The sequence below is a fragment of the Salvelinus alpinus genome, chromosome 28 (genome assembly GCF_045679555.1).
Source record: "Salvelinus alpinus chromosome 28, SLU_Salpinus.1, whole genome shotgun sequence".
Taxonomy (NCBI): Eukaryota; Metazoa; Chordata; class Actinopteri; order Salmoniformes; family Salmonidae; genus Salvelinus; species Salvelinus alpinus.
In genome coordinates, this window is record NC_092113.1 from 34,648,747 (window position 1) to 34,788,332 (window position 139,586).

Genomic DNA, 139,586 nt, shown 5'->3' on the forward strand with positions numbered 1-139,586 from the left:
TCATTTTCATAATGCCCAAAAAGCACACAGATGGAATAATGATCTCTATTCCACAAAACATGTCAGAGAAAGAGGGAAAAGGGATCTCAGTGAATGGGGTTGGGCCATTTTCTTTCCATTCTGCCGACCCCTGTTTTTAAGGCACTCACGCAAGTACAGAATGAACTGAATAACCCCGTCTTTTGGCGCCCCCTAATGGGTTTCAACAGATGACTGCTGTCTGTCCACGGTGCATGACACTGCTCCCTATTCTTCATGGAGCATGCAGATGGGGGCATTATGCATGACTTCCCACAGATCTGGGGCTGCATGTAACAAGACTGAGTAGGCGTGCTGATCTAGGATCAGTTTTGATTTTAAGATAATGGACAGGAGGGAACCAAGGGCTGCACTGTATGTCTCAAGAGCATCAGTGCTGACCTAGGATCAGTTTTGATTTTAAGATAATGGACAGGAGGGAACCAAGAGCTGCACTGTATGTCTCAAGAGCATCAGTGCAGACCTAGGGTCCGTTTTGCCTTTTATACCACAATGTCTTCTGTACGTTGAGTTGACATCAGCTTTTTCAGTCGTTCACATTGTCATTACATCAACCCATAAAGAAGATTGTAGTAATCAGATGACCAAATACATACTTTACATACAGTCATACTCCACAAAGGATAGCCTGTAAAATTCACTCAAGGTAGTATTTGGTCCAAGATGGTTTGCGCTCCTGCGAACTCCATTGCTCATTGTCAAGCCATGACAATCATTGACATAAGAATTGACATGATAGCACACACAGACTGGCACTCAGGCTGAACCACACCGCACACACAGAGATTTATATATTTTAATATTTAACAAAATAGTGTAAGTCACAAAAATGAATAGTAGAATTCTATAGTACACTTGGTCTCAAAGCACTTGTTTTGAGTATTGAAAATGTAACAAGTGGTGTATATTTAATCAAATTCAGAGAACAAAATACGCAAAAAAACAAATAAAGTAATACAATATCCAAATAAACAACAGTAAGGACAAGGCCTGAGATACACAGGTAAAAGCATGAATAGTGTTGTTATCCAACAGTACAATCATGTTTATTTTAGGTACTGAAGTCCACTCTAGTGTGAAATCAAACCATGAATATAGCCTACGGGGTGTAAAAAGTAGTATCTACAGGATTCTAGACTAGTTCTATTCCAAGTTAAATACACAAGATTGGCAGATGTTGACATAATGTTTTTGAGTAAACTGCTGTGCAGCAATCAATGTTCTCTCTAAGACAATGTTGGTTGGTCCTTTGCATGTGGTGATGTAAGTTTCCTTTACCAATCAGTCTTTAAGATAGATGACACAGAAACCTTGGTATAAAACGCTTTAGTAATAAAATGCAATTGCAGACAGAGTTTCACATACAGAATATCTCAATAGTCTATAGTAAAGATCTGTGGCGCGAAACAGGAGACCACACTCTATATACAACCTACCGTCAATCATATCTTAAAATTGTTGCATTGGATTAGATACAAAGTATCTAAGATGAGAAAAACATGGTCTAGACTGTGGTTTCTCTCTCTACTATCTCAGCCTTGAGCCTGCGTGACTACCAGCAGGTGCAGACAATTCTCAGCCTGAGAACTAAAGCAGTACATCTCCATTTACCCAGTACTTTTACATCACTGCGCATTGCAAGCATACAAAGGTTATCACATATATACAGTAATCATGGCATTGGTGTAGCCCCACACCCGACCCCCAGGGTAACCCTCAACTAAAAGGTGGAGGTTATTAGCACTTTAACCTGGTCCCAAATCTGTTTGTGCTTCTGGCAACTCCATTGCACCTTGTCAAGCCAAATGTTTGACATGACAACGAGTTGGCATGCTGGAACAAACAGACTGGCACTCAGGCTAGCACAACTAGATTGAAATCTACAATTTAATATATTAAACTATGCATACAAAATATATATTAATGCATTTTAATCTTAATTTATCACAACATACAATATCCTTCCTAGAACAGCCAGCAATAATATGTTGCTAGTGAATCTATGAATCTTAATTGTATTCTGTTCGCGATTTCCATTCATATAGGCAGCATTATCTGCCCTCTTCCTGTGCATTTGCAGGGTTTTACAGACATTACTTCTTTAATATATTCTTTTTTTTATCCAGCATAATTTTTTTCCCTTATCTGTGCATCAAACATTTGGTCTCTGAAATATCCATGTATTCCTACGTGGTCATTCCCAGGAACATTAAGCCTCAAACACTTAAATCAATTCCTAGTTCAAATGTCAAGTTCAAACAGTTGCTTCAACAAGTTAGCATATCAACCATTAGGCCAGCTTGCCTATTGCGCTACCAGCATTGTTACAGTGGGTCAGTCCACTCAAGAGAAGATGTCCTTTGCAGCACGTGTTACTTGACAAAAAAACAAAAAGTGAAGAAAAAAATGAAGTATTGTAGGAGTCTTTACCTCCCTGTAGTTACATGATATTGTAACAGAGCATCATTTATCCAACTGTAGTCGTGCAATACCAATACCATACTCAAGTCTCATTAGGGACAGTCTGGCCATAGGGCCATCTTAAGCCCATTAAGTGGGCTTGTCTAAATGATAATTTGGCTAATAATGGGTGCCGAGAAACACAAAAAAGGGCCGGTGTGATATAAATGCAGAGGGAGAGTTATGGTCCCAGTCCATCCACAAGTTTCATTAATGAGAAGGAATGTGAGGAAGCCTGAAAATCGAGGCTAGTCAAAATGTCATAGTCAATGCTTCTGCTGCTACAGTTTCTCCAGATAGATCTGTGCTGCTAATCCTTAGAACCAGAGGCCTTCACTCTCAAAAGGTGCTAGTCCTTAGAAACAGGTAGAGTTCCAACTCTCCACCCTTCTCCCAAAGTGTGCACTTTTCTTGCACACTCCCAGTATTTAAAAGCATTGGATCCATGTAGGGCATAAGCATCATCTGAGAAGAGTGGAGGAAGGGAGGGATACAAGCAGAGTGTGTTTAACCTTCTGAAGGGGAACGGAGGGGGACACAGCCGTCCATTTCCAGAGACTCAGGCCAGCCTTCGTACTTGTTACTGTTCTTACTGTTCTTCATACGCTGGGGGGGTAGAGAGAGACACACAGGCAGAGAGAGAGGGCATGAACATTAGGCTTTACAGAACAAACAAACTGACAGAGCCATAGATATAACACAGTGTAGCTATAATATGGACAGAGTTACGAGCAGAGCTATGAGGAGAACAGTGAGTGTACAGATACGTCATCACGCGTAATCACAGAGGTCACGTATCCTTATCTCATGCACACGTATATGTACAAGCACATCCAACTATAAACGACACAACTACGCTGGATAGCCATTTTGCTTGGCGCTCTTGCGTTGTTCCTACGGTATAAATGATGTATATTTTAGGCTTTAAGTAAAGGTAGTCTACCTGTTCGAATGGACTCTTGTTCTCGATGCCCTTGGCTCCTACAAACACCCAGCTGTCTCTGAAGGTGAGCTCCTTCACTGCTGTGCTACCCAGCTCCTCAAACAGACGACGAGCCTCCTCATTTAACCTGACACGGGTGTTAGGAGAGGGAAACAGACAGTTACAGTAAAGTAGGCTAGCTAGATGAATGTCCATTTTGAGTTTGGGAAACCCTGCCATACAGTACAATATACCAATTTTGTATAGTTTAACACCAAACATAATCTTCACTTAGTAATGTTTACAATGGTAAGAATAGACTGGTAGATTTACAAGTCGTCAGTATGTTCAATTTGGTTTTGTTAAGCATTTTACAAGATTGTGGTGACTGTAAAACAACCCCTTTAGTGCTGTGTGTGGGAGTCATGTGCCATGAAGTGTAATATTACAACCACACAGCGCTGAAAGCATTGCACAGGACTGGGGCTCACTTAGTAATGTCCATGCTAGACTCTTACTTTGTGGCAGGATCATCAAAGGAAGCTACAAACACAAGTGTTCCCTCGTGTAAAGGTAGGAGATACTTCAACAGGTGAGTAACATCTGAGAATGGAAGACAGACGGGTAAGGATGTAGCCTATTAAAGTACCTGTATTTAACTGAACAATATGTAGAGGGGCGTTAAGCCACTTTTAACCTCTTGTACAGTGAAAATATTGAAGGTAATGATAAAATATATATAAAATAAACTCATTCAAATATTACGAACATGCACCAAATGACACCATGACATCAGTATAAAGGTGTTTAATCCTCTTACCTCCTTCCCACATATCAAATGATTTTGTGTCCAAGAGCTCTCCAGATACCCCTGATGAGCATAAACATGAATTAATTTAAAGTTAGCAATCTGTGCAACAGTCAAGTCAAAATCACAACTGCACAAATTAACTTGAAACATAACTTTGAACAATTTGTCAGAGATTATTCTAATTAATTACCATTTACTAAAGCAACGTTTAGTCCTCTACCAACATTGTTGTTGACACTGCTGACAAGGCTGAGGGAGAGAAAAGGAAAGGTTGGAGGAACCGTAAGTACCAACACTTTACCTGGGTTGGTTAACGTACTAACTAGAAACACAAGCATTTTGCTACACCCGCAATAACATCTGCTAAATATGTGTATGTGAACAATACAATTTGATAATTTACTGGTTAAATTTAAGACGATCATAAACCCATTGTAGGCAGTAGATGAAAGATGAGATTAGCGCTACTAAACTTTCAGGAAACTAACCCCTGAAGAGGTCATCTATACATTGTTACACACAGACAATGAAGGAGCCACCATAGACAGACAGAATGACAGATAGAATGACGCTACAGACAAAACCACTCCTTCGGTCATTTTTGGCAAGATGGCCCAAACAGATCTGGGATCAGGCTAATGAAGGAAAGCAAAAAAAGACAAATACTTGAATTCAGCTCTTCAGACAAACTTCAGGGTTAAGATGGTATGATGGCAGAAAGAGACAGAGTTCATATGAGAAATAAAAGGAAACGGAGGCAAGCTGGAGAGAGTGAGATGGTTGGCGGTGACATTGATACATTGGTGTAAGAAGTGTGATGGCCCCGATGATGTACAATAATTCTCACATCTTATCCTCCAGGCAGATTTTGGGCCCAATGACGTTGGCGGCTCCAGAGACGACGCGGAAAGCCAGATGTTTCTGAGGACAGGGAGCTGACAGACCACACTTGTACCTGTGTGGTTTGGGCTCTGGAAGAGGAGGACACACAAATTAGCACATTAGAATGAAAGCGTACCCAAGCTGGGAATATGGTGCTCAACTGAGGGACATCGATTAGCACTGTCCCACTGACATTGAAATGTTTAGGTTCCAAAAGGACTACTTTTTGTGATTGCCACTGTAAATAATGGTCTTAACTTCTCACATACCAGCTGTTGGCTCCTCGTTTGTCCCTGTAGAAAAGATAGATATGAGTTAATGTTGATCTATCCGGTTTTCTCCTATCACAGCCATTCAAACTAACTGTTTTAGTCACCATTGGCTGCTGTGAAATCCCTGAGCAGTTTCCTTCCTCTCCGGCAACTGAATTAGGAAGGAGGCCTGTAACTCTGTAGTGACAGGGTGTACTGATACCCAATCCAAGAGGGTAATTCATAACCTCACCACTCTGAGATATTCAACGTCTGCTTTTTAAAAATTATAAATAAATCTACCAGTAGGTGCCCTTCTTTGAGAGGCATTGGATAACCTCCCTGGTCTTTGTGGTTGAATCTGTGTTTGAAATTCACTGCTCGACTGAGGGACTTCATAGATAATTGTGTGTGTGGGATACAGAGATAAGACAGTTATTCAAAAGTTCATGCAACTTATTAAGCACATTTTTACCCCTGAACATATTTAGCCTTGCCATAAAAAAGGGGTTAAATACTTGACTCAAAACATCTGTTTTCTATTTGTAATTAATTTATAAAAATGTCAAAAGACAACTCCACTTTGATATTATGGGGTATTGTGTGTAGGCCAGTGACAAAAAAAAAATCTAAATTTACTCAATTTTAAACTCAGGCTGTAACAATAAAATGTGGAAAAAGTCAAGGGGTGTGAATACTGACGACACTAAGTGTGGCGATAACATCGTATTCCAAATCAGATCAAATGTTAGTCACATGTGCCGAATACAACACACCTTACAGTGAAATGCTTACTTACAAGCCCTTAACCATTGCATTGTGACGTCCCTGGCAATTCCCAGCCCTAGTCTATTAAAAACTGTCAGAAGTAGAAATTGGTCTGAAGCCGAAAAAAGGAAATTCACATGAGCGCCACAATGCCTACTCCACCAAGTTGTTTTTAGCACACAGCTACTGTAGTAGGTCAAAGCTATTTTTGGTCTATTGTACTTCAAACAATGTCTATGCAGGTTGCTTAGGATTCAAACCTTCTCAAACATCCTAATTCATACTCTTCAGTGTCCTGCTATTAAAATAGTGTACACACACACAATTATCTTTCAAAACATTAGGAACTTATTCCTAATATCGAGTTGCACTCCCTTTCGCCCTCAGAACAGGCTCAATTTGTCGTGGCATGAAATCTACAAGGCGTTGAAAGCAGTCCAGATGCTGGCACATGTTGACTCCAATGCTTCCCACAGTTGTGCCAAGTTTTCTGGTAGTGCATCTCTACACCGAATATCTCATTCCATCTCATCCCACAGATGCTCAATTGGATTGATGTTCGTGGAATCATTCCTGGACAATCCTAGCCTTGTGGCAAGGGGCATTATCCTGCTGAAAAATCCATTAGCAGATGGATATACTGCTGCCATGAAGGGATGCACCTGATTGGCAATGATTTCCAAAAATACACCACACGATCATCACCAGCCTACAACGTTGACACTCGGCATAATGGATGCATGTACTAATGTGGTTCTCTCCATACCCTAGTGCTCTCATAAGCATGAAACAGCAGGAACTGAGATTTATCAGATAAGGCAAAGGTCAGGCAAGCAATAATGTAGGCTTTGTTTAACCTTGGGGTTTCCAACCTTAGTGCACCCACCCCCCCGGCTACTTTTTTTTACTTGGATGGTAACTTCAGGTTCTCAGGTATACATTGAATTACTCATTTTAGATGAGCAATACCCATTGCATGTATTATACATTTGCAGCGTGACAGTTACGCATTGTTTGGTGTTGACTATGAATTTTATTTAGCTAGCTGTACTTTGTTTGTGGAAGAATGTGGGCTCGCTAGATTGTCAACTAGGGCTAACCTCATTAACCAACTGATCGGTTGTTTGGTTGATAGGCTGTTAGTCGACCAAGATTTTTTGTAAGCAGTCGCAAATATATTTTTCTTATGGCACGAGAGACCTGTCTGATTTGCACCTGTCTCAGTGGACTAATCCACTGAAACCGCAGGGAGGCCATGGTCCAAGAAAAAGGTAAGTGTTGCATGGATGCACAACGCACATCTCTTCCGCCTGAAATGACATACCCAAAACTAACTGCCTGTAGCAAGGATATGCATATTCTTGGTAGCATTTGAAAGGAAACACTTGGAAGTTTGTGGAAATGTGAAAGGAATGTAGGAGAACACATTAGATCTGGTAAAACAAAGAAAAAGCCAACCGTTTTTTGTACCATCATCTTTGAAATGCAAGAGAAAGGCCATAATGTATTATTCCATCCCATGTGCAATATAGATTTTGGCCACTAGCAGGGTATGTGCAACATTTTAGACTGATCCAATGAACCATTACATTTCTGTTCAAAATGTTGTGTCAAGACTGCCCAAATGTGCCTAATTTGATTATTAATAACTTTGTTCAAAACTGTGCCCTCAAACAATAGCATTGTATTATTTCACTGTAATAGCAATGGTTAATTGAGCAACACAGTTAGATTAACAAGAATTTAAGCTTTCTGCCAATATCAGCTATGTCTACGTCCTGGGAAATGGTCTTGTTACTTACAACCTTACACTAATCGCATTAGCCTACTTTAGCGCAACTGTCCTGCAGGGGACCCATCGATCCTGATTTAGTTTTAAGGTCCTTGTCCTGTTGCATTGACCACAGGTGGACTCCAAACAAGTTGTAGAAACACCACCAAGACAATCAATGGAAACAGGATGCACCTTAACTCAATTTAAGTCTCATGTAAATAAGGTATGTTTTTTTGTATACATTCAAACATTTCAACAACAAAAAAACTGTTTGCTTTGTCATTATGGGGTAGTGTGTAGATTGATGAGAAAAAATATATAATTTTATCAATTTTAGAACAAAACTGTAACGTAACAATCTAGAAAAAGTCAAGGGGTCTGAATATTTTCCTAAGGCACTGTACTATTGTGGGGGCTAGACGTCAGACAGTAAGGTTGTCTTAGTCTTACCACTGAAGAAGTGTTTGACCACCAAGTTGCTGTCCCCTCCAAGTATGGAACTGGCTAACACCCAGGTGAGGCCCACCAATAGCAGCACAGCAACAGCTCGCAGAGGCCCTGGCACACAGACACATTCCATTAGAATAGGTTCTTTCTCAGCAACAATACATGACATTCATTAGATACAACTAAAAAGACAGATGGACTCTCCTACCTGCCAATCTCATGATTTATTTTCTTCAGAAGCTAAGGCAGAGAGACCGGCAAGTAGTCCTATAGAAAACAAAGAGAATAATATAGTCAGTAATGTTAGAAAGAACATGAGCTTTCCTGGTAATTTCGTGGCAGTTTCACTGAAGCAACAATGTTTGAAACATTAAAAGGATACTTTTGAGGAAATTACAGGAATCTCTATCAATGATACAATGTGGCAAGCAAGATAACTCTTTCGAGATGCATTCGACAAGACAAAGGCAAAAAGTGGAAAGGCGCCCACTGCAAGAAGAGCAAAAAGGAAACACCCACTGTTATTTATTCCAAGGAAAACTCATCTAGATTTCCTTCGTGAAAATTCACCTTTCCTGGCAAGACAAACTTGGACACAAAAAATGAAGCCACTAAAATATGATTTGGGAGGCTTAGTTCACCGTCTGTAGTGTTTGCATCGTTCCAGTTACGACAAGCATGGAGAAATTATCTTAATTTCTTTAAGCGTGCGATCTTACTGATTAGTTTTGAGCGTTTCATTTTCTGTGACGTCAGCCTCGAGTCTGCGTGCATGCGTTTTTCCACTGTTATGCCGCGTTCAAATCAACTCGGAACTCTGAAAAATACGACTTCAAATCACAAAGTCAGTGATTTTCAGGTCGGAACGTCTGAGCTCCAGAAAGAGGCAGGAGTAACCGAGTTAGATTTTCTTTCCGAGTTCCTAGTTGTTTTGAACACACTGAAGTCGGAAGCCCGCGATTTCCGAGATCCCAGTTCCCAGTTGTTTTGAACGCGGCATTACTCCCATGTGTATACAGTACATACTGTAAATCATTGGTTACTCATTATGGTGCCTCCACGCGTCATACATGTTGTTCATGTTATGATGGGAGGATATCACCACCCAATTAATTACATAAACTATATTACGGAGGCAGAATGGATTACAAAATTATATGGTAAACTGATTTATGAACAGCTCGAGCTCTAATGTGGCAATATTATTCCATAGAATTGGGAATTAGAATACTAATAATTATTAGTAATTTAATAATATAACACTGAATAATGTTATAATAGGATCTCTATCGATTCTTCTCTCTGTTGTGTATGGGCACGAGCAGATGCGCGTTAACGGCATTAGTCGGATTCCGTTAAGATGGCCGCCTCCGGTGCAGTGATATCTATGTCCAAAATCATTAAACCCATTTGGGGTGGACGGTTGGCAACGACAGCAAAAGTAAGACAGAGTTTATGATTCACTGTTATGATGGTAAATAAACTACATACAACATGATTGAGAGAAATTGTGTTTCTGGACTAGAATACAAGGTCATTTCTGGTTAGCATTAGCAAGAAGCGCATGTCACTGTCAGTGATAACCAATGTCCCTCCCTTTGCTACTATCTCATTTGACTTTCATACGGTATACTGTATTGTTGCTTATCTCTAGAAAGACCCAAAGGGACTCAACGACCACATGAACCACAAGTTGAGTTATCTAACGCACTATCCTGTTCTTCTGTTTCCTGAGGTGTTTGGAGCCACAGTGAGCAGTCGCAGAGAGAAGTCAACAGTAGTGAGTGCCCATCTTTGAAACTGCATCAGATAGGCTATCTGTGGTGGTTTGAGTAGGCCTATTGTAGCTAGATCTTGTGAATGTGCAGAGATTACAGTTAACGTTACATGGAAACCAACCCGATGTGGAATAGCGTTGAATTCTACTTCAGGCAGAAATTAGCGTTAAATAAAACCCAGAATGTTAAATACAATCAAATGTTAGCTCACTTTAGGGTGGTCCTTTTGCAGGTAGGAATGTGAGACAATATAGTCACAGGAAAGTATAATTAAATCAACGTTTCAAAGCGCTAGTAGTGTGTTCAGATTTCTATCACCTCATGCATGTGCACAATATGAAAATACATGCACACCACTCATGCGTACTTGTTGAGCTCCTGTAAGTGTTTACATGGTTCTGCACATGCTTCAGGTGATAGAAATGTGAACGAACTACCAGCACTATGATAAGGTGATTTAATTATACTATCTTGTGGATATATTGTCTCACATTCCTACCGCCAAAACGACCAACTACACAGACAACCGTTAAAATATAATTTTATTCAATATTCTGGCACGTAGAGCTTGTGTGAGGAAATTTTCCAAGCCAATGTATGGCATTAATCTAACTATGAACCAGACCTATCACAGTCTGATTGTCAGGCAAAGGTCACAGTAGCTAGCAGAGTGTGCAGAGATCACAGTAGCTAGGCCTCTTACTTAAGCAGTAAGGCACTTATGCGCAACACGGAGTGCCTGGACACAGCCCTTAACCGTGGTATATTGACCATATACCACAAACCCCCAAGGTGCCTTAATGCTAATATAATCTGGTTGGCAATGTAATTATGGCAGTAAAAATAAATATTTTGTCATACCCGTGGTATACCACGACTGTCAGCCAATCAGCATTCAGGGCTCGAACCAACCAGTTTATAATGTGCATTTTAGGCACATGATGAGTTGCCTAGTATACTTGACTGTCAGAAATCACAAGGCTTGCTTGCTGTCAAGTATGTTTATTTGAGGCATGGTACTGGTGATGTAGCTAGCCTACCCAGGTATCTTACTATGAGCAGCACAAGATTCACACTGCCACTCTGTCAGATTTAAACATTTCAGATGGAGCTCTAGACACTTCTGCTTGGTATTGATTATTGTTTGGTTGATTTGGTGTGACAAAATTGGCTAGCTAACTAACTCCGTTGTCACCTTTAGGCTGAGCATTTGTAACCTGATCCAAGACTCCCCTCTAGGGAGATGGGATCATTAATGAGCTAGCAATCTGAGGTGTAGGGCAACTGTTTGTTTTCTGGTGCTTTGCTAATCTCTCACTGTATTGTTCTGCTTTTCCGGCCGTTTCTACAACTAATAGGGACAAATCATTGTAAGTACCGCGTTGCATTGCATCACCGTTCATCACATTCCCACGTTACACATCACACACAACACGCCTTATTCACACCATTGGCACACAACCATAGTTTGATTTGCTTTCGGTGCAGCCTGGTAACTCTGACAGAAAAGTGTGCAAGGATAACAAAAAAATGTATGCATTTCAGCCCCCTCCTGCGAAGTATGGTGGCAGACACACTGTAACTCTGATACCCGGAGATGGTATTGGACCAGAATTGCTCAATCACGTAAAGGAGCTCTTCAGGTCAGTCAAATATGCTTTCTAACAGTCTATAACGTGTTTATAAGCTGTTATTCGCACCTCATCAACATCTTATAAACACATAGCCACTAATATGTCCCTGGGAGCTCTTAAGGTCTGCTAATTGTATTATAACTGGTCATAGCATTCATGGCTTATAAACACTTAAACTGTTAAATTAATGAACTGTTATATTTAACGGATACTTCAGGATTTTATCTACTTGCCCAGAGTCAGATGAACTCATGGATACATGTTTTTTTTGTCTCTGTATGAAGGAAGTTAGAGGTCGTTTCGCTTGACAATGCTACCTGGCTTTAGCGCAATGACTTGAAGTCTGTGGTATCTACTAGCAACTTCCTTCAAACTGCACGCAGAGAATTTTTATTTTTATCTATGAGTTCATCTGACTCTGGCAAACAAAACTATAAACGCAACATGCAACAATTTCAAAGATTTTACTGAGTTATAGTTTATCTAAAGAAATCAGTTAATTTAAATAAATTCATTAGACCCTAATCTATGGATTTCACATGACTGGGAATACTAATATGTATCTGTTAGTCACAGATACCTTTAAAAAACAAAAATTTAGGGGCATGGATCACAAAACCATTCAGTATCTGGTGCGAAGTTGCATGATATTGGCGGGAACTGAAACACGTTGTCGTATATGTCGATCCAGAGCATCCCAAACATGCTCAGTGGGTGACAAGTCAGGTGAGTATGCAGGCCATGGAAGAACTGGGAATTGTGTACAGATCCTTGCGTCATGGGGCTGTGCATTATCATGCTGAAACATGACATGATAACGGCGGATGAATGGCACGACAATTGGCCTCGTCTGTAGCTTATGCCTGCCCATACCATAACCCCAACTCCACCATGGGGACATCTGTGACATTGTGTTGTGTGACAAAACTGCACATTTTAGTGGCCTTTTATTGTCCCCAGCACAAGGTGCACCTGTGTAATGATCATGCTGTTTAATCAGTTTCTTGATATGCCAGACCTGTAAATTGGATGGATTTTCTTGGCAAATGAGAAATGCTCACTAACAGGGATGTAAACAGCATTTGAGAGAAGTAATCTTGTTGTGCATATGGAAAACGTCTGGGATCTTTTATTTTAGCTCATGAAACATCTGACCAACACTTTACATGGTGCGTTTATATATTTTTTCAGTGTAGATAAAGGGCTTCATTGCCCAAATTCTGAAGTGTCCCTTTAAATGCGTTGGAATGGTAGTGAGCCTTGTTCCAAGTTCATAACAAGATATTCACAGCTTATAAACACATAGACATCAATATGTCTCATGCCCATAGTTATACAGTACAACCAATGAGTTGAGGTAGAATGGCTGAGTCGTTTGGTTGTCCTTCCCATATTGTGTTAATGTGCTCTATAGGTTCAGCTGTGTACCTGTGGACTTTGAGGTTGTGAACGTCAGCTCAGCTACCGAGGATGACATCAACAACGCCATCACAGCCATCCGCCGTAACGGAGTGGCCCTCAAAGGTAGGAGAAACTGTAGAATCCATGGAAAGGCCTTGGAAGCTCTAACCCTGGCAATCTGACTGGTGAACTCATGGGTACATTTGCAATGGCTGCCAGTCCACCCATTATGCAATCATTAACTTGAATGGGGAAGCACTTTCTATGGGAGAAATACTGAAGTAATTTTGTACTCAAATTGTAGGCAGCTTCCAGTTATTTGTTATTTAATCCTGTTGTCCATTAACTGCAGCTGTGTCAGTCACTGTGTCATATGATAAGTTGTGTGTCTGTATTCTATAGCATGGTTTCCCACACTCGGTCCTGCCTGGGTGCACATTTAGGTTTTTGCCCTAGCACTACACAGGGGATTTCAAATAAGCTAAGCTTGACGAGTTGGTCATTTGAATCAGCTGTGTAGTGCTAGGGCAAAAACCAAAATGTGCACCCAAGGGGGGCCCCAGGACTGAGTTTGGGAAACACTGTTCTATAGAATGCCTATAAAACAGTCAACATGCTTGTGTTTTTGTTTGTGTGTTTGTAGGTAACATTGAGACCCTCCACACCCTGCCTGCTTCCCACAAGTCCAGAAACAACCTCCTCCGGTAAGTGAAGGTTTCTATCCAATCGTTGATTTAAAAAAGACAGGACCTCTTCCTTGAGGTGCTTCTAACAGGGCACCTATCTCTATCCCAAATGGTCTTCTGTGGCTTTCTCTGTCCAGCCCTGTCAGCTTACACTGTCTCCTCCATCTGTCTGTCAAGCCCTGTCAGCTTACACTGTCTCCTCCATCTCTCTGTCCTGTCAGCTTACACTGTCTCCCCCATCTCTCTGTCCAGCCCTGTCAGCTTACACTGTCTCCTCCATCTCTCTGTCCAGTCCTGTCAGCTTACACTGTCTCCTCCATCTGTCTGTCCAGCCCTGTCAGCTTACACTGTCTCCTCCATCTCTCTGTCCTGTCAGCTTACACTGTCTCCCCCATCTCTCTGTCCAGCCCTGTCAGCTTACACTGTCTCCTCCATCTCTCTGTCCAGTCCTGTCAGCTTACACTGTCTCCTCCATCTCTCTGTCCTGTCCTGTCAACTTACACTGTCTCCTCCATCTCTGTCCTGTCCTGTCAACTTACACTGTCTCCTCCATCTGTCTGTCCTGCCCTGTCAGCTTACACTGTCTCCTCCATCTCTCTGTCCTGTCAGCTTACACTGTCTCCTCCATCTCTCTGTCCAGCCCTGTCAGCTTACACTGTCTCCTCCATCTGTCTGTCCAGCCCTGTCAGCTTACACTGTCTCCTCCATCTGTCTGTCCAGCCCTGTCAGCTTACACTGTCTCCTCCATCTCTCTGTCCTGTCAGCTTACACTGTCTCCTCCATCTCTCTGTCCTGTCAGCTTACACTGTCTCCTCCATCTCTCTGTCCAGCCCTGTCAGCTTACACTGTCTCCTCCATCTCTCTGTCCAGCCCTGTCAGCTTACACTGTCTCCTCCATCTGTCTGTCCAGCCCTGTCAGCTTACACTGTCTCCTCCATCTGTCTGTCCAGCCCTGTCAGCTTACACTGTCTCCTCCATCTCTCTGTCCAGTCCTGTCAGCTTACACTGTCTCCACCCATCTCTCTGTCCAGCCCTGTCAGCTTACACTGTCTCCTCCATCTGTCTGTCCAGCCCTGTCAGCTTACACTGTCTCCTCCATCTCTCTGTCCTGTCAGCTTACACTGTCTCCTCCATCTCTCTGTCCAGCCCTGTCAGCTTACACTGTCTCCTCCATCTCTCTGTCCAGCCCTGTCAGCTTACACTGTCTCCTCCATCTGTCTGTCCAGCCCTGTCAGCTTACACTGTCTCCTCCATCTCTCTGTCCAGCCCTGTCAGCTTACACTGTCTCCTCCATCTGTCTGTCCAGCCCTGTCAGCTTACACTGTCTCCTCCATCTCTCTGTCCTGTCAGCTTACACTGTCTCCTCCATCTCTCTGTCCAGCCCTGTCAGCTTACACTGTCTCCTCCATCTCTCTGTCCAGCCCTGTCAGCTTACACTGTCTCCTCCATCTGTCTGTCCAGCCCTGTCAGCTTACACTGTCTCCTTCATCTCTCGGTCCAGTCCTGTCAGCTTACACTGTCTCAAACGTCTCTGTCTCTCTGTCCCACAGCACCAGTCTGGACCTGTATGCCAACGTCATGCACTGTAAATCCCTCCCTGGAGTTCAGACTCGCCACAACAACATTGACATCATGATCATCAGGGAGAACACTGAGGGAGAGTACAGCAGTCTGGAGCATGAGGTTAGACGCACACACACACACACACACACACACACTTTTACTCCCTCAACTCATCCCTTTGTGTTTTTCCATTTCCACTCTTTACTGTAAATAACCTGCGTTAGCATCCCTCTCTCCTTCCCTTCGTCCTGTAGAGTGTATCAGGGGTGGTGGAGTGTCTCAAGATCATCACCCGGACTAATTCCCTGAGAATCGCTGAGTATGCCTTTAAATTGGCCCGGGAGAAAGGTCGCAAGAGGGTCACTGCAGTTCACAAGGCCAACATCATGTAAGTCAGTCAGTCAGGGACGGCAGGTCATTTAGTCAGTGAGGTCAGGTCATTTAGTCAGTGAGGGCAGGTCATTTAGTCAGTGACGGCAGGTCATTTAGTCAGTGAGGGCTGGTCATTTAGTCAGTGAGGTCAGGTCATTTAGTCAGTGAGGTCAGGTCATTTAGTCAGTGAGGTCAGGTCATTTAGTCAGTGAGGTCAGGTCATTTAGTCAGGGACGGCAGGTCATTTAGTCAGGGACGGCAGGTCATTTAGTCAGTGAGGTCAGGTCATTTAGTCAGTGAGGTCAGGTCATTTAGTCAGTGAGGTCAGGTCATTTAGTCAGTGAGGTCAGGTCATTTAGTCAGTGAGGTCAGGTCATTTAGTCAGTGAGGTCAGGTCATTTAGTCAGTGAGGTCAGGTCATTTAGTCAGTGAGGGCAGGTCATTTAGTCAGGGACGGCAGGTCATTTAGTCAGGGACGGCAGGTCATTTAGTCAGTGAGGTCAGGTCATTTAGTCAGTGAGGTCAGGTCATTTAGTCAGTGAGGGCAGGTCATTTAGTCAGTGAGGGCAGGTCATTTAGTCAGTGAGGGCTGGTCATTTAGTCAGTGAGGTCAGGTCATTTAGTCAGGTACAGCAGGTCATTTAGTCAGTGAGGTCAGGTCATTTAGTCAGTGAGGTCAGGTCATTTAGTCAGTGAGGTCAGGTCATTTAGTCAGTGAGGTCAGGTCATTTAGTCAGTGAGGTCAGGTCATTTAGTCAGGGACGGCAGGTCATTTAGTCAGGGACGGCAGGTCATTTAGTCAGGGACGGCAGGTCATTTAGTCAGTGAGGGCAGGTCATTTAGTCAGTGAGGGCAGGTAATTTAGTCAAGGACGACATGTCAGTGAGGTCAGGTCATTTAGTCAGGGACGGCAGGTCATTTAGTCAGTGAGGTCAGGTCATTTAGTCAGTGAGGGCAGGTCATTTAGTCAGTGACGGCAGGTCATTTAGTCAGTGAGGTCAGGTCATTTAGTCAGGGACGGCAGGTCATTTAGTCAGTGAGGTCAGGTCATTTAGTCAGTGAGGTCAGGTCATTTAGTCAGTGAGGTCAGGTCATTTAGTCAGTGAGGTAAGGTCATTTAGTCAGTGAGGTCAGGTCATTTAGTCAGTGAGGTCAGGTCATTTAGTCAGTGAGGGCAGGTCATTTAGTCAGGGACGGCAGGTCATTTAGTCAGGGACGGCAGGTCATTTAGTCAGTGAGGGCAGGTCATTTAGTCAGTGAGGGCAGGTCATTTAGTCAGTGAGGGCAGGTCATTTAGTCAGGGACGACATGTCATTGAGGTCAGGTCATTTAGTCAGTGAGGTCAGGTCATTTAGTCAGAGACGGCAGGTCATTTAGTCAGTGAGGTCAGGTCAGTCAGTCAATGAGGCGTCTGTATGTATTCCACTAGATGTGTGTTATAATGACTCACACTCTGAGTGCTTTGGGGCTACGGTCCAATTCTCTACCCTTTGCCCCAAAGTGTGCACTCGTTCACTTCGCCTCATAGATTTTTAAAGGAAACATTTGTGTAACAAATATGGTGGAAACTGACCCCGCCCCCTAGCCCATGCGTACGCTATTCCAATGCTTTGAAAATGTGGAGTGAACAAGTAAAGTGCACACTTCCGGAAGAAGGGTACAGTCAGAATGCAACCAATATACAGTACCAGTCAAAAGTTTGGACACACCTACTCATTCAAGGGTTTTTCTTTATTTTTACTATTTTCTTCTTTGTCGAATAACAGTGAAGACCTCAACTATGAAATAACACATATGGAATCATGTAGTAACCAAAAAATTGTTAAATAAATAAAAATATATTTGAGATTCTTCAAATAACCATCCTTTGCCTTGATGGCAGCTTTGCACACTCTTGGAATTCTCTCACCCAGCTTCATGAGGAATGCTTTTCCACCAGTCTTGAAGGAGTTCCCACATATGCTGAGCACTTTTCCTTCAGTCTGCGGTCCAACTCATCCTAAACCATCTCAATTGGGTTGAGGTCGGGTGATTGTGGAGGTCAGGTCATCTGATGCAGCACTCCATCCCTCTCCTTCTTGGTCAAATAGCCCTTACACAGCCTGGAGGTGTGTTTTGGGTCATTATCAAAAACTAATGATAGTCCCACTAAGCGCAAACCAGATGGGATGGCGTATCGCTACAGAATGCTGTGGTAGCCATGCTGGTTAAGTGTGCCTTGAATTCTAAATAAATCACTGACAGTGTCACCAGCAAAGCACCCCCACACCATCACATCTCCTCCTCCATGCTTCACGGTGGGAACCACACTTGCAGAGATCATCCGTTCACCTACTCTGCGTCTCACAAAGACACGGCGGTTGGAACCAAAAATCTCAAATTTGGACTCATTAGACCAAAGGACAGATTTCCACTGGTCTAATGTCCATTGCTCGTGTTTCTTGGCCCAAGCAAGTCTCTTCTTATTATTGGTGTCCTTTAGTGGTGGTTTCTTTGCAGCAATTCAACCATGAAGGCCTGATTCACACAGTCTCCTCTGAACAATTGATGTTGACGTATCTGTTACTTGAACTCTGTGAACCATTTATTTGGGCTGCAATCTGAGGTCCTCATGAGAGCCAGTTTCATCATAGCGCTTGATGGTTTTTGTGACTGCACTTGAAGAAACTTTCAAAGTTCTTGACATTTCCGGATTGACTGACCTTCATGTTTAAAGTAATGAAGGACTGTCGTTTCGCTTTGCTTATTTGAGCTGTTCTTGCCATAATAATAGTGAAAATAAAGAAAAACCCTTGAATTAGTTGGTGTGTCAACTTTTGACTGGTACTGTATATATTATTATTGGCCCATACACCTCTTCGGAGGACACGTTTTTTTGTTGTTGTTACTTTTACATGGTACTTTTTTTTACACAGTAGTTACATAGCAAGATATAGTTTTTTCATATACATTACATTTGGATAGATAGTACTCAGACCTATCCGGTATACATGACATATATTACAACCAAGGTGTTGAACATCCTGTTTTCTCACCTTCACAGGAAGCTGGGAGATGGTCTGTTCCTGCAGTGCTGTCGAGAGGTGGCTGCTGGGTACCCTGACATTGCCTTCGACGCCATGATAGTCGACAACACCACCATGCAGGTATGAAAATCAATGCTCTCTTTATGACAGAGGCACACCGGTAAGTTTTAGCCTGGTCTCATATCTGTTTGCGCTGACTCGCCAACTCTTGCTGTCTTTGATATTGCCATGAGTTGGCACTTGGCGAGACGGCAGAAACAGATCTGGGACCAGGCAAAGAAGGTTCATATCCCTGCTTTTAAATATTTTTTAAGTCTGTTTTGTGTGTGTTACTAATGCTTATTGGTGTTGTTAACCTATCCCTCTCTTATTTCCTAGCTGGTGTCTAAGCCCCAGCAGTTTGACGTTATGGTGATGCCCAACCTGTATGGTAATGTGGTTAGCAATGTGTGTGCTGGCCTGGTGGGGGGACCAGGGCTGGTGCCAGGGGCCAACTACGGCCGTGACTATGCTGTCTTCGAAACGGTCAGTCCAGTGGGCACCTGTATTGTCCACAACTCTGATAATATAATATTATGCTTACACAGTGGTTTATTGAGATGCCCCAAAAACAGACAATGTTTCGATCCCATTGGGTTCTATGAATACTTATGTAAATGTAATATTTTTTTTATATATATATAAAATAGCAAAAATGTATAAAAACCTGATTTTATTTTGTTAATATGGGGTATTTTGTGTAGATTGATGAGGGGGACAAAAAAATAAAAAAAATAATCAATTTTAAAATAAGGCTGTAACTTTACTTTTTCCACAGAATGTGGAAAAAGTAAAGTGGTCTGAATACTTTCCGATTGCACTGTATATCATTGATCTCGCAATATGCTCTTTCTCTATATGTCTCTCAGGCCACCAGGAACACAGGGAAGAGTATTGCTGACAGGAACATTGCTAACCCCACTGCAATGCTACTGGCCAGCTGCATGATGCTAGATCACCTCAAGTGAGTTCATCTTGCGTAGTCTAATGAAGGTGATGTTTCTAAACCATGACGATGTGTATGTACAGTATAATCTGAATTGCGGTCGACTTGTTGGGCAGAACAGAGGGTATGAAAGTCATTGTCCTTTTGTGTGTCTCAGGCTCCACGATTATGCCACTATGATCAGGAATGCAGTCCTTACGACCATGAACGAGACTCGGGTAAGTCAAGTCCTCTCACCTCACTGCACACTTGTCACTATGCGCAATACACTGACCTGCCCAGTACGCTCACCTGACCTGCCCAGTACGCTCACCTGACCTGCTCAGTACTCTCACCTGACCTGCCCAGTACTCTCACCTGACCTGCTCAGTACTCTCACCTGACCTGCTCAGTACTCTCACCTGAACTGCCCAGTACTCTCACCTGACCTGCTCAGTACTCTCTCCTGACCTGCTCAGTACTCTCTCCTGACCTGCTCAGTACTCTCTCCTGACCTGCCCAGTACTCTCTCCTGACCTGCCCAGTACTCTCACCTGACCTGCCCAGTACTCTCACCTGACCTGCCCAGTACGCTCACCTGACCTGCTCAGTACTCTCACCTGACGTAACACCTGACTGCCTGCTCACCTCCTGAGAGACAGGTCTGGCCAGTTATCAACAGAGCACAGGCCAATAAAGAGCTACTCACATGTTTTTTTTTTATTCTGTTAATATAGCTTGGCATTTCTCAAATTCATCTTTGACACTCTCTCTAGTCCAACCTGTAATCAAATGTATGCTTCTCTATAGAGTCTCTTCTAGTGTTCAAAATGTTATGTACCTACTGATTTATTACCCGTGTAGAATGCCTCTGAGTTGTCTGCAGAGAGGAGCTACAGGAGGATGGCCATTTTAATGAGCCCTATAGCTCCTCCCACCAGCGTCCTCTAGTTAGGTGTGATGGACAGTAATTATGAGGCCTGCACAGGGGAGAGTGATGTTGCAGAATATTCTGAAAGAAATGTGTAGAACAACAATTGTGTTATTTCTGTTGTCAACATTGTGAAATATTTCACCTCTGAATGTTGACCAAAGCAGACAATGTGATTGGTATTACAGTATTTATTATTCTCTTGCAGTTGCACACAGCTGACATCGGGGGGCAGGGCACCACCTCTGAGGTGGTTCAGGCGATCATGAGAAACATCCAGAGCAAGGGGCCTCTCACCAGCGAGCTCTGAACACGCACTTCGACCACACACATCAAGTCAATGCTGCTGGATAACATACAAATCCTTGGTGTGTCTCGTATATTTGAACAACTGTGTGCCGTATGAGAGAGTGGGGGTGTGTTTGTGCATGTTTATTTCCATAGTAATGCTCCTCCGTCTTGCCTGTAAAAACACACACACACACACACACACCCCTCCCTTTCAGACGAATTCATCACTTTACATTTGTACAGTTTAGTCATTTAGCAGACACTGTTATCCAGAGCAACTTATAGTAGTGAGTGCATACATTTTCGTACTAGTCCCCTGTGGGACTCGAACCCAAAACCCTGGTGTTGCAAGTGTTATGCTCCACCAGCTGAGCCACACTGGACCATGTTATCTAATCCTCTGCATGCCTTTCATTCATTCATTCATTAATTCATGTCTTTCAGTGTTATTTCAATTTAACACCATTCTGTCTTTCCATAACCATTCCCTGGCTTTTTCAAGCACATTTAACATTTGAGCGTAAACAAAGGAAGTAGGAGGCTCAAGCTGCATCTGTAATAGCATGCTGTAGTGAAGTAGTAACAGCTAGGATCTGTCTCTTGGGTTTAACTGCAGCACTTTATAGCTACTCTCTGCTAGGTTCATCCTACATCCCAGCACGTGATGGCCTAGACAGCAACACCTCCAGCTCCACTTAAACGTATTGTATGCAGATAATGTGTTTGTGTGATTTATATTTGAGCGACTGTTTCTTAGGTATATCGGTTCACTGCAGACTTTTGAGACTTGAAACGGTTATACTGTCGACCTATTTTCCTAATTGTGATTTATCGTACAGTAGAAAAGAAAGTGTGTAAACGGTTATGTTTCTTACGGTACTGCAATGTTGCTGAAAGATTATATACGGTTTTATGTTCTTCTCGCAGTCCAGCGCTTAGCTTTACGTCTACAGGTAGCCTGGCGGGTAGAAGCGCTGATTGAGGGGTTGGGTTAAATTTTCAGTTGAATGATTTCAGTAGCACAACTGACAAGGTATCCCACCCTTTCTCTGTTTCAAATCAGTTTATTTGTGACGTGCGCCGAATACAACACGTGTAGTAGACCTTACAGTGAAATGCTTACTTACAGGCTCTAACCAATAGTGCAAAAAAGGTGTTAGGTGAACAATAGGTAAGTAAAGAAATAAACCAACAGTAAAAAGACAGGCTATATACAGTAGCGAGGCTACATACAGACACCGCTTAGTCAGGCTGATTGAGGTAGTATGGACATGTAGATATGGTTAAAGTAACTATGTATATATGATGAACAGAGAGTTCTGTTAAAATAGGGGTTGGCGGGTGGCGGGACACAATGCAGATAGCCCGATTAGCCAATGTGCAGGAGCACTGGTTGGTAGGCCCAATTGAGGTAGTATGTACATGAATGTATAGTTAGAGTGACTATGCATAAATGATAAAACAGAGTAGCAGCAGCGTAAAAAGAGGGTTTGGGGGTGACACTATCTGTGACTATCAGATGTAACTTTCCCACAGATACCAAAGTCTTATGATTTACCAATGTCCTTTCTGTGGTTTTGAAATCAATTTAAGTATGCTTTAAATTGCCTTAAAGCTGCAATATGTAACTTTTTGGGCGACCTGACCAAATTCACGTAGAAATGTTATAAATCTAATTATCGTTGAAAGCAAGTCTAAAAGTGGTAGATCTGTTCTATTTATATGCTTCCAGTTCTTAAGTTTAGTTTTTGCGTCTTTCACTTTTGGTTTTGTACACCAGCTGAAAATACAATATTTTTGTTTATGGAAAATATATATCACCGCGGTTTAGATGGTACAATAATTCACTATACTAATTAGGTGAACTATTAGAATTTTAGCAACCAGGAAATGGCGGAGCGATTTCTGCGTAGTGCATCTGTACGGTTTTTGTTATACTGGTCTATAACTTCTCGTCTTTGTCTGTTACAGACTGTCTTTATATGAACAACTCAGAACTGTACCCTGAAATATATGTTGTTGCTATACTCTGTCATATATACTCTGTTAGAGTATGTATATGTTATATATAGATATATTTCATTTGATCCAGTGGGGGGGGAAATCATAATTGTAAACCAGAAGTGCATATATCTCTGTATTGTTTAAAAAAACAACCATTGTGTTTGTGCCACAAATACCTACTATTGAGTGTACAAACCATTAAGAACACCTTCCTAATATTGAGTTGAACTCCCTTTTACCCTCAGAATGTCTTAAATTTGTCGGGGCATGGACTCTACAAGTTTTCAAGTGTTCCACAGGTCTGTTGGCCCATGTTGAGTCCAATGCTTCCCACAGTTATTTCAAGTTGGCTGGATATCCTTTGAGTAGTGGACCACTCTTGATACACACAGGATACTGTTGAGCATGAAAACCCCAGCAGCGTTACAGTTCTTGACACACTCAACCAGTGGGCCTGACACCTACTACCATACAGTGTTCCATTTTTTTGTCTTCCCCATTCACCCTCAATGGCCCACATATACAATCTTTGTCTCAATTGTCTCAAGGTTTACAAATCCTTCTTTAACCTGTTTTGTCCCCTTAATCTACAACGATTGAAGTGGATTTAACAGGTGACATCAGTAAGGGATCATAACATTCACTTGATCAGTCTATGTCATGGAAAGAGCTGGTGTTCTTAATGTCTTGTACACTGGGTATTTACTGTCTCTAAACTTAGTGGTTGAAATTTAGAGTAAACAGCACATTAACCTGCTAAATGGGATTTGTTTTGGTTTCATATACTATAGCTGTGGCTGGATTAATGAAATTAGCATTGTTATTGATCAAATAAAAATGTATATCTAAGCCTACTTGTGTTACTTTGTTTTCAGTGGAAAGTCAGGACTCAAAACATTGCACAGTAGTTGTAATAAATACATTTCAGTGCAATACAAGTTGTAACAAAGGAACAATCTCGACAACAGAGCAGATCTCGACAACAGCAGATCTCGACAACAGAGCAGGCAAATTCAAGGGATGCAACACAAATGGCACCCTATTCCTTCTATAGTGCACTACCCTCTCAGAAACACAGAGTATCTGTTACCTGGAATGGAATAACCTTCAAATGCTTATTTAAAGAGCCGATCTGGGATTGGTACATCTATTTTTAAATTGTTATTTTTGATTAAATATAAATGTACCATCATGCAGTATGGTTTTGTTTCAGGAGATTATTCTAATGGCCTATAATAAAGACATTTAATATATTATCAGTGAGAGGTGACGTGTCAATAGAGTCACGTTCCCATAATGCATCCCGCGGATGCAGGACACGTCATTACAGCGCACCGGTCGGAAAGTGTTTTTGAAGGAAGACGTGGCTGTAATAATTGGTGAAATCTCGAAATAATTAGTTCTACAGTTCTTAGTCGTGTTAACACATTTTGATAAATCAACCATGATGATCAGAATAGCAGCGTTTCTTGCTCTTGTATGCCTGTGCACGGGTAAGTAATTTCTGAGAAATACTTAACGTCAAGGAAATGTAGCTAGCTAGTTAGCATCAGTAGCTAACTGATGAGAATTTGCTAGCGAGTTAACTATATCTTTACAAGTAATGTGTTCATGTTTTGCAATGTTTGATACCATAAATCTCTAATAAAGACGTGTTTGCTGTCTGTTGTTTAGGTGAGAGTTGTTCAGACCCTGTGATTACACCCTCTGCCTACACCACTTCTGATGCCGTCATCTCTTCTGAGTCCGTATTCATCGTGGAGCTCAGCCTGGCCTGTGCCAATGGAGCCCAGGTACTGTAGATATCAAACTCAAGTCTCTTTTATTTATATATATATATATATATATATATATATATATATATAAAATGTTTGTCTTCCTTCAACAGAGTGTGGCACTGTATGCTGATGTCAATGGAAGACAGTTCCCTGTGACTAGAGGCCAGGATGTTGGCAAGTACCAGGTAATACATTGCTCTGGTCATACACACACTGCTGTTTCCCTGACTAAAACAAATATGCTCATTGGAGAATCTCAGTTGAAAATGCTTTATAGGCCAGGACTAGGCTGAATAGGTGTCCAGAAAACCACCCCTATATGTCCAATACGCACTTATGAAGAGTAACTTGTGTGTTTAGCTATATGACATATGTTCTCTGTTTCTCAGGTGTCCTGGAGCATGCCCCACAAACAGGCCAGCTCTGGTACATACCAGGTCAAGTTCTTTGATGAGGAGTCCTACAGCTCTCTACGCAAGGTAGGCCCTATAGTCTCTCTCACTCACTCACTCACTCAAGTGCTGTCTGCATAAGGTAGGTGCATTCCAGGGATTCCGTTGGGAAACTTTGGCAGTGTGACAGGCAAGATTTTAATTTACCGTACGTTTGAGAAATGTCCATATACATTGGGTGCTTAAGCATTAGGGTGTCCACCTACGGTGGTTAAAATCACATTTAGATTATTGTAATACATCTTAACAGAATAGAAATTAGCCTGTAAAGTTAAAATAATGTAGAATGATGTTCTTATACCAACATGACAGGTTTTATTGAAAAGCAAAAAATTACCCGTTGTCTTCATCCCTGCTATAAATTATAAATGAATATAATATATATTTTTTTTTTACATTTAGCCTAGAAGAACACTTCACCTACACAGTAATAAAACACAACTTCAAAATATATTTGTATAATATAACAACCTGTCCTATAGGCTATTTGTATAATAACAAAGCCGTTTTCAAATACAATCTAGGCCTATTTATTTTAGCCTCGGCATGATCATTTTAATTATGCCTAATAAATAACAAAACGGGTCTGTCTACGAACACCCGGGGGGGGGGGGGGGGGTCATGGCTAGAAGGGATCCAGCTTCTGTCATGTTAACGTCCGATTTCACTTTTCGTAGCAGGTTAGGAGAACTTATGCAGCGTAGTATGATAATTAACGAGGCAGGTTAGGAGAATTAGGGAAAGGGTTAGGGTTAACTAAAATAAAAATCGACTTGATCTTAATTTGACAAAAGCTGTATCCCCTCCAGCCATGACCGGCCCGCCCCACTGCCCATTCCTGCTGCGATTCAGCACCACAGCAGTGGAAACACTCGAGGCGGACACAAAACTAAGAAAATATATAACTGATGTTGGCCAATCAAATTCGTTATGTAAATAGTGTATTCAGACCCCTTTTTCCACGTTTTGTTACGTTACAGCCTTATTATAAAATTGATTCATTTGTTTTTTTCCTCAATCTGCACACATTACCCCATAATGACAAAGCAAAAACAGGTTTAGAAATTTTTTAATTTATACAAATTTAAAAAAAGATCACATTTATGTATATATTCGGACCATTTACTCATTACTTTGTAGAAGCACTTTTGGCAGCGATTACATCCTCCAGTCTTCTTGGGTATGATGCTACAAGCTTGGCACACCTGTATTTGGGGAGTTGCTATTCTTCTCTGCAGATCCTCTCAAGCTCTGTCAGATTGGAAGGGGAGCGTTGCTGCACAGCTATTTTCACGTCTCTCCTGAGATGTTAGAGCGGGTTCAAGTCCGGGCTCTGGCTGGGTCAATCAAGGACATTCAGAGACTTGTCTCGAAGCCACTCCTGCGTTGTCTTGGCTGTCTGCTTAGGGTCGTTGTCCTGTTGGAAGATGAACCGTCGCACCAGTCTGAGATCCTGAGCGCTCTGGAGCAGGTTTTCATCACATCTCTCTGTACTTTGCTCCGTTCATCTTTCCCTCGGTACTGACTAGTCTCCCAGTCCCAGCTGCTGAAAAACATCCCCACAGCATGATGCTGCCACCACCATGTTTCACCATAGGGATGGTACCAGGTTTCCTCCAGACGTGACGCTTGGTATTCAGGCCAAAGACTTCAATCTTGGTTTCATCAGACCAGAGAATCTTTTTCTGAGAGGGGGCTGTCGTGCCTTTTACTATGGAGTGGCTTCCTTCTGGCCACTCAAACATAAAGGCCTGATTGGTTGAGTGCTGCAGAGATGGTTGTACTTCCCATCTCCACAGAGGAACTCTGTTAGTGACCATCGGGTTCTTGGTCACCTCCCTGACAAATGCCCTTGTCCCCTGCTTGCTCAGTTTAGAAGGACGGCCAGCTCTAGGAAGAGACTTGGTAGTTCCAAACTTCTTCCATTTAAGAATGATGGAGGCCACTGTGTGCTTGGGAACCTTAAATGCTGCAGACAATTTTTTTGTACCCTTCCGCAGATCTGTGCCTCGACACAATCCTGTATCGGAGCTCAACTGAGAATTCCTTCGTCCTCATGGCTTGGTTTTTGCTCTGACATGCACTGCCAACTGTGGGACCTTATATAGACAGGTGTGTGCCTTTCCAAATCATGTCCAATCAATTGAATTTACCACAGGTGGATTCCAATCAAGGAGTAGAAACATCTCAAGGATGATCAATGGAAACAGGATGCACCTGAGCTCAATTTCGAGTCTCCAAGTTAAGGGTCTGAATACTTATAAGTTGATCTTACCTAGGGGGGGGGGTAAGTTGATCTTACCAGGGGGGGGGGGGGGGGGGGGCGTAAGTTGATCTTACCTAGGGGGGGGAGCGTAAGTTGATCTTACCTAGGGGGGGGGGGAGCGTAAGTTGATCTTACCTAGGGGGGGGGGGTGTAAGTTGATCTTACCTGGGGGGGGCGTAAGTTGATCTTACCTAGGGGGGCGTAAGTTGATCTTACCTGGGGGGGGGGGGCGTAAGTTGATCTTACCTAGGGGGGGGGGTAAGTTGATCTTACCTGGGGGGGGGGGGGGCGTAAGTTGATCTTACCTAGGGGGGGAGCGTAAGTTGATCTTACCTAGGGGGGGGAGCGTAAGTTGATCTTACCTAGGGGGGGGGGAGCGTAAGTTGATCTTACCTAGGGGGGGGGGGGGTGTAAGTTGATCTTACCTAGGGGGGCGTAAGTTGATCTTACCTAGGGGGGCGTAAGTTGATCTTACCTGGGGGGGGGGGGGGCGTAAGTTGATCTTACCTAGGGGGGGGGGTAAGTTGATCTTACCTGGGGGGGGGGGGGCGTAAGTTGATCTTACCTAGGGGGGGGGGCGTAAGTTGATCTTACCTAGGGGGGGGGGGGGGGGAGCGTAAGTTGATCTTACCTAGGGGGGGGGGGGGTGTAAGTTGATCTTACCTTGGGGGGGGCGTAAGTTGATCTTACCTAGGGGGGGCGTAAGTTGATCTTACCTAGGGGGGGGGCGTTTTACCTCTAATTTACTTGCTTTTGTGGTGGACCTTGGCCTGCTCAAAGTGAGCTCCTGCTGTTGGAAAGTCAAAACTGTCCAACTCTTTGCAGCAGCTTGTTGCACATCAGCCTTGTTACTTTGTCCTCAAGATGGTGCGAGGCCGTCTTAAATGTTTTAGAGAAATAATACCCTGTCGGCGTGCACATGGCAAACGGGGATAATCAACACATTCTTCGCCAATTTTGCCCAGTCCCTTTATTAGGATCTCACGTCTTTTGTGTATGTAAAAATAGAAACATACCCAATACTAATTTCCAAACATCTTGAAGATTTATTAGCCTATGAATTATATTTGCCTTAAAAGTTGGAGCATATCCACTGGTGTTTTACATTAATTAATAACAAGCATTTCACAATGGATTTCTTTTTTCTCGCGCGAACAATTTGGCCGGCAACACTTATCGACTTTTTTCATATTTTTTTAATAGGCTGAAAGCCGTCATTTACAGGCTAACGGGAACACTGGTGCATTCATGGTTGTCTGTTTTTGCCCCTGTCATTTGATTAAAGAAATACTGTGGCTTTTAGCCATATGCAAATGTATGTCTGTTTTTATATTAATGTTTGTTTAATACAGGCCCAGAGGAACAACGAGGATGTAGAATCCATCCAGCCCCTTTTCTCTGTCAATGTAGATCACAGGGTGAGTCTCTGAAGAGCCTAACCAATGAATACCGATCACCACTTATGGATGTGTCTTCTACGCACAATACAATTTGAAAATTGGAAACTCCTAGTGTATCTCATTCTCATCTGAGATTCCTTCCTAACTGCGGCTTTGTCTTGTCTATTCTAGGGAGCGTGGAACGGCCCGTGGGTGCCTACTGAGGTTATGGCTGCTCTCATTGGCATCCTGGTGTATTACCTGGCCTTTAGCGCTAAGAGCACCATCCAGGCATAAAGGACTACAAGTCCCACTGTTCTCTAAGAGCGCCATCCAGGCATAAAGGACTACACATCCCAATATTCTCTACAACTGGCTCTCTGAAAGATTTTTGAATGCTGGTGACTTTTCTAACAATCCAACCCGAGCATACCTTTGGCAGAACAACAATATGCCACCATCCATTTTGAGATATGGAACTAGAACAATTTGTTTTGTAATTCTTTTTCATTTTCAACGCAGGCTGATTATTTTCGATCAATTCCTAGAAGAAGCCATTGTTTTGTCAACCAAAAATAAATAATGTTCACCTCAATCGAATCCAATGTACCCCACTGAGTGCAGTAATTTTTGTTCAAAAGCAAACTCAAGTTTTGAAAGTGAAAGGACTGTTTCTATAGACCAATGCTGACTTCCTTCCACAGCCTCATGCCTATCTACCTGTGGACTTAACCACTGAAAGACAAGAATATCAGTTCATGGTCTTTCTTGTAAAGGACTTATGTATTGTGTGATATCTGTACTGATACTAAACACTCTAAAATAACTGGTTCTGTACGTACAAAGGTCTGAGTAGAAGTGCTGATCTAGCATTAGGTCCCCTCGGTCTTATTATGATCTGAAAGGCAAAACTGATCCCAGATCAGCAATTATATGCTGAGACACTTTGTGAATACCAACTCTGGTGTGCAAGACTCTAAAGCCCCTGTGAACTTTGTAGTGGCTGACTGATCTAAATGTAACTGTTGTTACACTGGCTGGCTGAGGCCAAATATTTCAGGGTTGGTGATTATTTGTTGCTCGGTGGTCAAATGAATTAATAAATGGTTCGATTTTTATCCTAGTGTGTCTTTCTCCCAGTGTGTGTGTGAGGCATGTTCTACAGCACCCATAATGCAATACTGTCTTGCATTATGGGTACTGCAGTACATCATGCTACAGTCTGTGATGTGACATCTGCTGCTTCATATATTCATTACCATGGCTGGATGACAGACTGGATATGCAGGATGCCCCCCCCCCCCCCCCCCCTCTAATTTCGCTGGAATGTTTGTCACTTGGAATGAGGCATTACCTACAATTTGACATATTTTGTAGTGAGCTTCAAAATGTCAACATTGTCTGTCTTACAGTCAAGGGGTAGGGTGGTGGATTTGTGAAATTGGATGCCTGTTATACTGTATAGGTTTTCAGTTGAGACCTGTCATTTAGGGCAGGTGGGGCTGAGCCACCTGTTTTGAGCCCCACATTTTTAGCAACAAAATATTTAGGGGCTTGCCTGTTTTTTTTGGCATTAATACGTGTCACATGTCAGTTTGCAAACAATGTATAAAAAAATATATATATTTTCATTGAGTTAATAAAGCTGTGTACAAACATGGTCTTTTTTGTTTTCTGGAGTAGGGCAGCTCCAAAATGCAGGTGTTTCAGCCTAGCTCAGTGCTTTCTGTGGTGGTGGGGCGAGTCGGCAAAAAATAGGAGCATTGCGCTGTGATTGGCTCAGTGTTCTGTCACTCATAGGGACACTACGTCATCGCCAAGTTTATGTCCTTAAGGGTAGACGTCCAAAATGTCAGCCCTTTGGGTCCTGCCATAGAGTTATATTACAAGTGCCCTTCCAATAAGGCTCAAGGTCATTGGCCACAGATAAAATGACATCAAATCACGTTATAGCTTTGATTGGACTGATCATGTCAACATCTTACTTTCAAAGTCTTAGATAGCAGTCATCATCATGAATCAAGTCCACAATTTACTGGCAAATCCTTTTTAATCCTTGTCATATGAAGAGAAATTATAGATAAAACGTATCGGTGCTCATCAGCCATTGGACATAAGGATTACACAACAAGTTGGAAATCGCAAATTCAACAATGAGTCGTTTGGAAGGAATCAGTGGCTAACTGCAAGCATTGCAAAGCAAAAACTAGCCTGCCATTCAATGGAGTGGCTGTGTTTCTTCCCCCTGAGTTCCCACCATAAATCCAGAGGAAGCCAGACTTTGACACAGTTTGATGACAAAACTGCCACGCCACCTTCATGTTTAAGTGAGCACATCACAAGCCAAGGTGAGTCCAAGCCCTTCTATGCTGCTGCATAAATTATGTAATATGCAAGGGAGATAATTATACTTTAGCTAAGAAAGTAATACTAAGTGTATGTTGTGTAGTAAGCTGTTAGACAATTTTGACTTCACAGGCCCATCTAGCGGAATCCACTCAGCTCTGACTACAGGACAAGATTCATCCCAATAAATATCAGCCTGCTCTTGACTCACCACTATCTTTCCAATGTACTCACAACATCCTTTCTATTTGAACTGTGGAGATAAATTCTGAAAAAAACACCAGCTTAAAACCAGTGTTTCCCTAACGTAGAAATCTTTATTAGCAACCGTATTAACTATTTTCTTTTCTCTCCTTTCACATTTGTTTGTGTGGTATTATGTGGTAAACATATCCGTAAATCCCTGCATCACATGACGCCTACTGCTGTAAACAGTGTCACATGCATGACTTTAAAGAGGCTGAGGCCTCTATCGAAACCCTGTTTGTCCCCCAAGTGGACATATGCTCTATATAGTGAACTACTTTTGACCAGTCCTGGTCAGAAGTAGTGCATTATGTAGGGAATAGGGTGCCATGTAGAGCACCAACCTCTTAATGGAACCAGTGGTTATGTTCATCTTGTGGAGGAAGGCTCAGGGGGGTAGGGATAACGGTCACACCGTGGTATGCCTTGATGGAGAGGAGAGAGCATGCTCTACATTTCAAGACAGGAGGAAGAAGCCTGTTTTTAAGTGGCTGCTCCAATCTCTCTCTTGTCAAATACACTGAGTATACCAAACATTATGAACACCTTCCTAATATTGAGTTGCGCCCCCCCCCCATCCTTTTGTCCTCAGAACAGCCTCAATTTGTCGGGGCTTGCACTCTACGAGATGTTGAAAGCGTTCCACAGGGATGTTGGCATATGTTGACTCCAATGCTTCCCACAGTTGTGTCAAGTTGGCTGGATATCCTTTGGGTGGTGGACCATTCTTGATACACACAGAAACTGCAGTGTTGCAGTTCGTAACACAAACAGGTGCGCCTGGCACCTACTACAATACCCTGTTCAAAAGGCACTTAAATATTTTGTCTTGCCCATTCACCTTCTGAATGGAACACATACACAATCTATGTCTCAAGGCTTAACAATTCTGCTTTAACTTGTCTCCTCCCCTTCATCTAAACTGATTGAAGTGGATGTAACAAGTGTTACAACCTCTAACTAACAATGGGAAACCACACACTGAGTAAAGGAATAACATGAATTTATTCCATAAATAAAGTAAACACTCAACAATAATCAGATGAGGCATAAAGGTCAGTAAATTAGGTGTCAACTACCAAGGCCACAAAGAAACAATCAAAGGTATGCATGGAGAGAGGAATCTCTTGCAGAACGGGGAAACAGTGGCTTTATGCCACAGCTGAGCTTTCACAGGTGTGCCCCATAGGCACTGATGACCCTCCCAGCTCCGCCCACCTCTCCTACTCCGCCCACCAATCTCCTGCAGGAAGTAGGCACAGCAAAACACAGTAGAAAGAGCAGGGAGGGGCCGTGACGTCAATCATTTTTTATTTAACCTTTATTTTAACAGGGAAGACATATTGAGACCTAGGTCTCTTTTACAAATGCGCCCTGTACATAAATATACACATTATAAAAATATATGTTTTTACTCACACACAAAAGCAGATTTACCTAGTTCGGTTTATGAAGTAGGGCCTTGTAAACAAAAAGGGAGTAATGTAGAGATCTACGGGTCTTTAGCAAAGTCCACCGAACCTTTTGATACGAGATACAGTATCAAAACTGTCAGTTGTAACAAAACGAAGGGCACTGTGGTAGATGGCATCCAAAGGTTTAAGAATAGTACGTAATACAGTGTATTTCGTGATACCTGAACTAAAGTACAGTCGTGGCCAAAAGTTTTGAGAATGACACAAATATACATTTGCACAAAGTCTGCTGCCTCAGTTTGTATGAGGGCAATTTGCATATACTCCAGAATGTTATGAAGAGTGATCAGATGAATTGCAATTAATTTGCCAAGTCCCTCTTTGCCATGCAAATGAACTGAATCCCCAAAAAACATTTCCACTGCATTTCAGCCCTGCTACAAAAGAACCAGCTGACATGTCAGTGATTCTCTCGTTAACACAGGTGTGAGTGTTGACGAGGACAAGGCTGGAGATCACTCTGTCAGGCTGATTGAGTTAGAAAAACAGACTGGAAGCTTCAAAAGGAGGGTGGTGCTTGGAATCATAGTTCTTCATCTGTCAACCATGGTTACCTGCAAGAAAACACGTGCTGTCATCATTGCTTTGCACAAAAAAGGGCTTCACAGGCAAGGATATTGCTGCCAGTACAATTCCACCTAAATCAACCATTTATCGGATCATCAAGAACTTCAAGGACAGCGGTTCAAATGTTGTGAAGAAGGCTTCAGGGCGCCCAATAAATTCCAGCAAGCACCTAAAGTTGATTCAGCTGCGGGATCGGGGCACCGCCAGTACAGAGCTTGCTCAGGAATGGCAGCAGGCAGGTGTGAGTGCATCTGCACGCACAGTGAGGCGAAGACTTTTGGAGGGTGGCCTGGTGTCAAGAAGGGCAGCAAAGAAGCCACTTCTCTCCAGGAAAAACTTCAGGGACAGACTGATATTCTGCAAAAGGTACAGGGATTGGACTGCTGAGGACTGGGGTAAAGTCATTTTCTCTGATGAATCCCCTTTCCGATTGTTTGGGGCATCCGGAAAAAAGCTTGTCCGGAGAAGACAAGGTGAGCGCTACCATCAGTCCTGTGTCATGCCAACAGTAAAGCATCCTGAGACCATTCATGTGTGGGGTTGCTTCTCAGCCAAGGGAGTGGGCTCACTCACAATTTTGCCTAAGAACACAGCCATGAATAAAGAATGGTACCAACACATCCTCCGAGAGCAACTTCTCCCAACCATCCAGGAACAGTTTGATGACGAACAATGCCTTTTCCAGCATGATGGACCACCTTGCCATAAGGCAAAAGTGATAACTAAGTGGCTCGGGTAACAAAACATCGATATTTTGGGTCCATGGCCAGGAAACTCCCCAGACGTTAATCCCTTTGAGAACTTGTGGTCAATCCTCAAGAGGTGGGTGAACAAACAAAAACCCACAAATTCTGACAAACTCCAAGCATTGATTATGCAAGAATGGGCTGCCATCAGTCAGGATGTGGCCCAGAAGTTAATTGACAGCATGCCAGGGCGGATTGCAGAGGTCTTGAAAAAGAATGGTCAACACTGCAAATATTGACTCTTTGCATTAACTTCATGTAATTGTCAATAAAAAGCCTTTGACACTTATGAAATGCTTGTAATTATACTTCAGTATTCCATAGTAACATCTGACAAAAATATCTAAAGACACTGAAACAGCAAACTTTGTGGAAATTAATATTTGTGTAATTCTCCAAACTTTTGGCCACGACTGTGTATTATTCACTTATCACTGATCTTCACAAAATATTCCATAATGTCAATGTGAAAAGAAAAATTCTACAAATGACTACAAATGAAATAACTAAAATACACTGAGTGTACAAAACATTAGGAACACCTTCCTAATATTGAGTTTCATTCTACAAGGTGTTGAAAGCGTTCCAAAGGGATGCTGGGCCATGTTGACTCCAACGCTTCCCACAGTTGTATCAAGTTGGCTGGATTTCCTTTGGGTAGTGGACCATTCTTGATACACACGGGAAACTGTTGAGCGTGAAAAACCCAGCAGCATTGCAGTGCTTGACACGGTTCCATGAAACTTTTTTTTCCCATCACCAATTAGCAGTACTCTCAACTGGACAGTGTGTGGCAGCTGTGTTCTGCATGTCTGTTGTTCACACCATTATAATGAAACAGAGTTGTTACACACTCTCTCCAGCTGAAACACCATCACTTTATATCTATATATAGGTCCCTCTATGGGTTATCTAAGATTGTCACAGGAACCAATACATTTAAAGCTATATAATGGCAATACAATGCTGAACAAACATTTCACCCTAAGTTTTATCATTAAACTTTTGTGTGTTCTATGTCATTCCATTCAGTCTTTTCCTTAATTCATGACACATTGTGAATATTTCATATGCCTCTATGGCAGTGTCTGGCTTCTATGGCAGTGTCGGGCCTCTATACAGTAGCAGTGTCTGGCCTCTATGGCAGTGTCTGGCCTCTATACAATAGCAGTGTCTGGACTCTATACAGTAGCAGTGTCTGGCCTCTATACAGTAGCAGTGTCTGGCCTCTATACAATAGCAGTGTCTGGACTCTATACAGTAGCAGTGTCTGGACTCTCTACAGTAGCAGTGTCTGGACTCTATACAGTAGCAGTGTCTGGACTCTACAGTAGCAGTGTCTGGACTCTATACAGTAGCAGTGTCTGGACTCTATACAGTAGCAGTGTCTGTACTCTATACAGTAGCAGTGTCTGGACTCTACAGTAGCAGTGTCTGGACTCTATACAGTAGCAGTGTCTGGACTCTATACAGTAGCAGTGTCTGGACTCTATACAGTAGCAGTGTCTGGACTCTATACAGTAGCAGTGTCTGGACTCTATACAGTAGCAGTGTCTGTACTCTATACAGTAGCAGTGTCTGGCCTCTATACAGTAGCAGTGTCTGGCCTCTATACAGTAGCAGTGTCTGGACTCTATACAGTAGCAGTGTCTGTCCTCTATACAGTAGCAGTGTCTGTCCTCTATACAGTAGCAGTGTCTGTCCTCTACAGTAGCAGTGTCTGGACTCTATACAGTAGCAGTGTCTGTACTCTATACAGTAGCAGTGTCTGGACTCTACAGTAGCAGTGGCTGGCCTCTATACAGTAGCAGTGTCTGGACTCTCTACAGTAGCAGTGTGTGTACTCTATACAGTAGCAGTGTCTGGACTCTATACAGTAGCAGTGTCTGGACTCTACAGTAGCAGTGTCTGTCCTCTATACAGTAGCAGTGTCTGGTCTCTATACAGTAGCAGTGTCTGGCCTCTATACAGTAGCGGTGTCTGGACTCTATACAGTAGCAGTGTCTGGCCTCTATACAGTAGCAGTGTGTGTACTCTATACAGTAGCAGTGTCTGGACTCTATACAGTAGCAGTGTCTGGACTCTACAGTAGCAGTGTCTGTCCTCTATACAGTAGCAGTGTCTGGTCTCTATACAGTAGCAGTGTCTGGCCTCTATACAGTAGCAGTGTCTGGACTCTATACAGTAGCAGTGTCTGTACTCTATACAGTAGCAGTGTCTGGGCTCTATACAGTAGCAGTGTCTGGCCTCTATACAGTAGAAGCGTCTGGACTCTATACAGTAGCAGTGTCTGTCCTCTATACAGTAGCAGTGTCTGGACTCTATACAGTAGCAGTGTCTGTCCTCTACAGTAGCAGTGTCTGGACTCTATACAGTAGCAGTGTCTGTACTCTATACAGTAGCAGTGTCTGGACTCTACAGTAGCAGTGTCTGGCCTCTATACAGTAGCAGTGTCTGGACTCTATACAGTAGCAGTGTCTGTCCTCTATACAGTAGCAGTGTCTGGCCTCTATACAGTAGCAGTGTCTGGCCTCTATACAGTAGCAGTGTCTGGCCTCTATACAGTAGCAGTGTCTGGACTCTACAGTAGCATTGTCTGGACTCTACAGTAGCAGTGTCTGGACTCTATACAGTAGCAGTGTCTGGCCTCTATACAGTAGCAGTGTCTGGACTCTACAGTAGCAGTGTCTGGCCTCTATACAGTAGCAGTGTCTGGCCTCTATACAGTAGCAGTGTCTGGCCTCTACAGTAGTAGTGTCTGGCCTCTATACAGTAGCAGTGTCTGGACTCTACAGTAGCATTGTCTGGACTCTACAGTAGCAGTGTCTGGACTCTATACAGTAGCAGTGTCTGGCCTCTATACAGTAGCAGTGTCTGGACTCTACAGTAGCAGTGTCTGGCCTCTATACAGTAGCAGTGTCTGGCCTCTATACAGTAGCAGTGTCTGGCCTCTACAGTAGTAGTGTCTGGCCTCTATACAGTAGCAGTGTCTGGACTCTACAGTAGTTGTGTCTGGACTCTATACAGTAGCAGTGTCTGGCCTCTATACAGTAGCAGTGTCTGGACTCTACAGTAGTAGTGTCTGGACTCTATACAGTAGCAGTGTCTGGACTCTATACAGTAGCAGTGTCTGGACTCTATACAGTAGTAGTGTCTGAACTCTATACAGTAGCAGTGTCTGGACTCTATACAGTAGCAGTGTCTGGACTCTATACAGTAGCAGTGTCTGGACTCTATACAGTAGCAGTGTCTGGACTCTATACAGTAGCAGTGTCTGGACTCTATACAGTAGCAGTGTCTGGACTCTATACAGTAGCAGTGTCTGGACTCTATACAGTAGCAGTGTCTGGACTCTACAGTAGTAGTGTCTGGCCTCTATACAGTAGTAGTGTCTGGACTCTATACAGTAGCAGTGTCTGGACTCTATACAGTAGTAGTGTCTGGACTCTACAGTAGCAGTGTCTGGACTCTATACAGTAGCAGTGTCTGGACTCTACAGTAGTAGTGTCTGGCCTCTATACAGTAGTAGTGTCTGGACTCTATACAGTAGCAGTGTCTGGACTCTATACAGTAGCAGTGTCTGGACTCTACAGTAGTAGTGTCTGGATTCTACAGTAGTAGTGTCTGGCCTCTATACAGTAGCAGTGTCTGGACTCTATACAGTAGCAGTGTCTGGACTCTACAGTAGTAGTGTCTGGCCTCTATACAGTAGCAGTGTCTGGACTCTATACAGTAGCAGTGTCTGGCCTCTATACAGTAGCAGTGTCTGGACTCTACAGTAGTAGTGTCTGGACTCTATACAGTAGTAGTGTCTGGACTCTACAGTAGCAGTGTCTGGCCTCTATACAGTAGCAGTGTCTGGACTCTACAGTAGTAGTGTCTGGACTCTATACAGTAGCAGTGTCTGGACTCTACAGTAGCAGTGTCTGGCCTCTATACAGTAGTAGTGTCTGGCCTCTATGCAGAGCAGTGTCTGGTCTCTATACAGTAGCAGTGTCTGTCCTCTATACAGTAGTAGTGTCTGGTCTAGGCGTATCTATGGATTTAAAGGAAGCGTTTCTATTTTAGTGATTGCCTGCTGGGAACTAGACAGTGTGACAGTGAGTATTACAGTATACGCATACAGTATATACAGTGGGGCAAAAAAGTATTTAGTCAGCCACCAATTGTGCAAGTTCTCCCACTTAAAAAGATGAGAGAGGCCTGTAATTTTCATCATAGGTACACTTCAACTATGCCAGACCAAATGAGAAAAGAAAATCCAGAAAATCACATTGTAGGATTTTTTATGAATTTATATGCAAATTATGGTGGAAAATAAGTATTTGGTCACCTACAAACAAGCAAGATTTCTGGCTCTCACAGACCTGTAACTTCTTCTTTAAGAGGCTCCTCTGTCCTCCACTCGTTACCTGTATTAATGGCACCTGTTTGAACTTGTTATCAGTATAAAAGACACCTGTCCACAACCTCAAACAGTCACACTACAAACTCCACTATGGCCAAGACCAAAGAGCTGTCAAAGGACACCAGAAACAAAATTGTAGACCTGCACCAGGCTGGGAAGACTGAATCTGCAATAGGTAAGCAGCTTGGTTTGAAGAAATCAACTGTGGGAGCAATTATTAGGAAATGGAAGACATACAAGACCACTGATAATCTCCCTTGATCTGGGGCTCCACGCAAGATCTCACCCCGTGGGGTCAAAATGATCACAAGAACGGTGAGCAAAAATCCCAGAACCACACGGGGGGACCTAGTGAATGACCTGCAGAGAGCTGGGACCAAAGTAACAAAGCCTACCATCAGTAACACACTACGCCGCCAGGGACTCAAATCCTGCAGTGCCAGACGTGTCCCCCTGCTTAAGCCAGTACATGTCCAGGCCCGTCTGAAGTTTGCTAGAGAGCATTTGGATGATCCAGAAGAAGATTGGGAGAATGTCATATGTTCAGATGAAACCGAAATATAACTTTTTGGTAAAAACTCAACTCGTCGTGTTTGGAGGACAAAGAATGCTGAGTTGCATCCAAAGAACACCATACCTACTGTGAAGCATGGGGGTGGAAACATCATGTTTTGGGGCTGTTTTTCTGCAAAGGGACCAGGACGACTGATCCGTGTAAAGGAAAGAATGAATGGGGCCATGTATCGTGAGATTTTGAGTGAAAACCTCCTTCCATCATCAAGGGCATTGAAGATGAAACGTGGCTGGGTCTTTCAGCATGACAATGATCCCAAACACACCGCCCGGGCAACGAAGGAGTGGCTTCGTAAGAAGCATTTCAAGGTCCTGGAGTGGCCTAGCCAGTCTCCAGATCTCAACCCCATAGAAAATCTTTGGAGGGAGTTGAAAGTCCGTGTTGCCCAGCAACAGCCCCAAAACATCACTGCTCTAGAGGAGATCTGCATGGAGGAATGGGCCAAAATACCAGCAACAGTGTGTGAAAACCTTGTGAAGACTTACAGAAAACGTTTGACCTCTGTCATTGCCAACAAAGGGTATATAACAAAGTATTGAGATAAACTTTTGTTATTGACCAAATACTTATTTTCCACCATAATTTGCAAATAAATTCATTAAAAATCCTACAATGTGATTTTCTGGAATTTTTTTTCTCATTTTGTCTGTCATAGTTGAAGTGTACCTATGATGAAAATTACAGGCCTCTCTCATCTTTTTAAGTGGGAGAACTTGCACAATTGGTGGCTGACTAAATACTTTTTTGCCCCACTGTATATGGTGCAATTTGGGACACAAACCAAACAAAGCTTCCCAAAACCAGCCTTTGACCAAACAGGGTATTTTGTTTGTTATACTTAACTCTTATGGCCACTGTGGTTTATCATATTTGCTGCCTACATGTGAGGTCATTTGCCTGCTGTCAGGATATATATATTTTTAAGGGGATGTAGGTTTGTGTGTGCGCACTCGTGTGTGTGTGTGTGTGTGTGTGTGTGTGTGTGTGTGTGTGTGTGTGTGTGTGTGTGTGTGTGTGTGTGTGTGTGTGTGTGTGTATACAGTGCCTAAAGAAAAGTCCACACCCCAATTGGATTTCTTCACATTTTATTGTGTTACAAAGTGGGATTAAAATTGATTTCATTGTAATTGTTTGTCAACAATCTACACAAAATACTATGTAGAAGTAAAATGCCCCCCCAAAATTATGATTATTGAAAAATAAACACTAATACACCTTGATTAGATAAGTATTCACCCCCCTGAGTCAATACATGTTAGAAACTCCTTTGGCAGCGATTACAGCTGTGAGTCTTATTGGGTAAGTCTCATAAGAGTTTTGCACACCTGCATTGTGCAATATTTTCTCATTATTGAATGGGCAAGGTCAAATATTTACGTGCCTTTGAACAGGGTATGGTAGCAGGTGCCAGGAGCACTGGTTTGTGTCAAGCACTGCAATGCTGCTGAGTTTTTCACGCTCAACAGTTTCCCGTGTGTATCAAGAATGGTCCACTACCCAAAGGAAATCCAGCCAACTTGATACAACTGTGGGAAGCATTGGAGTCAACATGGCCCAGCATCCCTTTGGAACGCTTTCAACACCTTGTAGAATGAAACTCAATATTAGGAAGGTGTTCCTAATATTTTGTCCACTCAGTGTATTTGAGTTATTTCATTTGTAGTCATTTGTAGAATTTTTATTTTCACTCTGACATTATGGAATATTTAGTGAAGATCAGTGATAAGAGAATAACGTACTTTAGTTCAGGTAACACGATATACACTGTATTAACTAAACAATGTACAAAGTACACGTTAGCTGTGTGTGAGAGAGAGCATGCATAGAAGACACTCCCAATCCCCAAGCCTGTTCCTGTGCTATGGTATGACTGGGAAGGGAAACAAAGAAACAAGTGGATCAAGAGATGTACTGTAAATGGAATGAACAAATAAACTGGGACCAAACCTGGGACACACAGTACGTACTGATATGGCTAACCCTTCCTTTCTTTCTCCCTGCTCTCTAATGGCCCTCCCTGCGTTGCTAGGTCCTCTTGGACTAACACCACCTATCTAACGGCCCGCCGCGCGTTGCTAGGTCCTCTTGGACTAACACCACCTATCTAACAGCCCTCCCTGCGTTGCTAGGGCCTCTTGGACTAACACCACCTATCTAACAGCCCTCCCTGCGTTGCTAGGGCCTCTTGGACTAACACCACCTATCTAACGGCGCTCCCTGCGTTGCTAGGGCCTCTTGGACTAACACCACCTATCTAACAGCCCTCCCTGCGTTGCTAGGGCCTCTTGGACTAACACCACCTATCTAACAGCCCTCCCTGCGTTGCTAGGGCCTCTTGGACTAACACCACCTATCTAACGGCGCTCCCTGCGTTGCTAGGGCCTCTTGGATAACACCACCTATCTAACGGCCCTCCCTGCGTTGCTAGGGCCTCTTGGACTAACACCACCTATCTAACGGCGCTCCCTGCGTTGCTAGGGCCTCTTGGATAACACCACCTATCTAACGGCCCTCCCTGCGTTGCTAGGGCCTCTTGGACTAACACCACCTATCTAACGGCCCTCCCTGCGTTGCTAGGACCTCTTGGACTAACACCACCTATCTAACGGCCCTCCCTGCGTTGCTAGGGCCTCTTGGACTAACACCACCTATCTAACGGCCCTCCCTGCGTTGCTAGGGCCTCTTGGACTAACACCACCTATCTAACGGCGCTCCCTGCGTTGCTAGGGCCTCTTGGACTAACACCACCTATCTAACGGCCCTCCCTGCGTTGCTAGGGCCTCTTGGACTAACACCACCTATCCAACGGCCCTCCCTGCGTTGCTAGGGACTCTTGGACTAACACCACCTATCTAACGGCCCTCCCTGTGTTGCTAGGTCCTCTTGGACTAACACCACCTATCTAACGGCCCTCCCTGTGTTGCTAGGGCCTCTTGGACTAACACCACCTATCTAACAGCCCTCCCTGCATCGTTAGGGCCTCTTGGACTAACACCACCTATCTAACGGCCCTCCCTGCGTTGCTAGGGCCTCTTGGACTAACACCACCTATCTAACGGCCCTCCCTGCGTTGCTAGGTCCTCTTGGACTAACACCACCTATCTAATGGCCCTCCCTGCGTTGCTAGGTCCTCTTGGACTAACACCACCTATCTAACGGCCCTCCCTGCGTTGCTAGGCCCTCTTTGACTAACACCACCTATCTAACGGCCCTCCCTGTGTTGCTAGGTCCTCTTGGACTAACACCAGCTATCTGACGGCCCTGCCTGCGTTGCTAGGCCCTCTTGGACTAACACCACCTATCTAACAGCCCTCCCTGTGTTGCTAGGCCCTCTTGGACTAACACCACCTATCTAACGGCCCTCCCTGTGTTGCTAGGTCCTCTTGGACTAACACCAGCTATCTAACGGCCCTCCCTGCGTTGCTAGGGCCTCTTGGACTAACACCACCTATCTAACAGCCCTCCCTGCGTTGCTAGGTCCTCTTGGACTAACACCAGCTATCTAACAGCCCTCCCTGCGTTGCTAGGTCCTCTTGGACTAACACCAGCTATCTAACGGCCCTCCCTGCGTTGCTAGGGCCTCTTGGACTAACACCACCTATCTAACAGCCCTCCCTGCGTTGCTAGGGCCTCTTGGACTAACACCACCTATCTAACGGCCCTCCCTGCGTTGCTAGGGCCTCTTGGACTAACACCACCTATCTAACAGCCCTCCCTGCATCGTTAGGGCCTCTTGGACTAACACCATCTATCTAACGGCCCGCAGCGTGTTGCTAGGTCCTCTTGGACTAACACCACCTATCTAACGGCCCTCCCTGCGTTGCTAGGCCCTCTTGGACTAACACCACCTATCTAACAGCCCTCCCTGTGTTGCTAGGCCCTCTTGGACTAACACCACCTATCTCACGGCCCTCCCTGTGTTGCTAGGGCCTCTTGGACTAACACCACCTATCTAACGGCCCTCCCTGCGTTGCTAGGTCCTCTTGGACTAACACCACCTATCTAACAGCCCTCCCTGTGTTGCTAGGCCCTCTTGGACTAACACCACCTATCTAACGGCCCTCCCTGTGTTGCTAGGTCCTCTTGGACTAACACCAGCTATCTGACGGCCCTCCCTGCGTTGCTAGGCCCTCTTGGACTAACACCACCTATCTAACGGCCCTCCCTGTGTTGCTAGGTCCTCTTGGACTAACACCAGCTATCTAACGGCCCTCCCTGTTTTGCTAGGTCCTCTTGGACTAACACCAGCTATCTAACGGCCCTCCCTGCGTTGCTAGGGCCTCTTGGACTAACACCACCTATCTAACAGCCCTCCCTGCGTTGCTAGGTCCTCTTGGACTAACACCACCTATCTAACGGCCCTCCCTGCGTTGCTAGGGCCTCTTGGACTAACACCACCTATCTAACGGCCCTCCCTGCGTTGCTAGGGCCTCTTGGACTAACACCACCTATCTCACGGCCCTCCCTGTGTTGCTAGGGCCTCTTGGACTAACACCACCTATCTAACAGCCCTCCCTGCATCGTTAGGGCCTCTTGGACTAACATCACCTATCTAACGGCCCGCAGCGTGTTGCTAGGTCCTCTTGGACTAACACCACCTATCTAACGGCCCTCCCTGCGTTGCTAGGGCCTCTTGGACTAACACCACCTATCTAATGGCCCTCCCTGTGTTGCTAGGTCCTCTTGGACTAACACCAGCTATCTGACGGCCCTCCCTGCGTTGCTAGGCCCTCTTGGACTAACACCACCTATCTAACGGCCCTCCCTGTGTTGCTAGGTCCTCTTGGACTAACACCAGCTATCTGACGGCCCTCCCTGCGTTGCTAGGCCCTCTTGGACTAACACCACCTATCTAACGGCCCTCCCTGTGTTGCTAGGTCCTCTTGGACTAACACCAGCTATCTGACGGCCCTCCCTGCGTTGCTAGGCCCTCTTGGACTAACACCACCTATCTAACGGCCCTCCCTGCGTTGCTAGGCCCTCTTGGACTAACACCACCTATCTAACAGCCCTCCCTGCGTTGCTAGGGCCTCTTGGATAACACCACCTATCTAACGGCCCTCCCTGCGTTGCTAGGGCCTCTTGGACTAACACCACCTATCTAACAGCCCTCCCTGCGTTGCTAGGGACTCTTGGACTAACACCACCTATCTAACAGCCCTCCCTGCATCGTTAGGTCCTCTTGGACTAACACCACCTATCTAACGGCCCTCCCTGCGTTGCTAGGGCCTCTTGGACTAACACCACCTATCTAACGGCCCTCCCTGCGTTGCTAAGGCCTCTTGGACTAACACCACCTATATTTGTCTTCAGCCGTCAACCTAGTCATGGTCCCAAACGGCACCATATTCCTTATTTAGTGCACTACTTTTGACCAGAGACATTTGGAATATAGGGAATAGTAGTGCACACGTCAGCAACCCAGAGTGAACAGTTGGTTGAACTGATGTCATTACTGGTTGAAATATGGTAAAAAATTACATCATTACTGGCTGAAATATGGTTGAAATTGTGTTATTGGAACCAGTTTTGTCCACTGGGAAAGGTTTAAATGTTGAAGTACAGGAATAGTTTTCTTTGTTTCTTTATTAGTTGTACAATATATCAACACAGTACTTTCATGAGACTAGATGTAAATAGATACATTAGTTATAATTGTTCTGCCTACCTAGAGGTTACAATTTCTTCACACGAATAAGAGATTAAACAGAAGGGGGGAAACATCCAGCAGCAATTGGCTGGATAACATCATCATTGTTGAAAAGAAACATCCCATCTGTTTCAGTTGTTTGAGTGTGGGGTAACAGTATTAGTTAATGTAGTGGACTGTGTCCTGTGAATGATTACACATTCCTCATGATCGATGAAACATACAGCAGCCCATTACTTTTATCAACATTTCTTCAGTCCACTGATAGTTGTTGAAAAGAAAGTCAGCCAGAGGGTCTGTCTGCTAGCCCATCTCTGTATGTAGGATTTAGAGTGTGGGGTTAGGATTTTAGAGTGTGGGGTTAGGATTTAGAGTGTGGGGTTAGGATTTGGAGTGTGGGGTTAGGATTTAGAGTGTGGAGTTAGGATTTGGAGTGTGGGGTTAGGATTTGGAGTGTAGAGTTAGGATTTGGAGTGTGGAGTTAGGATTTAGAGTGTGGGGTTAGGATTTGGAGTGTAGAGTTAGGATTTGGAGTGTGGAGTTAGGATTTAGAGTGTGGGGTTAGGATTTGGAGTGTAGAGTTAGGATTTGGAGTGTGGGGTTAGGATTTAGAGTGTGGAGTTAGGATTTGGAGTGTGGAGTTAGGATTCTGAGTGTGGAGTTAGGATTTAGAGTGTGGGGTTAGGATTTAGAGTGTGGAGTTAGGATTTAGAGTGTGGGGTTAGGATTTAGAGTGTGGGGTTAGGATTTAGAGTGTGGAGTTAGGATTTAGAGTGTGGGGTTAGGATTTAGAGTGTGGAGTTAGGATTTAGAGTGTGGGGTTAGGATTTAGAGTGTGGGGTTAGGATTTAGAGTGTGGGGTTAGGATTTAGAGTGTGGGGTTAGGATTTAGAGTGTGGAGTTAGGATTTAGAGTGTGGGGTTAGGATTTAGAGTGTGGGGTTAGGATTTAGAGTGTGGGGTTAGGATTTAGAGTGTGGAGTTAGGATTTAGAGTGTGGGGTTAGGATTTAGAGTGTGGAGTTAGGATTTAGAGTGTGGGGTTAGGATTTAGAGTGTGGAGTTAGGATTGGGAGAAGGGCTTTCCAACCATGTTCCTGGAGTGCTACCTTCCTGCAGGTTTTCACTCCAACCCCAGTTGTAACTAACCTGATTCAGTTGATCAACTAGCTAGATTAGGGCGCTAGATTAGGGTTGGAGTGAAAACCTACAGGACAGTAGCTCTCCAGGATCAGGGTTGGAGAGACCTGATGTAGAGCAGGGTTTCTCAAATTTGGTCCTGTTTTTTGCCCTAGCACTGCACAACTAATTAAAATAATCAAAGCTTGATGATGAGTTATTTATTTGAATCAGCTGTGTAGTGCTAGGGCAAAAAACAAAACGTGTACCCAGGGGGGGCCTCAGGACCGATTTTGGGAAACTCTGAATTAGAGTATGGGGTAATTGGGTTGTAGTGTACTGTAGTGTAGCATTGTGTCTGTTCTCTGTCAGGAGGTGTAAAACAGGCTCTGCTCCGGAGGCCTCCATACGCACGCACACACACACACACACACACACACACACACACACACACACACACACACACACACACACACACACACACACACACACACACACACACACACACACACACACACACACACACACACACACACACACACACACACACACACACACACACACACACACACACACACACACACACACACACACACACACACACCCCACCCCCCCCAGGCTGGGGCTCTGGGCCGCAGACACCATAGGAGTGGAAACTTGCGTCACGTAAATGAATCTCACATGAAGTAGTAGCTACCGGTACAGACCGGCTGTTTTCTACCACAGACAGAGAGAGAAAGACACAGACAGAGAGAGAAAGACATAGAGAGAAAAAGACAGAGACAGGCAGAGAGACAGAGAAAAATACAGAGACAGACAGACAGAGAAAGACAGACAGACAGTAGCCTTTGTTGAGGCCCTTCAGTTTGGAGCAGGGTTTCGTTGCTGAAGAGCTAAACATAACAGTTTAATAAGCCATCAACAGTAATAGAAGAGTTATTATGTTAGACATGTCTTTTGTTTGATACAGTAGAGTACCACCTGTGGCTGAACAGCACACACTGGTATGTTACTGAGAATAATGAATGGTTCTTCTGCTGTAACGCTCACCATTGATCTATGGGAATTGTTTTACAGTATGTCTCTGACAGTCGGCTTACGGGCTTGTCCCATATGGCACCCTATTCCCTATAATAGGACTCTGATCAAAAGTAGTGCACTTCAAAGGGAATAGCCACTGGGCACAGACGTCAATTCAACATTTTGATTTACATTTGGTTGAGTTCATATTTGGTGAATTCAACTTGAAATCAATCAAACATTTCACCGTGTCATTAGATTTAGGTTCAAAGTTTAGGGGAAAAAATACGAAATGCCCTTACGTTGATGATTTTATGCAAATCCAATCAGTTTTCCATGTTGATTCAATGTCATCACATAGATGTTTGTGGTTGAAATGATGTGGAAACAATGTTGATTCTACCAGGTTATGCCCAGTGGGCTCCTGGTAAATCATCTGAAAGTTTCTGTCTTTCACACCCACTGGTCACAGCACCATGACACAGCAATTATGTTTTTAAACACATTTCAAAAGACTCAGACATGCTAACATACTACATTTCAGTGTCTGTAAACTGCAATTGTAAAGTGCGCAAGAGCAGGTATTTTTCTTAGACCTATGTTTCCCATAAAACCTGGAAAAAACTACAAAAGAAAGAAAAGAGCGCTCATAAAAAGATATCACTTGTTTCTCTCTGGACCACATGTCTGTTTTTACCAGGTTGGACAAATCCCAGGTTCTTCAATAGGCATGGAAAAACACAGGCCTAGAAAAAAAACGTTTAAAAAACATTCCATAACCATGGCAACAACAGGTGGGTGTTAAGCAATAAACTTTCACCCTGATTCTATTGGCCGCTAAACAAAATAACCTCAAGTGATTATACAAATAATACAAAAACAAACTCCTGTCAAAAGTATTCACAGAGCAATTTGGGGGATTTCGATATCCAGCTTAACAAAACAATGTGTGACTATATTAAGAGTATGACTGATGAGGTTGCAAACAGTTGCAGTTCACCTTTAGTCATAAGTATTGGCACAGCAATTGCCTGTCCTGGTAAGAAACAAACTCCCAAAATAATATTTGCAGCTGTTCTGACCAACTAGACCCTAGATACGCCTCGCTAAATAAAAAGTCATCAAGGGAATGAAAGAGAGAAAGAAAGAAAAGCTTTGTATTTGAATAACGTAAAGTTTTGACCAGATTGTTTGCTTTTCCTATTCTGTTACATCAAGTTCTGTTACATCAACCTTGTATGTCACTGGGCAGGCCATTCATACAGTCACGCAGCAGGTTGTTCATTTCTCTAATACCTTTCTCTCTCTCTCTGTCTCTGTCTCTCTCTCTGTCTCTCTCTCTGTCTCTCTCTCTGTCTCTGTCTCTGTCTCTGTCTCTCTCTCTCTCTCTCTCTCTCTCTCTCTCTCTCTCTCTCTCTCTCTCTCTCTCTCTCTCTCTCTCTCTCTCTCTCTGTCTCTCTCTGTCTCTCTCTCTCTCTGTCTCTCTCTGTCTCTCTCTCTCTCTGTCTCTCTGTCTCTCTCTCTCTCTCGCACACACACACACACACACACACACACACACACACACACACACACACACACACACACACACACACACACACACACACACACACACACACACACACACACACACACACACACACACACACACACACACACACACACACACACACACACACACACACACACACACACACACACACACCACCCCCTACCTCTTACATACCCTGTCACACGCACGCTGGTGCAACCCAGGCAGCCGACCCTACAGAGCCGTCTCTGTAATGAAGAAGTGACCTTGACTGGAGACATCAGACAGAATGAGCCGAGCCCAGATGCAATCAGCATGAGTCCTCTATATGAACAAAATCCTGCGTTCAAATACTATTTTAAATAATTTAAAATGCCTTTATCTGCACTTTATTGAGCTTGCCTGGCTTAACGGGACAATAGCTGCAATCCATAACTGCAATCCTTGTCGATCTGGCACTCCAGGCAGGCCAAAGCAGACGCTTAAAGTAATAAAAGATTCCTCTGGGCACAGCCGGAGCTCTGAGCCGAGCACCTGGCATCATATTACAAATGACCACTGGTCCTGGTCTGACTGCCATCTATAAAGGTCCTCTGACAGCATTCAAGATTATAACAGACATTGGTGTTTCATGTCCGTCCCCGGGCAGGCAAGTTTGATAGGCAAGATTGCCCCTGCGAAGACATGTTAATAGACAGTAGGGAAATGTTTCTAGGAATGATGTTGTATTTCTTGAGGAAATCTTGTTTCTGTTTTTCTTCCCATCCTCTTGTTTCTCTAGTCTTTAGTTGTGGTCGTGCCACAGATGGACACTCATACAAAACATATTTTGCTTGGCTTATGAATCTGTAAAAAGTAATGGATAAGAGACAGAAAAAACATTCTCAACAGAAAATGTCCCGGGCCCCTTACAGCTTTAAACAACAACAACAGCAACAATCCACTTTGTTTGTTAACAGAAATGTGTTTGTTTGTTACTGCCAGAGGACATGACCATGTTATTACTAGAGAATGTAGCTGTGTGACCATGTTATTACTATAGAACATGTAGCTGTGTGACCATGTTATTCCTATAGATCATAGCTGTGTGACCCTGTTATTCCTAGGAAACATAGCTGTGTGACCATGTTATTCCTATAGAACATAACTGTGTGACCATGTTATTCCTATAGAACATAGCTGTGTGACCATGTTATTCCTATAGATCATAGCTGTGTGACCCTGTTATTCCTAGGAAACATAGCTGTGTGACCATGTTATTCCTATAGAACATAACTGTGTGACCATGTTATTCCTATAGAACATAGCTGTGTGACCATGTTATTCCTATAGAACATAGCTGTGTGACCATGTTATTCCTAGAGAACATAACATATAGACCATGTTATTCCTATAGAACATAGCTGTGTGACCATGTTATTCCTATAGAACATAGCTGTGTGACCATGTTATTCCTAGAGAACATAACATATAGACCATGTTATTCCTATAGAACATAGCTGTGTGACCATGTTATTCCTATAGAACATAGCTGTGTGACCATGTTATTCCTATAGAACATAGCTGTGTGACCATGTTATTCCTATAGAACATAGCTGTGTGACCATGTTATTCCTAGAGAACATAACATATAGACCATGTTATTCCTATAGAACATAGCTGTGTGACCATGTTATTCCTATAGAACATAGCTGTGTGACCATGTTATTCCTATAGATCATAGCTGTGTGACCATGTTATTCCTAGAGAACATAACATATAGACCATGTTATTCCTAAAGATCATAGCTGTGTGACCATGTTATTCTTAGGGAACAACTGTGTGACCATGTTATTCCTAGGGAACAACTGTGTGACCATGTTATTCCTAGGGAACAACTGTGTGACCATGTTATTCTTAGGGGTTGGCGCCCCCCCTTGGTTTGTGCCGTGGCGGAGATCTTTGTGGGCTATACTCGGCCTTGTCTCAGGATGGTAAGTTGGTGGTTGAAGGCATCCCTCTAGTGGTGTGGGGGCTGTGCTTTGGGAAAGTGGGTGGGGTTATATCCTTCCTGTTTGGCCCTGTCCGGGGGTATCATCGGATGGGGCCACAGTGTCTCCTGACCCCTCCTGTCTCAGCCTCCAGTATTTATGCTGCAGTAGTTTATGTGTCGGGGGGCTAGGGTCAGATTGTTATATCTGGAGTACTTCTCCTGTCTTATCCGGTGTCCTGTGTGAATTTAAGTATGCTCTCTCTAATTCTCTCCTTCTCTCTTTCTTTCTCTCTCTCGGAGGACCTGAGCCCTAGGATTGCTTGCTGTTTGGGGTTTTAGGCTGGGTTTCTGTACAGCACTTTGAGATATCAGCTGATGTACGAAGGGCTATATAAATACATTTGATTTGATTTGAACATAGCTGTGTGACCATGATATTCCTAGGGAACAACTGTGTGACCATGTTATTCCTAGGGAACAACTGTGTGACCATGTTATTCCTGGTGAACTTACCTGTGGCGGATTGAAAATATATAAAAGCCAGGCTAGAGAGTGTCCTGGACAGATAAAGATCATCTCTGTTCCGGAAGAGAACCCACAGAAGTTTTTTGACACTGGTGTGGATATTTCCTTATCACATCATTCCTTCAAGGTTACCGCAACTATGGTGGATCATGCGTAACCAGACTGGAAAACTACGGTTCTGATTGGCTTGGCTCAGTAGTGTGAAAACTACGGTTCTGATTGGCTTGGCTCAGTAGTGTGAAAACTACGGTTCTGATTGGCTCGGCTCAGTAGTGTGAAAACTACGGTTCTGATTGGCTTGGCTCAGTAATGTGAAAACTACGGTTCTGCTTGGCTTGGCTCAGTAATGTGAAAACTACGGTTCTGATTGGCTTGGCTCAGTAATGTGAAAACTACGGTTCTGCTTGGCTCGGCTCAGTAGTGTGAAAACTACGGTTCTGCTTGGCTTGGCTCAGTAATGTGAAAACTACGGTTCTGCTTGGCTCGGCTCAGTAGTGTGAAAACTACGGTTCTGATTGGCTTGGCTCAGTAGTGTGAAAACTACGGTTCTGATTGGCTTGGCTCAGTAGTGTGAAAACTACGGTTCTGCTTGGCTCAGTAGTGTGAAAACTACGGTTCTGCTTGGCTCAGTAATGTGAAAACTACGGTTCTGATTGGCTTGGCTCAGTAGTGTGAAAACTACGGTTCTGCTTGGCTTGGCTCAGTAGTGTGAAAACTACGGTTCTGATTGGCTTGGCTCAGTAATGTGAAAACTACGGTTCTGATTGGCTTGGCTCAGTAGTGTGAAAACTACGGTTCTGCTTGGCTCAGTAGTGTGAAAACTACGGTTCTGCTTGGCTTGGCTCAGTAGTGTGAAAACTACGGTTCTGATTGGCTTGGCTCAGTAATGTGAAAACTACGGTTCTGCTTGGCTCGGCTCAGTAGTGTGAAAACTACGGTTCTGCTTGGCTCGGCTCAGTAGTGTGAAAACTACGGTTCTGATTGGCTTGGCTCAGTAGTGTGAAAACTACGGTTCTGCTTGGCTCGGCTCAGTAGTGTGAAAACTACGGTTCTGATTGGCTCGGCTCAGTAATGTGAAAACTACGGTTCTGCTTGGCTCGGCTCAGTAGTGTGAAAACTACGGTTCTGATTGGCTTGGCTCAGTAGTGTGAAAACTACGGTTCTGATTGGCTTGGCTCAGTAATGTGAAAACTACGGTTCTGCTTGGCTTGGCTCAGTAGTGTGAAAACTACGGTTCTGCTTGGCTTGGCTCAGTAGTGTGAAAACTACGGTTCTGCTTGGCTCAGTAGTGTGAAAACTACGGTTCTGCTTGGCTCAGTAGTGTAAAAACTACGGTTCTGATTGGCTTGGCTCAGTAGTGTGAAAACTACGGTTCTGATTGGCTCGGCTCAGTAGTGTGAAAACTACGGTTCTGATTGGCTTGGCTCAGTAGTGTGAAAACTACGGTTCTGATTGGCTCGGCTCAGTAGTGTGAAAACTACGGTTCTGATTGGCTTGGCTCAGTAGTGTAACAAGGACATAATATTGAACACAAATCATAGAAAAGTGTTGAGTCACCATGACCATCAGTCTACTGTAACTGACCTCCTATACTTATACTGTACCATCTGGCCACATATTTTCAGTTCACAAACCACACTGGTCAAAGTTGGATTTGAAATTGGTAGACACATTGATATATGGATTTAATTTTATACACAGATAAAGATACAACATGTACGTACACTGAGTGTACAAAACATTATGAACACCTGCTCTTTCCATGACGTAGAATGACCAGTTGAATCCAGGTGAAAGCTATGATACCTTATTGATGTCACCTGTTAAATCCACTTCAATCAGTGTAGATGAAGGGGAGGAGTCAGGTTCTAGAAAGATTTTTAAGCCTTAAGACAATTGAGACATAGTATGTGTGTTATTCAAAGGGTGAATGGGCAAGACTAAATATTTAAGTGCCTTTGAATGGTGTATGGTAGAAGGTGCCAGGTGCACCTGGTTTGAGTCAAGAACTGCAATGAACTTTCGACACCTTGTAGAGTCCATGCCCTGACGAATTGAGGGGGGCGGGGGATGCAACTCAACGTTAGTATGGTGTTCCCAATGTTTGGTATACTCAGTGTACGTAGCTCATAGTAATAATGATCTTACAAAACACTTGTGACAGATTATTGTCTTCATAAGTATGTCATGCAGTTGAAGGATCTATGTAGTATATAATCATTTCAAAGTAAAGGAATGGAAAATATAACAAAAACATACATACATCTGTACATACGTCAACAGAAGGTAGTAACAATGTGAACTGACATATTTACATTTCTCGTTTGTTTAGACATAGAATAAATAAGAGATATAAACATACCTGGAACAGACTCAAAGTTGACGTAATATGAAACTGATCCCTGTTCTTGGTTTGTCTGTGGTTTGTCTGTCTGCCTAATAATAACCTGGTTAGATTCATCCTAAAACAGAGGGAGGCCCCTCTACTACAGTAAATACAGTATTGTATTGTTCTAGGACGGAGGCCCCTCTACTACAGTAAATACAGTATTGTATTGTCCTAGGAGGGAGGCCCCTCTACTACAGTCAATACAGTACTGTATTGCCATAGGAGGCAGGCCCCTCTACTACAGTAAATACAGTATTATATTGTCCAAGGAAGGAAATACAGTATTGTATTTTCCTGAGAGGGAGGCCGCTCTACAACAGTCAGTCAAATACTATATTGTCCTAGGAGGCAACCCTCTCTACTACAGTGAATACAGTATTATATTGTCCTAGGAAGGAAGGCCCCTCTACTACAATAAATACAGTATTATATTGTCCTGGGAGAGAGACCCCTCTACTACAGTAAATACTGTATTATATTGTCTTAGGTGGGAGACACATCTACTACAGTAATACAGTATTATATTGTCCCAGGAGGGAGGCCCTAGAACTAAAGTAAATACAGTATTATATTATCCTAGGAGGGAGGCCCCTCTTACAGAAAATACTGTATCATATTGTCCTAGGAGGGGGCCCTAGCCTGGTCACAGATCTGTTTGTATTGTCTTGTGCCAACTCCTATGGTCAGTTGGCAAGACAGCCCAAACAGATCTAGGACCTGGCTAGGGACGCCACTCTCTCTACTATATATTACATTGCTGCTACAACAATACAGGCACTTTGTTTGGCTGTGAGTGACTTGGATCTAGCCTGGTCCCAGATCTGTTTGGTCTGCCTTGCCATGACAATGACCATAGATGTTGGCATAGCAGCACAATCAGATCTGAGACCAGGCTAATTTGGATCCTGATATCAACGGAATGATAGTTTCACCATAATACACTAAGGATTATTTTTGTTACTTTTTTAAAACTTTACTTTATTTAGTAAATATTTTCTTAACTCTATTTTTTATTTTTTTTTCACGGTAAGGTTGTAATCTGTTGTACTTGGCGCCTGTGTCAATTTTTTTTTGATTTGATTTGATTTGATGCTCTCATTCTACAGTGGGGAGAACAAGTATTTGATACACTGCCAATTTTGCAGGTTTTCCTACTTACAAAACATGTAGAGGTCTGTAATTTTTATCATAGGTACACTTCAACTGTGAGAGACGGAATCTAAAACAAAAATCCAGAAAATCACATTGTATGATTTTTAAGTAATTAATTTGCATTTTATTGCATGACATAAGTATTTGATCACCTACCAACCAGTAAGAATTCCGGCTCTCACAGACCTGTTAGTTTTTCTTTAAGAAGCCCTCCTGTTCTCCACTCATTACCTGTATTAACTGCACCTGTTTGAACTCGTTACCTGTATAAAAGACACCTGTCCACACACTCAATCAAACAGACTCCAACCTCTCCACAATGGCCAAGACCAGAGAGCTGTGTAAGGACATCAGGGATAAAATTGTAGACCTGCACAAGGCTGGGATGGGCTACAGGACAATAGGCAAGCAGCTTGGTGAGAAGGCAACAACTGTTGGCGCAATTATTAGAAAATGGAAGAAGTTCAAGATGACGGTCAATCACCCTCGGTCTGGGGCTCCATGCAAGATCTCACCTCGTGGGGCATCAATGATCATGAGGAAGGTGAGGGATTAGCCCAGAACTACACGGCAGGACCTGGTCAATGACCTGAAGAGAGCTGGGACCACAGTCTCAAAGTAAACCATTAGTAACACACTACGCCGTCATGGATTAAAATCCTGCAGTGCACGCAAGGTCCCCCTGCTCAAGCCAGCGCATGTCCAGGCCCGTCTGAAAATTGCCAATGACCATCTGGATGATCCAGAGGAGGAATGGGAGAAGGTCATGTGGTCTGATGAGACAAAAATAGAGCTTTTTGGTCTAAACTCCACTCGCCGTGTTTGGAGGAAGAAGAAGGATGAGTACAACCCCAAGAACACCATCCCAACCGTGAAGCCTGGACGTGGAAACATCATTCTTTGGGGATGCTTTTCTGCAAAGGGGACAGGACGACTGCACCGTATTGAGGGGAGGATGGATGGGGCCATGTATCGCGAGATCTTGGCCAACAACCTCCTTCCCTCAGTAAAAGCATTGAAGATGGGTCGTGGGTGGGTCTTCCAGCATGACAACAACCCGAAACACACAGCCAGGGCAACTAAGGAGTGGCTCCGTAAGAAGCATCTCAAGGTCCTGGAGTGGCCTAGCCAGTCTCCAGACCTGAACCCAATAGAAAATCTTTGGAGGGAGCTGAAAGTCCGTATTGCCCAGCGACAGCCCCGAAACCTGAAGGATCTGGAGAAGATCTGTATGGAGGAGTGGGCCAAAATCCCTGCTGCAGTGTGTGCAAACCTGGTCAAGAACTACAGGAAACGTATGATCTCTGTAATTGCAAACAAAGGCTTCTGTACCAAATATTAAGTTCTGCTTTTCGGATGTATCAAATACTTATGTCATGCAATAAAATGCAAATTAATTACTTAAAAATCATACAATGTGATTTTCTGGATTTTTGTTTAAGATTCCGCCTCTCACAGTTGAAGTGTACCTATGATAAAAAATTACAGACCTCTACATGCTTTGTAAGTAGGAAAACCTGCAAAATTGGCAGTGTATCAAATACTTGTTCTCCCCACTGTATATTTAAACAATAGAAGTCATTTTAGGCCTACTAAAGTATGCTAAATTTATCTTAGAAATGTAATCTGCATTGTTACTGTGCTTAAGACCTGAACATGTGATTATGCTTTGTTTCCTATATAGATACTGTAGTATTAAAATATTTGGTATTTTGTCTTTTTTGTTCTGTATCACTTTTCTCAAGTACATCTCTGTCGGAGCCTTTACAATTATAGGATAGATATCGTACATGCATTCATCATAATCTCTTACACAATTTATAAATACTAATGATCGTACTGTTCCTCTGACATACTTTAAATAAATATATTATACAATTTTAATCAATTTAAATGGAATGGTCGTACACTGGTGTGTGCTGTTGCAAAAAGTTATATTTGTAGTTTCCTTTGTTGTGTGGTCTGCGTTCGATCAATTCCTTTATTTATTTTATACGCTGTGTTATTACTTGTGCGTGCACTTGACACCATATATCCAAGATATGGTCATCACTGCATATTAGCAATGTGATATCTTTATTTTCAAATATTTATCATGTTATTTACAGAAGTTAATTCATTGTTGTGCACCTCAGTGTGTCTCGCGGCCAATGTGTGAAGAGTCACGTTTCCTTGTGTTTATGAGTTATACACATGACACTCAGATATAAGGGTGGTGTTGCACTTCTAACAAGTACTACATATCTGTATGAAATATAATCACATAACAGCTCATTGTTGAAGCCTTGGCCTGTTAACTTAATTCTCTCTCTCTCTCTCTCTCTCTCTCTCTCTCTCTCTCTCTCTCTCTCTCTCTCTCTCTCTCTCTCTCTCTCTCTCTCTCTCTCTCTCTCTCTCTCTCTCTCTCTCTCTCTCTCTCTCTCTCTCTCTCTCTCTCTCCCTCTCCCTCTCCCTCTCCCTCTCCCTCTCCCTCTCCCTCTCCCTCTCCCTCTCATATCATTTATTCAGATACCTCTCTAGGCCTGATGTTACTGCATCGTTGAGTGTTTCTTCTCTCTTCCCCAGCCTTTCACAAGTCACCATTGTTCTTTCTTTCTTTCTGTTCTTGAAACTTGAGTTGATGAATTCTGAATTCCACCTCAAGCATGCATTTAGAATCCATTTAGTTGATTTACTGAAGTTTATCCATAATGCTTTCACTCTTCTGACTGTTCTCGAAGGATTGCTCTCAGAGTTGTAATATCCCTGTCATCCTGTGTTTGTTCTTCTTCCAAGAAACGTCCTTTCCAGTTCTCTTTCTCTCTCTCTGCATAGCCGTAGTGAGCTTTGTACGTTAGGCATGCAGTCCATTCCTCCTGTTCTCTTGCATGGGGTGAAGTGACTAGCCGTGAAGGGAATCACATTCCTACTATAATTGTACAATTCTGTTTAGACAGAAACAGAGATGTAGAGACAGTAGCCTCAAATGAATCAATGTACAGTACGTTTATATTCCATGCTGTTTAGGTCTGTATTTCATGTGTCACTCACGTTTTTCCTCTCGTTCAATAACAACCTCCTCGGTGAGAGGGTGAGGAGACAGAAGGGGCAGACAGACAGGTGATATTTCATAGGGTCCTTCCTTCCCGGCCATAACACAGCTGTCCTTGTTTCCATGTTGTGGTCAGTGCGGGCTGTACGATGGTCAGGTGTGTGTGTGTGTGTGTGTGTGTGTGTGTGTGTGTGTGTGTGTGTGTGTGTGTGTGTGTGTGTGTGTGTGTGTGTGTGTGTGTGTGTGTGTGTGTGTGTGTGTGTGTGTGTGTGTGTGTGTGTGTGTGTGTGTGTGTGACAGACAGACAGACAGACAGACAGACAGACAGACAGACAGACAGTACAAGCTGTTCTCGGTGGTGTGCGTGTATTTTGTGCTTGTGTCTTCTCTATATAGCTACATGTGTGTATATACAGTACCAGTCAATGTTTGGACACACCTACTCATTCAAGGCTTTTCTTTATTTTTACTATTTTATACATTGTAGAATAATAGTGAAGACATCAAAACTATGAAATAACACATATAGAATCTTGTAGTAACCAAAAAAGTGTTACAAAAATGTTGATTCTTCAAAGTAGCCACCCTTTGCCTTGATGACAGCTTTGCACATTCTTGAAATTCTCTCAACCAGCTTCATGAGGTAGTCACGTGGAATGCATTTCAATTAACAGGTGTGCCTTGTTAAAAGTTAATTTGTGGAATTTCTTTCCTTCTTAATGCGTTTGAGCCAATTAGTTGTGTTGTGACAAGGTGGGGTTGGTATACAGAAGACAGCCCTATTTGGTAAAAGACCAAGTCCATATTATGGCAAGAACAGCACAAATAAGCAAAGAGAAACGACAGTCCATCATTACTTTAAGACATGAAGGTCAGTCAATGCGGAAAATTTCAAGAACTTTGAAAGTTTCTTCAAGTGCAGTCACAAAAACAATCAAGAACTATGATGAAACTGGCTCTCATGAGGACCGCCACAGGAAAGGAAGACCCAGAGTTACCTCTGCTGCAGAGTATACGTTCATTGGAGTTACCAGCCTCAGAAATTGCAGCACAAATAAATGCTTCACAGTGTTCAAGTAACAGACGCATCTCAACATCAACTGTTCAGAGCATACTGTGTGAATCAGGCCTTCATGGTCGAATTGCTGCAAAGAAACCACTGCTAAAAGACACCAATAAGAAGAAGACTTGCTTGGGCCAAGAAGCACAAGCAATGGACATTAGACCGGTGGAAAGCTGTCCTTTGGTCTGATGAGTCCAAATTTGAGATTTTTGGTTCCAACCGCCGTGTCTTTGTGAGATCTACCGTGAAGCATGGAGGAGGAGGTGTGATGGTGTGGGGGTGCTTTGCTGGTGACACTGTCTGTGATTTATTTAGAATTCAAGGCTCACTTAACCAGCATGGCTACCACAGCATTCTGTAGTGATATACGCCATCCCATCTGGTTTGCGCTTAGTGTGACTATCATTTGTTTTTCAATAGGACAATGACCCAACACACCTCAAGGCTGTGTATGGGCTATTTTACCAAGAAGGAGAGTGATGGAATGCTGCTTCAGATGACCTGGCTGCTTCAGATGACATGGCACAATCACCCAACCAATTGAGATGGTTTGGGATGAGTTGGACCGCAGAGTGAAGAAAAAGCAGCCAACAAGTGCTCAGCATATGTGGGAACTCCCTCAAGACTGTTTGAAAAGCATTCCAGGTGAAGCTGGTTGAGAGCATGCCAAAAGTGTGCAAGCTTTCATCAAGGCAAAGGGTGGCTACTTTGAAGAATCTCAAATATAAAATATATTTGAGATAACCCTTTTTTTGGTTACTACATGATTCCATATGTGTTATTTCATAGTTCTGATGTCTTCACTATTATTCTACAATGTAGAAAATAGCAAAGAAAAACCCTTGAATGCGTAGGTGTGTCCAAACTTTTGACTGGTACTGTACGTGTGTGTGTCAGTAGAGGCTGTCCTTGGTGGTGGAGGTGTGTGTGGTGGTGGAGGTGTGTGTGGTGGTGGAGTCGTCAGGTATGGAGCCCCTGCGGGAGGCTCTGTGTCTGCAGCGTAGGAGGGCCTGCAGCTCCCTGGACACAGAGCTGCTGAAGAAGGTGTAGATCCAGGGGTTGGTACATGAATTCAGACTGGCCAGCAGCATCAGGATGGTGAACGCCACGCCTACATAGAGAGAGAGGACACATGACGCAAAGACACACCCACACACGGCAAGACAAAGGCATATACTGTACAGAGCCTGTAGAAAGTCTACAGTTGAACTGTTTTCACATGTTGTTGCGCCACAAAGTGGGATTGAAACAGATGTAATTCTGATTGTTTGTCATTAATCTACACAAAATACTCCATAATGTCAAAGTGCAAAGAAAACTCAACACATTTTTACAAATTAATAGAAATTAAAGAACTAAAATATAGTCATTGCATAAGTCATTTTAGAGAATTTGGCAGTACATCCAACCGGCCTCACAACCGCAGATCACGCGTAACCATGGCAGTCCAGGTCCTCCACATCTGATTTCTTCACTTGTGAGATTGCCGGGTGGTGGGGGGGGGGGGGGGTGCTGAGGAGTATTTCTGTCTGTAATAAAGCCCTTTTGTATGGAAAAACTCATTCTGATTGGCTGTGCCCGACTCCCAAGTGGGTGGTTCTATGCCCTCCATGTCCACTCATAGCTGCGCCCCTGCCAAGTCCATAGATTAGGGCCTAATGAATACATGTCAATTACATGTCAATTGACTGATGTCCTGTAACTCTGCAAAATCTTTGAAATTGATGCATGTTGCGTTTCTAGTTTTCTTCAGTGTAGTTCAGAAGTAACATGTGGCTTAACAAATCACATAAGTTAAATGGACTCACTCTGTGTGAAATAATAGGGATTGACATGATTTTTGAATGAATACTCCTTCCTCTGTCCCCCATACATACAACATCTGTTAGGTCCCTCAGTCAAGCACTGAATTTCAAGCACAGATTCAACTACAAAGACCAGGGAGCTTTTCGAAAGGCTCATAAAGGGACGTGATTGGTAGATGGGTAGCAATAACAAATCAGACATTGAATATATCTCCAGTCGGCTGCTGCAATAGCCCATCCGTGAAAAGGATCGACGAGGTTGTGCCACTTGGGACACCGCAATAGAGAGGTAAAGGTCATGAATCCCCTACTTCTCTTTGGGAACAACAGAGAAAAATGTATATATAATAGTACCAGTATTCAGTACGGAAACTAACTGTTCACGATTCCCCAGTTTTTGGCACTATTACACGTCCTGTAAATTTCCTTCTGGAACAAAAACCTTGAAACTTTACCTATTTAATTTGTCCACTTCTAACTTCTGATATTCAGTTTTTATGTTGGACAATCTGCGCTGGCCTCCTCCCTCTCTCGCTCTCTAGGACACTCTGCACTGGCCTCCTCCCTCTCTAGGACACTCTGCACTGGCCTCCTCCCTCTCTAGGACAGTCTGCACTGGCCTCCTCCATCTCTGCACTGACCTCCTCTGCCTCTAGGACACTGCACTGACCTCCTCCCTCTCTGCACTGACCTCCTCCCTCTCTAGGACACTGTACTGACCTCCTCCCTCTCTGCACTGACCTCCTCCCTCTCTAGGACACTCTGCACTGACCTCCTCTGCCTCTAGGACACTGCACTGACCTCCTCCCTCTCTGCACTGACCTCCTCTGCCTCTAGGACACTGCACTGACCTCCTCCATCTCTAGGACACTATGCACTGACCTCCTCCCTCTCTGCACTGACCTCCTCCCTCTCTGCACTGACCTCCTCCCTCTCTGCACTGACCTCCTCTGCCTCTAGGACACTGCACTGACCTCCTCCCTCTCTGCACTGACCTCCTCTGCCTCTAGGACACTGCACTGACCTCCTCCCTCTCTGCACTGACCTCCTCCGCCTCTAGGACACTGCACTGACCTCCTCCATCTCTGCACTGACCTCCTCCCTCTCTGCACTGACCTCCTCCCTCTCTAGGACACTGCACTGACCTCCTCCCTCTCTGCACTGACCTCCTCCCTCTCTGCACTGACCTCCTCCCTCTCTAGGACACTGCACTGACCTCCTCCCTCTCTAGGACACTGCACTGACCTCCTCCCTCTCTGCACTGACCTCCTCCGCCTCTAGGACACTATGCACTGACCTCCTCCCTCTCTGCACTGACCTCCTCTGCCTCTAGGACACAAATGTGAACACCTGTAAGGGGTGTGCAAGCAGCAGGGGATGAAAACAGGTCATTTACTGACACTGAGGTGTGTTCTGTGTTCTGTGCTTCAGATGAGAAAAGAAAAAAGAAAGCCAGCGTTTAGAAGTTGGAAGGCAGCTGTACTGTTAGTAATGACTTGGCTTATTGATTTGCTCTGCTTTGCTTTACCATGCACTGCCAGCTTAACTGGGACAACAACATAGGCTTTCTCTCCAACACTTGACAGAGTGCTAGTTGAGTTATGTTACGGTGGTGTTACATAAATTATAGTTTTAAATCAGAGGAAGTGCTCATAGTAATGGATGCAATGGGATAAATGGACAGGTATAACCAAACACTTGGTTTTCATGCGTTAGATATATTATTATGAGACATCCTCCCACCAACCTCCACTGTTCTGGATATGAAGAGAAGATAATATTTATTTTGACCTCAATGACTAAAATATTATATTCACCATAGATTTATTCCCAAAATTAAACTTAGATTTCGACTTGGGGTCTAGAGGTTGAAAGGAATCAAATTCACTCTGTATGGAAATCTAAGGCAAACTCCAGGGTGTTTTTGGACATACAGAGGAGCTCCGTGTGCTCAGTGTGCTCCGTGTGCTCCGTGTGCTCCGTGTGCTCCGTGTGCTCCGTGTGCTCAGTGTGCTCCGTGTGCTCAGTGTGTGTTTCTGTGTGTGTGCGTGTTTATGTGTAGGGCTGTTACGGTGACCACATTATCGACACACCGGCGGTCATGACCTCAGTCAAATTCGGCACTCTATTGTCCCTCTAATCATTCTGACATCAATACAAACGTAATGGAAAATCAAATCAAACACTTAATACGACAACCATGAGACGGCCTATAGGGAGGAGGTCAGAGAACTGGCAGTGTGGTGCCATGACAACAACCTCTCCCTCAATGTGAGCAAGACCAAGGAGCTGATCGGGGACTACAGGAAAAGGTGGGCCGAACAGGCCGCCATTAACATCGACGGGGATATAGTGGAGCGGGTCGAGAGTTTCAAGTTCCTTGATGTTCACATCACCAACGAACTATCACTGTCCAAACATACCAAGACAGTCGTGAAGAGGGCACGACAAAACCTTTTCCCCCTCAGGAGACTGAAAAGATTTGGCATGGGTCCCCAGATCCTCAAAAGGTTCTACAGATGCATTATCGAGAGCATCCTGACTGGTTGCATCACCGCCTGGTATGGCAACTGCTCGGCATCTGACCGTAAGGCGCTACAGAGGGTAGTGCTAACGGCCCAGTACATCACCAAGCCAAGCTTCCTGCCATCCAGGACCTATATAATAGGTGGTGTCAGAGGAAAGCAAATTAGATTGTCAGAGACTTTTCTCTGCTAAAGCACGGCACGCGGTACCAGAGCGCCAAGTCTAGGACCAAAAGGCTCCTCAGCAGCTTCTACCCCCAAGCCATTAGACTGCTGAACAATTCATAAAAATCGCCACTGGACAATTTCTATTGACCACCCCCGCTTCTTGTACACTGCTGCTACTCGCTGTTTGTTTGTTACCTATGCATAGTCGGTGCTTGCCTACGGAGCTGTGGTGCTTGCCTACGGAGCTGTGAGGGGAACGGCACCTCAGTACCTCCAGGCTCTGATCAGGCCCTACACCCAAACAAGGGCACTGCGTTCATCCACCTCTGGCCTGCTCGCCTCCCTACCACTGAGGAAGTACAGTTCCCGCTCAGCCCAGTCAAAACTGTTCGCTGCTCTGGCCCCCCAATGGTGGAACAAACTCCCTCACGACGCCAGGACAGCGGAGTCAATCACCACCTTCCGGAGACACCTGAAACCCCACCTCTTTAAGGAATACCTAGGATAGGATAAAGTAATCCTTCCCCCCCCCCCCCCCCCCCCCCCCTTAAAAGATTTAGATGCACTATTGTAAAGTGGCTGTTCCACTGGATGTCATAAGGTGAATGCACCAATTTGTAAGTCGCTCTGGATAAGAGCGTCTGCTAAATGACTTAAATGTAAATGTAAATGTAGTCACTTCGCCCCCACCTACATGTACAGATTACCTCAACTAGCCTGTACCCCTGCACACTGACTCGGTACCGGGGCCCCCTGTATATAGACTCGTTATTGTTATTCTTATTGTGTTACTTTTTATTTTAGCCTACTTAGCCTACTAATATTTTCTTATTTTTGAACTGCACTGTTGGTTAAGGGCTTGTAAGTAAGCATTTCACAGTAAAGTCTACACTTGTATTTGGCGCATGTGGCAAATAAAGTTTGATTTGATTTAATGAGAGCCCATGAGCTAATGTTGCGCATCATTTCTTTAGGCTATTCATTTGCGTGAGAAAACAGAGTTTTGAAGGCCTCTATTAAAAAGAGGAGGATCCCATTCGCTTTTTATAGGCTAGGCCGACTATATTTATTTCTCAACTCTCCTAATATTAAGCACGTTGCTTTGCTTTACAACAGGAGTATAGCCTACCTGGCTGGCATAAAAATGAACCACGGGAAAAGTGTCCTCCATTCGCTATTTAAGTGCATAGATGACATGTATTTTTTCCCCTGCCCGTTCCGAGACAGGTGCATGATAATGGTCCATTCTAATTTCACACATATATTATTTAGTATATGTAAAGACAAGATTAAATCAAGAATAGTCTGATCGGTGAAAATATTTGCCTATCACTTGTGAATGATGCCCAGCTTGTGTGCAGTACGGCAAGAAACAGAGCATGCCTTTTTTAGAATAAAAAAAAATCATAGTCGCACACCTCATGTAGCCTTGCCCATAGGCCTATATGTTTTAATAAGGTCAGTATCACACCTCATGTAGTCCAGCCCATAGGCCTCTATGTTTTAATAAGGTCAGTATCACACCTCATGTAGCCTAGCCCATAGGCCTATATGTTTTAATAAGGTTAGTATCACACCTCATGTAGCCTAGCCCATAGGCCTATATGTTTTAATAAGGTCAGTTTCACACCTCATGTAGTCCAGCCCATAGGCCTATATGTTTTAATAAGGTCAGTATCACACCTCATGTAGTCCAGCCCATAGGCCTATATGTTTTAATAAGGTCAGTATCACACCTCATGTAGCCTAGCCCATAGGCCTATATGTTTTAATAAGGTCAGTATCACACCTCATGTAGTCTATCCCATAGGCCTATATGTTTTAATAAGGTCAGTATCACACCTCATGTAGCCTAGCCCATAGACCTATATGTTTTGATAAGGTTTGTATCACAACTAAAGTGGCCAAATAACTTCTTAAAATTAAGCACAATTATCCGCTTTACAACCGGTGTAGAGCCTAACTGGTATACGTAGGCGGCGTGAGTTTCTAGTTTGGGGAAGAAAATACACCATAAAAATACACCTTTATGTTAAGGATCAGACCCTTTTTTTCAATTTTCGCCTAAAATGACATACCCAAATCTAACTGCCTGTAGCTCAGGCCTTGAAAAAAGGATATGCATTTTCTTGGCATCATTTGAAAGGGAACACTTTGAAGTTTGTGGAAATGTGAAAGGAATGTAGGAGAATATAACACATTAGATCTGGTAAAAGATAATACAAAGAAAAAAATAACATTTTTTTGTATTTTTTTTGTACCATCATTGTTGAAATACAAGAGAAAGGGAATAATGTATTATTCCAGCCCAGGTGCAATTTAGATTTTGGCCACTAGATGGCAGCAGTCTATGTGCAAAGTTTTAGACTGATCCAATGAACCATTGTATTTATGTTCAAAGTTTTGTATCAAGACTGCCCAAATGTGCCTAATTTGTTAATTAAGAACTTTTCATGTTCAAAACTGTGCACTCTCATCAAACAATAGCATGGTATTCTTTCACTGTAATAGCTACTGTAAATTGGACAGTGCAGTTAGATTAACAAGAATTAAAGCTTTCTGCCAATATCAGATATGTCTATATCCTGGGAAATGTTCTTGTTACTTACAACCTCATGCTAATCGCATTAGCCTACTTTAGCTAAACTGTCCCGCAGGGGACCCACCGATCCTGAAGAAGTTTTTTAATTAAGCATTACATGCATTTGTGATCACTTTTAAGAATGGTGTTTTCCCACTAATTGATTGAATTTTGGAACATTCGCCCTTATTGCCGTGTGCATATTGCTGCTCTTATAATGTGAAGAAATAGCTTAATAGTTTATCAACATTTTAAGCTAAACCTTCTGATCTGTTGCATCAGCCCCACAACTGTCCCAGAGTGTTTGGAATATTTATTTCTCACACAGAAGGACAAGTTGACCAATAGATTAGGTCGATTTTTTTACTATAGGGAATTGTAGATTGACATAGGCTAGTGCTTTTGCTGTTCATCAGGCCTACTCACCTGTTGGCTGACAAAATAAAGAGTGGGCAGTGAGAAAGACCCAATCACGTGACGGGCATTGGCCAATAATAATTGAGATATCTGAGAGAGCCATGTGAGTGAAAGGTGCTTCAGAGCACGCAGCCGGTAGAAGGGAATTATAATTATTATATTCAGCCCAGGGCACAACGGCCACTGTCCGCAAAAGGCATGGATTAGGGGGCATTACAGCCACACAAGGGGGATGCCACCGGGAAATTCGAGGCATTATCAAGTGCTTGTCAAATTGTGAATGAGAGACTGATGAAGTGTGTGCAGCCTGCGTAAGAAACAGAGCAGAGCTCATGCCTTTCATGCGACTTTTATCAAATCATAATTTGAAATGCAGCCTTAGAATGTACAAAAAATCTAAACATATAGCCCAACCTTTGAATCACAACTAAAGTTGCATAAATAACTCTAAGTTAACTTCTCTGATCTACGGATACCGGATGCGGGTTTAAATTCGACAACATACGGTGATCGCCACAAATAGTCATATTAAACATTCCTGAAAATACAAGTGTCTCACATGCTTCAAAAGCCTAGAATCTTGCTAATCCAACTACGTTGTCAGATTTAAAAAAGGATTTACTGCGAAAGAATACGATGCGATTATCTGAGCACAGAGTCCCATACCAAAATACTTTTTCAACCAGCACAGGCGTAACAATCACAGATTGCAATGAAATAAATCATTTACCTTTGAAGATCTTGCTCTGTTTGCAATCCCAAGGCTCATTGTTACACAATGAATGGTATTTTGTTCGGTTAAATCCATTTTTATAGCCTAACACGAAACATTTTGTGAACGCTTATCTCGTTGAATTTCGTGTCATTCAATTTTCGACGAAACATTCGACGTAAATACACAGACTAAACCTGACTTTATCCAGTCATATTTGGTTTCCTTGCAATCAATTGTTTGTTTGTAACACAACCAAACTTGATGGGTCATTTCGCGGGACGTATTGACCCAAAGAAACCGTATTGTGCACCAATTATATGACCGCTGTTTCGTTGATTGACTGTATTTTAACCCAATGACCACTGATCGTCTTGAAATCTAGCTGGGTAGATAGCCAATGAGCAGAGGTAAACGGCAATATGTAATGTTTGTGTTTTGGAAGACCAACCCATGTAGTAAACTCCGGCGTAAAGACCGTCATTCGCCATTGAAGATTCATACTGGAAGGAGCCATACTCATTACGCACAGCACTGTTTCAGTAACACGCATCTTCAGATGTTTATATATCGAACATCATGGCGAATAAGTCAGGGAAAGCTAAATCTAAGACTAGATATACGAATGTAGAAAAAATTATAGAGGAAATTGATCGTGAAAGTGAAACATATGCTTTTGGAAGATGACTCAGTTAGCGACCATGACTCAAATGGAAGCATATTTTTTGAACGGAGAGGACATTGTTTTGGACTGGTAAGTTCTTCTCATGCTAATGCGGTGTTTGATATTAATAATATAAAAGATTATTTGTGATTGTTTTTACATTTTATTTGTAATATATTCCCCCTCTATATTTCTGTCACCCACACACAGGAAAAAGGTTCCAAATAAATGACATTATTACGTGTTCCACCACCCATGTTATTTACATTATTAAATGTCCATGTGGGCTCTGTTATGTCGGTAAAACCACCCGCTCTCTCAAACAGAGAATTAGTGAACATAAAAGTTCAATCAGGAGAAACGACAGGGATTATCCAGTCGCTGTACATTTCAATGACATGAAGCATGACATTTCCACCTTTAGATTTTGTGGCATAGAGAAAGTTAAGATATCAGACAGGGGAGGTGATATTAATAATACTCTGAGTAAAAGAGAATGTTTTTGGATTTTCACCCTCCAGACATTGTTTCCAAAAGGACTTAATGATGAAATGCCTTTGTATGTTATGCTGTGAATTGGAACATGAAATGTGTGTCTCTTGTAGATTATTCTGACGTTTTTCATATGATGTACCCAATGACTAATGAACTTGCTATGTCCTCATTGAGATTATACAGAAGTGTTCAATACGCCTTATTTATACACTTTTGTAATATTTATGAAATGCACATTGTTATATTTGGTAGCACTTATTTATTTTCCTTTGCCTCCAACCCCCTTCGATGTGTAGAACGGATGTGGGTGGAGCCAGGTCTACATAAGGGTGCAACTTTCAAAAAATCCCAAAAGCTCTGACGAAGGCCGTGTGGCCGATACGTAAGCTTATTAAATATCGGTGATACTATCAAGAGCAGTGTGCGGTTTCCTTTTCCTTCATCTTGTTAAATTGATGCCATGCACCTGCAAATAAGATTGCTTAGATGTGCGAGTGCCTTTTTGAATTTGCAATATATAAAAATGTAATGAATGTAATACTTCCTCCAGCGGCATGCTTCCTCAACTCAGTCTACATATTATGGATTAGAGGGAGCATGGTCGAGATGCGTGTGTCTGCCGCCAACGTGTCCATCCCCAACGTGTCCATCCCCCTCTGAAGCTGGTTCATCCAGCTGGACCCCTGCTGTCTCTGGCTCCACACCTCCCGGGCCATCTAGAGGTAAACTGTTAATTTTTACTCTTGAGGGCTATATAAATTGATTTGATTTGATAGAGGACTGAGGGTCTTCCAAATATTGAAAGTGTGTAAATAGTTACCCATGTTATTTTGTAAATGTATATATATTTTTTCTTCATATTTTTCCCCCCAATATTTTCTCAATTTTTTTGGGGGGGTGTGTTAGAATATCATTTTGGTATTTTGTATATAGTTATTTGTTTCAAAATGTATACCTTCACCAATTTGGCCACTTGGGTACATTTGGGCTACTTGTGTGGGACACCTGGGTGACTTCATGATAAATGTCATGTAGCACACTCATTTTGGAAGTTATCATTCTGAAACTTTACACAAGTACTGTTGCCCTCTTATGTTTTTCACTGAAATTGTCCCCATATTCATATCTGAATGTTTGTTTTATCTTGTTCGTTTTAAAGATGATGATGCAACAATTAAAAAGAAAAAACGTATGGTTTTTTCATTGTATTATCTAAACCAGATCTATTGTGTTATATTCTCCTACATTCAATTCACATTTACACAAACTTCAGAGTGTTTTCTTTCAAATGGTACCAAGAATATGCATAGCCTTGCTCCTGGGCCTGAGCTAGAGGCAGTTAGATTTGGGTATGTCTTCAGGTGGAAATTGAAAGAAAGAAGGGGGGGGGGGGGGGGTAGCTGTAAGAGGTTTTAAGCATATAGGAGGACCTGTTTCTTTATTAATTTGTTAAATGCATGTGCACACTCCCTCAGAAATCGTTTGGAGAAAATATCCTTTCTATTTTATTCAGCTATGTTCAATTGTATTCTTCATACTATAAAATAATACAAAATAATGCCACGGAATTATAAGCAAATCTTGTCTGCTAAATGAACTAGTGTAGCCCACAGCCATATGGCATAGCCAGATCAGGGCCTAACATAAGGAAATCACGAAGTATGCTATTCTGTTCTTCTGAAATAGACTACATTTTATTCATATCATGTTTCTTTAGGCCTGTCTAAAATAAATAATGGATTTATTGTGATGGTGTAGGCTATATTAAATAGATTTTTTTAAATGTAGATGTTCCAAAGGTCTACATCAATGGCTATGCGTGGAAGCCAGGAGATGCTAAATGTGTTTATGTTAATTACCAGTCAATTACCGGGACACCGGCAATCATTTCCTTGACAATCACCGACTGACAAAATGTAATGACTGCCACAGCCCTTGTATGTGCGTTCGTGTGTGCTTCTTAGACCTCTTACCTTGATCTGGAGGGTTGGGGTCCCAGGCAGCCCAAAGCTGGACGATGAAGAAGGGGGACCAGCAGACTGTGTACACCAACACTATCACCAAAGTCATCCTCACCGTCTTAGACATGGCTTTGGAGATGGAGGGGGGCGTCAGGGACAGGGGGGGTGGGGGAGGGTACTCCAGGGAGGGGCGTGGAGAGGGGACATGCCGGGCGGAGGAGGGGAGCTCGAAGGAGGTGTAGGACTCATGGCAGTAGCAGCCGCCATTGTTAGGAGGCACTGAACCCCCACTACATCCACCAGAGGTGACTGGGCCATGGGAGCCATGTGATCTGGGAACTACAGCTGTACTGGAGCCCCTTCGGTCACTAAGACCAGGGTTGGAGGGGAGGGGGAGGTTATCTGGGGTGTTGCCGGGGTTTTGCTGCACTGCTGCTGCTGTGTGGTCATTGTGACAGCTGCTGCACTGTGGGCAGGGGGATGGGTAGCCATAGCAGTCTGATGGGGGCACAGCTGTAGACAGGGGGGAGAAGGGGGAGAGAGGGGTAAAGAGAGAGCTGGAGGGGTTGTTGTTCATAGTCTTTAGAAGCTGTCCTTCTCCTACTCCTCTTCCCCCTCCTCCTCCTCTCCCCCCTCTTCCCCCTTCGCCTCCACCCCCTCTCCCACCTTCTCCTCCTCCTCCTCTCCCCCCTTCTCCTCCACCTCCCCTCCCCACTCCTCCTCCTCTTCCCCCTCCTCCTCCTCCTCTCCCCCGCTCCCTTGTCATTCTACCGTCCTCCTTTTTGACTCTGTGGAAGCGGAAGATGACAGCGTTGTTCTTCTTGAGCTCTGCTGACACCATCCTCTCTGACTTCAGATAGATGTTGTTGTGAATCTCTCTGAAGATCCGGATCTGGAATGAGATAAAAAATGTATTTCTCCTCTCTCTTCATGTAGTGTTGTGGTGTCTCTCTTCATGTAGTGTTGTGGTGTCTCTCTTTATGTGGTGTTGTGGTGTCTCTCTTCATGTAGTGTTGTGGTGTCTCTCTTTATGTAGTGTTGTGGTGTCTCTCTTCATGTAGTGTTGTGGTGTCTCTCTTTATGTAGTGCTGTGGTGTCTCTCTTCATGTAGTGTTGTGGTGTCTCTCTTTATGTAGTGTTGTGGTGTCTCTCTTTATGTAGTGTTGTGGTGCCTCTCTCTTTATCTGGTGTTGTGGTGCCTCTCTCTTTATGTGGTGTTGTGGTGTCTCTCTTTATGTAGTGTTGTGGTGCCTCTCTTTATGTAGTGTTGTGGTGTCTCTCTTTATGTAGTGTTGTGGTGTCTCTCTTTATGTGGTGTTGTGGTGTCTCTCTTTATGTAGTGTTGTGGTGTCTCTCTTTATGTAGTGTTGTGGTGCCTCTCTCTTTATCTGGTGTTGTGGTGTCTCTCTTTATGTAGTGTTGTGGTGTCTCTCTTTATGTAGTGTTGTGGTGTCTCTCTTTATGTAGTGTCGTGGTGTCTCTCTTTCTGTAGTGTTGTGGTGTCTCTCTTTATGTAGTGTTGTGGTGCCTCTCTCTTTATGTAGTGTTGTGGTGTCTCTCTTTATGTGGTGTTGTGGTGTCTCTCTTTATGTAGTGTTGTGGTGCCTCTCTTTATGTAGTGTTGTGTTGTCTCTCTTTATGTAGTGTTGTGGAGTCTCTCTTTATGTAGTATTGTGATGTCTCTCTTGTCGTGATGGGTGTTTTGTCCTGTATTTGTATTTTTAATCCCAGCCCCCGCCCCCCGCAGGAGGCCTTCATTGTATATGACTGACTTGGCTAGTTAAATAAAGGTTAAATAAAATAAAAAGATAATCCATCCACCTGACAGGTGTGGCATATCAATAATCATCATTACACAGGTGCACCTTGTGCTGGGGACAATAAAAGGCCACTCTAATATTTACAGTTTTGTCACAGAACACAATGCCACAGATGTCTCAACTTTTGAGGGAGCATGCAATTGGCATGCTGACTGCAGGAATGTCCACCAGAGCTGTTGCCAGATAATTTAATGTCAATTTCTCTACCATAAGCCACCTCCAACGTCTTTTTAGAGAATTTGGTAGTACGTCCAACCGGCCTCACAAGCGCAGACCACGTGTAACCACGCCAGCCCAGGACCTCCACTTCAGGCTTCTTCACCTGCGGGATCATCTGAGACCAGTCACCCGGACAGCTGATGAAACTGAGGAGTATTTCTGTCTGTAATAAAGCCATTTGGGGAGAAAAACTCATTCTGATTGGCTGAGCCTGGCTCCCCAGTGGGTGGACCTGGCTCCCAAGTGAGTGGGCCTATGCCCTCCCAGACCCACCCATGGCTGCGCCCCTGCAAAGTCATGTGAAATCCATAGATTAAGGCCTAATGAAATTATTTAAATTGACAAATTTCCTTATATGAACTGTAACTCAGTAAAATCTTTTAAATTGTTGCATGTTCCATTTATATTTTTTATTCAGTATAGTTAAAACTAATAGAAAAAAATGTACATAGACAATAAAAAACTATTTTGGAACAGATTCCTAAACCCAATCATCCCAACACAGACACCAAACACGGACTTATTGTCCTTTTTAACTCAATTAAAAGTCCTAAATTCTGTTTCCAAAAAAAGCACATGACTCCAGCAGGCCAGGTCTGGGTCTTAGAACAATGTCCTGCCAAACCACGTTGAGAAGGACATCATTTGATCAGACCTGGGTTCAACTACTATTTGAAATAATTTCAAATACTGTAGCTGAGCTTGATTGTGCTTGATTGTGCTTGCCTGGAACAGTTTTACCTAATTTCTATCAACATGTTAAATGTGCAACCAGAGAGAAAAGAACTCTGGACCACCTATACTCCACACAGAGAGATGCACACAAAGCTCTCCCTCACCCTCCATTTGGCAAATCTGACCATAATTCTATCCTCCTGATTCTTGCTTACAAGCAAAAATTAAAGCAGAAAGCACCAGTGACTAGATCAGTAAAAAAAGTGGTCAGATGAAGCACATGCTACAGGATTGTTAGCACAGACTGGAATATGTTCCGGGATTCCTCCAATGGCATTGAGGAGTACACCACAGCTGTCATTGGCTTCATCAATAAGTGCATCGATGACGTCGTCCCCACAGTGACCGTACGTACATACCCCAACCAGAAACCATGGATTACAAGCAACATCCGCACTGAGCTAAAGGCTAGAGCTGCCGCTTTCAAGGAGCGGGACTCTAACCCGGAAGCTTATAAGAAATCCAGCTATGCCCTCCGATGAACCATCAAACAGGCAAAGCGTCAATACAGGAATAAGATCGATTCGTACTACACCGGCTCTGATGCTCGTCGGATGTGGCAGGGCCTGCAAACCATTACAGACTACAAAGGGAAGCACAGCCGAGAGCTGCCCAGTGACACGAGCCTACCGGACGAGCTAAACTACTTCTATGCTCGCTTCGAGGCAAATAACACTGAAACATGCATGAGAGCACCAGCTGTACTGGCAGACTGTGTGGTCACGCTCTCCACAGTGTGAGTAAGACCTTTAGACAGGTCAACATTCACAAGAGTGCAGGGTCAGACGGATTACCAGGACGTGTACTGAGAGCATGTGCTGACCAACTAGCAACTGTCTTCAGTGACATTTTCAACCTCTCCCTGTCTGAGTCTGTAATACCAACATGTTTTAAGCAGACCACCATAGTGCATGTGCGACAAAACCTATTCCCCCTCAGGAGACTGAAAAGATTTGGCATGGGTCCTCAGATCCTCAAAAGGTTCTACAGCTGCACTATCGATAGGATCCTGACTGGATGCATCACCGCCTGGTATGGCAACTGCTCGGCCTCCGACCGCAAGGCACTACACAGGGTAGTGCGAACTTCCCAGTACATCACTGGGGCCAAGCTTCCTGCCATCCAGGACCTCTATACCAGGCGGTGTCAGAGGAAGGCCCTGAAAATTGTCAAAGACTCCAGCCACCCTAGTCATAGACTGTTCTCTCTGCTACCACAGAGCAAGCGGTACCGGAGCGCCAAGTCTAGGTCCAAGAGGCTTCTAAACAGCTTCCACCCCCAAGCCATAAGACTCCTGAACATCTAGTCAAATGGCTACCCAGTTATTCACATTGCCGCCCCCCCCTTCACACCACTGCCACTCTCTGTTGTCATCTATGCATAGTCACTTTAATTAACTCTACCTACATCTACATACTACCTCAACTAACCGGTGCACGTGCACATTGACTCTGTACCGGCACCCCCCCCGTATCAATTATTATTTTTTACTGTTCCTCTTTAATTACTTGTTACTTTTATCTCTTATTTTTATCCGTATTTTTTTAAACTGCACTGTCGGTTAGGGGCATTTCACTGTAAGGTATACACCCTATTGTATTCAGGGCATTTCACTGTAAGGTATACACCCTATTGTATTCAGGGCATGTGACTAATAACATTTGATTTGATTTGAACATTGGAACCGATAGAATGGCAAACACACCGATCTGGGGAACTCCAGGCAGGTTAAATCAAACACACCGATCTGGGGAACTCCAGGCAGGTTAAATCAAACACACCGATCTGGGGAACTCCAGGCAGGTTAAATCAAACACACCGATCTGGGGAACTCCAGGCAGGTTAAATCAAACACACCGATCTGGGGAACTCCAGGCAGGTTAAATCAAACACACCGATCTGGGGAACTCCAGGCAGGTTAAATCAAACACACCGATCTGGGGAACTCCAGGCAGGTTAAATCAAACACACCGATCTGGGGAACTCCAGGCAGGTTAAATCAAACACACAAAGTATATGAAAGATTTCAAATAATATTTTTGAACCCAGTTCTGCACTTGATATGAAACACAAATTAATTCAATGTCCTTAATCTTTGACTGGGTTCCGGTTCATTTGTCTGATATTCTGGTTCCCTGTGGGGTACCTCACGATGGGTAGTGTCCTGACAGGCTGGCCACACAGCAGTGAGTCTACAGAGGGCTGTGTTAATTAGGCCATCGGAAACACGGGATGCTACATAACACCAGGCACTGAGCCTGTCCAGTCTGATCTGATAGAACTGACCCCCTGGAGCTTATTCAACAACGCCTGCCAAATACCGCTCCATCAAAACAGAACACCTTTTATTCATGCTTGACATCCTTCAGTTTTTGGATTCTGTGTATTTTATTGCCTCGGGGGTGGCAAGTAGCCTAGAGGACTCTTTTCCCTATGTAGTGCAGAGGAGGCTAGTGGGAGGAGCAGGCTCAATGTAAATGCTGAAATGAAATCAATGTTTCCATTTGTTTGATGTGTTTGGTACCATTCCATTGATTCCATTCCAGCCATTACAATGAGCCTGTCTTCCTATAGCTCCTCTCACCAGCCTCCTCTGATATAGTGCACTATTTAAGGAATAGAGTGCATTTTGGGAAAAAGCCATAGTTTAAGACGCGGGTGATAATAACATGGGAACTGAACTGGTAACAAGAGGGCTGCTGGTCTCTGGTCCCAGGTTGTGCCGTAGAACAAGGCACCCTTCAGGAGCACCGCGGCTGACGCTGCTCCTCTCAATGTGTGTCTGGGGGTCTTGGGAAAAAGGCAAAGGACTCATTTCTATTCTAGGTTTGTTCTGTCGTCACACTGTGTTGTGTCCTTGTTGTCGTACCTGGCAGACAGTGATGATTAAGGCTGTCAGTGTGTGTGTGTGTGTGTGTGTGTGTCTGTGTGTGTGTGTGTGTGTGTGTGCGTGCGTGCGTGCGTGCGTGCGAGCGTGCGTGCGTGTTTTTTCTTCAGTAGTAGACAGTACCTGGCAGACGGTGATGATCAGTGCTGGCAGTAAGAACACTGCTAGGGTCATCCAGGTGATGTAGGCCTTGAGCCCCCACTGCTCAGCGAAGTAACCCCAGCACTCAAACTCTCCTGGAGACACCTCTGACCGCGAGAAAATGAAGAACTGAGGGAGGAAGGACGGGACAGATTGAGGAGGGGGGAGAGAGAGAGGGAAGAGGGCGAGGGTGGGAGGATGGAGGGAGGGAGGAGGGAGTGGTGAGGGAGTCAAAACCAAACACATTTCTAACTAACAGAACAGGAGGCCATACTGTCTAGGAAACTTCCACTGAACTCATGATACTCATTGAATTTGACTGCAGGCTCTGGGGTCTGGGCAGAAGTGTCCCTTTGAGACTTTTACTTAACCTTTAGTCATGCTGAGACCAATGCCTCTTTCACAGATCAGCCCTGTATACCCATCTATCCACATAAACACCTCAATATACACTACACACATCAATATACACAACAATATACAGTACACATCAATATTCACATAAATACACAAAAAGCAAAACACAATGAGCCAGCATGTCATCTATCTGGTGCATACCTGAGGTAGCCTATACCGAGGTACAACCTGAGGTAGCCTATACTGAGGTACTACCTGAGGTAGCCTATACCGAGGTACTACCTGAGGTAGCCTATACCGAGGTGATACCTGAGGTAGCCTATACCGAGGTACTACCTGAGGTAGCCTATACCGAGGTACAACCTGAAGTAGCCTATACCGAGATACTACCTGAGGTAGCCTATACCGAGGTACAACCTGAGGTAGCCTATACCGAGGTACTACCTGAGGTAGCCTATACCGAGGTACAACCTGAGGTAGCCTATACTGAGGTACAACCTGAGGTAGCCTATACCGAGGTACAACCTGAGGTAGCCTATACCGAGGTACAACCTGAGGTAGCCTATAACGAGGTACAACCTGAGGTAGCCTATACCGAGATACTACCTGAGGTAGCCTATACCCGAGGTACTACCTGAGGTAGCCTATACCGAGGTACAACCTGAGGTAGCCTATACTGAGGTACTACCTGAGGTAGCCTATACCGAGGTACTACCTGAGGTAGCCAATATAGAGGTACTACCTATACTGAACAGCCGGACTAGTGTCCCTACCTCCGTCTTGTTCTGAGGGCACGGAGCTGCTGCCAAACCCTGAGCTCACCTGTGTGAATTGTTTGTTTGTTTAAAGTTATATTGCTCAATATCTCTCAATTTTGAAAGTGGATTTTACATTGCATGTGTGACCCTGTTCATCCTGATCACTGTAATATGCAAAAAAAATTACCATCACTACTAGAGGTTGTATGTAGTCAGTGAGTAAATCAACCACGACCACCTTCTCCCGTGAGTTTCTACTCTCTTTCAGAGATAAAGCTCACACTCTCCAAAACAGCAATGCCTTGCCTGATGGTTGTTTCACAAAGTCAACAAGGGAAACTAAGAAGAAACGAGGCTCAAGAGGTGCTGTCAGAAACAGACAGACTACAGGGGTGGGAAAGCCATCACCCGCTCCCAGTGATCACCCTGTCAAATGTGCGGTCACTAAATAATAATAACTCCAGAGAAGGCATTTCCACTGCTTCAGAGTCCAATGGCGGCAAGCAGTTCTTGTGCTGACAAGAACTCGGTAGTGAGTGTTGCAACTGAGGACAGATCATTTTTACACGCTACGAGCTTCAGCACTCGGGGGTCCCGTTTTGTGAGCTTGTGTGGCCTACCACTTCGTGTCTGAGCCGTTGTTGCTCCTAGATGTTTCCACTTCACAATAACAGCACTTACAGTTGACCGGAGCAGCTCTAGCAAAGCAGAAATTTGACAAATTGACTTGTTGGAAAGCATCCTATGACAGTGCCACGTTGAAACTCACTGAGCTCTTCAGTAAGGTCATTCTACTGGCTATGTTTGTCTATGGAGATTGCATGGCGGTGTGCTTGATTTTATACACCTGTCAGCAACACGTGTGGCAGAAATAGCCAAATTTATTTATTTGAAGGGGTGTCCACATACTTTTGTATATATAGTGTATGTGCCTGGACCTAACAATAAGGAAGCTGCTGACAGGATTACAGACTGTTTCAATGCTTCAATTTCACGATTGGCTGACCAGACAGCATTTGTGCTTGGGGATGTTAATACGCTCTCACCTCCCCACTCTGCAACAGTACGTCAGTTCTCCGACTCGCTCAACGCGCATTGTGGAACAGTGTTGTGGCAACGTAGATGACACATACAAGGCAGTGTGCAGAGCATCCATCAGGAAATCAGACCATAACGTTATCCATCTCCTATCGAGATACAGCCAGCCGGTGAAACGCAGAACATCTGTAGAGAAATCCATTCAGGCATGGAAAGAGGAGAGCAGGGAGGAGCTCAAGGACTGCTTTGATGTCACAGACTGTGGGGGGTTCTTTGACTGTTGTAGGGATCCCCATGAGTTGACAGACAGTATCACATCTTACATCCAGTTCTGTGAGGAGGCTGTCATTAACACAAAAACTGTCCGAGTATTTCCCCAAAACAAGCCCAGGGTGTCTAAGAAATTGAAAATGTGCCTAAATGAAATTAAGTTTTCTTTCCTGAAAGTAGATACGGATGCTGTAAAGGAGAAAGAAACGGAATTCAGGTCAAACATGTGGAAAGCTAAAACTGGAGCAGAGGTTCTGTACAGGCAATCCAAGACAAGCATGGGAAGGAATGCAATGATGGGAGGAGAGAGGAGGAGAACAGAGAACAATCACATTGCAGACTGTACATCCTTTGTAAATGACCGAAGGAAGATTTGACACCGTTGATTTTTAAAGACGAATGTCAACCAAATATGTGACAGCATCCCCGATTCCTCTCCTGTTCAGATACCAGAGAACAAGGTGGCCTCATGCCTGTCACATATTAAGCCACACAAAGCATCGGGCCCAGACGTACTACAGGGCAAGTAATGAAGGTCTGCACCAACAAGCTACAAGGGAGTCTTCACACAACTGTTTCAACTCCTGCTGAGCACCTGCACAGTGCCAAACTCCTGGAAGGTGCCAACCATTGTACCGGTGCCTTAGAAGCCAAGGGCCAAATCAACAAATGGCTTTCGACCTGTGGCCTTCATGCCCCTTTGGGCCAAATGCATGGTGAAGGGTTGTCAGTAAGCACCTTACCCTGTCCATAGCAGATCAACTGGACCCATTACAGTTTGCCTATAAGGCACAGAGGGGGACTGAGGATGCTACCCTGACCTTGGTGAACATGGTGGCTAGTCACCTTCAACATGCTAAATCATATGCACACATTTTATTTATTGATTTTAGTTCAGCTTTCAATACAATGCATATACACACACTGCTGAAACGACTGCTGGACCTGAATGTCAACGAAGGCCTCACATGTTGGATCAAGGACTATATAACTGACTGACCACAGAGGTTCCTCAGGAATGGGGCCCTCTCTGATTAACTGACCCTGACCACAGGGGTTCCTCAGGAATGGGGCCCTCTCTGATTAACTGACCCTGACCACAGAGGTTCCTCAGGAATGGGGCCCTCTCTGATTAACTGACCCTGACCGCAGAGGTTCCTCAGGAATGAGGCCCTCTCTGATTAACTGACCCTGACCACAGAGGTTCCTCAGGAATGGGGCCCTCTCTGATTAACTGACCCTGACCACAGGGGTTCCTCAGGAATGGGGCCCTCTCTGATTAACTGACCCTGACCACAGAGGTTCCTCAGGAATGGGGCCCTCTCTGATTAACTGACCCTGACCACAGAGGTTCCTCAGGAATGGGGCCCTCTCTGTGTCCTTTCACCGTTGTTGTTCTCTATCTACTTTAACGAGATGAAAATCCAAGGAAACAATGTGAGCCTTTTCAAGTACGCAGATGACATGGCTCTGGTGGGACAATTTTTTAAAGATGCTACGTCAGATGGGGACAGCTATTTTAATCAGGCCAACGACCTTCAAGAATGGTGCCGGTCAAGTGCCCGCCACGTCAATGTGGACAAGACAACAGAGCTGATCATCAATGGCAACAACCTGCCAATGTCCCAACCACTCTCACTGAACGACCAACCAGTGGAAATGTTTGAGTGTTTCAAAGACCTAGGGACACAAATTGATGACAAGCTGAGCTTTAAAGAGAATGCAGACATTTGCCAGTGCCTGTTTTTAATCCAGAAATCGGAGGGGTTCGGGGTCAGCCAGGATGTTCTTGAGAGGGTGTACAGCAGCTTGGTGGAGAGCATCCTCATGTTCAATATGACAGTATGGTCATCTGAGCGTGAGGAACAAAAGCAAACTGACTGGAATAGTAAACACAGCCAGCAAAGTAATTGGTCAATCACAGGCACAGTGGAGCAGTCTGTTCCACAAGGCAACCAAAAAGAAGTCACTGGCTGTCGTGGGCGACCCCTCCCACCCTCTACTACACCCTCAAGTCATAAGGTTTCCCTCTGGCAGACGCTTCAGGCCAAGTGCTGTTGCTTGTGCTGTAGGACTACCAGATGCAGCGTAAATTGCACCGGTATATGTACTTATCTATCCAGTGCAGTTGGAGCAGTGGTGAAGGCAGTTGTGAGCGAATGTATCAATGTCCTCTATGTTTTTAGTTTACGCAGTATGATGGACTGACTGGTTTAAATGTGTGTGATGTGAGAATGCATGTGTATGTGATTATTTTAATGTCAGGTGATGCCAATGATACATTTCCATCCTGGATGGAAAATCAACTTTTATTCTATTCTATTTATTCTATCTTGTTCTGAGGGCAGCTCTACCTCCATCTTGTTCTGAGAGCAGCTCTACCTCCATCTTGTTCTGAAGGCAGCTCTACCTCCATCTTGTTCTGAGGGCAGCTCTGCCTCCATCTTGTTCTGAGAGCAGCTCTACCTCCATCTTGTTCTGAGAACAGCTCTACCTCCATCTTGTTCTGAGAGCAGCTCTACCTCCATCTTGTTCTGAGAGCAGCTCTACTGCCATTTTGTTCTGAGAGCAGCTCTACCTCCATCTTGTTCTGAGAGCAGCTCTACCTCCATCTTGTTCTGAGAGCAGCTCTACCTCCATCTTGTTCTGAGAGCAGCTCTACTGCCATTTTGTTCTGAGAGCAGCTCTACCTCCATCTTGTTCTGAGAGCAGCTCTACTGCCATTTTGTTCTGAGAGCAGCTCTACCTCCATCTTGTTCTGAGAGCAGCTCTACCTCCATCTTGTTCTGAGAGCAGCTCTACCTCCATCTTGTTCTGAGAGCAGCTCTACTGCCATTTTGTTCTGAGAGCAGCTCTACCTCCATCTTGTTCTGAGTGCAACTCTACCTCCATCTTGTTCTAAGAGCAGCTCTACCTCCATCTTGTTCTGAGAGCAGCTCTACCTCCATCTTGTTCTGAGAGCAGCTCTACTGCCATTGTGTTCTGAGAGCAGCTCTACCTCCATCTTGTTCTGAGAGCAGCTCTACCTCCATCTTGTTCTGAGAGCAGCTCTACCTCCATTTTGTTCTGAGAGCAGCTCTACCTCCATCTTGTTCTGAGAGCAGCTCTACCTCCATTTTGTTCTGAGCAGCTCTACCTCCATCTTGTTCTGAGGGCAGCTCTACCTCCATCTTGTTCTGAGTGCAACTCTACCTCCATCTTGTTCTGAGAGGAGCTCTACCTCCATCTTGTTCTGAGAGCAGCCTTACCTACATCTTGTTCTGAGGGCAGCTCTACCTCGAGGTTTGTTGGGTGAATACAACGGTAAGTGGTCAAGCTTAAGTCAACGGTAAGTGGGCAAAGGCAGTCATGTTAGGGCTAGGGTTAGGGTTGAGCTGGGATGTGGACATGAAGCTAGGGTTAGGGTTAGGGTTGAGCTGGGATGTGGACATGAAGCTAGGGTTAGGGTTAGGGTTGAGCTGGGATGTGGACATGAAGCTAGGGTTAGGGTTAGGGTTGAGCTGGGATGTGGACATGAAGCTAGGGTTAGGATTAGGGCTAGGGTTAGGGTTGAGCTGGGATGTGGACATGAAGCTAGGGTTAGGGTTAGGGCTAGGGTTAGGGTTGAGCTGGGATGTGGACATGAAGCTAGGGTTAGGGTTAGGGCTAGGGTTAGGGTTGAGCTGGGATGGGGACATGAAGTCAGGGTTAGGGTCAGGGTTAGGGTCGGGGTTAGGGTCAGGGTTAGGGTCGGGGTTAGGGTCAGGGTCGGGGTTAGGGTCGGGGTTAGGGTCGGGGTTAGGGTTAGGGTCGGGTTAGGGTCAGGGTTAGGGTCAGGGGGCAGTGATAGCGTTCCTACCTGTGGTATGGAGAGCAGTAGGGCCAGGCCCCAGGCCGTCATGATAGGGGTGTTCCAGCGGGACACGGACCCACCACGGTAGGCTTGCAGTGGGCAGCAGATGGCATAGTGCCGATCTACCGTCATGGCAACGATCATATAGGAGGACGCGAACATCCCTACGATCTGCAGGTATTTTACTGAGCGACACAGAAAATCCGGCCCCTGGAACCTTCCTGTGATGTCCCACACCAGCTGGGGAAGTACCTAAGGGACGGACAGGAAACAGGAGGATATTAAACTTTGCTATGTTAGATACTAGCATACTACTTAGAATCCATGAATCAATACATGATGCTAGTGTGGACATAGAAATAGAGTAGACTAGCTCCTAAAGCAATGGAATACAAATAATATTTATTTGAATGCTCAGGCCATTTCCATTGTGTTTTGAGAACTGCGCCCAGTCCACCACACAATGGTGGGCGAATGTGTGCTTATTTGACAGGTCCACACTCAATACATAAGGGCAGCCAGTATGTCAGTGCGTTAGAGGGTTGGGGAATAGTTGACTCATTCATATTGTTGTAATCAAAGCCATTAGTAAACATACTAGAGTGGTCATGCTAGCTAGCTGCACAGTAACAGTATGTCCTCATTACATAGATCACTCATCGGCTACTGATGTTGAGTACACCAATGTGGTGCCTAGCAACCAGAACAGGGTTGGGAGTCGACTCCATACCCTGAGGTGTCAGTCTCACCTGGAACAGCGCCACCACCAGGTCAGCAAGACATAGGTTGACCATGAACAGGTGCATGGGAGCGTTTTGTTTCCTCCTGCGAAGCAGCACCCACAGTACAAAGCCGTTACCCAGGGTAGTCAGGGCCAGTACCAGGCCCAGCACCCCTATCTCGGCCCGGGCCAGGCCCAGATCCCTCACCCTGGGCTGGGGTAAGGCTTGGGGCGTGGTGGTTGAGGCGTTCTCTGGGATAATCCAATAGTAGGACCCTGCGCCTCCATGAGAACTGTTGAGGGACGTGAAGTCGGAGAAGAGGGAGGAAGTGAGGTTGGTTCTTCCTGCCGTCGCAGACGTCAGAGAGGAGTGGCCTAATCCATCCCAACCCGTTTTCTCTGAGATACTTTCCATGCCTAAGTAATCACAAAAATAAAACAACAGAAACCTTAGAAAAATAATAATGATAAAATCGCTTCCTGCGTTTGTTTGGGGAGGGAGAGGACATAGAGGGCCTGTGGAAATAACCCAGGGCTAAATCCCAACTCCGGTCTCTACCGGAGCATGCGAGTCACAAGCTTACCTTGTTTGTTTACGTTAAAATAAACATTTCGGCTAAGATCTGATAATAAACCATTGGTTTGTTAGTTTGGGATAATCCCATTTTTATTAAATGATCTTCAATTGCCCCCCAATTTGTTGGACAGACGAGTTGTCTTACTATCCCTCTCCCCTTCCTTCCTACGTCTTAGCACTGTCTCTGTCCAGACATCTTGTCAAAACTTCTGGCATCTTTCATTGACTTCTTCCAAGGTCAATATAACAGGCACAAACTCTGTGATTTTGGGAATAGAGCTACATGCTTCTAGCAAGGAAATAGAAGAGAGAGAGAGACAGAAAGAGAGCGAGAGAGAGAGAAAGAGAGAGACAGAGGGAGAGTGAGTGAGTGAGACAAAGAGAGAGAGAGAGAGAGAGAGAGAGAGATTGATATAGAGCGATAGAGACAGAGACAGAAAGAGACAGAAAGAGAGAGAGAGAGAGATTGATATAGAGCGATAGAGCGATATAGAGAGAGAGAGAGAGAGAGAGAGAGAGAGAGAGAGAGATTGAGGGAGAGTGAGTGAGTGAGACAAAGAGAGAGAGAGGGAGAGAGAGATAGAGACAGGGAGATTGATATAGAGCGATAGAGACAGAGACAAAAAGAGACAGAAAGAGAGAGAGAGATTGATATAGAGCTATAGAGCGATAGAGAGAGAGAGAGAGAGAGAGAGAGAGAGAGAGAGAGAGAGAGAGAGAGAGAGAGAGAGAGAGAGAGAGAGAGAGAGAGAGAGAGAGAGAGAGAGAGAGAGAGAGAGAGAGAGAGAGAGAGAGAGAGCTTGATTGATTGATTGATTGATATAGAGCGATAGACAGAGACAGAAAGAGAGAGACAGAGAACTAAAATAGGCCCCATTAGGGCCAGCCCAGACACTTTGTTTCATTGATTGTGATCTTCCTGGTAGGTTTTGTCATGAAGATTTAAATAACTTTTACAGGTCCTTTCATTGTCTTGTTATAAAACAAACATTTGACGGCCTTATCATTCATCACCATTACCACAAAATTGTTATGTTTGAACAATACAGTCAAACACAATATTTAATCAAACAAATCAAATATTGTCATGTGATTCAACTTTTCAACTCATTGCATATTTCCTGTCAGTGTGTATGTAGGTCAGTAAAGCTGTGTTTTTATGGAACACTTCTACAGTATAGTTGTTGTTTGTTGCAACAAAATCAAGGCGTGCACAACTATGGGACGAAATAGATCGGGTTGGCTTAAATTGTTGACAACATGTAAGCTACATTTTGTCTCCAATGTTAATTGAAAACATAAATAAATGAGCACAATTAGCACTTGTTTGTCAAATACATTGTTACAGTTGTTGGTTATCTAGCTAGCGAATGTTAGTCATATTAACACTGATATGAAATCAGTCAAAACACCTAGTAATCTGACCATCCAGAATCACAACAACAGGCGGACTTTTGCGCTATGGAAGTGCGCACATCGTTTTTGTGATGTTGTCAGCTAACCCATCTATGTCTGTTGGTAACAGTTATACTGTATGTATGTTGGTAACAGTTCTACAGTGTTGGTAACAGTTCCACAGTGTTGATAACAGTTCTACAGTGTTGGTAACAGTTCTACAGTGTTGGTAACAGTTCCACATTGTTGGTAACAGTTCTACAGTGTTGGTAACAGTTCCACAGTGTTGGTAACAGTTCCACATTGTTGGTAACAGTTCTACAGTGTTGATAACAGTTCCACAGTGTTGGTAACAGTTCCACAGTGTGTCTGTTGGTAACAGGTGTACAGTGTTGGTAACAGTTCTACAGTGTTGGTAACAGTTCCACAGTGTTGGTAACAGTTCCACAGTGTTGGTAACAGTTCCACAGTGTTTCTGTTGGTAACAGTTCTACAGTGTTTCTGTTGGTAACTGTTCTACAGTGTGTCTGTTGGCAACAGTTCAACAGTGTGTCTGTTGGTAGCAGTTCTCAGTGTGTCTGTTGGTAGCAGTTCTACAGTGTTTCTGTTGGTAACAGTTCTACAGTGTTGATAACAGTTTTACAGTGTTGGCAACAGTTCCACAGTGTGTCTGTTGGCAACAGTTCTCAGTGTGTTTGTTGGCAACAGTTCTCAGTGTGTCTGTTGGCAACAGTTCTCAGTGTGTCTGTTGGTAACAGTTCTCAGTGTGTCTGTTGGTAACAGTTCTACAGTGTTGATAACAGTTCTACAGTGTTGGTAACAGTTCTACAGTGTTTCTGTTGGTAGCAGTTCTACAGTGTTGATAACAGTTCTACAGTGTTGATAACAGTTCTACAGTGTGTCTGTTGATAACAGTTCTACAGTGTTTCTGTTGGTAACAGTTCTACAGTGTTGATAACAGTTCTACAGTGTGTCTGTTGATAACAGTTCTACAGTGTGTCTGTTGGTAACAGTTCTACAGTGTTGATAACAGTTCTACAGTGTGTCTGTTGGTAACAGTTCTCAGTGTGTCTGTTGGCAACAGTTCTACAGTGTGTCTGTTGGTAACAGTTCTCAGTGTGTCTGTTGGCAACAGTTCTACAGTGTTGGTAACAGTTCCACAGTGTGTCTGTTGGTAACAGTTCTACAGTGTGTCTGTTGGCAACAGTTCTCAGTGTGTCTGTTGGTAACAGTTCTACAGTGTGTCTGTTGGTAACAGTTCTCAGTGTGTCTGTTGATAACAGTTCTACAGTGTGTCTGTTGGCAACAGTTCTCAGTGTGTCTGTTGGTAACAGTTCTACAGTGTGTCTGTTGGCAACAGTTCTCAGTGTGTCTGTTGGTAACAGTTCCACAGTGTGTCTGTTGGTAACAGTTCCACATTGTTGGTAACAGTTCTACAGTGTTGATAACAGTTCCACAGTGTTGGTAACAGTTCCACAGTGTGTCTGTTGGTAACAGGTGTACAGTGTTGGTAACAGTTCTACAGTGTTGGTAACAGTTCCACAGTGTTGGTAACAGTTCCACAGTGTTGGTCACAGTTCCACAGTGTTTCTGTTGGTAACAGTTCTACAGTGTTTCTGTTGGTAACTGTTCTACAGTGTGTCTGTTGGCAACAGTTCAACAGTGTGTCTGTTGGTAGCAGTTCTCAGTGTGTCTGTTGGTAGCAGTTCTACAGTGTTTCTGTTGGTAACAGTTCTACAGTGTTGATAACAGTTTTACAGTGTTGGCAACAGTTCCACAGTGTGTCTGTTGGCAACAGTTCTCAGTGTGTCTGTTGGCAACAGTTCTCAGTGTGTCTGTTGGCAACAGTTCTCAGTGTGTCTGTTGGTAACAGTTCTCAGTGTGTCTGTTGGTAACAGTTCTACAGTGTTGATAACAGTTCTACAGTGTTGGTAACAGTTCTACAGTGTTTCTGTTGGTAGCAGTTCTACAGTGTTGATAACAGTTCTACAGTGTTGATAACAGTTCTACAGTGTGTCTGTTGATAACAGTTCTACAGTGTTTCTGTTGGTAACAGTTCTACAGTGTTGATAACAGTTCTACAGTGTGTCTGTTGATAACAGTTCTACAGTGTGTCTGTTGGTAACAGTTCTACAGTGTTGATAACAGTTCTACAGTGTGTCTGTTGGTAACAGTTCTCAGTGTGTCTGTTGGCAACAGTTCTACAGTGTGTCTGTTGGTAACAGTTCTCAGTGTGTCTGTTGGCAACAGTTCTACAGTGTTGGTAACAGTTCCACAGTGTGTCTGTTGGTAACAGTTCTACAGTGTGTCTGTTGGCAACAGTTCTCAGTGTGTCTGTTGGTAACAGTTCTACAGTGTGTCTGTTGATAACAGGTCTACAGTGTGTCTGTTGGTAACAGGTGTACAGTGTTGGTAACAGTTCTACAGTGTTGGTAACAGTTCCACAGTGTTGGTAACAGTTACACAGTGTTGGTAACAGTTCCACAGTGTTTCTGTTGGTAACAGTTCTACAGTGTTTCTGTTGGTAACTGTTCTACAGTGTGTCTGTTGGCAACAGTTCAACAGTGTGTCTGTTGGTAGCAGTTCTCAGTGTGTCTGTTGGTAGCAGTTCTACAGTGTTTCTGTTGGTAACAGTTCTACAGTGTTGATAACAGTTTTACAGTGTTGGCAACAGTTCCACAGTGTGTCTGTTGGCAACAGTTCTCAGTGTGTCTGTTGGCAACAGTTCTCAGTGTGTCTGTTGGCAACAGTTCTCAGTGTGTCTGTTGGTAACAGTTCTCAGTGTGTCTGTTGGTAACAGTTCTACAGTGTTGGTAACAGTTCTACAGTGTTTCTGTTGGTAGCAGTTCTACAGTGTTGATAACAGTTCTACAGTGTTGATAACAGTTCTACAGTGTGTCTGTTGATAACAGTTCTACAGTGTTTCTGTTGGTAACAGTTCTACAGTGTTGATAACAGTTCTACAGTGTGTCTGTTGATAACAGTTCTACAGTGTGTCTGTTGGTAACAGTTCTACAGTGTTGATAACAGTTCTACAGTGTGTCTGTTGGTAACAGTTCTCAGTGTGTCTGTTGGCAACAGTTCTACAGTGTGTCTGTTGGTAACAGTTCTCAGTGTGTCTGTTGGCAACAGTTCTACAGTGTTGGTAACAGTTCCACAGTGTGTCTGTTGGTAACAGTTCTACAGTGTGTCTGTTGGCAACAGTTCTCAGTGTGTCTGTTGGTAACAGTTCTACAGTGTGTCTGTTGGTAACAGTTCTCAGTGTGTCTGTTGATAACAGTTCTACAGTGTGTCTGTTGGCAACAGTTCTCAGTGTGTCTGTTGGTAACAGTTCTACAGTGTGTCTGTTGGCAACAGTTCTCAGTGTGTCTGTTGGTAACAGTTCCACAGTGTGTCTGTTGGTAACAGTTCCACATTGTTGGTAACAGTTCTACAGTGTTGATAACAGTTCTTCAGTGTTGGTAACAGTTCCACAGTGTGTCTGTTGGTAACAGGTGTACAGTGTTGGTAACAGTTCTACAGTGTTGGTAACAGTTCCACAGTGTTGGTAACAGTTCCACAGTGTTGGTAACAGTTCCACAGTGTTTCTGTTGGTAACAGTTCTACAGTGTTTCTGTTGGTAACTGTTCTACAGTGTGTCTGTTGGCAACAGTTCAACAGTGTGTCTGTTGGTAGCAGTTCTCAGTGTGTCTGTTGGTAGCAGTTCTACAGTGTTTCTGTTGGTAACAGTTCTACAGTGTTGATAACAGTTTTACAGTGTTGGCAACAGTTCCACAGTGTGTCTGTTGGCAACAGTTCTCAGTGTGTCTGTTGGCAACAGTTCTCAGTGTGTCTGTTGGCAACAGTTCTCAGTGTGTCTGTTGGTAGCAGTTCTCAGTGTGTCTGTTGGTAGCAGTTCTACAGTGTTTCTGTTGGTAACAGTTCTACAGTGTTGATAACAGTTTTACAGTGTTGGCAACAGTTCCACAGTGTGTCTGTTGGCAACAGTTCTCAGTGTGTCTGTTGGCAACAGTTCTACAGTGTGTCTGTTGGCAACAGTTCTCAGCGTGTCTGTTGGTAACAGTTCTCAGTGTGTCTGTTGGTAGCAGTTCTACAGTGTTTCTGTTGGTAACAGTTCTACAGTTTTTTACATTTACATTTACATTTAAGTCATTTAGCAGACGCTCTTATCCAGAGCGACTTACAAATTGGAAAGTTCATACATATTCATCCTGGTCCCCCCGTGGGGAATGAACCCACAACCCTGGCGTTGCAAGCGCCATGCTCTACCAACTGAGCCACACGGGACCAGTTTTACAGTGTTGGCAACAGTTCCACAGTGTGTCTGTTGGTAACAGTTCTACAGTGTTGGTAACAGTTCTACAGTGTGTCTGTTGGTAACAGTTCTACAGTGTTGGAAACAGTTCTACAGTGTTGGTAACAGTTCTACAGTGTTGGTAACAGTTCTACAGTGTTGGTAACAGTTCTACGGTGCTAGTAACAGTTCTACAGTGTTGGTAACAGTTCTACAGTGTGTCTGTTGGTAACAGTTCTACAGTGTGTCTGTTGGTAACAGTTCTACAGTGTTGGTAACAGTTCTAAAGTGTTGGTAACAGTTCTACAGTGTTGGTAACAGTTCTACGGTGCTAGTAACAGTTCTACAGTGTTGGTAACAGTTCTACAGTGTGTCTGTTGGTAGCAGTTCTCAGTGTGTCTGTTGGTAACAGTTCTCAGTGTGTCTGTTGGTAACAGTTCTCAGTGTGTCTGTTGGTAACAGTTCTACAGTGTGTCTGTTGGTAACAGTTCTCAGTGTGTCTGTTGATAACAGTTCTCAGTGTGTCTGTTGGTAACAGTTCTCAGTGTGTCTGTTGGTAACAGTTCTACAGTGTGTCTGTTGGTAACAGTTCTACAGTGTTGATAAGAGTTCTACAGTGTGTCTGTTGGTAACAGTTTTACAGTGTTGATAACAGGTCTACAGTGTGTCTGTTGGTAACAGTTCTCAGTGTGTCTGTTGGTAACAGTTCTCAGTGTGTCTGTTGGTAGCAGTTCTACCGTGTTGGCAACAGTTCTACAGTGTTGATAACAGGTCTACAGTGTGTCTGTTGGTAACAGTTCTCAGTTTGTCTGTTGGTAACAGTTCTCAGTGTGTCTGTTGGTAACAGTTCTCAGTGTGTCTGTTGGTAACAGTTCTCAGTGTGTCTGTTGGTAACAGTTCTACAGTGTGTCTGTTGGTAACAGTTCTCAGTGTGTCTGTTGATAACAGTTCTCAGTGTGTCTGTTGGTAACAGTTCTCAGTGTGTCTGTTGGTAACAGTTCTACAGTGTGTCTGTTGGTAACAGTTCTCAGTGTGTCTGTTGGTAACAGTTCTACAGTGTTGATAACAGTTCTACAGTGTGTCTGTTGGTAACAGTTTTACAGTGTTGATAACAGGTCTACAGTGTGTCTGTTGGTAACAGTTCTCAGTGTGTCTGTTGGTAACAGTTCTCAGTGTGTCTGTTGGTAGCAGTTCTACCGTGTTGGCAACAGTTCTACAGTGTTGATAACAGGTCTACAGTGTGTCTGTTGGTAACAGTTCTCAGTGTGTCTGTTGGTAACAGTTCTCAGTGTGTCTGTTGGTAACAGTTCTCAGTGTGTCTGTTGGTAACAGTTCTACAGTGTTGATAACAGTTCTACAATGTGTCTGTTGGTAACAGTTTTACAGTGTTGATAACAGGTCTACAGTGTGTCTGTTGGTAACAGTTCTCAGTGTGTCTGTTGGTAACAGTTCTCAGTGTGTCTGTTGGTAGCAGTTCTACCGTGTTGGCAACAGTTCTACAGTGTTGATAACAGGTCTACAGTGTGTCTGTTGGTAACAGTTCTCAGTGTGTCTGTTGGTAACAGTTCTCAGTGTGTCTGTTGGTAACAGTTCTCAGTGTGTCTGTTGGTAACAGTTCTCAGTGTGTCTGTTGGTAATAGTTCTACAGTGTGTCTGTTGGTAACAGTTCTCAGTGTGTCTGTTGATAACAGTTCTCAGTGTGTCTGTTGGTAACAGTTCTCAGTGTGTCTGTTGGTAACAGTTCTACAGTGTGTCTGTTGGTAACAGTTCTCAGTGTGTCTGTTGGTAACAGTTCTACAGTGTTGATAACAGTTCTACAGTGTGTCTGTTGGTAACAGTTTTACAGTGTTGATAACAGGTCTACAGTGTGTCTGTTGGTAACAGTTCTCAGTGTGTCTGTTGGTAACAGTTCTCAGTGTGTCTGTTGGTAGCAGTTCTACCGTGTTGGCAACAGTTCTACAGTGTTGATAACAGGTCTACAGTGTGTCTGTTGGTAACAGTTCTACAGTGTTGATAACAGTTCTACAGTGTGTCTGTTGGTAACAGTTCTCAGTGTGTCTGTTGGTAGCAGTTTTACCGTGTTGGCAACAGTTCTCAGTGTGTCTATTGGTAACAGTTCTACAGTGTTGGTAACAGTTCTACAGTGTGTCTGTTGGTAACAGTTCTCAGTGTGTCTGTTGGTAACAGTTCTCAGTGTGTCTGTTGGCAACAGTTCCACAGTGTGTCTGTTGGTAGCAGTTCTACAGTGTTGGTAACAGTTCTCAGTGTGTCTGTTGGTAACAGTTCTCAGTGTGTCTGTTGGTAACAGTTCTCAGTGTGTCTGTTGGTAACAGTTCTCAGTGTGTCTGTTGGTAACAGTTCTCAGTGTGTCTGTTGGTAACAGTTCTACAGTGTGTCTGTTGGTAACAGTTCTCAGTGTGTCTGTTGATAACAGTTCTCAGTGTGTCTGTTGGTAACAGTTCTCAGTGTGTCTGTTGGTAACAGTTCTACAGTGTGTCTGTTGGTAACATTTCTCAGTGTGTCTGTTGGTAACAGTTCTACAGTGTTGATAACAGTTCTACAGTGTGTCTGTTGGTAACAGTTTTACAGTGTTGATAACAGGTCTACAGTGTGTCTGTTGGTAACAGTTCTACAGTGTTGATAACAGGTCTACAGTGTGTCTGTTGGTAACAGTTCTCAGTGTGTCTGTTGGTAACAGTTCTCAGTGTGTCTGTTGGTAGCAGTTCTACCGTGTTGGCAACAGTTCTACAGTGTTGATAACAGGTCTACAGTGTGTCTGTTGGTAACAGTTCTCAGTGTGTCTGTTGGTAACAGTTCTCAGTGTGTCTGTTGGTAACAGTTCTCAGTGTGTCTGTTGGTAACAGTTCTCAGTGTGTCTGTTGGTAACAGTTCTACAGTGTTGATAACAGTTCTACAGTGTGTCTGTTGTTAACAGTTCTCAGTGTGTCTGTTGGTAACAGTTCTCAGTGTGTCTGTTGGTAGCAGTTCTACCGTGTTGGCAACAGTTCTCAGTGTGTCTATTGGTAACAGTTCTACAGTGTTGGTAACAGTTCTCAGTGTGTCTGTTGGTAACAGTTCTACAGTGTGTCTGTTGGTAACAGTTCTCAGTGTGTCTGTTGGTAACAGTTCTCAGTGTGTCTGTTGGCAACAATTCCACAGTGTTGGTAACAGTTCTCAGTGTGTCTATTGGTAACAGTTCTACAGTGTTGGCAACAGTTCCACAGTGTGTCTGTTGGTAGCAGTTCTACAGTGTGTCTGTTGGTAACAGTTCTCAGTGTGTCTGTTGGTAACAGTTCTCAGTGTGTCTGTTGGTAGCAGTTCTACAGTGTTGGTAACAGTTCTCAGTGTGTCTATTGGTAACAGTTCTACAGTGTTGGCAACAGTTCCACAGTGTGTCTGTTGGTAGCAGTTCTACAGTGTGTCTGTTGGAAACAGTTCCACAGTGTGTCTGTTGGTAACAGTTCTACAGTGTGTCTGTTGGTAACAGTTCTCAGTGTGTCTATTGGCAACAGTTCCACAGTGTGTCTGTTGGTAACAGTTCCAAAGTGTGTCTGTTGGTAGCAGTTCTACAGTGTGTCTGTTGGTAACAGTTCTCAGTGTGTCTGTTGGTAACAGTTCTCAGTGTGTCTGTTGGTAGCAGTTCTACAGTGTTGGTAACAGTTCTCAGTGTGTCTATTGGTAACAGTTCTACAGTGTTGGTAACAGTTCTACAGTGTGTCTGTTGGTAACAGTTCCACAGTGTTGATAACAGTTCTACAGTGTTGGCAACAGTTCCACAGTGTGTCTGTTGATAACAGGTCTACAGTGTGTCTGTTGGTAACAGTTCTACAGTGTTGGTAACAGTTCTACAGTGTTGGAAACAGTTCTACGGTGCTAGTAACAGTTCTACAGTGTTGGTAACAGTTCTACGGTGTGTCTGTTGGTAGCAGTTCTACAGTGTGTCTGTTGGTAACAGTTCTACAGTGTTGGTAACAGTTCCACAGTGTGTCTGTTGGTAACAGTTCTACAGTGTGTCTGGTAGTAGCAGTTCTACAGTGTTGGTAACAGTTCTACAGTGTTTTTGTTGGTAACAGTTCTACAGTGTGTCTGGTAGTAGCAGTTCTACAGTGTTGGTAACAGTTCTACAGTGTTTTTGTTGGTAACAGTTCTACAGTGTGTCTGGTAGTAGCAGTTCTACAGTGTTAGTGACAGTTCTACAGTGTTAGTGACAGTTCTACTAACAGTTTTACAGTTTTGTTAACAGTTCTTTAGTGTTGGTAACATCTCTACAGTGTTGGTAACAGTCATACAGTGTGTCTGTTGGTAACAGTTCTACGGTATTGGTAACAGTTCCACAGTATGTCTGTTGGTCTGTCTGTCTAACTCTCTCCTTCTGTCTGACATGAATCCTGCTTTCAGTTGTTTTCATTCTCATACTTTCCCCAGCTTGATATGACTTCTTCTCCCTCTATCCCACTCTCTCTGTACCTCTCTCTCCCTCTCTTTTTCTCCGTATTCCTCTATCCCACTCTCTCTGTACCTCTCTCTCCCTCTCTTTTTCTCCGTATTCCTCTATCCCCCTCTCTCTCCCTCTATCCCCCGTCTCTCTCTCTCTCTCTCTCTCTCTCTATCCTTCTCTCCCTGTATCCCTCTCTCTCTCTATCCCTCTATCCTTCGCTCTCATAATCTTTCTCATCCCTCGTTTATACCCCATACATTCCTCCTCTCCCTCTCTTTTTCTCTCTCTTTTGCCCATTCTTCCTCTCCCTCTCTTTTTTTCTGTCTCTCGCCTTCCTATGTTCACATTCTTTCTCTCCCCTCCAATCACACCCTCTCTTGATCCCAATAAAATCCAGTTTATTTTCTCCCATTTATAAATAAATAGCACAAAAGTAAATATAATTGATATGAATGAAACTGACAATTTGAAAAACAGAGTCGTGGGATAGGGAGACCAAATAAACAGACAGAGAGAGAGAGAGAGGAGGTAGGAGGAGAAGGAGGAGGAGGAGAGAGAGAGAGAGGGGTGGTGGAGGAAGAGAGAGTGGTGAGAGTATGGATAGAGGGAGCGTAGTGGCAGCTGAGGCAAGCCACCCAGATTAGGTGTAAGAATAAGAGAATAGGTGAAGACAGATGAAAGATAAGGCAGGTGGAGGAGAAGGTGGACAAACAGAGAAGAAGAAGGGACAGGTAACTAGGTCATAATGGTTCTAGAATTACCATGGTGACAACAGGTGTGACCTGACTGATGTTATCAGGAAGTGGGATGTAAAATCCATCTGAATATACGTTCTATATACCGGTATTTATTTACATGTATATAACCTTTCTTTAACCAGTCAGTTAAGAATCACTAGTTATTTACAATAACAGACTACCTGGGTAAAGTACGCACTTTGAGAATTAGAGGTCAGGTTGTTCTGGAAATATATATTTGGAAACTTACATAGCTTCACTCATATTATTTCTTAATTGGGTATGACTAACAAGAAATTACAAGGTTTGCAATCAGTTCTACAACAGCCACTTAATGGGCAATTTGCTGCTAGAAATAATGTTTATACTGCCTGGTAAGCGTGATAATACAGCATGACTTATTCTTCTAAAGTGTTACCAACTGTGCTGCTCTCTGCCAGAGGAATGTATCTGTAGGGAAGACCTGGGTTCAAATACTATTTGAAATCTTTCAAATACTTTGAGCGTTTGCACTATACTGTCTAGATTACCAGATGGGCGGGGTTTAACGTTTTGGGGATATTATATTGGTCCATTAAGCCAGACAAGTTTAATCATGCATAGATAAAGTATTTGAAATGATTTCAAATAGTATTTGAACCCAGCTCAGCTGTAGAGGCGTGACAACGCAACACAGCTGCATCGCTCTAACCTTGGCCCATGGGCTGGCCCACTCTGCTCAGCAGGCAGGGAGTGATTAAGAGAGAAGAAGAGGAGCAGCACCAGAGTCTCTTCCTCTCTGAAGTGTGTGTGTGCACATGCGCGTTCATACATCTGTGTGTGTGAGTGCACGCCCGCGTGTGTGTGTGGTACAATATGCGTGTGTGGCCATGTCAGGATAAAGTGACAAAGGGGGCAGTTTAAATCAGTGAGGGGGGGCACAATTTTGGAAGGTTCTTGCGTTGGAATTATTTTGAATTCTGCTTACATCACAATAAACATCCAGTTCATATGCCGAGACTCCAAGACCATTGATTGGGTGCTTTTTGAAATGACAGGTTAAGCCTATCTCCGCTGTGCTCTGTCAGCACAATGGACAGCACCTTAGACACTAAAGCCGTTTTGGTAATTAATATAGGCTACGAGAGAGATACAGCCTATGTGAATGCAGCCATACCGTCAGATGTCTTACCAAAATAATTCAAACTAAATGCTGAAAGTAGTAGCCAAATTATTTATGCATGCAAACAAAAATACTGAATAGCGGTTTGGCTTAGAATACTGACACAACTGTGAAGGAACGAATGCGAAGAGAACATAACAGCCGTACCAAGTCGGCCTAGTAAACAAAATATTACATCGAAAAAGGCTACTACAGTGAGATACAGCCTACTACAGTGAGTCACAGCCTACAGCCTACTACAGTGAGACACAGCCTACAGTCTACTACAGTGAGACACAGCCTACAGCCTACTACAGTGAGACACAGCCTAAAGCCTACTACAGTGAGTCACAGCCTACAGTCTACTACAGTGAGACACAGCCTACAGTCTACTACAGTGAGACACAGCCTACAGCATACTACAGTGAGACACAGCCTACAGCCTACTACAGTGAGATACAGCCCAAAGCCTACTACAGTGCGATACAACCTATAGCCTAAAACAGTGAGATACAGCCTACAGACTACTACAGTGAGATGCAGCCTACAGTCTACAGTCTACTACAGTGAGATACAGTCTACAGCCTACTACAGTGAGATGCAGCCTACAGCCTACTACATTGAGATGCATCCTACAGCCTATTACAGTGAGATGCATCCTACAGCCTATTACAGTGAGATGCAGCCAACAGTCTACAGCCTACTACAGTGAGATGCAGCCTACAGTCTACAGCCTATTACAGTGAGATGCAGCCAACAGCCTACAGTCTACTACAGTGAGATACAGCCTACAGTCTACTATAGTGAGATACAGCCAACAGCCTACAGCCTACTACAGTGAGATGCAGTCTACAGTCTACAGCCTATTACAGTGAGATGCAGCCAACAGCCTACAGCCTACTACAGTGAGATGCAGTCTACAGCCTCCTACAGTGAGATGCAGGCTACAGCCTACTACAGTGAGATGCAGCCTACAGCCTACTACAGTGAGATACAGCCCACAGCCTACTGCATTGAGATACAGCCTACAGTCTACTACAGTGAGATACAGCCTACAGCCTACTACAGTGAGATACAGCCTACAGTCTACTACAGTGAGATACAGCCAACAGTCTACTACAGTGAGATACAGCCTACAGTATTCTACAGTGAGACACAGCCTACAGTCTACTACAGTGAGATACAGCCTACAGCATACTACAGTGAGATACAGCCTACAGCCTACTACAGTGAGATACAACCTACAGCCTACTACAGTGAGATGCAGCCTACAGTCTACTACAGTGAGATACAGCCTACAGCCTACTACAGTGAGATACAGCCTACTACAGTGAGATGCAGCCTACAGTCTACTACAGTGAGATACAGCCTACAGCCTACTACAGTGAGATACAGCCTACTACAGTGAGATACAGCCTACAGCCTACTACAGCGAGATACAGCCTACAGCCTACTACAGTGAGATGCAGCCTACAGTCTACTACAGTGAAATACAGCCTACAGCCTACTACAGTGAGATACATCCTACTACAGCGAGATACAGCCTACAGCCTACTACAGCGAGATACAGCCTACAGCCTACTACAGTGAGATGCAGCCTACAGACTATAGCCTACTACAGTGAGATGCAGCCTACAGCCTACAGCCTACTACAGTGAGATGCAGCCTACAGTCTACTACAGTGAGATACAGCCTACTACAGTGAGATACAGCCTACTACAGTGAGATGCAGCCTACAGCCTACTACAGCGAGATACAGTCTACAGCCTACTACAGTGAGATGCAACCTACAGTCTACAGCCTACTACAGTGAGATGCAGCCTACAGTCTACAGCCTGCACAGCTGCTTTGCCGAACAAATAGGCCTATAGGCTCGCTTCAGACATGGAAAATCATGGCGCTCATGAGTTCAGCAACACGTTGTGATATGGCACAATACACTTCTGTCAATTACATTTGACCCACATAATCAGTGAAGCAATGCCAGCCTACCATAAACACGTTTCCAATACGCACAGTTCCATTTACAACCACGACAACCAATAGGCTACCAAGAAAACCATAATAGAATGTATCTATTTCTATGATGAAGCATACTGATATATACCTATACCCAGGGGCGCCATTTGGGTTCTTGCATTGGAATTATATAGAATTCTGCTTATATCACGCTATACCACAATAAACGTAAAAGTTCAAATGCCGACACCATTGAGTGCATTTGACCAAGTAATGACAGGTTGCCGCGAAATCTCCGCTGCGCTCTATCAGCACCATGGACAGCGCCCTACACATTAAAACAAGACGGTTGAAAATCTAGGCTGGAGTCCTTTTGCAATTCCATCCCCTAGATTTTTGTTGAAATGACGCCACTGGAGATACTACCAACATTCTGACAAGTCCCCACCAGCTAGATTGTTTCTTACTTTTTCAGAAGAGTTGCAGCCTCCTTGGTGCTCTTTGTAACTTCCTGAGTAATCAATTATTCCATTCTCCCTAAACATCTTCTTGTATGATCACCCTCAAAAGCCAGTTGGATTAGTTTACATTTCCTCGGGGGTAGCGTACTTATTTTGTGCTGACTGAACAGGTTTGTCAAAGTGGAAAATTAGTTTTCCCATGTAGAAGTTGACACCCCAAAAGTCAATAAGTTTCAGTGCAGTAAGCACGGTCGGCATAGCGGAGAGAGGCCCAGAGAATCGTTGCAGGATATCAGGTGGGGTCCATTTATCCTCGTTGGAGCTGTAGCGGGCGATTTAAGTCTGCAAAAACTGGTGAGCGAGATTAAACTCAGCTTCAACTGAGTCTGTTTTATTTAGATCCAGCAGTGATTTTACCTTTTTCACATGTAGAAAGTCATGGCTCTCTGGGTCAAGGACACACAGGGCCTCCACCAGTTGACTGTTACGTTCGTTGAATCCTTCTGACATTTCACCAACGACAGCATCTAACATGCTGAAGAACAGTCTTTTACACTCCTCTGTCCTGCTAGCCTACTGTACTGTCCACCACATACTGTTGGAGATTTGTACTGACATAACGTCGTCATTTGCTTGGAGCAGGTGGTGAGTCAGTGCCACTGGCACTGCACTGTGCCCAAATGGCTTGGAAATCGCTGTCACACCTCTGCTTATCGACGCACTAGAACGCATTGCGGACCACTTTGACTCCAGTGTAAAGATCTGTTGCTTTTGCCTGGAGTCATTTGTTTGGAGGATCGAAAAGATTCAGGGTTATGTGCACCATGGTGGATGTAAACTTAAAGCCATGGTCTGTCACCGCAGTAGGCAGCCTCAAGTCTTACTTCTGGGTTGTACAAACACGTGTTTTCAATGTCAGAGAGGAACTTCACAATGCTGTCAACCACTGACACAGTAGCCAGTTGTCCCCTTCTCCTTTGGCTTTGTCTGGGTACTTTGACGAAGGCAACTAGGCCCACCCATTTGGGAGTCAGGCCGATCCACTGGGGAGCCAGGCTCAGCCAATCAGATTTTGTTTTTACCCACAAAAAGGCTTTATTACAGAGAGAAATACTCATTCGCAAATCTTGCTGCTGTGACGGCACACTGTGGTATTTCACCCAGTAGATATTGGAGTTTATCAAAACTGGATATGTTTTTCTGTGTGGGTCTGTGTAATCTGAGGGAAATATGTGTATCTATTATCGTCATACATTTGGCAGGAGGTTAGGAAGTGCAGCTCAGTTTCCACTTCATTTTTCACCTCAATCTGCACATAGCCTGTCTTCTCTTGAGAGCCAGGTCTGCCTATGGTGGCCTCTATCAATATCAGGCTATGCTCACTGAGTCTGTACATAATCAAAGCTTTCCTTAATTTTAGGTCAGTCACAGTGGTCAAGTATTCTGAAATGGTGTACTCTCTGTTTAGGGCCAAATAGAATTCTAATTTGCTCTTTGTTTTTGTTAATTCTTTCTAACGTGTCAAGCAATTATCTTTTTGTTTTCTCATGATTTGGTTGGGTCTAATTGTGTTGCTGTCCTGGGGCTCTGTGGGGTGTGTTTGTGTTTGTGAACAGAGCCCCAGGACCAGCATGCTTAAGGGACTCTTCTCCAGGTTTATCTTTCTGTAGGTGATGGCTTTGTTATGGAAGGTTTGGGGATCGCTTCCTTTTAGGTGGTTGTAGTCTCTTTTCTGGATTTTGATAATTAGCGAATATCGGCCTAATTCTGCTCTGCATGCATTATTTGTTTTTTTACGTTTTACGTTTACGTTGGTGATCGGACCCCAGACCTCACAACCATGAAGGGCAATGGGTTCTATAACTGATTCTAGTATTTTTGGCCAGATCACAATGATATTTTGAATTTGATGTTCCTTTTGATGGTGTAGAAGGCCATTCTTGATTTTGTGTGCTCTCTCTCTCTCTCTCTCTCTCTCTCTCTCTCTCTCTCTCTCTCTCTCTCTCTCTCTCTCTCTCTCTCTCTCTCTCTCTCTCTCTCTCTCTCTCTCTCTCTCTCTCTCTCTCTCTCTCTCTCTCTCTCTCTCTCTCTCTCTCTCTCTCTCTCTCTCTCTCTCTCTCTCTCTCTCTCTCTCTCTCTCTCTCTCTCTCTCTCTCTCTCTCTCTCTCTCTCTCTCTCTCTCTCTCTCTCTCTCTCTCTCTCTCTCTCTCTCTCTCTCTCTCTCTCTCTCTCTCTCTCGTCTGAGCCTGAGCCTGAGGACCCCAGTGACCCCTGTTTTATCTTTAATCTAGAATCATAAGCGACTTCTTTATACTCCTGTTGCCCTCTGGGCATACCCTTCGCTACCTCTTCATCCCTCCCTACCTCCTAACCCCTCCCTACCTCCTCACCCCTCACACCCCTCCCTACTTCTCCCACCCCTCCCTACCTCATCACCCCTCCCTCCCACCCCTCCCTACCTCCTGACCCCTCCCTATCTCCTCACCCCTCCCACCCCTCCCTACCCCCTACACCTCCCACCCCTCCCTACCTCCTCACCCCTCACCCCGCACCCCTCCCCCCTCCCTACCTCATAAGCCCTCCCACCCTCCTCACCACTCCATATATTTTGTGCTCTCGCTCTCTCTCTCTCTCTCTCTCTCTCTCTCTCTCTCTCTCTCATGTCTGAGCCTGAGGACCCCAGTGACCCCATGGTGTGCAATATTTCTATTGGCTATGCAATTGCGTGAGAAAACAGAGTGATGGCTTCTAATAAAAAGAGGAGGCTCCCATCAGCGTTCTATAGGCTAGGCCTACTATATTTATTTCTCAACTTTCCTAATATTAAGCACATTGCTTCTCTTTACCACAGGGGTATAGCCAACCTGGTTGGCATGACAATAAACCACGGTGAAAAGCGTCCTCCATTCGCTATTTAAGTGCATATATGACATGTTTTTTTCCCCGCTGCCCATGTTTCGATACAGGTGCATGATAATGGTCCAGTCTAAATCAAAACAAATGTCACACAAGTATTATTTAGTATATGTAAAGACAAGATTATATCAAGAATAGTCTGATGGGTGACACTATTAGCCTATCACTTGTGAATTATATATTATCACTTGTGAATGATGCCCAGCATAAGAAACAATGCATTGTCCGCTAAATGAACTAGTGTTTTTTATTTCACCTTTATTTAACCAGGTAGGCTAGTTGAGAACAAGTTCTCATTTACAACTGCGACCTGGCCAAGAATAAAGCAAAGCAGTTCGACACATACAACAACACAGAGTTACACATGGAATAAACAAACATAAAGTCAATAATACAGTAGAAAGAAAGTCTATATACAGTATGTGCAAATGAGGTAAGATAAGGGAGGTAAGGCAATAAATAGGCCATGGTGGCGAAGTAATGACAATATACCAATTAAACACTGGAGTGATTGATGTGCAGAAGATGAATGTGCAAGTAGAGATACTGGGGTGCAACAGTGTAGCCCACATCCATTTGGCATAGTTAACAGTCAATTACCATGAGACCGACAGTTATTTGCATGACAATCAGCGGCTGATGACATTTTGTGACTATCACAGCCTTACTCACCAACCCCCTCTCTCTACCTCCTCACCCCTCTCTCTACCTCCTCACCCCTCTCTCTACCTCTTCCCCCCTCTCTCTACCTCTCCCCCCCTCTCTCTACCTCTTCCCCCCTTTCTCTACCTCTTCCCCCTCTCTCTACCTCTTCCCCCCTCTCTCTACCTCTTCCCCCCTCTCTCTACCTCTTCCCCCCTCTCTCTACCTCTTCCCCCCCACCTCCTCACCCCTCTCTCTACCTCTTCCCCCCCCACCTCCTCACCCCTCTCTCTACCTCTTCCCCCCTCTCTCTACCTCTTCCCCCTCTCTCTACCTCTTCCCCCCTCTCTCTACCTCTTCCCCCTCTCTCTACCTCTTCCCCCCTCTCTCTACCTCTTCCCCCCTCTCCCTACCTCTCCCTACCTCTTCCCCCCTCTCTCTACCTCTTCTCCCCTCTCTCTACCTCTTCCCCCCTCTCCCTACCTCTTCCCCCCTCTCTCTACCTCTTCTCCCCTCTCTCTACCTCTTCCCCCCTCTCCCTACCTCTTCCCCCTCTCTCTACCTCTTCCCCCCTCTCTCTACCTCTTCCCCCCTCCCTACCTCCTCACCCCTCCCTACCTCTTCAACATGTACTGCACTGATACAAAATGACTGATAATTTGAAATTGATTGGAAATTAATAATAAGAAGATTGTGGGAGCTGTAATGTTAGAATTCAGTGCAGCCCTTGATATTATTGACCATAAGCTGTTGTTGAAAAAACACGTGTTATGGCTTTTCCAACCTCAGCTCTGAATCCACGATATGGCAATCTATCTAATAGAACTCAGAGGGTTTTCTTCAATGGAAACTTCTCTAATGTCAAACATGTCAAGTATTGTGTACTACTCTTTTCTATTTTTACCAATGACCTGCCACTGGTGTTAAACAAAGCATGTGTGTCCATGTATGCTGATGATTCAACCATATACGCATTAGCAAGGACTGCTCATGAAGTCACTGAAACCCTTACCAAGGTGTTGCAGTCAGTTTTGGAATGGGTGGCCAGTAATAAACTGGTCCTGAACATCTCTAAAACTAAACGCATTGTATTTCAACCATGTTCTGTGTTCCATGTTTCTTCGTTACAGAACGTCCATTCTCATGTACATAAGAGAAGGTGCATGCAAAATCTGAATTCTTTTTGAATTTCCCATTAGGTTGACTACAGACTACGGGACAGCCAGGTACAGCAGAACATTGTCATGTCTGTGTCTTAAAACGGCACCCTATTATCTCTGGTCATGTGCCGTCGCTGAGTTGCGGCTGCGAAAGGTTCAGCAGGCTCTTAGCACTTCATATCTGTCTTAAAGACTACTGCCACTCTGTTGGCATAACTTTTATTGACCATCTAGGAGCCTGGACACTCTCTTCACATTTCAAGGCACGTAAAGATATTGATTCAGAGACAGACCAAGTCCCACTTAGGTAATACCTACCCTCCTTTATAAGCATTATTGTCGTACTGTTGTCTATACTGCCAGGGTTGTTGTCAGTTGTAATCTTGTACCCATTCATTTGAACTCCATTCTCAGATCTGCTATTGGTAGCTCAAAAGGGGAGCCCACTGGTCTTCTCACCCAGTGTGTTTAAATGTGAATTGCATAAACTTGAATACCCCCTCGATTTTCAAATCACGTAGAGGGCTTGGGCTGTTGCACGATAGCAACCAAAGCACATGTATGTCAGTTTATAACCTTCCATCATTGGTTACTCTGAGAGTTCCTCATATTGACATTGGCTGCGGCCTCAGGCCCTATGGTGCTAATCTTGGAAAAGTCATTCTTATTTCTTCTCCTTCCTCTATTACTAACAGGGATAGACCAAATGGTGAAGTTCTATGCAATCTTATGGCGAAATCAACTATGTCAATATCAACCATCAGACGGCCCGCAACCACCTATTGAACGTAGCTTGTTTGAGTTGGAGTTTCCATGTGACTTTAAAAATCGTAAAATACTTGGGTTGATACATCTGAACATTAGGAGCTTACTTCCTAAACTGGATTATATCAAGATCTGGGCTACGCAGGCGAATCCGGACATTCTGGTATTGACTGAAACTTGAATCTCTGGGGATATTCTGGACTCTGATATTTATATTGAGGGTTATCATGTGTTCAGAGCTGACAGACAGTGTAGAGGTGGTTGAGTGGTATATTATTACTGAAATCCTTTTCCCTTGCAAAAAATGTTAATCCATAACTGTTAAAGGGGTCTACCATCCTCCTTCGGCTAACCTTTATGCAGTGGAGGAGTTAACTAGTTTGTTGTCTTCTTTTACTAAATCAAAAGTTATTATCCTGGGTGACCTAAATTATGATTGGGAAATGCAGGGTTCAGACAATCTAAAAAACACATGTAAGGATCTTAACCTGACCCAGCTGGTGACTAAGCCTACACGGCCCAATCCTAGACATCCTTCAAAGTCAACTGATTGATATAATTTTAACGAATACACCACTGTGTACCAGTTTCCACTGGCGTCTTAGCACAAGACATTAGTAACCGTTGCCCAGTTGTTTGTGTTAGAGATGTGAGAATACAAAAATCAAAAGCCTTGTGACATCACAAAGAGGAACTTTAAAAAGTTCAGTCAACAGGCTTTTTTACATGATCTTTATTTTAGTGATCTTGATTGTTTTCAGATATCCCTGAACCTGATTTAGCTTTGAGCCTCTTTACAGATGTCTTCAATGCTATTGTGGATAATCATACTGGATTCAAATAATTAAGAGTTAAAGGTAGATCAAATGCTTGGTACACTCCGTAATTATCAGAAGTCATTCATAAAAGAGATGATGCTCGGGTCAAGGCCAGGAACACAGGCTTAGGCCGGGACTGGCAAGTTTTTAAGCAACTGAGGAATCATTGTGTAAATCAAATCAGAAAGGCTCTGATTATTATGTAACCACATTTTCATATTGTAATGGGAACCCGGTAAATTCTGTAAAACTGTCAAATCCCTGAAGGGTTCTACATCCTCCTTCCTGCCATAACAAATTAAATCAGACACGGGCCTCATTATTGATGCGTTTAATCACCATTTTATTTCAGTGGGCGATCTCTTTGAAATAACTTCTAAGCCTATTCACAATGATTTGGGCAGGATGTTGATAGGGGAAACTTGCTGAATGATCAGAGGAATGATAGTCAAAGCTTTAATTTTGGGCTATTTACAGAAAAATAAGTCATAGATGCTTTGCTAGCAATAGACAACAAGAAATCCACAAGGGCCAACCAATTGGATCTTGGTCGCCGATAGGGATGGCAGCTTCGCTTCAAGTCCTTAGGAAACTGTATAGTATTTAGTTTTTTATGTATTATTTCTTACATTGTTAGCCCAGAAAACCTTAAGTGTTATTGCATACAGCCGGGAAGAACTATTGGATATCAGAGAGACGTCAACTTACCAGCACAACGAGCATTACGACCAGGAATACAACTTTCCCAAAGCGGATCCTTTATCTGCACCTCCCAGGGCATTTGAACTAGTTGGGGCCATGCTGTCGGAGTCCGTACAGCCGACAGGATTTTCAGTGCATCGCGCCGACAGGAACAAACATCTCTCTTTTAAGAAGAAGGGCGGGGGTGTATGTTCCATGATTAACGACACATGGTGTAATTGTAACAACAATAACTCAAGTCCTTTTGTTTACCTGACCTTAAATTCCTCACAATCAAATGCCGACCGTATTATCTCCCAAGGGAATTATCCTCGGTTTTCGTCACAGCCGTGTATATCCCCCCGCAGGCGGATACCAAGATGGCCATCAAGGAACTTCACTGGACTTTATGCAAACTGGAAACCATATATCCTGAGGCTGCATTTATTGTAGCTGGGGATTTTAACAAAGCTAATCTGAGAACAAGGCTTCCTAAATTCTATCAGCATATCGATTGCAGTACACGAGCGAGTAACACACTCGACCACTGCTACTCTAACTTCTGCAATGCATACAAGGCCCTCCCCCACCCTCCCTTTGGCAAATCTGACTATGACTCCATCTTGTTGCTGGCCTCCTATAGGCAGAAACTAAAACAGGAAGCCCCCGTGCTTAGGTATATCCAACACTGGTCTGACCAATCAGATTCCACGCTTCAAGATTGCTTCAATCACGTGGACAGGGATATGTTCCGGGTAGCCTCAGACAATAATATTGACGTATACGCTGAATCGGTGAGCGACTCTATAAGGAAGTGTATAGGAGATGTTGTACCCACTGTGACAATTAAAACCTTCCTTAACCAGAAACCGTTGACTGATGGCAGCATTCGATCAAAACTGAAAGCACGTACCACCGCATTTAATCGAATACAAACAGTGTAGCTATTCCCTCTGTAAGGCAATCAAACAAGCAAAGCGTCAGCATAGAGACAAAGTGGAGTCGCAATCCAACGGCTCAAACACGAGACACGTGGCAGGGTCTACAGACAATCATGGATTAAAAAAAGAAAACCAGCCCCGTCGCGGACCGACGTCTGCTCCCAGACAAATTAAACAACTTCTTTGCGCACTTTGACGACAATACAGTGCCACCGACACGGCACGCTACCAAAGACTGTGGGCTCTCCTTCTCCACGTGAGTAAAACATTTAAACGTGTTAACCCTCCCAAGGCTGCCGGCCCAGACGGCATCCCCAGCCGTGTCCTCAGAGCACGCGCAGACCAGCTGGCTGGTGTGTTTAGGGACATATTCAATCTACATGCTTCAAGATGGCCAACATTGTTCCTGTTCCCAAGAAAGCTAGGTAACTGAACTAAATGACTATCACCCCGTAGCACTCACTTCTGTCATCATGAGGTGCTTTGAGAGACTAGTCAAGGATCATATCACCTCCACCCTACCTGTTACCCTAGACCCACTCCAATTTGCTTACCACCCCAATAGGTCCACAGACAATGCAATCGCCATCACACTGCACACTGCCCTATCCCATCTGGACAAGAGGAATACCTATGTAAGAATGCTGTTCATTGACTACAGCTCAGCATTCAACACCTTAGTACCCTCTAAATTCATCATTAAGCTTGAGACCCTGGGTCTCGACCCCGCCCTGTGCAACTGGGTCCTGGACTTCCTGACGGGCCACCCCCATGTGGTGAGGGTAGGAAACAACATTGCCACTCCGCTGATCCTCAACAGTGGGGCCCCACAAGGGTGCGCTCTCAGCCTTCTCCTGTACACCCTGTTCACCCATGACTGCGTGGCCATGCACACCTCCAACTCAATCATCAAGTTTGCAGACGACACTACAGTGTAGGCTTGATTACCAACAACGACGAGACAGCCTACAGGGAGGAGGTGAGGGCCCTCAGAGTGTGGTGTCAGGAAAATAACCTCTCACTCAATGTCAGCAAAACAAAAGAGATGATCGTGGACTTCAGGAAACAGCAAAGGGAGCACCCCCCTATCCACATCGATGGGACAGTAGTGGAGAAGGTGGAAAGTTTTAAGTTCCTCTGTGTACATATCACGGACAAACTGAAATGTTCCACGCACACAGACAGTGTGGTGAAGAAGGCACAACAGCTCCTCTTCAACCTCAGGAGACTGAAAAAATGTGGCTTGTCACCGAAAACCCTGACTAACTTTTACAGATGCACAATTGAGAGCATCCTGCCGGGCTGTATCACTGCCTGGTACGACAACTGCACCACCCACAACCGCAGGGCTCTCCAGAGAGTAGTGCGGTCTGCATAACGCATCAATGGTGGCAAACTACCTGCCCTCCAGGACACCTGCAACACCAAAGGAAGGCAAAAAAATATCATCAAGGACAATAACCACCCGAGCCTCTACCTGTTCACCCCGCTTCCATCCAGAAGGAGAGGTCAGTACAGGTGCATCAAAGCTGGGACAGAGAGATTGAAAAACAGCTTCTATCTCAAGGCCATCAGATTGTTAAACAGCCACCACTAGCACAGAGACGCGGCTGCCTACCTACAGACATATCATTGGCCACATTAATAAATGGAACACTAGACACTTTAATAATGCCACTTTAAGAATGTTTATATATCTCGCATTACTCAGCTCATATGTATATACTGTATCCTTCAGTATCTGTTCTTTACTATCTATTGCATCTTAGCAGCTCTGTCACTGCTCATCCATATATTTTATACTTATATATTCTCATCCCATTCCTTTACTAGATTGTGTGTATTAGGTTTTGTTGTGGAATTTGTTAGATATTAGGTTTTGTTGTGGAATTGTTAGATATTACCTGTTAGATACTGCTGCACTGTCGGATCCAGAAGCATAAGCATTTCACTACACTCGCAATAACACCTGCTAACCATGTGTATGTGACCAATAACATTTTATTTAATTTTATTTGGTCTGCTTCAGTGTGCAGCTCCCATCATTGTTGGCTCAATAACCCACATTTTTAATTCAACATTGTTCTCAGGAAATATTCCAGAAGTATGGAAATCAAGAGCGGGCATAGTAGGGATCTTCAAACTTATCGCCCCATTTCAAGGCTTCCTTCTCGAATCAAATCAAATTTATTTATAAAAGCCCTTCTTACATCAGCTGATATCTCAAAGTGCTGTACAGAAACCCAGCCTAAAACCCCAAACAGCAAGCAATGCAGGTGTAGAAGCACGGTGGCTAGGAAAAACTCCCTAGAAAGGCCAAAACCTAGGAAGAAACCTAGAGAGGAACCAGGCTATGAGGGGTGGCCAGTCCTCTTCTGGCTGTGCCGGGTGGAGATTATAACAGAACATGGCCAAGATGTTCAAATGTTCATAGATGACCAGCAGGGTCAAATAATAATAATCACAGTAGTTGTCGAGGGTGCAACCTTGGTAAATGTATACCTTTTTTATCTGAGAAATGTATTTTGAATGTAAACCAGTCAGGGTTAAGGGCAGAGCGCTATTACAGCAACCACTTTAGTTATTAATAATCTTGTCAGTGCTTCAGACACTAAAATGAAATGTGCTGCTTTGTTTGTGGACCTGTCTAAAGCTTTTGATACTGTTGATCTTGTTATTTTATATTGCATTATACAAGGAACATTTGTAAAAGAGACCTATATAAGGCGTTATATAAGGAATAGGGGGCTATTTTGGTCATATTGTTCTCAGATAATAAAATAAATCAAAAATCCTCTTCCCGTGCAACCCTGCCTCTATGTTATACAAAATGCACGATAAGCATGATTTGCACACATACATACACTGATGAATGATGTGGTGAAGAGCTGCACACACACACACACACACACACACACACACACACACACACACACACACACACACACACACACACACACACACACACACACACACACACACACACACACACACACACACACACACACACACACACACACACACACACACCACTCTTTACACCAGTCATTTTTCACATTGATTATTTGATGTATAGAGTTATTAGAGAGGTGGGAGTCATACAGCCCATCTGTTAATCTCACTGGCAGAAAACAAGCACTTCCATTCACAACCTTCCTGCGATCTAGAAATTGTTCCGTCATATTTTGTGAGATGGTCTGTAGCCCAGCCACACACTCCCCTCAGAGCCTTTCTATACCTTAAAGGCCCAGTAAAGTCCAAATTCACTTTAAAAAAAAATCATATTGTACAACATCTAACTAACACTGTAAAGGTGTGAAAAAATTTATCTGTGTTATTTCTTGATAGTTGCTGGTTGAAAATACAAATCTACACAGGAACTTTTAATCAGCAGGTTCTCATGGGCGGGAGTTTTGGCTTTCCATGGTTACATCACCTTGCGGTAAATTGGTTAATAGACCAATAACAAAGAGAGTTCCAAACCTCTCTGCCAATAACAGCTAGTTTTCTGTTTTCCCCTCCCCAGTCAGACCACTCCCAGACAGTCCTAGCAAAATTCTTGCTTGAGAATCGTTTTTTTGCAAAAACAAAAAATAGCTATTTTTGGCCGTTTAAATGGAAATCTATTACAGTAAGGTACTTAATTGTTACCCAGAAATGATTTGATATTGACATAACGGCTGCAGCTTTTACTCTGATTAAAACAAATAAACCTGATCCCTGCCTCCTGCTTTCCTTCTGGAAAGTGTGGAACCATCCGTTTTCCTGTCCCCCTTCACACCTCCATACATGCCTCTCTGTCCCCCTTCACACCTCCATACATGCCTCTCAGTCCCCCTCTCCTCTCCCTCTTTTTCTCCCCCTCTCCCTCTATCTTACAGAAGCTTATATAAATGTTTTTAGTGCCTTAGGGATTTACCCTGACTCCAAACAGGTAGTTACAGTGCTGGAGAAAACATTGTAGGGGTCGGTTACATCTTTCACCATCTCCTCTTCTCTGAAGTTTTCCTCTCTATGCCTCTCTCTCTTTATCTCTCTCTCTCTGTCAGTTCAATTCAATTTCAATTCAAAGGGCTTTATTGTAATGGGAAATATATGTTTACATTGCCATAGCAAGTGAAATAGATAACAAGCAAAAGTGAAGTAAACATTACACTCACAAAAGTTCCAAAGGAATATTCTGTCTTTCTCTCCCTCTCTCTGTCTCCGCTCACACATGTTCCATCCGTCAGACCAGGCTCAATGAGACATGTGCCAAATGTGCTGTGAGACTGTGAATGTGAAATGTGCGAAATGTGAATGTCGCCTTTTCACACACTCACACACGCATGCACGCAGGCACACACGTGTGGAAAAACACACGCAGACACACAGAGAAGAGCAGTGGGTTTGAGTTTGGTTGGCAGAGCGAGCAGGTAGCACTAATTAGACAGAGTTATACTGTACGGGCATTCATAAAAACGGTTGGTTCAACTTCAGAGCTAAAAATATTTTTTTGAAAATATTGTCTGCTAAATGGAAGAACTTTCAAACCTCTCTCTCTGTGTACCCTGCCTGACCATCTCTGTCTCCATCTCACTCTCTCTGTCTGTCTCCATCTGTCTGTCTGTCTCCGTCTGGCTGTCTCCGTCTGGCTGTCTCCGTCTGGCTGTCTCCATCTCGCTCTCTCTGTCTGTCTCCATCTGTCTGTCTGTCTCCGTCTGGCTGTCTCCGTCTGGCTGTCTCCGTCTGGCTGTCTCCATCTCACTCTCTCTGTCTGTCTCCATCTGTCTGTCTGTCTCCGTCTGTCTATATGTCTGTCTCCGTCTGTCTGTCTGTATGTCTGTCTCCATCTGCCTGTCTGTTGCTGTCTGTCTGTATGTCTGTCTGTTGCTGTCTGTATGTCTGTCTCTGTCTGACTGTCTGTCTCAGCCTGTCTGTCTGTCTGTCTGTCTGTCTGTCTGTCTGTCTGTCTGTCTGTCTGTCTGTCTGTCTGTCTGTCTGTCTGTCTGTCTGTCTGTCTCAGTCTGTCTCAGTCTGTCTGTCTCCGTCTGGCTGTCTCCGTCTGTCTGACTGTCTCCGTCTGTCTGTCTGTCTGTCTGTCTGTCTGTCTCCGTCTATCTGTCTGTCTGTCTGTCTCTGTCTGCCTGTCTGTCTGTGTGTCTGTCTCCTTCTGTCTGTATGTCTGTCCGTCTCCGTCTGTCTGTATTTCTGTCTGTATGTCTGTCTGTATTTCTGTCTGTATGTCTGTTTCTGTCTATCTGTATGTCTATGTCTCCGTCTGTCTGTATGTCTGTCTCCGTCGGTCTGTATGTCTGTCTGTCTCCGTCTGTCTGTCTGTCTGTCTCCATCTCTATGTCTGTCTGTCTCCGTCTGTATGTCTGTCTCTGTCGGTCTGTCTCCGTCTGTCTGTATGTCTGTCTGTATGTCTGTCTCTGTCGGTCTGTCTGTATGTCTGTCTCTGTCGGTCGGTCTGTCTGTATGTCTGCCTGTCTGTCTGTATGTCTGTCTCCGTCTGTCTGTCTGCATGTCTGTCTCTGTCGGTCTGTCTGTCTGTATGTCTGTCTGTCTGTATGTCTGTCTCCGTCTGTCTGTCTATTTCTTTCTTCTTTCCACCTTTTCATCTTTCTCTCAATTCAATATAATTTATTGACATGGAATGTAAAAGACTTACATTGTCAAAGTAACCAGATAACCATGATGGTCCAATAAGACAGGAATATTTTATTTTCTTACCTTTATTTAAGTTGGCAAGTCAGTTAAGAACAATTTCTTATTTTCAATGACAGCCTAGGAACAGTGGGTTAACTGCCTTGTTCAGGAGCAAAATGACAGAGTTTTACCTTGTCAGCTCGGGGATTCGATCTTGCAACCTTTCGGATACTAGTCCAACACTCTAACCACTAGGCTACCTGCCACCCCTACTAGGCTGTTAGTAATAAAGCAATAATAATTATAATGTTAATAGTGGTAATACTATTAACAGCAATTACAAATACTTATAATAATAATGAGAATTCTAAGAAAAACATTAATACTGGTATTATTTGTAACTGTTCTTTCTTACACACATGCACACACACACACACATGCACACACACACGCACACACACACACACATGCACACACACACGCATGCACGCACACACACACATGCACACACACACGCATGCACGCACACACACACACACACGCACACACGCATGCACGCACACACACACGCATGCACGCACACACACACATGCACACACGCACACACACACATGCACACACGCATGCACGCACACACACACATGCACACACACACACACATGCACACACACACATGCACGCACGCATGCACGCACACACACACATGCACACACGCATGCACGGACAGACTCACGCACGCACGCACAACAACAAATGCAACAACAGAGGTATCTGCCTGCCTCCCTGGAAAAAATGCATGGCTCAACCTTTTGTGTGTGAGCTTACTGTCTTACGACATGTTGTACTGTGAACCAACCAAGCAAGCAGCGGTAAAGTGGACAGCGGTAAAGTACACTGCTCAGCTCGCTCCATAATGTCAAATACTTTACTTACATACCAATCAGTAACACATTATTCAGCTGAGCCAGGATGATTCAGTCGCTGACACACACTGTGGGTGCCGTGCACTTCTAGAACCTCTGATCAGTATTCTGTTCTGGAACACATGGGAACAGAACATTACCATTATAGACTGGTGTTGTCCTCAAGCTGTACACCTACACTTCAACTCTCCCACACCACAAACTAACAGAACCCCTACTACTCACTTAGGAGTTGTATTGCCTTTTTGTGACCTTGTCCAGTCGATTTGAAAGTCAAATGAACTTTCAGTCCATATTAATCATTATCGGTTTGCGGAGGGCGGCATGTCCAAAACACTCTCTATGTAGCCTATACTGTGAAAGTCAAATCCAGAAGCTGGCTTCTCTTGAACTCCTGAAGTATCCTGTAGCTCCCACATCATCAATCTGTCCACTCAATCTCTATATAACCCACCTTTCAGCCGTTTAGCCTTAATAGCACTATACAGGACATGCAACAATACAGGTGAAATCTTTGTCCCACAATAGCATACCTTGCCAAAACAACCTATTAAATGTTAATAGAGCCGACAACACACTGATACAGCCATTACTCACCGACCCGCATTACACACAGTTGTGTAGCTGCTTGACTTGCATTGAGGGTTCTCTCCTTGAGTCATAGTCAATTCAGGTTGGCACCGTTCGACTTGCACACATCTTTCTATTTACACAATAGACCATAAAGGCTAAGGGTGTTGTTGGGTTTAGGGCCGGTTCTAGTCTTTTGGGGGCCCTAAGCAAGATTTGGTTGGTGAAGAGAAAAATATACATTTCCTGCAATTCTACCCATTTTGCCATTGGGCAGAGAGGAAAAAGTTTTACTGCTAATTTCCTGCAATTCTACCTATTTTTCCATGATATGAAGAGATATTTTTTCAGTTTTAAAGCAAATTTTCTGCAATTCTACACATTTTGTCAATGACTTATGCCATGTTAATGATATCTGAATGAGAGTGACTAATAAAATCAATGAGGGCCCCATGGAGTTCAGAGCCCCTGGGCACGTTCCCTGTGTAACCGGGCGGTATTAGACCATGATTACTAAGTGATTACCATGATTAACACGATTAACTTTAGATAGCTGGCTAGACTAATTTACCAATAATAAAAAGGTTTGCTGACTGTCAGTGACTGACATCACAAGAGAAAAATTGTTGATGCAAAAATTTCTGATTTGCACCTTGTTTATTCTATTATTCTAACTGGGTCAGGGGGGGGTCTTAGCAACGTGGGTCCCTAGGCGACCGTTTATGTCTCTTATGCCTGGAGCCAGCCCTAGTTGGGTTCAATCAATCAAATGTATTCATTTAGCCTTTTTTACCTCAGCACATGTCACAAGTGCTATACAGAAACCCAACCTGAAACTCCAAACAACAAGCAATGCAGATGTAGAAGCATGGTGGCTAGGAAACACTCCCTAGAAAGGCAGGGACCTAGGAGGAAACCTTGAGAGGAACCAGGCTCTAAGAGTACATGGCCATGAAGGCCTGAATATGTTCAAACGTTCATAGATGACCAGCAGGGTCAAATAATAATTACGGTGGTTGTAGAGGGTGCAACAGGTCAGGTGGCTATATCAGTTGGCTTTTCATTGCCGAGCATTCAGAGGTCGAGACAGCAGGTGGGGTAGAGAGAGAGAGAGAGAGAGAGAGAGAGTCGAAAACAACAGGTCCGGGACAAGGTAACACGTCCGGTGAACAGGTCAGTTTGAGGCAGCGCGTGAGATTGGGTTGTGAGCAGGTGAGTCTGGGAAGGGGTGATGCTGTGGATGTTTGTGTGTGTCTGTATGTTGTCGTTTGTACAGTTGAAGTCGGAAGTTTACATACACCTTAGCCAAATACATTTAAACTCAGTTTTTCACAATTCCTGACATTTAATCATTGTAAAAATTCCCTGTCTTAGGTCAGTTAGGATCACCACTTTATTTTAAGAATGTGAAATGTCAGAATAATCGTAGAGAGAATGATTTATTTCAGCTTTTATTTCTTTCATCACATTCCCAGTGGGTCAGAAGTTTACATACACTCAATAAGTATTTGGTAGCATTGCCTTTAAATTGTTTAACTTGGGTCAAATGTTTTGGGTAGCCTTCCACAAGCTTGGAAGTTGGGTGAATTTTGGCCCATTCCTGCTTATAGAGCTGGTGTAACTGAGTCAGGTTTGTAGGCCTCCTTGCTCGCACACGCTTTTTCCGTTCTGCCCACAAATTCTTTAAAGGATTGAGGTCAGGGCTTTGTGATGGCCATTCCAATACCTTGACTTTGTTGTCCTTAAGCCATTTTACCACAACTTTGGAAGTTTGCTTGGGGTCATTGTCCATTTGGAAACCCATTCGCGACCAAGCTTTAACTTCCTGACTGATGTCTTGAGATGTTGCTTCAATATGTCCACATAATTTCCCTTACTCATGATGCCATCTATCTTGTGAAGTGCACCAGTACCGGCTGCAGCAAAGCACTCCCACGACATGATGCTGCCACCCCTGTGCTTCCCGGTTGGGATGGTGTTCTTGGGCTTGCAAGCCTCCCCCTTTTTCCTTCAAACATAACGATGGTCATTATGGCCAAACAGTTCTATTTTTGTTTCATCAGACCAGAGGACATTTCTCCAAAAGTACGATCTTTGTCCCAATGTGCAGTTGCAAACTGTAGTCTGGCTTTTTCATGGTGGGTTTGGAGCAGTGGCAACTTCCTTGCTGAGCGCCCTTTCAGGTTATGTCGATATAGGACTCGTTTTGCTGTGGATATAGATACTTTGTACCTGTTTCCTCCAGCATCTTCACTTTGCTGTTGTTCTGGGATTGACTTGCACTTTTTGCACCATAGTTCGCTCATCTCTAGGAGACAGAACGCGTCTGCTTCCTGAGCGGTATGACGGCTGCGTGGTCCCATGATGTTTATACTTGTATACTATTGTTTGTACAGATGAACGTGGTACCTTCAGGCGTTTGGAAATTGCTCCCAATGATGAACCAGACTTGTGGAGGTCTACAATTGTTTTTTTGAGGTCTTGACTGATTTCTTTTGATTTTCCCATGATGTCAAGCAAAGAGGCACTGAGTTTGAAGGTAGGCCTTGAAATACATCCACAGGTACACCTCCAATTGACTCAAATGATGTCAATTATCCTATCAGAAGCTTCTAAAGCCATGACATCATTTTCTGGAATTTTCCAAGCTATTTAAAGGCACAGTCAACTTAGGGTATGTAAACTTCTGACCCACTGGAATTGTGACACAGTGATTTATAAGTGAAATAATCTGTCTGTAAACAATTGTTGGAACAATTACTTGTGTCATGCACAAAGTAGATGCCCTAACCGACTTGCCAAAACTATAGTTTGTTAACAAGAAATTTGTGGAGTGGTTGAAAAACAAGTTTTAATGACTCCAACGTAAGTGCATGTAAACTTCCGTCTTCAATATGTATGCGCATGTTTTGTCATGTTAAAAAAAAGTTAAAAAATATATATATAGGATCCAATCGGTTATTTTTCATTTCCAATAGAGAAAAAAGTTGTCCAATAATAGGATTCCAATAGGATTCTGATAAAGGTGACACAAAATCCTATAGGACTGCAAGATTCCTATATGGTCCAATAGGGTAATTTTTATATCCAATAGAGAAAAGTAGTCCAATAGAATTACAATAGGATTCTGATAGAGGTGAAACAAAATCCTATAGGATTGTGAGAATCATATGGTATCCAATAGGGTAATTTTATTTCCAATAGGAGAAAAGCAGTCCAATAGAAATTCCAATATGATTCTGATACAGGTGACACAAAATCCTATAGGACTGCAAGAATCCTATAGAATCCAATATGATTAATTTTATTTCCAATAGATAAAAAGTAGTACAATAGGATTCCAGTAGGATTCTGATAAAGGTGACACAAAATCTTATAGGATTCTATTGGAAAAATCTCTAAACCTATAAGATTTTGGACTACGGGATCATATCCACACAAGTTCCAAATGTATACTGAACAAAAATATAAATGCAAGTTGTAAAGTGTTGATCCCATGTTTCATGAGCTGAAATAAAAGATCCCAGAAATGTTTCATACACACAAAAAACGTATTTCTCTAAAATGTTGTGCACAAATTTGTTTACATTCCTGTTAGTGAAAATTCCTCCTTTCCCAAGATAATCCATCCACCTGACAGGTGTGGCATATCAAGAAGCTGATTAAATAGCATGATCATTACACAGGTGCACCTTGTGCCGCTGACAATAAAAGACCACTCTAAAATGTGCAGTTTTGTCACACAACACAATGCCACAGATGTCTCAAGTTTTGAAGGAGCGTGCAACAAGCATGCTGACTGCAGAAATGTCCACCAGAGCTGTTGCCAGAGAATAGAATGTTAATTTCTCTACCAACGTCGTTTTAAAGAATTTCCTTATATTTCCTTATATGAACTGTAACTCAGTAAAATGGTTGAAATTGGTGCATGCTGCGTTTCTATTTTTGCTCAGTATAACTGAATCATCAGAACAAGAAACACCCTTTGATACATTACATTACATTACGAAACGATCATTCGTTTTCCTGATGGAAGCTCAGTATGCACAAACAAGAAAGCAATTTGAACATCTGTCTTTTCCTCTGATTGAAATATGCATACCAATACCGTAGAGTGTGCCAAGGGGGAAATGAGAGGAATCATCTGGGTGTTTGACATAAAGGACTTACTAAAGAATTTACTACCTTCTTACTTAATAACAAGCATCCATTTATAAGGATGGTCATCAACATAAATATAAAATGTAATGATTGAAGATTTTCAAGATTATTTTCCTTATTAGATGAACGATATGAAAAGCCATCAAAGTCATTTTTAGATTTTGTCTCCGTCTGTCTACTATTAATACTTTATATCTGGATAATTATCGGGGTTCATAAATGTATTAATCAACATCAAAAGAGTTTTGGTTAGTGTGGCAGAACACACACACACACACACACACACACACACACACACACACACACACACACACACACACACACACACACACACACACACACACACACACACACACACACACACACACACACACACACACACACACACACACACACACACACACACACAAAGGTGAGTTTATATCTTCTCCCTGCCTCTCACCTTTCTGTCAGTGCATGGTCATCCTACTCACGCGTGTCCTGCCCTCTCTCTGTGTCCCTACAGCAGGGGGAAGGAAGGAGGACGAAATGGTTGGAGTGATAACCACATCCTACAAAAATCTCAAAACTGGGCTTAGGGGTGTACATGAAAAGAACAGAAAGGTCCACACACTATATGCTCTTTAGACCACCTTATTTTTTTATTTAACCTTTATTTAACTAGGCAAGTCAGTTAAGAACAAATTCTTATTTACAATGACAGCCTACCCCGGCCAAACCCGGACGATCCTGGGCCAATTGTGCGCAGCCCTAAGGGACTCCCAGTCACAGCCAGATGTGATATTGTAATGAATACTCAGGGGGAAAAGGGTGTAGATTCACGCGCAGAGTGCAGCAGATGTTTATTTCGCCTTCGCAGGAGGCAGGAATCGTGGTCACAGGCAGGCAATTGTCATACACAGGTAGGCAAACAGGCAGGTGAAACAAAACTAGGACTGAAGGCTATAACTGGTTCTCACAAACGAGCTAGGAAAAGGCTTAGTAGAGTCAAAATGAACAATACCTCACAAAGGCACAAACAGAATGAACTGAACTAAATAAGGAGCTGATGAGACCAGGTGAGTAACTAACACAGGTGAAATCAATGAACAACAATTAAAGACAGGGCTACGTTCAAGAACACAAAGAACAGAACACAAGGTTGACTAAGAAAATAAATACAGAACCTTACAGTACCCCCCCCTCCCCCAAGGGAGGCTCCTGATGACCACCGCAGAGTGGAGCGGGCGGGCTGGGAAGCAGAGGCAAACGCCTACCTTAGGGGCGAGGTCCGACAGACTGGTTCGACAAGGTCGTGGACTGACCCGTCATTCTGCGTTGGTCAGTTCGGGGGTCGACCCCGAGGTCGGGGAGCGTGACAATCCAGACGGTTACGGTGGAATGCCTGAACCATCTCTGGGTCGAGGATGTCCTAGTCGGGGACCCAGGACCGGTCTTCAGGCCCATAACCTTCCCAGTCCACTAGATAGTGGATGCGGTCTCTCAGGATTTTGGAATCAAGGATGGCCTGAATGGCGTAAGCAGGTTCCCCTCCGACGTCCAACGGTGGGGGCGCACTGTGGGTTGAGACTGGAGGATGAAGAGGACTGGAGGATGAAGAGGACTGTAGGTGGCCGGTTTTAACAGAGACACATGGAAGGACGAGGAAATGTTATACTGATGGGGTAACTGGAAGCGATACGTGACAGGGTTAATGTGATGGGTTATCTTGAAGAGACCAATGAAGCAAGGACAAAACTTTTTGCAGGGGAGGCGGAGCCGGATGTCTCTAGTAGAGAACCACACAAGCTGTCCGGGGTGAAAGAGTGGCGTAGGTCGGCGTCGTCTGTCGGCAAAGCGCTTCTGGGTATTAGAGGCTTCCTGCAGATGCCGGTGAGTGGTCTCCTATACCCGCTCACTACGCCGAAACCAGTCGTCGACAGCTGGGACAGTACCAGGCTTCGCCTCCCAGGGAAACATGGGGTGTTGGTAACCAAGTACACACTGAAACGGTGTAAGGCAGAGGGATGAATGCATGAGTGAGTTCTGAGCGTATTCGGCCCAGGCCATATACCGACTCTAGTCGTGTGGAGAGGAAGAACATTGTTGGCGGAGGTACTTCCCTATTTCTTGTTTCAGTCGTTCCGTCTGCCCGTTGGTCTGGGGGTGGTACCCGGAGGAGAGGCTGAGGGCGACCCCCAGTCGGTCACAGAATGCTCGCCACACCCGGGAGACACTGGGACCCGCGGTCATACCACCTCATAGCACCTCATAGCACCTCATACCACCTTATAGCCCCTCATACCACCTTAACCACCGTATAGCACCTCATACCACCTTATAACACCTCATACCACCTTATACCACCTTAAACCACCGTATAGCACCTCATACCACCTTATAACACCTCATACCACCTTATACCACCTTAAACCACCGTATAGCACCTCATACCACCTTATAACACCTCATACCATCTTATAGCACCTTATGCAACCTCATACCACCTCATACCACCTCATCAATCAATCAATCAAATGTATTTATAAAGCCCTTCTTACATCAGCTGATGTCACAAAGTCCTGTACAGAAAGTGCTCATAGCACCTCATAGCACCTCATACCACCTCATATCACATTATACAACCGTATACCACTGTATAGCACCTCATACCACCTTATACCACCTCATACCAACTTATAGCACCTCATACCACCTTATAGCACCTTATAGCTGGGGCGGCAGGTAGCCTAGTCATTAGGGCGTTGGGCCAGTAACCTGAAAGGTTGCTAGATCGAATCCCCGAGCTGACAAGGTAAAAATCTGTTGTTCTGCCCCTGAACAAGGCAGTTAACCCACTGTTCTTAGGCCGTCATAGTAAATAAGAATTTGTTCTTAACTGACTTGCCTAGTTAAATAAAGGTAAAAAAAAAAAAATCATAATAAAAATATCACGTACCACTTTTAACCTCCTTAATGACAACGTTTCAATCCAGAGTATCATCAGGTCAAACATTGTCATCAAATGTGATATACAGAGCATGTAGTGTGCTGGCCTTTCTGTAAACTAAAAGTCTATTTGAAAACAATGTTCGTTTTTAGGCCAACCGTTCGGACAATACAGGCGTTTTTGTGAGAAGATTTTTGGGACGTCTTAAAGTCTGACAAACACCGCTATAAATTGGCCACCTTCCACCACAGATGTGGAAGGCTGACAGGCGGATGTGGTGGATTGAGACGCAGCCCATGCAAAAAACCCATCTCTAGCTTCTTTATTATGTTACTTAGATTGATGCATGGGTGCGTCAATAGACTTACAGATTAAGGTGATATACGGAGCATATAGCGTGCTGGTCTTTATGTCCTGGTCACAAAAGGAGAGACTCGTTTTCCATCAACATCAAAATGGATCATACTGATGATTAGCTGATCGGTACACAGTCATATTTCAGGACCTCCCATCTCTACACACATAGCTACTCACCTTGGATGGGACAGTTATACAATGAAAGAACTAACTGAGATAAGTATATCAGGAGTGTTGACGTAAAGCTGGCGACATTTACATAGCATGACTCTGTCTATTTTCGAGAGACACACATCTGAATGTCGAGGCTAGCAGGTTTACCATAAAGCTTTTAGTATAATCTTATCTCATCATGTCTGTCAGTATGCAAAGTCTGTTTATGAAACACATGCATCCACACACACACACACACACACACACACACACACACACACACACACACACACACACACACACACACACACACACACACACACACACACACACACACACACACACACACACACACACACACACACACACACACACCTCACTGAATATCAATGGTTGTAAACTGCCGTGCTCAGACAAACAGACAGCTGCGGTAACATCTGAGGAATCCGTTACTAGACAAAGTGAAAGGTAGCTAAAACGCTGAGGTGAGCTAAAAGGTGAGGGACTCTACTTACTTTTGCTTGTGATCCTCTTCAGTGATGTTTCACAAAGGTGTCCAAATCCTCACCAAAATTCACATCTTTGTCCCTTTGATTCAACAGTGAAGTCCATGCATGTCCATTGTCTCTGTGTTTGTGTGAGGGATCATTGAATCAGTTTGTCTGTTTACGCTAATATAGATCAAGAGAGCAGTGTTAGAACTGTCTGTCTCAAATGTTGTGCGATCTAAATGTGTTCAGAGCTTGTAGGGTGTTATAGGCTGTAGTTAAATGTGTGTCAATATGTCTGTACTGAATTTGCCTTGTGGTTGATGGCATTTGGCTGCTGTGTAGTTCACAACAGTCTGAGAGTAATCCATTAGTTGCCAGGCTCCGTGTGTGTCTCTCTCTCCTCTGCTACCTCTGAGCGACTACTCACTGACTGGACTGAATTTAAGCTCCGTCTGCTATTACCATCCCTCCTTCACTCTCCCTCCCTCTCCTCCTCCCATTTCCCCCTCCTCCTGGGTCAAACTAGCTGTCCTCTATGATGGGAGGAGGAGCTAACATCCAGAGGGGAGGGGAGCCAATGTTTTTATACATACCAATGAACTATATCAGAGAGAGAGAGGCTGTACATAGACTGTACACTGTTTATAGCCGTAATATGACATTTGAAATGTCTCTATTCCTTTGAAACTTTTGTGATTGTAATGTTTACTGTTAATTTTTCATTGTTTATTTCACTTTTGTTTATGATCTATTTTACTTGCTTTGGCAATGTAAACATATGTTTCCCATGCCAATAAAGCCCTTTGAATTGCATTTTGAGAGAGAGAGACCCCATTGCAATAGGCTAGATATACTATACTGTATGCAACCTACACGGTTGTTGATGTTGTTGTTGGAGAGAGAGACAGAGAGACAGAGATGGAGAGAGGGAGGGAGAGAGAGAGAGAGACAGAGAGAGTACATATACAATACTGTTTAAGGTGTCGCTATGTGTTTACTGTGTCACTGACATTTTACTCCTGTCCTTATTATTAGTTTGTTGTTTTCACGTTGTCTCATCACTTAATCGCCCCTTTGTTCACAACATTGTTACTAAACATGTACAACCTGTGGTAAGCAATATGGGGTTTCCTGTTGTGGTCTGCCTGTTCACCATGAATACCTGAATACCACAATCTATGAATAACTATAGGCTGACTCAGTTAAGTCAACTACACACCCCACCTGGCACTACCCGAACACATCTGTGTACTGAAGGTAGGTAACTACACACCTAGTCTCAATTTGCCACACCTCCAAAATCATCTTGTTGCGGATTGGAAAAACGGTTTGAATGGACCGCTGGCTCCCAGCAGCAAGATTTTTATTGGATGATAAATTTCAAGAACTCTCCCCCCACACGCCCATAGAACAGATGCTGTGTGTTATATGCGTCAGTTTTCCATATCGGTAGTTGTTTCCTATTCTAGTTCCAAGTACTAGTTTTTAAGTTATCAAGTGTGGCCGACAGCCTGCGATTTATATTTTTTGAAAGTGGATTACGCTGGTAAATTCAAACATCACAACACGTTCTAAACCACTCAGGTGAAACACTTTCTTCCTTGTCTCCATTCGTCCACATGGCTGCTGGCTGCACTTTACTACCACCGAAAATAGTGAAGATTGCCCATTATTTTGTAAGAAACATTATTGTGTTGAAAATCCCAAATTGTTTGCATTGTAAACTTACACACAGCTCTGACACACACACACTTACTCCACCAGACATGCCACCAGGGGTCTTTTCACAGTCCCCAAATCCAGAACAAACACAAGAAAGCGTGCAGTATTATACAGGTCCATTATTGCTTGGAACTCCGTTCCATCTCATATTGCTCAAATTAATAGCAAACCTGGTTTCAAAAAACAGACAAAGCAACACCTCTCCCCTATTTGACCTAGATAGTTTGTGTGTATGTATTGATATGCAGGCTAAGTGTGCCTTTAAAAACAATAAAAAACGTACTTCTCTCCTTGCTGCTCTTGTCTATTAATGTTCTGTTTTATGTCATGTTTCCTGTTTTGTGTGGACCCAGGGAAGAATAGCTGCTTTCGCAACAGCTAATAGGGATCCTAATAAAATATCAAAAATACCATAAGGACCCTAAATAACGGAGCCAGTGGGAGAACCTATTCAAGTAAGTAAATACATTTTTCAAATGTTACAAAACTCCTGCGCCACTCAGGATGCAGTGCCTTAGACCCTGGCGGCTCCGGGCCGGAGGGCGACCCTGGCGGCTCCGGACTGGAGGAAGACTCTGGAGGGAGGAAACGCAGAGACAGCCTAGTGCGTGGGGCTGCCACAGGGCCCACCAGGCTGGGGAGACCTACAGGAGGCCTGGTGCGCAGAGGAGGCACAGGTCGAATCGGGCTGTGGGGGAGCACTGGAGATCTGGTGCTCAACGCTCACACCTCTCCATTAGGCTCAATGCCCACTTTCGCCCGGCACGGGCGGAGCGCAGGCATAGGACGAACTGAACCCTCCCAGCGCCCCGGAGACACAGTACGCAGAGCCGGCACAGGATACCCTGGGCCGAAACGGCGCACCGGAGACCAAACACGCTGAGCTGACACAATCCGCCCTGGCTGGATACCCACTCTCGCATGGCACTTGCGGGGGGCTGGCCTATAGCGCTCCGGGCTATGAGCGCGCACTGGCGAAACCGTGCGCTCACCGCATAACACGGTGCCTGACCAGTACCACGCTGCTTCCGGTAAGCACGGGGAGTTGGCTCAGGTCTATCGCCTGACTCCGCCAATCTCCCAGTGTGCCCCTCCCCCAAAAAAAATATTTGGGGGCTGCCTCTCTCACATGCCTGCTGCGCTGCCTTGCCTCATATCGCCACCTCTCAGCTTTCGCTGCCTCTAGCTCTTCCTTTGTGCGGCGATATTCCCCAGCCTGTCTCCAGGGTCCCTGTCCATCCAATATCTCCTCCCAAGTCCAGGAGTCCTGAACTCTCTGCTCCTCGATACCACGCTGCTTGGTCCTTTGGTGGTGGGTAGTTCAGTAACGATCGTCTAAGGGAGGAGACCAAAACGCATGCCTTTTAATGAGAAGTGAACACTATGACAAAAATAACTAAGTGATAAACGAACAACGAACAATAATCGAACAACACGAAACAGTTCTGTCTGGTACAGACACAAAGACAGGAAAACAACTACCCACAAAATACAGGTGGGAAAAGGCTACCTAAGTATGGTTCTCAATCAGAGACAACAATAGACAGCTGCCTCTGAGAACCACACTCGGCCAAACACACAGAAATAAAAAACATAGAATGCCCACCCCAACTCACGCCCTGACCAAACCAAAAGAGAGACATAAAAAGGATCTCTAAGGTCAGGGTGTGACAAGTGTAGGCTACTATACTATCAGTAAAGTGAGTGTAGGCTACTGTACTGTCAGTAAAGTGAGAGTGTAGGCTACTGTACTGTCAGTAAAGTGAGAGTGTAGGCTACTGTACTGGATAGGGCAGGTCCTTTTTTCTGTTTGCCTGAAATGATGCTTTAGTAATAAAAGCCTACTTGCTACTACTCCATGATCTGTTGTTGTTCAGACTAAGATGTATGTAAATATTAGACCAGTTAGCTTATTTGTACATTTTGAAGTGATGAAGTGTTGATTCTTTAAAGTGTTTAAACTTCTTTTAATTGTTCAACTATTATTCAGAATGAACTAGTGTAAGTGTTGATGAATCACATATCATAATCCTGCAACAAAGAGGGGAAGGGGTAAGTCTGTAATGTGTCTGTGTTTCTGTGTTGCATTCTCAAATGAACCTTTGATTTTTGTCTAGTTGTAAACTCTCCCATCTGTTTTATTTGATTGACACTGTCTCTGTATATATTATCTATGTGAATCCACTTAGCACCGCATCATATTACATCCATAGGCCTACAGTATGTCCTCACGCACTGTTGTTCCTACGGCACCAGTCTGGAGAGCCCTGATTCCCACCTGGTTCCCACCTGATTCCCACCTGGTTCCCACCTGATTTCCACCTGATTTCCACCTGATTTCCACCTGATTTCCACCTGATTTCCACCTGATTTCCACCTGGTTCCCACCTGATTTCCACCTGGTTCCCACCTGATTTCCACCTGGTTCCCACCTGATTTCCACCTGGTTCCCACCTGATTTCCACCTGGTTCCCACCTGGTTCCCACCTGATTTCCACCTGATTTCCACCTGATTTCCACCTGATTTCCACCTGGTTCCCACCTGGTTCCCACCTGATTTCCACCTGGTTCCCACCTGATTTCCACCTGGTTCCCACCTGATTTCCACCTGGTTCCCACCCCTCTTTAGCTGCTTTCTGTCCTGGAACTTCCCCAGGCTTCCCGTTTTAGGGTTTGTGACAAGGCTACTACACACCCCACCTGCCACCTCAACACACCTGTGTAGGTAGGTATCTACACACTCTACCTGGCACCTCAACACACCTGTGTAGGTAGGTCAATATTGAATTATGTAACGTGTTTTGTGACCCTGATTAAAAGCACTTAAAATGAATTTGACTAATCATGAGAGAGAGAGGATGTGTGTGTGTGTGTATATGTTTCAAAAACAGACTTTGTGTGCATACAGTATGTGTGTTGTACACTGTCTCTGTTTTCATGTCAACACCACCAGCACACAGATAAGAGTGTTTTACCAGGAGTATTGTCTTTCTCCCTGCTTGAGCAGAGTAGACCAGCACAGAGCTGGCCCTGATCCAATGGAGTGTCCCATGATGTCACAACTGAAGCCAGAGAGCTCCAGAACTCGAGCAGTGCCAGACTCTCCTCACATGCCACCTTCAATCAAACTCTTTTGATGTTCTACCGATGGAAGTTGTAACATGGCCCAGAGTTCTCAGAAACGAGTGTAATATGATTATCCTGTCTCCTAACAGGACATTGGCTTTGTCCCAAATGGCACCCTATTCCCTACATAGGGCATTACTTTTGACCAGAGCCCTGTGAGCCCTGGTCAAAAGTAGTGCATTAAATAGGGAATAGGGTGCCATTTGGGACGTAGCCATTATGTCACATCAATCCCTGATCCACTTCTCCTCTATTAAAGTGAAACAGTGGAGTGAGAACACGAAGGGGAGGCAGCAGGAGGAAGGCTTCTGGCCAAAGACAGATAGTAAACACTTCATGAAAGTACCTCAGGCAGCCCGTAAACACCAAAAATATTAGTCTTTATGCCTAGGACCGGTGTAAATCCCTAAGAGGAAACCTATTGTGATCGTAGCCAGGAGGAAAACATTTGATTAATAATAACGCTTTGACAGAAAACCAGTGTTACGAATCCCTTTTGGCCCGACAGTCTAGGGGGGATGGTAAAGAGACCCGTAACACAACTCATGCAAATTATAATAGTGAAAAAGTAAGAGTGAGAACGAAATAACCACAGACAGGGGGGGGGGAGAAAGCAGAAAATGGGGCTGAGCTGGACCCAAGGAAAGAAATACACATCCAATACACATCCAAAAACACCCCTAAGCTAGACTACCTGCTTCAACAACAGCTAACTAACTAACCAAAAATACAGTGGGTGGTCCATCCAGTTCTAACTAGTGTATTTAACAAAGTTTACCTACGGGTAGTGTATGCCCATGGGCGACTTGTCTTGGTACCCCCTTTTCCCAACATCAAACAAACACCATAACCAAAACAATACTCACAGGTGGGACAAAGTGACATGTAGTTGCAAACCACAAGCGATCTAGAGAGAGATTGCATTGACAGAGAGATTGAGCTCCAGAGAAAACAACTGACAGGGTTTTTAAACCAAGGGAAAGGGGAATGATTGGGTAAGTGAAACAGGAGGTGTGTCTTCTGATTAGCAACTGATTGGTGACTGATTTGGGAATGATGATTGTCATCTGTGAGGGGAGAAGGAGAGAAAATAAATACACAGGATACACACACAGGATACCTATATCCGTAACACACATTTAAAAGATGCACTACTAGAAATCGCCCCACCATTTCCTGGTGGCAAAAATTGCAATAGTTCGCCTAATTTCAGTTTATATGACAAAACAAGCTAGGATAGTGTAGGGAATCATTGTACCATCTAAACCGCTGTGAAATATTGTTTCCATAACCAAAAAGATTGTATTTTCAGCTACTTGAAGGTGGTGCTCAAAACCGAAAGTAAAAGATTGAATTTATTAATCACTAAATAATTAACACTCAAACAATTAGTGTACATGAAATACATGTTACATTACAGAATGATCTAGGGGCGAAAGAAACGCACACCTATTTAGGTGAGGTGCTGGCTAGCGGAGTGGAACACTTTAAAAAATAAAGGAGAGCCTCTAACCAAGAACACGACACTAACATAAGGCAAACCGCCGATACACAAGAACAATAGAAACTGCTGAGTGAACCTGGGAGAGGGACATATAAAGGGAAGGAAATGATGAAGGTAATGGAGTCCAGGTGTGAATCATAATGATTCACAGGTGCGCGTAATTATGAGTGCCAGGTGTGCGTAATGATGAATCCCAGGACCGGTGGTTAGTACTCACGACGTCGGGAGTCCAGTAGGGATCTGACAAAGTACGCCGGGCTCCCCTCGATGTTACGTGCACCCCTGGATTCCATTTACCTTCATCATTTCCTCACCTTTATATGTCTCTCTCCCAGATTCACTCACCAGGTGGTATTGTTCTTGTGTATCAGTGTTCTGCCTTATGTTAGTGTCATCTTCTTGGTTTTGTTGTTTTATAAAAACGTTGCACCTGCATCCGACTCACCGCCCACTCATTACAGGCAGGAGCAACACACCCAGATTCTAATCTTGTAACGACCTGGGTGTCGGGGGGTGCGAAGTCAGACGCAGGAACAGCAGAGCTTCAATACGTTGAGTCTTTAATGCCCAACTGGCAAACAAAATGTCCAACACGGACGTACTGGGTGTCATACACAACGGTCCAACGACACGAGAAACAAACCCAGTCCACAATAACAATATCCACTCCCGAAATCCAAAAGCTACAATATAACAATCCCGCACAAAGAAGCGTACGGGCTGGCTGACTAATAAAGCCACACTAATTAACAACTAACTGAACACAGGTGATACAAATAAACACATAAGGAGGGGGAGGAAAAAGAGTCAGTGGCAGCTAGTAGGCCGGTGACGACGACCGCCGAGCGCCACCCGAACGGGAAGGAGAGCCTGCCTCGGTTGAAGTCGTGACAAATCTAATCAACTCAATTTGAATGTTTTGACCAATCCAGTCACTTAAATACATCAACCAGAAAACATACAATGCAGTAAGACATCAAAATGTGCAGCATCTTTATAAACCCTTGAAACAATCCAAACATGACAATTTAATTCACACAGTAACACCAATTTCGTCAATTCAAGTTTTCATCAGTCGTCACACCTCTTGTGGTGTCAGTGACCCCAGGACTTCCATGGGAACATCTTTTCCCCCGAGATTTCCACTGGAAGGTGTGAGATGCAAATATACAGCCATCCATCCGGACAATGCCTAATTGAAACAACATGCCAGGTTAGCGTCAGCAGGTGGAATCTTGATCACTTCATCATCGTTCACATTTGTTCACTCTCAATTTTCCCATTACAGCATATCTATAAATCACATTTCTATGTGAATTTGGTTGGGTCTCCCCAAAAGTTACATATTGCAGCTTTAATTTAACCACACGTGACTACAAAGACTCACACGCTGCATTGAACCGTCGGCACTGCCATCACAACTGGAGATACCGTATCATTTTTGGAGACATGGTATTGCCAGGTGCTATAACAACCTTCACTGGCTAGCTAAGCATGAGAACTGCGAGGTGTCTACAGTAATGTTAACTTTTTGGCAGTTTGTGACATCTCCACTTTCCAAGCATATACCAACTCTTGCGGCAGTTTTATATACATCACAATGCTCTACTTGAGTAGGAGCCTACCAACATGAGCAGGAGCCTACCAACATGAGCAGGAGCGTACCAACATGAGCAGGCGCCTACCAACATGAGCAGGAGCGTACCAACATGAGCAGGAGCCTACCAACATGAGCAGGAGGCTTCCAACATGAGCAGGAGCGTACCAACATGAGCAGGAGCCTACCAACATGAGCAGGAGCCTACCAACATGAGCAGGAGCCTACCAACATGAGCAGGAGGCTTCCAACATGAGCAGGAGCCTACCAACATGAGCAGGCGCCTACCAACATGAGCAGGAGCCTACCAACATGAGCAGGAGGCTACCAACATGAGCAGGAGCGTACCAACATGAGCAGGAGCCTACCAACATGAGCAGGAGCGTACCAACATGAGCAGGAGCCTACCAACATGAGCAGGAGCCTACCAACATGAGCAGGAGCCTACCAACATGAGCAGGAGCCTCCCAACATGAGCAGGAGCCTACCAACATGAGCAGGAGCCTACCAACATGAGCAGGAGCCTACCAACATGAGTAGGAGCCTACCAACATGAGCAGGAGCCTACCAACATGAGCAGGAGGCTACCAACATGAGCAGGAGCGTACCTACATGAGCAGGAGCCTACCAACATGAGCAGGAGCCTACCAACATGAGCAGGAGCCTACCAACATGAGCAGGAGCCTACCAACATGAGCAGGAGGCTACCAACATGAGCAGGAGCCTACCAACATGAGCAGGAGCCTACCAACATGAGCAGGAGCCTACCAACATGAGCAGGAGCCTACCAACACGAGCAGGAGCCTACCAACATGAGCAGGAGCCTACCAACATGAGCAGGAGCCTACCAACATGAGCAGGAGCCTACCAACATGAGCAGGAGCCTACCAACATGAGCAGGAGCGTACCAACATGAGCAGGAGCCTACCAACATGAGCAGGAGCCTACCAACATGAGCAGGAGCGTACCTACATGAGCAGGAGCCTACCAACATGAGCAGGAGCCTCCAACATGAGCAGGAGCCTACCAACATGAGCAGGAGCCTACCAACATGAGCAGGAGCCTACCAACATGAGCAGGAGCCTACCAACATGAGCAGGAGCCTACCAACATGAGCAGGAACCTACCAACATGAGCAGGAGCGTACCAACATGAGCAGGAGCCTACCAACATGAGCAGGAGCGTACCAACATGAGCAGGAGCCTACCAACATGAGCAGGAGCCTACCAACATGAGCAGGAGCCTACCAACATGAGCAGGAGCCTACCAACATGAGCAGGAGCCTACCAACATGAGCAGGAGCCTACCAACATGAGCAGGAACCTACCAACATGAGCAGGAGCCTACCAACATGAGCAGGAGCCTACCAACATGAGCAGGAGCCTACCAACATGAGCAGGAGCCTACCAACATGAGCAGGAACCTACCAACATGAGCAGGAGCCTACCAACATGAGCAGGAGCCTACCAACATGAGCAGGAGCCTACCAACATGAGCAGGAGCCTACCAACATGAGCAGGAGCGTACCTACATGAGCAGGAGCCTACCAACATGAGCAGGAGCCTACCAACATGAGCAGGAGGCTACCAACATGGAACCCATAGAATATGGTAGTGAAAGGAAGCCCACTGGCCGGCAGTGGGAGAAGGATGGAACGAGACGGATTTTGGCCGACATTCTTCAAATCTTCTCATCGATGAAACATTTTATCTCAATACAGTTTTCTGTTCCCAAAACTAGAATCTGTTATGAACAGAGTGCACTACGTTTTGTGGACTTTACGCTTTGCAAAAGTAAAAAAAATAATGTTTTGTTTAGGAGTGCAAAGGTGAATTTAGTTATTGCACACGCAGATACATGCTAGAACATGCCAATAGGATCTCACTAGCTCGTGCTTGGCTCTGCCCACCTCCTTGCTTGTCCTCCCCACTATGACTCATTTGTTCCCATTGGAAACAACAGGCTGTGATCTATGTTGCTTTAGTTGTAAAAATCTTTGCCCATAGTCTGTATCATTCTACTTCTATGGTGGAACCCCAAGTGCAAACATGTCCTCTTCTATCAAAACGTTCTCCTAATCTGGCTGAGCATTCTCCCACGTGTTAAGGCTCATTTCCAGCTCAGCATGGGAGTATAGTAACGAGGCCAGAAATAAAATGATAGCTGTTTTCCTCTGAGATGGTTAGCTTGCGTTCCAAATGGCACCCTACTTTTGACCAGGGTCCTTAGTCTCTTATGCAAAACATTTGAGCGTTTCCTCGACCAGACCTACTTGTTCTAATGGCTCTGCAGTGCACTTTGTTGTATAATGTTCAATGAATCAATCATGTGGTCAATCATGGACTGATGGACGTTCCTTTGTTCCCCGCCCCGCCCCGCCCCGCCCCGGGGGATAGAAATACATTGAACCAGGCCCAACGTCAGTCCGTCAGTCTGCTTTTCTGTCTGATGGGAGGGAGATGTATGGCCAGTAGTGTCAGGAAAACACCTGGAGCTGAAGGTAGAAGTTGGCAGCATTGCAGTAGGGAACATCTGAGGAAGCTATTATCTGTCACCTGTCTCGTTAATAGCAAAGACATATGAGGAATTTGGGCCCATTGTGCTCGACGGATGCTGTATTTCGGTGAAGAGATATTGGCAGGATTATTTCACTAATAAAATGTTGTTTTGTCGATTTAAAGGGCTTAGAGTTCATCAGGCTCAGCCACCTTTTGGAAGACCTGGGAATATGGGGAAAATGGTGTGAATTTTGTAACCCTAGCTGTGTATTATCTCTGAAAGACAAAATGTTAATCTGTAGACTTATTTCAGCATCCATCCATCTGTCTTGTCACTACGGAAATTACAGGTCTGCTAGCCAGACCATCCATCTATGTCCTTCACTACCGTTAACGTGATAGAGCACAGTGAATAGATCTAATATAATAACTTGATTCTGGGATGAATAGTGGTTAGAGGCATCCTACTGTGACCATATGTATCATGTATGCATCCCATCCTATGTAGTGCACTACCTTTGACCAGTGCCCATAGGTGTTTGGTCAAAAGTAGTGCACTATATTGGGAATGGTGTGCCATTTGGGATGCAGACCACATGAAAGGTTTATGAATAATTGAAATATTTCTTTAAATAAATAATTTAACGGACAATACATAAATTAACATAGGATTGGTAGCGTGGAGTGAGTGAATAGATAGATGTGTTTCTCTGTGAAAGTCACCCAACTGAAACCTTTCTGTGTGTGTGTGTGTGTGTGTGTGTGTGTGTGTGTGTGTGTGTGTGTGTGTGTGTGTGTGTGTGTGTGTGTGTGTGTGTGTGTGTGTGTGTGTGTGTGTGTGTGTGTGTGTGTGTGTGTGTGTGTGTGTGTGTGTGTGCGAGTGTGTGCGAGTGTGTGCGTGTGTGTGTGTGTGTGTGTGTGTGTGCGAGCATGCGTGCGTGCGTGTGGATGTTTTTAATAGTTATTTTGTTTTTAAAACAAAAAACAAAATGCATACTCTTCAACCGATTGCTGCCCGCACCCGCACCTGCCCGCCCGACTAGCATCACTACTCTGGACGCTTCTGACTTAGAATATGTGGACAACTACAAATACCTAGGTGTCTGGCTATACTGTAAACTCTCCTTCCAGACTCATATTAAGCATCTCCAATCCAAAAATAAATCTAGAATCGGCTTCCTATTTCGCAATAAAGCCTCCTTCACTCACGCTGCCAAACATACCCTCGTAAAATTGACTATCCTACCGATCCTCGACTTCGGCGATGTCATTTACAAAATAGCCTCCAACACTCTACTCAGCAAACTGGATGCAGTCTATCACAGCGCCATCCGTTTTGTCACCAAAGCCCCATATACCACACACCACTGCAATCTGTATGCTCTCATCGGCTGGCCCTCGCTACATAGTTGTCGCCAGACCCACTGGCTCCAGGTCATCTACAAGTCTTTGCTAGTTAAAGCTCCACCTGATCTCAGCTCACTGTTCACCATAACAACACCCACCTGTAGCACGCGCTCCAGCAGGTTAGTGAGGGTCATCCCCTGGTCATCCCCAAAGCCAACACCTCCTTTGGGCGCCTTTCCTTCCAGTTCTCTGCTGCCAATGACTGGAATGAATTGCAAAAATTGTTGAAGTTGGAGACTTATATCTCCCTCACTAACTTTAAACATCAGCTATCTGAGCAGCTTTCCGATCGCTGCAGCTGTACATAGCCCATCTGTAAATAGCCCATCCAACTACCTACCTCATCCCCATATTGGTTTTATTTACTTTTTTGCTCTTTTGCACACCAGTATTTCTACTTGCACATCATCATCTGCACATCTATCACTCCAGCGTTAATTTGCTAAATTGTAATTATTTCGCTACTATGGCCTATTTACTTCCTTACCTCCTTACTCCATTCGCACACACTCTATATAGATTTTTCTATTGTGTTATTGACTGTACCTTTGTTTATTCCATGTGTAACTCTGTGATGTTGTTTTCTGTCGCACTGCTTTGCTTTATCTTGGCCAGGTCACAGTTGTAAATGAGAACTTGTTCTCAACTGGCCTACCTGGTTAAATAAAGATGAAATAAAAAATAAAAAGAGCAGATGTTTCCTGGCTATGATGACTGTCTCTCTCTGATAGTCCTCCCTCTTCCCTGCAGTACCTTATCTTCCTCATCATCTGTTCTTTTTCTTCTCCTCCTCCTCCTCTTTGTGTATCTCTCTCCCTCGTTTATTGTTCTAGTGATGCCTGGTCCCTCTCTCTCTTTTGTAGCACTGCTGTCTAGGGTCCGAATGCACGCATGCTGGCGCATGCAATAACACACATATGCACGCACGAGCACACACCAACATGCACACACTAACTCACAAACACACACTCACACCTTTCTAGGGATAAGGGGGAGAGGGGGGTAAACAGCAGAACAAGCATATTGGGAAGAGATAGAAGAAGAAGAAACAGGGGAGGAGGAGGAGAGATAGGAGGAGGGATAATGCCAGGAAAGTCAATTAAGGGAATGTTATGTTTCCATGTTATCACTCTATCAATGGACATGGAACATATGTCAACCTAGATTCAATCATTCTTTTCCTTTAACGAGTCGGACGTGAAGGATTTACTTCAGACACCGGACAAGGCCCAAATCCCCGTCTTTCAACTGAAGAAGAGCTGGAGATATCGGGGATGTAGGTCGGGGTGCCTTGTAAGGATTTGAGGGCGAGTGGGTAATCCGCCTCTACCATCAGTCCTATTAGCCAACATGCAATCATTGGATAATAAAATGGATGAGCTCCAATCAAGACTAATCTACCAACGGGACATAAAAACTGTAAGATATTGTGTTTCACCGTGTCGTGGATGAATGACAACATGGATAACATACAGCTGGTGGGGTTTTCCGTGCATCTGGTAAGACAAGGAGTGGCGGTCTGTGTCTATTTGTCAAAAACAGCTGGTGCACAAAATCTAATATTAAGGAAGTCTCGAGGTTTTGCTCGCCTGAGGTAGAGTATCTCATGATAAGCTATTTACCAAGAGAGTAAATAGCTTGGTAAATAGCTACCACACTATTTACCAAGAGAGTTTTCATCTATATTTTTCGTAGCTGTCTATTTACCACCATAAACTGATGCTGGCACTAAGACCGCACTCAACGAGCTGTATAAGGCCATAAGCAAACAAGAAAATGCTCATCCAGAGGCGGGGACTTTAATGCAAGGAAACTTAAATCTGTTTTACCTAGTTTCTACCAGCATGTGACATTTACTCTAGACCACCTTTACTCCACACACAGAGACGCGTACAAAGCTCTCCCTCGCCCTCCATTTGGCAAATCTGACCATAACTCTATCCTGCTGATACCTGCTTACAAGCAAAAACTAAAGCAGGAAATGTCCAGATGATTCAGATGCTAAACTACAGGACTGTTTGCTAGCACAGACTGGAATATGTTCCAGAATTCTTCCAATATCATTGAGGAGTACACCACATCAGTCACTGGCTTCATCAATAAGTGCATCTATGACGTCGTCCCCACAGTGACCGTACGTACATAACCCAACCAGAAGCCATGGATTACAGGCAACATCCACACTGAGCTAAAGGGTAGAGCTGCCACTTTCAAGGAGCGGGACTCTAACCCTGATGCATAAAAGAAGTCCCGTTAAGTCCCCCGACGAACCATCAAACAGGCAAAGTGTCAATACAGGACTAAGAATGAATCGCACTACACCAGCTTCGACGCTCATCGGATGTGGCAGGGCTTGCAAACTATTACGGACTACAAAGGGAAGCACAGACGTAATCTGCCCAGTGACATGAGCCTACCAGACAAGCTAAATTACTTCTATGCTCGTTTTGAAGGCAAGCAAAACTGAAGCATGCATGAGAGCACCAGCTGTTCCGGACGACTGTGTGATCACGCTCTCTGTAGCCGATGTGAGTAAGACCTTAAAAAAAGTCAACATTCACAAGGCCGCAGGGCCACTACCACAGCTTCAAGTTCCTTGCTATCCACTTCACCAACGAACTATTATGGTCCAAACACACCAAGACAGTCGTGAAGAGGGCACGACAACGCCTATTCCCCCCCAGTAGACTGAAAAGATTTGGTATGGGTCCTCAGATCCTCAAAAATTATACAGCTGTACCATTGAGAGCATCCTGACTGGATGCATCACTGCCTGGTATGGCAACTGCTCGGCCTCCGTCCACAAGGCACTACACAGGGTAGTGCGAACTGCCCATCACTGGGGCCAAGCTTCCTGCCATCCAGGACCTCTATGCCAGGAGATGTCAGAGGAAGGCCCTAAAAATTGCCAAAGACTCCAGCTACCCTAGTCATAGACTGTTCTCTCTGCTACCGCACAGCACGCAGTACCGGGGCACCAAGTCTAGGTCCAAAAGGTTTCTTAACAGCTTCTACCCCAAGCCATAAGACTCCTGAACAGCTAGTCAGATGGCTACCCAGACTATTTGCATTGACCCATTCCCATTTTTACACTGCTGCTGCTCTTTATTTATTTAACCTTTATTTAACTAGGCAAGACAGTTAAGAACAAGTTGTTATTTACAATGACAGCCTAGGAACAGTGGGTTAACTGCCTTGTTCAGGGGCAGAACAACAGTTTTTTTTACCTTGTCAGCTCAGGGATTTGATCTAGGCTACCTGCCACCTGCTCTCTGTTCATGATCTAAGCATAGTCACTTTACCTTTACCTACATGTACATATTACCTCAATTACCTCGACTAACCAGTGCCCCCGCACGTTGACACTGTACCGGTACCCTGTGCATATAGTCTGTTATTTTATTGTTTCTTTTTAATTAGTTGTTACTTTTCTATTTTCTTCTTTTTTTTAAACCTTTTTTTTTTAGGAAATAAATACTTTCTTAACACTTGTTTTTCTTAACTGCATTGTTGGTTGTTGGTTGTTGGGCTTGTTGGTTGTTGGTTGTTGGGCTTGTTGGTTGTTGGTTGTTGGTTGTTGGGCTTGTAAGTAAACATTTCACTGTAAGGTCTACACCTGTTGTATTCGGTGCATGTGACTAATAACATTTGATTTGATTCATTTTGGTGTAACTGTGTTGGAGCCATCAAATTGGTGATTAGCTGCTCTTGTGATCAATGGTGGAGTTATTTTGCATAGCCCGGTCCCAAGAGAGGGTGGAGATTAAGAATCAATGGGGTGATCTAAAATGAGCAAACTCTGCCCACCCGGGGGCCAGCGACGCAAAATGAACTTGATCATTGTCATGAAGTCCCCCCATCCCGACCCCAACCCCCCCCCCCCCCCCCCCCCCGCCAACCCCAACCCAACCACTCAGGGGTATGAAGAGAGGAAAGGACAGGTTTTAGAGCGAGGGTTGGCTTTTAAAGGACAGGTGACAGAGGAGCAAAGGATGGCTTTTACTCGTATGTTTGGATCTAACTACTTGAATCCCATTAGAGCTTTAGTAAACCCATGGGAGATAGATAGAACAGGAGAATGAAAGACAGAAAGAGCGAGATGGATAGAGCAGGAGAATGAAAGACCAAAAGATAGAGATGGATAGAGCAGGAGAATGGAAGACAGACCGGGGAGATGGATCGATGGGCTGATGGGGCAGAAGAGAGAGAGGTATACAATAGAGGTGTATCAATCTCACTTCGTCATCACAAAAGGATCTAGACACACAAATAGAAACCCAAAGACCAGTGGACTCCAACAGGAAGACTCCAACAAGAAGACTCCAACAATATTTACAGAGAAAACCAAACTCTCCTCCTGGATGTTTTAGAGTATGGCACCAATAAATGGAGCCAATGGAAAGACAATGGAAACACTGTGAAAATGTAAAGTTGTCAATAAACTCATAGTCAGAGTTAGAACCCCTAGAAGGCTCTGAGAGCAAGCCCCAATGATGTATACAGTACAATGTATATTTAAGCAATAAGGCACCTCGGGGATTTGTGGTATACCATGCATTCGGAAAGTATTCAGAATCCTTCCCTTTTTCCACATTTTGTTACGTTACAGCCTTATTCTAAAATGGATTATATACAAAAAAAATCCTCATCAATCTACTCCCCATAATGACAAAGCGAAAACTGTTTTTTAAAAACATTTTGCTAATTTATACAAAAATAAAAATACCGTATTTACATAAGTATTCAGACCCTTTGCTATGAGACTCGAAATTGAGCTCAGGTGCATCCTGTTTCCATTGATCATCCTTGAGATGTTTCTACAACTTGATTGGAGCCCTCCTGTGGTAAATTCAATTGATTGGACATAAGGTCCCACAGATGACAGTGCATGTCAGAGCAAAAACCAAGCCATGAGGTCGAAGGAGTTGTCCGTAGAGCTCGAAGGGAGGATTGTGTCGAGGCACAGATCTGGGGAAGGGCACCAAAGAACGTCTGCAGCATTGAAGGTCCCCAAGATTATTAGTATTTAGTATTTTCCATCATTCTTAAACGGAAGAAATTTGGAACCACCAAGTCTCTTCATATAGCTGGCCGCCCAGCCAAACTGAGCAATTGGGGGAGAAGGGCCTTGGTCAGGGAGGTGACGAAGAACCCGATGGTCACTCTGACAGAGCTCCAGAGTTCCTCTGTGGAGATGGGAGAACCTTCCAGAAGGACAACCATCTCTGCAGCACTCCACCAATCAGGCCTTTATGGTTGAGTGGCCAGACAGAAGCCACTGCTCAGTAAAAGGCACATGACGGCCCGCTTGGAGTTTGCCAAAAGGCACCTAAAGGACTATCAGACCATGAGAAACAAGATTATTTGGTCTGATGAAACCAAGATTGAACTCTTTGGCCTGAATGGAAAGCTTCTCGCCTGCAAGAAACCTGGCGCCATCCCTACGGTGAAGCATGTTTTTTTTCAGCGGCAGGGACTGGGAGACTAGTTGGAATCAAGGTAAAGATGAACAGAGCAAAGTACAGAGAGCTCCTTGATGAAAACCTGCTCCAGAGCGCTCAGGACCTCAGACGGGGGCAAAGGTTGACCTTCCAACAGGACAACGACCCTAAGCACACAGCCAAGACAATGCATGAGTGGCTTCGGGACAAGTCTCTGAATGTCCTTGATTGACCCAGCCAAGCCCGGACTTGAACTTGATCGAACATCTCTGGAGAGACATGAAAATAGCTGTGCAGCGACGCTCGCCATTCAACCTGACAGAGCTTGAAAGGATCTGTAGAGAAGAATGGGAGAAACTCCCCAAAAACAGTTGTGCCAAACTTGTAGCGTCATACCCAAGAAGACTCAAGGCTGTAATTGCTTCCAAAGGTGCTTCAACAAAGTACTGAGTAAAAGGGTCTGAATACTTATGTAAATGTGATATTTCAGTTTTTTTGCTTTGTTTTTTTTTGTGTTTTGTTTTTGATTTGTCATTATGGGGTATTGTGTGTAGATTGATGAGCTACATTTTTTTATATACATTTTAGAATAAAGCTGTAACGTAACAAAATGTGGAAAAAGTCAAGGGGTTTGAATACTTTCAGAATGCACTGTATGGCCAATATACCACGGCTAAGGGCTGTTCTTAGGCACGACGTCTGGATACAGCCGTTAGCTGTGGTTTATTGGCCATATACCACAAACCATCCAGGAGCCTTATTGCTATTATAAACTGTTTACCATTGTAATTAGAGCAGTAAAAAGTATTATTCATGTATTTTACTTTCCCGTGGTATACGGTCTGATATACCACATATTTCAACCAATCAGCATAAAGGGCTCAAACCACCCAGTTTATAATGATGTTTAAATGAGGTATACACATATGTATATTATAGTTGTTCTTGCCAAAGCCAGCACCTGGATCTAGATGGAATGCTGTTGTCTCTTTCTGTTTTGCACTGAATATATAGCCTACATGTATGTGAATGTACAGTATGTCTATGATTAAACCTCCTAGTAGGCTATAACCTAGGGTTGATTATCTCACCAATCACCGTACTGAATGAATGAACGAATTAACAAACAAATGAATGAATAAAAAAATAAAAAAATAAAAACTCTTGAAATAATGGTTTATTTACAAGTCAAATCAACTTTAGTGACCCATCCCTTACTTAATATTATATGAGATTTTGAACAAGCACAGTTTGTAGTGCTGTATAGGTGGGTGGTGTGTTTTGTATCATAAATATGTCTACGTCTGCTACGAGAGGAGACAGGAGTCGACAGAATGTTATGATCAATGTTCCA

General features: G+C 44.0%; 4 protein-coding genes across 7 annotated transcripts; 2 read left to right on the forward strand and 2 right to left on the reverse strand.

Moving 5' to 3' along the window:
- Positions 1–821: 821 nt before the first annotated feature.
- LOC139557745 (protein FAM3A-like) lies at positions 822–9,108 on the reverse strand. Of its 2 annotated transcripts, none has more exons than XM_071372891.1 (10): positions 8,874–9,108; positions 8,563–8,621; positions 8,358–8,465; positions 5,384–5,407; positions 5,080–5,203; positions 4,423–4,481; positions 4,242–4,292; positions 3,940–4,024; positions 3,443–3,569; positions 822–3,105 (listed from the first exon to the last, which is right to left on the reverse strand). In XM_071372891.1, the coding sequence occupies exons 2-10, from the start codon at positions 8,573–8,575 to the stop codon at positions 3,007–3,009; spliced, it is 690 nt and encodes a 229-aa protein (XP_071228992.1). In that variant the 5' UTR covers positions 8,576–8,621; positions 8,874–9,108; the 3' UTR covers positions 822–3,006. The 2 variants fall into 2 exon arrangements, with proteins under 2 accessions (XP_071228992.1, XP_071228993.1); XM_071372892.1 differs by lacking the exon at positions 8,874–9,108 and adding an exon at positions 8,752–8,770.
- A 312-nt stretch (positions 9,109–9,420) lies between these two features.
- Positions 9,421–22,042, forward strand: LOC139557744 (isocitrate dehydrogenase [NAD] subunit gamma, mitochondrial-like). 2 transcript variants are annotated; one of them, XM_071372889.1, is made up of 14 exons: positions 9,421–9,514; positions 9,680–9,795; positions 10,090–10,134; positions 11,491–11,502; positions 11,678–11,775; positions 13,181–13,290; positions 13,811–13,871; positions 15,404–15,536; positions 15,671–15,804; positions 18,832–18,934; positions 19,193–19,339; positions 19,723–19,817; positions 19,957–20,017; positions 20,918–22,042. In XM_071372889.1, the coding sequence occupies exons 2-14, from the start codon at positions 9,715–9,717 to the stop codon at positions 21,017–21,019; spliced, it is 1,182 nt and encodes a 393-aa protein (XP_071228990.1). In that variant the 5' UTR covers positions 9,421–9,514; positions 9,680–9,714; the 3' UTR covers positions 21,020–22,042. The 2 variants fall into 2 exon arrangements, with proteins under 2 accessions (XP_071228990.1, XP_071228991.1); XM_071372890.1 differs by lacking the exon at positions 11,491–11,502.
- A 2,240-nt stretch (positions 22,043–24,282) lies between these two features.
- Positions 24,283–29,997, forward strand: LOC139557746 (translocon-associated protein subunit delta-like). 2 transcript variants are annotated; one of them, XM_071372895.1, is made up of 7 exons: positions 24,283–24,497; positions 24,679–24,797; positions 24,893–24,967; positions 25,172–25,261; positions 28,853–28,918; positions 29,072–29,170; positions 29,217–29,997. In XM_071372895.1, exons 1-7 carry the CDS (start codon positions 24,449–24,451, stop codon positions 29,220–29,222), a joined length of 504 nt encoding a protein of 167 aa, XP_071228996.1. In that variant the 5' UTR covers positions 24,283–24,448; the 3' UTR covers positions 29,223–29,997. The 2 variants fall into 2 exon arrangements, with proteins under 2 accessions (XP_071228996.1, XP_071228995.1); XM_071372894.1 differs by having other exon boundaries at positions 29,072–29,997.
- Positions 29,998–59,498: 29,501 nt separating this feature from the next.
- On the reverse strand, positions 59,499–121,349 carry LOC139557747 (vasopressin V2 receptor-like). The gene is made up of 8 exons (XM_071372896.1): positions 120,962–121,349; positions 117,450–117,506; positions 82,826–83,214; positions 82,083–82,328; positions 75,804–75,950; positions 70,821–70,911; positions 70,032–70,181; positions 59,499–59,802 (listed from the first exon to the last, which is right to left on the reverse strand). The coding sequence occupies exons 3-8, from the start codon at positions 83,210–83,212 to the stop codon at positions 59,585–59,587; spliced, it is 1,239 nt and encodes a 412-aa protein (XP_071228997.1). The 5' UTR covers positions 83,213–83,214; positions 117,450–117,506; positions 120,962–121,349; the 3' UTR covers positions 59,499–59,584.
- Between the last annotated feature and the right edge of the window lie 18,237 nt (positions 121,350–139,586).

Bases quoted from the DNA above. Each gene is read 5' to 3' on its own strand.
- LOC139557745 (XM_071372891.1), bottom strand. The intron at 4,482-5,079 runs GTGAGAATTATT...TCTCTCCCTCAG, and splicing joins ATCTGCCTGGAGGATAAGAT to CCTTGTCAGCAGTGTCAACA. The intron at 4,025-4,241 runs GTAAGAGGATTA...TTCCATTCTCAG, and splicing joins ATTTGATATGTGGGAAGGAG to ATGTTACTCACCTGTTGAAG.
- LOC139557744 (XM_071372889.1), top strand. From the start codon at position 9,715: ATGGCCGCCTCCGGTGCAGTGATATCTATGTCCAAAATCATTAAACCC. The intron at 15,805-18,831 runs GTAAGTCAGTCA...TCACCTTCACAG, and splicing joins GTTCACAAGGCCAACATCAT to GAAGCTGGGAGATGGTCTGT. The intron at 20,018-20,917 runs GTAAGTCAAGTC...ATTCTCTTGCAG, and splicing joins CGACCATGAACGAGACTCGG to TTGCACACAGCTGACATCGG.
- LOC139557746 (XM_071372894.1), top strand. From the start codon at position 24,449: ATGATGATCAGAATAGCAGCGTTTCTTGCTCTTGTATGCCTGTGCACG. The intron at 24,498-24,678 runs GTAAGTAATTTC...TCTGTTGTTTAG, and splicing joins TCTTGTATGCCTGTGCACGG to GTGAGAGTTGTTCAGACCCT. The intron at 28,919-29,071 runs GTGAGTCTCTGA...TGTCTATTCTAG, and splicing joins CTGTCAATGTAGATCACAGG to GGAGCGTGGAACGGCCCGTG.
- LOC139557747 (XM_071372896.1), bottom strand. From the start codon at position 83,212: ATGGAAAGTATCTCAGAGAAAACGGGTTGGGATGGATTAGGCCACTCC. The intron at 70,182-70,820 runs TCCGCTTCCACA...CTCCCCCACCCC, and splicing joins GAAGAACAACGCTGTCATCT to CCCTGTCCCTGACGCCCCCC. The intron at 59,803-70,031 runs GTAAGAGGTCTA...CTCTCTATGTAG, and splicing joins CCCCAACCCTCCAGATCAAG to GCGTGGCGTTCACCATCCTG.